Below are 140323 nucleotides of genomic sequence, written 5' to 3'. Positions count from 1 at the left end.
GATTCATATTCTCTCTCTCTCTCTCTCTCTCTCTCTCTCTCTCTCTCTCTGCCTCCCTTCCTCCCTCCCTCCTTCCTTCCTTCCCTTCCGCTTGCTTTCTGGCTTGCTTTTAAAAGATGAGTTTTCCGGCCTTCTCCTGGGGACCCCAAGCCAAGGCCAAATTGGAGCTGGAAGCTGAGACGACCGGCCCACCCTCCCCAGCCCCCAAGAGGAAAGAGCAGAAACACACCGTGACTGACCTAACCTACTAGCTCTGTCCCCACCTGGGATGTGGATTCTTTACCCCATTCCCAACGTTAAGCACAGTATTTTCACACAGTAGACCCTCAACAAAAAAATGTGCTAGATGAAAGAATGGACTTTGCAATGCAGCAGGAAGGGAAGCTGGAAAAAAAAATAAAAATAAATTGGTAGGACACCATCCTCTCCTCCTCCAGCTACACTTAGGCCTAGAAATCTAACAAGACTTGCTCATCAGTGGGCGTCTTCCACCTGCTTCACCCCCAAGGAGCTAAGGCGCTAAGACAGAGCCCACCTGCTCACCAAGCCAGACGCAGGCAGACTCCATGCCTAGCCTCCAGCACCTGACTCCCAGTCCTAGTCTGGCACAACTACCCATCTTTCCTGTCTGGGAGAGCCTGGTTCTGAGACAGCAAAGAACTTGCTGAAGGTAACAGGGACTAATGATAGTGGCTAATGTTTACCCAGTACCATGTGCCAGACACATGGGCCATTATAGCCTTGTATGCATATTATTTTATTTAATACAGTCACTCACCACAGAGGAGGTAAGTGCTATGTAGTATCCATAGTTAGAGAAGAAAATGAAAACTTAACGACAGAATGACATTTGTAGAGCACTTAATTATTTAGGCAATACGTTTAATTCGTCAACAATTTGGGGAATGAGGTACTCCCTCCCAACCCCTGCCAAAATCAGCTAAAATGAAAAGTAAATGATTTGTCACACAGCTCCAAATCTTGGGTCTTTCCATTCCCCCCCCCCCCACTGTCACCTCCTCCTCTCTCTGCCCCAAGCAACAAAAGTGACTCACTCTTTTAACTCACTTCTCATCCAGATTCCAGAGCCACGAGTAACGAGTACATAACCTGCTGGTAGCTTTTGCATCAAGAACAAACCAAACAAATCCCCTGCTAGGCAACCAACTCCAGGAAGCAGGGATTTCTTCTTCTGTTTTGTTCACTGCTGTCTCTCCAGTGACTAGAAGACTGAGTCTCTACATATTTTGGGGCTCAATACATTGGTGTTGAATGAATAAAACCTCTCCACCAGAAGAGGCATGACCACCCCTAACAGACCTTAAAAAAGATTGGAAGTTAAGGACATGAAGGATTTGGAGGATTCGATTCTGCTCCTAACCCTCTCCAGGAAGGAAAGATCTAGGGCTGCTTTTACTGCCAGTTGTCAAGCCTCAGACCTTGTCAGGGTCAGAAAATTCTTTCCTTAAATCTAGGCTTGCTCTTATTTTCATATTTCACATATACTTTATGGGCAGGAAATGAGGTTGGCATCCCGGCTCCTCATGGTTGCTTCCAGAAGTGATCCCCCCCACCACCACGCATTAGTCCCTTATAAACACCCTGGAAGAACCCAGCACCCACATTTAGCACTTTGTCCTTCCTGCCATCATCTTCTGGCCTTCTGGCCACTCCCCCTCCTTCCCTGAAGACTCAGCCTCCGGCTCAGATCTTGCTCTGCACCCATTCCTCTCATTGTTCCAGGCAGCCTCAGCCTCCCTATGGGTGACACACCCATCTCCTAGGCTCTCTGTTCCTGGTCCTCTCCTTCCCTGAGGATCACTTCCTCTAACTCAGCTTCCCAGTCCCAGGTCATGCCCTGGGTCTTATCACTTACCTGAAACTGCCCCACCTCCCCACGCACCCTTTCTATCACCTTACTCTTTGGCCACCTGCTCCAGGACTGCCTTTGAATTAGTTCTTTGGTGACACAGAGATTCCAGCCCATCAACCCTCCTCTGCCTCAGATGTGTTGGCCATATATTTATCTCTCTGTTTATTTCTTCAGAGCACTTTTCTCAATCTGTGATTGCATGCTTGTTTACTATCTGTGTCTCATATATGTGAACACCACAGCCACCACCTCCAGATGTTAAGCTCCAAGAAGGTGGAAAACAAAGTTGTTTGTTCTCCTCACATGGCTGCATATGAGCTCAGCATCTTGTACATCTTTGCTGATGAATGAATGAGTCTCTCACCTTTTTTCCAAGTAATAACAGAGCAGCGAGAGTCAGCCATTCCTGGAACTAGCAGTCTCTTAGTTGCTATGTGGCCTGGGGCACAGTGCTTGAACATCAGGTTCAAATGGAATGCCTTGCAAGATACTTTTGGGAATTATTATGTTAAATAACATATGAAGTGCTTGCCCCTGGTAGATGTCAACAACTTAGTACCTAACATCATTATGTTCTATACCTTCAAGGGGATACAGTACATTCTACATTTCAGGGGAATACTACTGCTTTGAGGGGGTAAGGAGGTCACTAATCACTTTGAAATTTTGATTAAAAATATAAAATTATTCTCTAGATAGAAAAAGGCAGCTAACCACAGGCACACATAGTTTATATATAAATTCTAGATGTTCACTGACTATCAGAAGCCTGACCATAGTTACCAAGTTAAGAACCTTGAATATAGGGGAGAAAAACAAAATTAATACAATGGAAGAACCAAGGGCTGAATAGTATTCAAGAATGCCTGGAGGAAGAGAATTTGAATCAGCCTTACAGCCATCCTCAGTTCCACAGTGCCCTCTGGTGGTAGGCTGTAAATATCGCAGAGGACTCCCAGACCAGAGGAGGATATAGGGTTCTGTGGGAAAGAGCTCCAGAATCCCTCCATTCTCTGAGTCTCCCCCTCAGCACTTCAGATGGCATTCTGTCCACCTACCTGTCCTTCAACCATCTTCCCTACAACCCATCTCTTAGGTATTTAAAATCTCTTGGAGCAGTGAGATGTTTCCAAAGACAGTTTTATCAATATGTCCTCAGGTAGACTTGTAGTTTCTGGGGAAAAAGTGATCAATGATGTTGTTTCTTACCTTTCACAAATTTGAAATATGGCGTTGATTATGGTAGTCACAAACATTTTATTCTGTTAATTATTGCATTCCTAATAATTATTACAATCTTAAAGTTTTCAGAATTGCTGTAATTAATCGGGGCATTTACCTTGGCTAATCTTATTTTCCATTCATATGCATATTTTTGTCTACGTTTTAAAATGTGTTTTTATGTGTCTCCAAATGACAAAAAGTCATTAATGGCTGAAAAAAATGCTTTACTGACTCAAGTAGCAAGGAAGATAGTGATACAGATCTGACTACTCAGAACAACATCCTCCATCAACAGTGAACAGAATTTCAGTGGGAACAGAACATGTCTGAATGTGCTGGGACGAAGGAAAGTGTAAGACTGATTATCCCTGCAGACAGGAATTGCCACGAAGACTATCTCGAACCTGGGTTTTATTGACTATTTGCCTCTTGTCCTGAATGTATATCAGCTGTGAAATGTCAAAATATAGCTCAGTCATCAAAGCTTCTGATTGGTTACGGTCAAAGCCTACTGATTTTTTTCCAGAATAAGCACCAAATAACATTTCCCAGAATAAAAGTTTTATTTTGTATTAAAGATGGAGAAAGGCACCAAGAATATAAGCACAGCATTCAAAGTTGGACTCACTTCTCAGAACAAATACAGGTACAAGACTCACAACAACAGAGAAGCTGGACAAACCAGCTGTGAGGTCCATAACATAAGGACCATATGTAAACTTAAGGAAAAAGCAGTTTTATATCAAATGCCACTGCTGGAGGTCACACAAAAACGGCAATCAGTGTGCAATGCAAGAGGCAGAGGCGGATTTAACAGTGGGCACACCGGTTTCGTGCCCTGGGCCCCGACTTCTGAAGAGCCCCGCAAAACCCCAACTTGACAATTTCTTCTAATGACAAGGGGCTCAATATTTTCTTCTGCGCCCAGGACCTCAACCGACTTTAATCCACCTCTGGCAAGAGGGATCACCACCATGTATGCCTGCTGGCATTCAACTCTTGTTAAGGTTGGCTAAAATCCTGGTCCACAGACTGTGAAATAGCTTTAAGAAGGGAAACACATATGTAATGGCAAGAAGGTCATTGAATTTTTGTATTTGTATTGCTAGAGATTATTTTGTGGATGAAAAGACCCACGGGAAGAAGTACAGGTGGCGAACCGGCTTTGGGAACAAGAAGGCACAGAGTTGATATTTTAATAAAAGATATTGTGCCTCTCTTTGCTTCAGTTTTCCTTCTGAAAGTTGGGAGTAATGAAGGTAATAATAGTGGAGACAATGCCTATTTCATACAGTTGTGGTAAAGATTAATGAAGGAACATGTGTAAAGTACTTAAGACAATGTCTGGTGTAGAGAAATACTCAAGAAAGTTATCTGGTATTATCATCACCACGTCAATGCCAGTTAGAACACTGTTTAATTCGCAGAGAACCACTGACAGTGCTCAATATGTCTCCTGAACCCAATTTCGTGTTGAAGGAAATAGAAAATATTTTCATCATGATTCAAATTCATACACTAACAATACATTCTTTTCAACATGTTCATGCAGAAATAGGCAGCAAGAAACTGATTCCTCCGCCCCAACCCTAGGAAGTCTGCTGACTCGAGAGGGCAAAGTGCTCACATAAATTTTGTTTGGTGTCAACATTTTTATTAAGATATAACTCACACACATAAAAGTCACCATTTTAAAGTATACCTTTCGGTGGTTTTTAGTTTATTCACTATGTTGTATCACCATCATCATTTTTTAATTCCAGAAAATTCAGTGGAGTCATACAATATGTGTGGCCTTTTGTGGCTGGCTTCTTTCACTTAGTACAATATTTTCAAGGCTGATCCATGTTGTCGCATGTATCAGTTCTTCATTCCTCTTTATGGCTGAAAAATATTCCATTATATGGACATACAATGTTTTGTTCCTCTATTCATTACTTAATACATACTCGGGTTGTTTCTACTTTTTGGCTAGTGTGAATTAGGCTGATATGGACATTCATGTCCAAGTTTTCTGTGATGCGTGTTCTCAATATTTTTTTCTTAGGCGAGAGGAGCGGGGGTAATGAGGCAGACTCCTGCATGCACCCTGACTGGGATCCACCTGGCAACTCCCATCTGGGAAGTTGCTCCAATACTGAGCTATTTTTAGCACCTGAGGCTGACGTGCTCGAACCAATCAAGTCACTGGCTGTGGTAGGGGAAGAGGCAGAGAAGGGGGGGAGGGGAAGAGAAAAAGATGGTTGCTTCTCCTGTGTGCTCCGACTGGGAATTGAACCTGGGACATCCATACACAAGGCCATCCCTCTATCCACTGAGCCACCAGCCAGCGCTGCAGGTTTTGAATTTTCTCAAATATTTTCTCTTCACCTTTTGGGGAACTGTCAATCTATTCTCCACAGCAACTAAACCATTTTACATTCCCACTAGCAATGCATTAGAAATTCAATTTCTCTACATTCTCACCAACACCTATTTTCCCTTTTTTATTATTATTGTTATTTAGTGGGTGTGTGAAGTAATATTTCACTGTGGTTTTTATTTAAATTTCCCTGATATCCAATGGTGCTGGGCATCTTTTCATGTGTTTATTGGCCATTTGTATATCTTCTTTGAAGAACTGTCTGTTCAAATCTTTTGCCCACTTTTTAATTGTTGTCTTTTTATTGTTATTGACAATTCTTTATATATTCTAGATACCAGACGCTTATCAGACATATGATTTGCAAATATTTCCTCCCATTCTATGGGTTGTCTTTTCACTTTCTGGTTAGTGTACTTCAACCCAGAAAAGATTTTTATTTTGATGAAGTCTGGCATAGAGACACATTTATTTTTTCTTTGATTGTTTGTGCTTTTGGCATCATATCTGAGAAACCATTGCCAAATACAAGATCATGCAGATTTTCACCTATGTTTCTTCTTGAAAGTTTTACATATAGGTCTTTGATCTATTTTTTAAAATATTTTATTTATTGATTTTTTTTTTTTTTAGAGAGAGAGGAGTGAGAGAGAGAGAGACAGACAGAGAGGGGGGGGAGGAGCAGGAAGCATCAACTCCCATATGTGCCTTGACCAGGCAAGCCCAAGGTTTCGAACCGGCGACCTCAGTGTTCCAGGTCGACACTTTATCCCACTGAGCCACCACAGGTCAGGCCTCTTTGATCTATTTTGAGTTAAGTGTGGTATAGGGGATAGGAGATTCGTTCTTTTGCATGTGGATACCCAGTTGTCCCAGCATCATTTGTTGAAAAAGCTTTTCCTTCCCTACTGAAGGGTCTTTGTATCCTTGTCAAAAGCTGACTGATTTTATATATGGGTTTATTTCTGAACTCTCAATTCTATTTCATTGATCTGTCTTTCTTTCTTTCTTTTTTTTAGCAAAAGAGAGACAGACAGGAAGGGAGAGAGATGAGAAGCATCAATTCGTACTTGCAGCACTTGAGTTGTTCATTGATTGCTTTCTCATATATTTCTTAACTGGGGTGGGGGGTCAGTAACAACTGAGACAGTAACCCCTTGCTCAAGCCAGTGACCTTGGGCTTCAAGCCAGTGATCTTTGGGCTCAAGCCAGCAATCATGGAGTCATGTCTATGATCCCATGCTCAAGCCGGTGACCCTACCCTCAAGCCAGATGAACCCAAGCTGAAGCAGGACCTTGGGGTTTCAAACCTGGGCCCTCAGCATCCCAGGTCGATGCTTTCTCCACTGCAATACCACCTGGTCAGGAAAGATCTGTCTCTCTTTATGCCAATAACACACTGTCTCTTTTCAAAAATTTTATATTTATTGATTTGAAGAGAAAGCGAGAGAGGAGAGGACAAAGAGGGAGAGAGAGAAAAACATGGGTTTGTTGCTCCACTCATTTATGCATTCACTGGTTGACTCTTGTACATGCTCTGTCTGGAGATCAAACCCACAACCTAACTGAGCTACCCAGCAAGGACCACACTGTCTTGATTACTATAGTTTGTAGAGTTTTGAAATTGGGAGGTATAAGTCCTCCAACTTTGTTTTTTATTTTCAAGATTGTTTTGGTTTTTCCTGATTCCATGCAATATTAAACAAATATTAGGATCAGTTTATCCATTTCTAAAATTAAAAAGCAGTTTTGATTCAATATGCATTGAATCTGTAGATCAATTATTACCATCTTAACAGTATTAAATTTTCCAGACAATAAACACAGATGTTCTTCGATTTATTTAAGCCTTCTTTAATTTTGTTTAACTATGTTTCACAGTGTACAAGTCTTGGACTTCTTTGGTTAAATTTATCCCTAAATATTTTATTCTTCTTGATGTTCTTATAAATGGAATTGTTTCCCTATTTCATTTTCAAATTGTTGAGTGCTAGTATATAGAAATGCAACTGGTTTATTTATTTTTTATTTATTTTATTTATTCATTTTAGAGAGGGGGAGAGAGAGAGGGAGGGAGGGAGAAAGAGAGAGAGAGAGAGAGAGAGAGAGAGAGAGAGAGAGAGAGAGAGGTTGGAGCAGGAAGCATCAAATCCCACATGTGCCTTGACCAGGTAAGCCCAGGGTCTCAAACCAGCAACCTCAGCATTCCAAGTTGACACTTTATCCACTGCACCACCACAGCTCAGGCCACAATTAATTTTTGTTTGTTTGTTTGTTTGTATTTTTCTGAAGCTGGAAACGGGGAGAGACAGTCAGACAGACTCCGCATGTGCCCGACCGGGATCCACCTGGCACGCCCACAGGGGCAATGCTCTGCCCACCAGGGGGCGTTGCTCTGCCCCTCCGGGGCGTCGCTCTGCTGCGACCAGAGCCACTCTAGCGCCTGGGGTAGAGGCCAAGGAGCCATCCCCAGCGCCCGGGCCATCCCTGCTCCAATGGAGCCTTGGCTGCGGGAGGGAAAGAGAGAGACAGAGAGGAAGGAGGGGGGGTGGAGAAGCAAATGGGCGTCTCTCCTATGTGCCCTGGCCGGGAATCAAACCCGGGTCCCCCGCACGCCAGGCCGATGCTCCACCGCTGAGCCAACCGGCCAGGGCCCACAACTGATTTTTTAATATTAATTGTATCCTACAACCTTGCTCTAATCAATGTTTTTGTAAATTCTTTAGAGTTTTCTCTATATAACATCATGTTATCTGCACATAAAGGTAGTTTTACATCTTTCCATTACACTAGGTTTTGAAATGCAGGGTAACACTCTGTGACCTTGAGAATGTTATTAAAGCCTGACCAGGCTGTGGCGCAGTGGATAGAGCATCAGACTGGGATGCAGAGGACCCAGGTTCGAGACCCCAAGGTCGCCAGCTTGAGCATGGGCTCATCTGGTTTGAGCAAAGCTCACCAGCTTGGACCCAAGGTCTCTGGCTCGAGCAAGGGGTTACTGGGTTTGCTGTAGCCCCACGGTCAAGACACATATGAGAAAGCAATCAATGAACAACTAAGGTGTTGCAATGTACAACGAAAAACTAATGATTGATGCTTCTCATCTCTCCATTCCTGTCTGTCTATCCCTCTCTCTGACTCTCTCTCTGTCTCAGAAAAAAAAAAAAAGAAGAATGTTATTAAAGAGCATTTCTCCAATTAAAACTGGAGTATACTTACATCTCAGTTTCAATGTTGGGGATACAATATCAGGATTTCTTCTTTTTTTTTTTTTTTTTTTTTCTGAAGCTGGAAATGGGAAGGCAGTCAGACTCCCACAAGCGCCCAACCGGGATCCACCTGGCACACCCACCAGGGGGCAATGCTCTGCCCATCCGGGGTGTTGCTCTGTCGCTACCAGAGCCACTCTAGCGCCTGGGGCAGAGGCCAAGGAGCCATCCCCAGCACCCGGGCCATCTTTTGCTCCAATGGAGCCTCAGCTGCAGGAGGGGAAGAGAGAGACAGAGAGGAAGGAGAGGGGGAGGGGTGGAGAAGCAGATGGGCACCTCTCCTGTGTGCCCTGGCCGGGAATCAAACCCGGGACTTCCGTATGCCAGGCCGACGCTCTACCACTGAGCCAACCGGCCAGGGCCATATCAGGATTTCTTAAAGCTAGAACTCTGGTACTGTTGCATCATTAAAGTTTCACTATTTCCCAACATTTGTGTGTGTGTGTGGGGGGGGGGGTTGAGAAAGAAATAAAAGATATAGTACTGAATATATTTTAAAACCACTCTGATAAAAATGGTAAACTTTGCTGTGCATACTTTACCACAATTAAAAAGAAACCTTGAAATTCTACATCAGAACAAAAAGTACTTTCCAAAGCTGAACAAAGCCAGGGATTACATAAGAATCCATTTGCCACCACCTCCCAAGTTAAAACAGTCAATCTCCCAACTTTTGGATATAATATGCTTGCAGACAGGTTCTGGTAGTTCTGCAAACCATCTTTCTGAGAATGTCCTCCACAGTTCTGAGTTCAGGTTACATCTGCTCACCCAGGACAGTCCAGTGAGGTCTTTAACGCCCTTCCTTAAGTTTTCCTAATTTATTAGATGTCATTAGGGGGCAAAACACCGACTGAATATGGGACCTGAGATATGGCTCAAATATCAGACAGCAATCTGAACATTAATACTTTAGTGAAGATTATAAATAGTATCTTTCTTATTGATTTAAAACAAAGCCATTGTTACTGCTTTTTTAATGTGTTGTTACATTCTTTTAAAATTTGGGACAATGTCTAAAATTTATCAAAAATCTTGGCAATTTGTATGTACTGAAACCCATTAAAAAGGTCTGTAGGATGCCAAAGTTTAGTAGAAAGTAGGAGATTTAGAAAGTGCACTGGATTGTGAGCCAAGAGATCTAGATTCTAGTGTTTTTTCCTTGGCTGTGTTCATCAACTTCTGTAAGTCTTGATCTCATCTGAGAATAGATTGGCACTTCCTCTCCTGGCTTCCTCACAGGGCTTCTGTGAAAGCAAATGAGAAAATGAATGCACAAGTGCTTTGTTATCTTTGTAAGTCTTTGTGCAAATATACTGCTCATAAAAATTAGGGGATATTTTATCACTTCATATGAGCAGTATATATAAGATGAGAAAAACTTTTAAAAAGACATCTGCCCTGGCCCTGGCTGGTTGGCTCAGTGGATTGAGCATCAGCTTGGCATATGGATGTCCCAGGTTCGATTCCCAGTCAGGGCACACAAGAGAAGTGACCATCTGCTTCTCTCCCCTACCCTCTCCCCCTTCTCTCCCTCTTCTTTTCCCACAGCCAGTGGCTTGATTTGTTTGAGCATCAGCCCTGGGCGCTGAAGACAGCTTAGTTGATTTGAGCATTGGCCCCAGATGGGGGTTGCTGGGTGAACCCGGTTGGGGGCATGCGGGGATACAACCAATAAACCAAGGCTTTGTTCAACTTTGGAAAGTACTTTTTGTTCTGATGTAGAATTTCAAGGTTTTCTTAAAAAATTGTGGTAAAATACGCACACATGGGAAGTGTCTCTACTTCCTATCCTTTCACTTAAAAAAAAAAGAAAAAGACATCTGTCCCTTTGGCTTCCCTTTCTTTTCATTCCTTTGTATATGTCCCTACCAGCTGTCAGCCTGTTCTCCACCCCACCCCCCGCCGCCCACTGGCTTTGCCTGCTGCCCTCACCACTATCTTGGGGAACAAGCCCTGCTTGCCCCTGGTAAAGACAGTGGCCAGGTATCTCTAGCTTGCTCTACTGTTGCTGTGCCCCAAGGTTCTCTGTCTATCTCTATCCATCTCCTGGGCTCCTTTCATAATTATTCTGATGAAGTGAGAATTCTGATCAGCTTGGAGCTACACAGCTCTCTTTCACACAATGTGCATACCCCCAGGCCTGGCTGCAGAAATCTGTCCCTTATCTCCATCAGCTCCTTACCCCAGCCTCTATCTCATTCCCTCCCAAGGAAACCCACACCTCACATTCCACAGACAGACTCCGTCCCCCCACTACTTCCGCTATAGGCTGGGCAGCTCTGCAGGGTTCTGATCCAGAAAAGGGAGAGGACAGCCCCACCCTGCTGACCCCACCCTCCAGGAATGAATTTATGTTTCATTGTTGGTGGTAACCATAGAAATGACAGGTGACTGTGAGTCAGATGGTAATTAACAAGATCCCTTACTAACAGAAGTTGCCTAGGACAACCCTGGAGGGGGCAGAGCCTTGGATTTCTTGGTTTGGCCTCTGAGAACCTCCAAGAACAGTAGAGTCGACTGTCATATTAAGTAATGCCAATGGTTACCCAAAACAATTTATAAATTCAATGCAATACCGATTAAAATACCAATGACTTACTTCAAAGATATAGAACACATATTCCAAAAATTTATATAGAACCAAAAGAGAACACGAATAGCCTCAGCAATCTTGAAAAGGAAGAATAAAGTGGGAGGTATCACACTTCCAGATATCAAGTTATACTACGAGGCCATTGTACTCAAAACAGCCTAGTACTGGCATAAGAACAGACATATAGATCACTGGAACAGAACAGAGAACCCAGAAATAAACCCACACTTTTATGGACAACTGATATTTGATAAAAGAGGTAAGAGCATACACTGGAGTAAAGACAGCCTCTTCAACAAATAGTGTTGGGAAAATTGGACAGCTACCTGCAAAAAAATGAAACTAGACCACCAACTTACACCACTCACAAAAATAAACTCAAAATGGATAAAAGACTTAAATGTAAGCCGTAAAACCATAAGCATCTTAAAAGAAAACATAGGCAGTAAGCTCTCCGACATCTCTCGCAGCAATATATTTGCCGATTTATCTCCATGGGCAAGTGAAATAAAAGACAGGATAAACAAATGGGACTATATCAAACTAAAAGGCTTCTGCACAGCTAAAGACAATAAGAACAGAATAAAAAGACAAACTACACAATGGGAGAATATATTTGATAATACATCTGATAAGGGGTTAAATAACCAAAATTTATAAAGAACATGTAAAACTCAATACCAGGAAGACAAACAATCCAATCAAAAAATGGGCGAAAGAAATGAATAGACACTTCTCCAAAGAGGACATACAGATGGCCAATAGGCATATGAAAAAATGCTCAACATCACTAATCATTAGAGAAATGCAAATTAAAACCACAATGAGATATCACCTCACACCAATCAGAATGGCGCTCATCAACAAAACAACACAGAACAAGTGCTGGCAAAGATGTGGAGAAAAGGGAACCCTCCTGCACTGCTGGTGGGAATGCAGACTGGTGCAGCCACTGTGGAAAACAGTATGGAGATTTCTCAAGAAATTAAAAATTGCCCTGGCTGGTGGCTCAGTGGTAGAGTGTCGGCCTGGCGTGTAGGAGTCCCAGGTTCGATTCCTGGCCAGGGCACACAGGAGAAGCGCCCATCTGCTTCTCCACCCCTCTCCCTTTCCTTCCTCTCTGTCTCTCTCTTCCCCTCCCGCAGCCAGGGCTCCATTGGAGCACAGCTGAGGATGGCTCTGTGGCCTCTGCCTCAGGTGCTAGAATGGCTCTGATTGCAGCAGAGCAACACCCCAAGATGGGCAGAGCATCGCCCCCTGGTGGGCATGCCGGGTGGATCCCGGTTGGGCGCATGCGGGAGTCTGTCTGACTGCCTCCCTGTTTCCAACTTCGGAAAAAAAAAAAAAAAAAAAAAAAAAAAAAAAAAAAATATATATATATATATATATATATATATATATATATATTAAAAATCGGACTGCCTTTTGACCCAGCTATCCCACTGTTAGGAATATACCCCAAGTACACCATAGCACTGTTTGAAAAGAAGAAATGCACCCCCATGTTTATGGCAGCATTGTTTAGCGAAGATCTGGAAACAGCCCAAGTGTCCGTCAGTGGATGAGTGGATTAAAAAGCTTTGGTACAGGCCTGACCTGTGGTGGCGCAGTGGATAAAGCGTCGACCTGGAAATGCTGAGGTCGCTGGTTCGAAACCCTGGGCTTGCCTGGTCAAGGCACATACAGGAGTTGATGCTTCCAGCTCCTCCCCCTGTCTCTCTCTTCTCTCTCTCTCTCTCTCCTTCTCCCTATTCTCTCTCTCCCTCTCTCTCTCTCCTCTCTAAAATGAATAAATAAAATTAAAAAAAAAAGCTTTGGTACATATATACTATGGAATACTGCTCAGCCATAAGAAATGATGACATTGGATCATTTACAACAACATGGGTAGACCTTGATAACATTATACTGAGCAAAATAAGTAAATCAGAAAAAACTAAGAACTATATGATTCCATACATAGGTGGGACATAAAAATGAGACTCAGAGACATGGACAAGAGTGTGGGGGTTATGGGGAGGGGGGGAGGAGAGGCAGAGGGTTGGGGGAGGGGAGGGGCACAAAGAAAACCAGTTAGAAGGTGATGGAAGACAATTGAACTTTGGGTGCTGGGAATGCAGCATAATCAAATGTCAAAATAACCTAGAGATATTTTCTCTGAACATATGTACCCTGATTTATCAATGTCACCCCATTAAAAATTAAACCTGTTAAAAAAAAAAGTAATGTCAACGAACACAGGGAAATTATTTGCCATTCTCAGGACCCCAACCCCCACTTGAACTGAGTTCCCTGTCTGAGCTTCTTTGCAGTCCACAAACTCACCATTCTGTCTCTTGACTCTTGACTTTTCTACTTGAACTTCCAGTTTCTTGAAATTTTCTTAATTCTTTTTACTTTCGAAACACCTATTTGACCTTTAAATCTCAGGCTCTTTCAATGTCAAGTCCTTCTCTGATACCTGGGACTGTCAGGAACCCAGTAAAAGCTGGAATCTTATTTCTCTCTCACTTAAATAAGGTTTGGAGATGCAGGGTGCTCTCCCTGGAGTCTTTGATATCCAGGCTCCTTCCGTCTCTGCTGGCCCTACAGGGACTCTGTCAGCCTCCTGGTCCAGTGCCGGGATCCAGCCCCGGGGGGGATCCAGGGGTCCCACAGGAAGAGACGGCGTTGGCGCGAATCAAGTGAGAGAGCTGAATTCTTTTTTAGCATTCACTGCCAGGCATCTCTGCCAATGGCTGGTATAGCTTTATTTTTATACACACACACTAAGTTACAATCACATGGTTTTCAGAATACATTGATTAATAATTGTTTTTGTTTCACTATGGTTACATATTTCTAGGCAACAGTTAATTCATTTCTATATAAGCTATAAATCAGGTGGTAAGTCATTCTAAGTATAGTTATACAATAACTTGAGCAGCAATAACAATATTGGCGCAAACTTCTAAAAGGTCAGTACTGATTAATAACTCTACCTTACCTAATGTCCTATTGTCTAGTCAAATTTTATTTATCTACTATATTCATACACTAATTAAGTTCTAACTTTATTTTTCTCAGAGTATTCCACCACCTGCAGGTCAAGTATGCAAGAAGAAAGGAAAGTTTCTCTACACTACCACATGAAAAGGCTAGGGAGGTAAAATAATGAATTAAGTGAAGGCTGAAATGTGCTTCTGTGTATAGTTACTGTTTCCTACCTATTCATAATTCACAATCTATTTTTTCTAACATGATTAATAAGAAGGAATTCTCCTACAAACTTAACCCTTTTCAAGGGATATCATAGCCAGCCTCTTATTTCTATGAGCCCAGGCAAAGGGGCTTACAGGCTTTTCTGTGGAACTCACACCCTCTGTCTCATTTCCAAAGAAATTACTATGAATCTACAGGGAAAGCATGGTGCTATTATTCCTGTGCCATAAATGATAGCACACACACCCAGAAAAAAGGGGAATAAAAGGCCAAATTAATTCAAAAGGGGAAGTATCATTGTGCCTTTTCTCTGCTGTGACTTTGACAACCAGCAGCTGTTGATCTTCTCTGCTGTGACTTTGTCAACCAGCAGTCGTTGATCGGCTTCTGACAATCGAGGATGGCAGGACCTGTATCCGGACAGCAGGATGGAGAGAGGAACCAGTAGAAGAGGAGCCGATGACTATGCTGTAAAACAAGGCATTATATGCACGATACTCAGCACAGTTAGAAGGCAATTGATTTTCACCATCATCTCCTTCCTGAAATATTCCTGCCTACAGTCAAGGCATCTTCCTGGTCTCTTGACATGAGCCACTGTTCCGACACATTATAAAAGAAAGGTAGAACTCTTATCAACCATGTGCAAGAGCAGAGTCGTGGAGACAGTCTCCTTTCACCTGTCACCGAGGGCCAGCAATATGGTACATTGTCTATACAGAATTTTAAAGCAATAATCAACCAGAAACCGGCTGCTCCTTATTATCACCTTGACAGCAATTTTAAACAGCAGTGATAACACATTCCTCCCATAAGAAAATATCTTGTTGATCTAAGTTTTAAATTGAAACAAATGCTGGGATATTATTGGCTTTTGAGGGACACCAAAATTTTGTCACCCCGAAATATGCCTTTTGAGATATTGATCTTAAGCTAGTTATTAGGAAACAAAAGACTCAAAAAAGAACTTTTGACCCTCCCCCCTTCAGAGAAACAAAACTGGCTAAATAATTATAATATAAACTGAAATTGGCAAATAGGGAGAAATCTAGCAAAGCCTGCTTGTTGGCCTCCCCTCTGTGTCCCATTGTTTCTGGACAGCCCAGAAAGAATTTGTTTACCACATATTTGCTTGTTCTTGTCTACCTGTGAATTGCCTATTTTTCCTTTGAAATCCCAGACTCCTGTCCCTTCTCCTTTGTCCAAAACGGCAAATAAACCTCAACTGCCTGATGCTTCTTGGGTCTTATATCTTACAGCGCCCCCACAAGTACATCCTTAATAGATTCTAGACCTTTTCTCCTCTTAATGTCTCCTGTTAATTTAATTATTATCCCAGTTAGAAGAACTTAGAAGGAAGGTGGGCGAAAAGTTATTTTTTTTCTTCTTCATACTTTTGATAATAGATAAATTTCTAATTAACATTTTTTATAACTTATCCGTTAAAAAACATTACATTTTACATAAAATTTCATTCAAGAGACTCTAGATATCAGTGGGTCCCTGGAGCCCCCAACTCAGCCACATGGGCTGCTTTGCAGAAGGAGGTTATGAGGGTCCCTCCTTTGGAATCACCCAAACCCCCTTCATTGTAGGTGGGCACCGCATCCCTGCAGAACTGCATATCTCTGCATTTAAACAGTGGATTCAAAGGAAACAAAGACCATTGTTGTAAACCAGTAGTAGTCAACCTGGTCCCTACTGCCCACTAGTGGGCATTCCAGCTTTCATGGTGGGCGGTAGCGGAGCAACCAAAGTACAAATAAAAAGATAGATTTAACTACAGTAAGTTGTTTTATAAAGATTTATTCTGCCAAACTTAGCAAAAATCTGACATAAAGTACTTGGTAAGTAATTATTTTTATATGCTTTAACTTGCTGTAACTCTGCTTTATAAATTTTATAAAGTAAAGTTACTTCCCTACTTTATAAATCACCATTACTGTGGAACCAGTGGGAGGTTAGAAAATTTTACTACTAACAGAGATACAAAAGTGGGCGGTAGGTATAAAAAGGTTGACTACCCCTGTTGTAAACACAAAGAAATAAATCAAGTTATTTTACCTCTACTTACTTATACTTTTAATTTGTGTTTAAAATTGAAAACAGTAAAAAGGAGGGTGAATTGCAAGTTGGACTATTTTTATTTGGTAAGAACAGACATGAAATGTTATTTTACTGTATTATTGTGGTGTTAAAAATACTCTGTGTTATTGTCACACATCTTAGGTACACCTTTGCCTGTCATCCTCACAAATTTTATTAAGCTTGGAATGTGAAAGCTTCATAGTCCCAAACAAAAAGACACCAAAATATCAGTTTTGGTGAATTCTCTTTAAATGTAATCACCACAGACCCGTGGTAGGTCCTCATATCTTTTCTGTCATGTATATATTTTTGTTATGGGCACAATGTGAAATTAAAAAGATCTTTCGGGCCCTGGATGGGAGGCAGAGTGGATAGAGTATTGTTGTGGTGTGGAGGTCACCAGTTTGATCCTGGTCAGTGCACATATGAGAAGCAACCAATAAGTACAGAGTAAATGGAACAGCTAAGTAGAACAAGTTGATGCTTCTCTCCTTCTCTTTTCCCCATCCTCTCTCTCAAACAAATGGGGGGAAAAAAGGAGATATTTTGACCCATGTTGGAATATTGTGGATTCAGATATAGATTGAGGCAGCAGGAGTGATGATGGTATTCATTTCCATGGGCCCCAAATTGTCCAAGAATGACTGCTTCCTGGTAGATAAATCCCTTGAGCAAAAAGCAATGACATACCAAAAGTAATGGCACCTTGTATTATGCAAGTGACAAACCCATGGCAGAGCTCCAGGCCTTATCTATTTATCTTAAAAACATTTATCTTTCTTAAAAAGCATCTGGGCAATGACTATGGGCTACTGAGCGTGCTCGGTGCCTTTGCTTGGTTCTCAGTGGTTAGAAAGAGCTTGGCCAGCACTCTCAGCCACCCTGTCTGGGTCTGTTCCCCTTCGCATATTTGCATGACTTCAAGGAAGAGGAAGTGAAAGTTTCACATTTACTTTCAACAGATGAACATGACATTTTTAAATAAAAGGAACATATATCAGAGGCACTTCAGTGTTTCATATTTTTGTAAACATTCACTGACTTGTAGAAAAAATTTGTTCAGTGCCTTTTACCCCCAAATTATTGGATAAGAGAAGGTCACATTCTTTTTTTCTTTTTTATTTGGGTACATGTCTCTTGCTTGCTGTCATTCAACCATCACTTACTGACTCCTTCGTTTATTCCTACCATTCCAAAACCATTCTTACCATATTCTTATTAGATTAACTTAACAACACTATGATGTGATCCTCCTAAAAAAAAAATGCAGTTAACAATCATTATTACATCTTTTGTAAGCCTTTAACTTATTAATATATAATCTGTTCATGTTGTTCATTTGCTCTGAGCTCTAATTCTTTTAACAATAAATAGTCATTTATTCATTGATACATTCTACTTATAGTTATCATAAACATGTATTGTGCTTATAAAATATCAGGTGATATTCCAAGCACTTTATAGTACTAGCTTATTTGGTCCTCACCATGACCATAGGAGATAGGTACTATTACTAGAAAGAGTTCGAGGCACAGAGAAATTAAATAACTTGTCAAAGGCCACACAGCCAATCAGTGGAAGAACCAGGATTTAAATCAAGACTGCCTGACCCCAGACATGAGCACTACACTGCCCTTCTGAAAAATTTAGGGAAGTCACGGGATGTTCTGCCATTCTCATGGGGAAGTACAATCCTAATAAAATGTTTCCATTTAAATTCAATGTGAATTTAAAATATAATTCTGTTTTGATCAATTCTAAGACTATGCAGAGAGAGTGTGAGCGAGAGCAAGTGGGGCAAAATGTTAATAAAGGATGAACCTATGCCTGACCAGGCGGTGGCGCAGTGGATAGAGCATCGGACTGGGATGCAGAGGACCCAGGCTCGAGACCCCGAGGTCGCCAGCTTGAGCACGAGCTCATCTGGTTTGAGCAAAAGCCCACCAGCTTGAACCCAAGGTCGCTGGCTCCAGCAAGGGGTTACTGGGTCTGCTGAAGGCCCGCGGTCAAGGCACATATGAGAAAGCAATCAATGAACAACTAAGGTGTTGCAACGCGCAATGAAAAACTAATGATTGATGCTTCTCATCTCTCTTTGTTCCTGTCTGTCTGTCCCTATCTATCCCTCTCTCTGACTCACTCTCTGTCTCTGTAAAAAATAAATAAATAAATAAATAAATAAATAAATAAATAAATAAATAAATAAAAGGATGAACCTAAGAAGGGGTATAAAAGAAGTAACTATTTTTTGGCAAAAAAAAAAATTTTTTTTTGTAAGCGAGAGAGAGAGACAGATGGACAGACTGACAGGGAGAGAGATGAGAAGTAGGGAGATGATACAGTTACAACAAAGACCTTAGCAGATCCCACAGGCAGCTCTGGGGCTAGGATGGCCCGGCAGAATTGTTCCAAGCTGGAACAAGAGGGCTCCAACTTTATACTTCCACATTAGCTGGTCATTGAACACAGGCTGCCTCAGATAGGACCTAGGGCAGGGGTCTCAAACTCAACTCAGCATGTGGGCCGCAGAGCAAGATCACAGCCGTTCGGCGGGCTGCACTAGGTCTACAAAAGGCAACTGTTACACAACACTTTTCTCACTGCAGTTGAAAACAAAAAAAAATCAGTACAACAAGCACAATCGTACATGCAGTTTACTCAGTGTCACAAAACGACCAGAAACTGTAGTTCGCATCACAACTGCTGTTAACTAAGCTAATATCTAGCTAGGATGCTAGAGAAATGAAAAATACAAGTAGGCCCCTAGGCTTACTTAATTTTATCCAAAATATTTTGAACTTCGTGGATTAGTCTGCGGGCTGCACAAAATTGTTCCGCAGGCCACGAGTTTGAGACCCCTGACTTAGGGTAAGGCAGCTTTTCAGCTAAGTAGTCACTGAAAGGGGAGACTCAGCTTTGAGTTGTCAATGTTCACTATGTTCCCACTTTACAGAAAAGAAAGTTGAGGTACATAGAGATTAAACAGTTTGCCCAAGGTCACATAGCTTTAAATGGTGGCATCAGTTATCTATTGCCACATAAGTGCTGCATAACAAACACCCACAAAACCTTTAATTGCTAATGATAATTATTTACTTTTGTATGTGAATCTATAGGTGGGCCAGGAGTTCTGCTGATTTGGGCAGGCAGGGCCGACCTCAGCTGGGCTCACTCATACATTTGGGGTCGTGGGTCAGTTTTACTCTACCTGGCCTAGAATGGCCTCAGCTGGGATAACTGGACTCTCCTCCACATGGTCTCTCATCCTCCAGATTATCCTGGGCTTGTCTTCATAATGGTGGGAAGATTCTGAGAGAATGAAAGCACCTTAGGCCTTTAGGACCTAAGATTGGAACTAGTATATCATCACTCTTCCACTCTGTTGGCCAAATCAACTCCAGACCACACCCAGGGGCAGTCTCCCACAGAGATGGAGCCAGGATGCGGGCTCTTAAGGGCCAGATTCTTAACCATTATTCTACAGCCACCTGTCAAATCTTTTATTAGTATCTATTTCAAGTTCCATCAATTTATGTGCCCAGCACCTTGATGGACACCATGAAGGGACAAGGTCCTCCTTTTAAGGAGCTTACAGCATAGCTGAAGAGACAAGACGCCCACCAAGGAAAGTTTGGTAACAATAAAGTCAAGACAAGTGGTAGCAGCAGGAATCAAGGGTAGGAAAGGGTACTGTGGGTTGGAGAATCGGGAGGACTGGGGGCGGGAATTGATCTGGGTCTTGCAAAATGTACAGAATTGAGTCAGATGGTAAAGAGGGACAAATAACTTTACTTCTTCCTCCCTTCCACAGGTACTGACAGAGAGGGAAAAAAGGGAGATGGAATGGGGGACCCAGGAGGAAAGTAGTTTTCTAAACCTCCTCTCAGTTGTCTATCAGCCCCTTAGGAGTTCCTTCTACCTGCCTTGGACATGCACTGAGTGCTCACAGACAATCATATTCAGTTCTTATGTGGGTTTACTACCCACCTTTTGAGCATGGTGAGCTTCCAGAAAAATCTTTGGTTTTACTAACAGAAGGATGGATAGCACTCCCAAAGGGAAGACAAGAGTAGATGGCTCTAGAAAGGAACGGGAATGCAGCTATGGGAGGAAAAGCAAGCAGGAAGAAGGAATGGAAGGAGACAGAGAGTGGGAGAGGTCTGAACAGATGCTATGAAGAGTAATGTTTTGGGGTCAGGGACTGACGTGTAGAGATGCTCTTTTTGGGAAATATTGCTGTGCGGTGAGCCACAGAACCTTGTGCTTCAGGTCAACAGCCTTTAGCAAAGACTAGTGCCACTTCTCAAGCCTTTGAGAGTTATATTTCTGTTACTTTGAATGCTGGGATGACCTTTAGGGTTGAAACGAGGCAGTCAGTTTTCTGTGGTTTTCTTGCCCTATGGCAGGCTTACCCGTCGCAAGCACATTTTTTTCCCTATACAATAGTGGTTGTGGAGCGAGACAATTTGAGTTCAAACACTGCCTTTTCTTCCAACTAATTCCATCATCTTGAATATGGAATGGAACCTCTCTGAGCCTGTTTCTTCATTTTTTATAAGAGGATAATGTCTAACTCATAGGGTTTTGTGAATATGAAATGAAATGTGTCACCTGACCAGGCAGTGGCATAGTGAATAGGCTGTTGACCTGGTATGCTGAGGACCCAGATTTGAAACCCTGAGGTCACCAACTTGAGCGTGGGATCATAGGTGACTCCATGGTCGCTGGTTTGAGCCCAAAGGTCACTGGCTTGAAACTTGAGGGTGCTGGCTTGAGCAAGGCATCACGGACTCAGCTCAAGTCCCCTGGTCAAGCCACATATGAGAAAGCAACCAATGAACAACTAAGGTGCCGCAGCTACAAGCTGATGCTTCTCATCTCTCCCTTCTTGTCTGTCCTTATCTGTCCCTCTCTTTCTCTCTCTCTCTTGCTCTCTCAAAAAAAAGGGGGGGGGAGAAAAGAAATGTGTCAAGCGCTTAATTATGCTGGCACATAGAAATTGCTTTACTAAAAAGATAGCTGGTATTATTATCATCATCCTAAAATTTAGTCTTATTATCCTTGTTTTACATATAAGGATAAACACTTAGAGAAGTCAGGTCTACCTGCCCCTATAACATTTGTGAATGTCTTGCTTTTGAGCGAAGACACTGACACGAGAAACAAGAAACAAAAAACAGTAGGAAGGCATAAGACCATGAGTGAAGGATGAGAAGGACTGATGCAAAATTAGGGTGGAGACCAACATAAAGTGGGCACGAGGTCAGAGGAGGACACAGGCCTAAATGCTCCCAGAGACCTTCTGTCTGGAGGCCAGCGGTCGGACTAAATGCCCGCTCTGAAGCCTTGTTAGATGCGGGGGTTGGATCCCAGCTGTCACGTATGCAGGTTTTGTGGCCTTAGCCACGTTACCTTGTAATGTTACCTGGGAGACTCAGTCTTGCATCTAATAATGGGATAATACCAGGAGTGCCTATCTCTCTGAGTTGCAGTAAGGGGAAGGTCGATTAGTCTATGCTGAGCATCCAGCACAGGCCTGGCACTCTGGATGGGTCCTGAGACCTAGGTGCCTGCCCATGTGAACCCGAACCGAGAACTTTGGTCTCTGAAGGATGGGGTTTTGGGTCCTGCTAAAATGACCCAAATTGTGGTTCAAGGATCCAAAGAGGGGTTCACAATACAGAGAAAGATATTTTCCAGAGCATGAGGAAATTACTTGAAGCTTAAGCTGGAGGTATTTGGGTCAGACATACAAAAGGACTTCCTGAAAATCAGGGTTGTTAAATTAAATTAGAAATAAGGATTTAGGACTGCTGTGCTAGCATCTACTCTCAGAGTGAAATATCTGCCCGTCTCCCTGGGCTGGGCATGGTGTGTCATAATGAGATGGGCTGAGACACTCAGCCATAAAACACATGTGCCCTGAGCAGGCCGTGACCCTGGGCTAAGTGATATGGGTCACAGAGTTAGTAGTAGTTGACCATGGTACAGAGTGGGGCTGTTTATAACTTTGAAAACCGACCCAGAACCTTAAACTTCTTAATTACTTGTACTTTCGCTCACCCTCAGGGTAAGGAGGTAGAGACCCCATGTCAGTACAGACCTGAGACTGGAAATCAAACGACTGCTTAGAGCTGAGGGGACTTGAAGGAAGTGACCACACTTTCACGGAATAGAACCACTTGAAGGCACAGCCTGAGAGTAGCATTGCTGGAGGTTACCAAGCAGAGGCAAGGGTCATCTGCCAGCGCTGTCAACCAGCACTCCTGCATGGGGAGGAATGTTGGATTGCAAGGCCATACCGGTCCTGTTCAACTGGGAAAGACCAGGACTTGGGGGGCTATCCACTCCTCGCTCCAGAAACCATCAAATTTCATTGCATTTCCAGGGGCTGCCACTAGGGGAGACCATGGCTCCCAGATGCAATGGGGCAAAGATAGACAGCTATGAAGTAAAACACCCCTAGAGGTCACTCACGTTTGTTACGTTTTTGTCATTCTTGAAGGCCTGCGCTGCAAGACAGGAGAGAAGAGTCGGGAACATTCTCCCAGGTGGGGAACTCAGTGTCATCGCCTTCGCTTCATCTGCTAAGGAACCTGCCAGGGATTCCTGAGCCACAAAGGCCCTATTGGCCTGGCTAAAATTCCACAGGCCCCCTGGGGGCTTGGTCAGAGCACACACCTGGATATTCAGACATCTGACTCCAAGCTCTGCCTCCAAGGAATTCCAAGAAGGCAAACCTACCTTTGGAGCCCTCTCCTCTTCTTCTATCTACATCCCCCCTCAGCTTCCACCGGAGGCAAAGGTCCCGTGACCTCACAGTGCCCCAATCTTGGTTTAAGGTAAGAAAAGTATCTGAGAAACTAACCTCTTCACACTAAGACAGAGAAAGCCCCTCTAACACCCCTCCCCCCCCCAGGCAGGCATTGCTAAGCCATCTTAGTGCTCTTTCTTCTGATTTCTCCACTTCAATAATCCATAGAACAGCGGTCCCCAAACTTTTTACACAAGGGGCCAGTTCACTGTCCCTCAGACCATTGGAGGGCTGGACTATAAAAAAACCTATGAACAAATCCCTATGCACACTGCACATATCTTATTTTAAAGTAAAAAAACAAAACGGGAACAAATACAATATTTAAAATAAAGAACAAGTAAATTTAAATCAACAAACTGACCAGTATTTCAATGGGAACTATAAGCCTGCTTTTGGCTAATGAGATGGTCAATGTCCAGTTCCATATTTGTCACTGCTAGCCGTAACAAGTGATATGACGCGCTTCCTGAGCCACGACGCGTGCATCTGGCGTCACTGGAAGTAGTACTACTGTACATGAGCGACGCCGCGCTTTGCTCCTCTCACCGACCACCAATGAAAGAGGTGCGCCTTCCAGAAGTGCAGCGGGAGGCCGGAAAAATGGCCTCAGGGGGCTGCAGTTTGGGGACCCCTGCCATAGAATCTATCTTAATAGACTAGGGAAACCACTACTAATCCATCAGAATTGACACGTGAGCAAGGTAAAATTTATATGACTTGTTGGTCTGAAAGGGTTAGAGCCTTTAGAAGGGGCACCGAAGAAATGCTTAAGCAACAGTAATGAACTAGGAATGCCAAATGGAAGTTACAGGAAAATTCCAGTTATTTACAAAGCAAAGGCAGGAATAGAGAGATGACAGAGCAGGCAAGTCTACCTAAATGTCGATTCTATCTGATTTCAGCAAGTCAACGCAGCTCAAGTCCATAAACACCAACCCAGAACCTTACACTTCTTCTTTTCCTTTTTTTATTTTTCTTGTGATAGAGACAGAGGGAGGGACAGATAGAGACAGACAGGCAGGAAAGGAGAGAGATGAGAAGCATCAATTCTTTGTTGCAACACCTTAGTTGTTCATTGATTGCTTTTTCATATGTGCCTTGCAGGGAGGGAGGCTTCAGCAGAGTGTGTGACTCCTTGCTCAAGCCAACGACCTTGGGATCAAGCCAATGACCATGGGATCATGTCTATAATTCCACGCCCAAGCTGGTGACCCTGCACTCAAGCTGGATGAGCCTGCGCTCAAGCCGGCAACCTCCTGGTTTTAAACCTGAGTCCTTTGCAACCCAGTCCAATGCTCTATCCACTGCGCCACCACCTGGTCAGGCTTAAACTTCTTAATTACATATACTTTTGGTCACCATGAGGCTGAGGTGCCCAGGCCCCACTAGGAGCTAGTCCCTGCCCTCAAGGAGCTCAGAGTATAGTGAGGGACACAGACATATATATGCAGCAGTCCTGGGCAGAGTAAGAGCGATGCCTTTTGGAGAAACACAGAGGCTGAGGCCGTTGAAAACAGGGAAGAGAGTGATCACTCTGGCTGGGGGAGCATCAGGAAAAGTTTCCTCCAGGAAGCAGTTCCTGAAGGGCCTTGAAGGACGAGGAAGTGGAGATGTAAGAACAGTATGCCAGCTGAGGGAAAGTGCTTGGGCAAAGGCATGGAACTAGGGAAGCCAGGCAGATGCAGAGAGGAGGGACATGTCCAGGGGTAGAGCAGGAAGTATATCAAGGTCACATTGTGGATGTCCTTGAATGCCAGGAAGAGGGTTTGTCCTCCTAAGTCACCACCCAAAGATCAGCTGCTTGGAAGATGGAATGTCCCCAGAAGTCCATTTATGCAGACTTTCAGGAGGCCATTGAGAAAGCCTGCCCTCTCCTCCTTTCTTTTTAACCATGCTTCTCTACATCTCTGTCTTGGCTCATGCTGTTCCCTCCTCCCGAAAAGCCCTTTCTTCCTACTCTGCCCAGCAAACTCATCCTTAAAGTCCCAGCACAAAGCTCACCTCTTCTATGAAGCTTTCCTGATTCTCATATGTAGTTATTAGTCCCTCCAAAGTGTTCCCACAGATCTTGGTTCATTCTTTATATGTATAACATATATCAACATTCTGTTCACCATTAGTCTGTCTGTCTCCTCATATTAGTCTGTAATCTCCTGGAGGTCAGGGACTGTCTCTTTTTCCAGGAACAGAACAATCCCTCATACTAGGAATATATATTCTGTATACTCTTAGTGCTTTGAGCAGAGGAGTACTACCAATAAGCATGAAAGGAAGGGAGGGAGGGAAGGAGGAAGTAAAAAAGAAAAGAAGAGGGCATCAGTTCTGGACTAAGACACTGGCAGCTGTGACCAGTGGCCTCGCCTCTCGGTCATGCCTCACAGGACCTGGCGCCCTCCACACTGAGCCCTCAGCTTCCCCACTCCCCCACTCTAGGCCAAAGAGGACACCCTTCCTCTCAGCTGCCTCCATTTGTGCCTGCTAGCACCTCATTAACCCAGATAGCTGGCTTGGCCCTGCCCTCCGAGGTGAGGACTGGGCAGAGCCCAGAGCCCAAGTGAGTCCTCCTTGACCTTCCCACCTGTGAGGGAGGGGAGAAGAGACTTGGGTCCCCTAGGCCAGCCCCAGAAATTTTCCTCGTGCTGTGTGAGATAGAAGCTTTTGACCCTCAGAGCTCTGAGCTTGGACAGACACCTTCTCATCAGCTGTGGGGTCCAGCTGGGGCCTGACAGGGGTATCTGCACTAGGAGAGAAAGAGGCATGGAGCAGGGTAAAGGTGTGAGGAAAGTCCGGGTTGGCCAGCAAGAAAAACAGGTATCCAGGTTTCCTCTCTGGGCCAAGGGCCAGGTGCTCCCCAACACCACTTGATGGGGGCCAACCCTCCAGCCTCCTAATTCTTCAGGCTTCATTCAGCAACCTGAGCTGTGTCCCCTCAGCCTGTCACACGTGTCTTCTCTCCATAACACAGAAGGGGCTAGGAAAAAACAGAGGTTGTGCATGCAAAAATCTGGCAACAGGACCAAAACAGAACATAGGAATCCCGCCTCCCAGCCTACACACTTACCAGCCACACCTCCAGCTTTAGGACTCCGGCTTTCCTGGGAACCTCTCCTCCCAGAGAGGCTGAAGACAGGCCCTGGGGCAGTAGGTGGAGACTGGATCCCAGCCTTGAGGGAAGTGACAGGGACTTGAAAGAAGTGCCCAGGCCAGGCTAGCCAGCTCACCCCAGAGTGCTCTAAGTCCAGATTTTTCTCCGGTGTTCTTTCCATTTCCCCCTTACTCTTCCTTCCACCTCCTTCTGGGAGACTTGGGAGGAGAATCCTTGGCACCAGCTCTCTGTGCAGTGTCATTCATTACTGCCCGTAATCACCATCTCCTGGTTTATTATTGGCTCTCTTTCCCTCATGGCTACTCTTGTTATCCCTGGATCAACTGATCTCTTTCTCTCTCTCTCTCTCTCTCTCTCCAACAACAAAAACAAGGTCTATTCACACACACACACACACACACACACACAATCAATCGGAGGAGAAAAGGGCCTCTCTCCGCTGCAGTTCTTGCCCTAAAACCCTGAAATCCATTGGGAGGCAGGAAGCAGGAGGTAGGATGCAGGGGCTACAGGTACAAAGAACTCTTCTAACCAACAGAGCAATCACAGAGGAGCAAGCTCAGGTATCAAAAGGCAAAGAAGAGGAAGATGGACAAAATTAGAAACCAACAAATGATAAAGATTCCTCTCCTAAACAAAATAGCCATCAGGGTCAGAGTGAGGATTAGAACATTTCAGATCATTTATGCCTTTAACATGCCAGGCAGGAGAGTGGAGAGTTTTCCCCTAGTGATATGAAATTATACTTTTGAAAGTGGTTTTGTAAATTTCAGAGTACTCTACAAATGTAAGTTATACCTAAAACCTCTATAATTTTATTAATCAATGTCATCCCAATAAATTCAATTAAAAAAAGATGTATCAGTTCCTGCATAGCCAGTTTGCGGGAGGAAGACCACAGGATAGGGTGAAGATGGGGCACTCAGACCTGCTCCCGCTGGCATTGCAGGGTCTTTGGCTTCATGATGATGAGTATATATGATCACACATCCATGGACATTCTGAGTCCCAGTATCCACTGCTTCTGTCAGACAATGTGTCATGATTTGGGGATGTGAAAATGTGGTCCTTTCATGTCATGGCCAGCAAGTGCCCTTCCGTGGGCAGGTCTGTTCCCTCAGCTGCTGCAGGAGCTGAGACAGCCCTGTGAAGCCTGGAGTGTGCCTGTTTGCCATGAAGTGTGAGGGGCCCCCATCTGATGCTCCTGTCCTCCCACCCCAGTCTCAGATCAAGGGAGAAGTGTTGGGTCAGGGGCCTGGCACCAGAGGCGGTCCCCGGAACAAAGGCGAAGTCCAGCCTTCCACAGATGGCTTGGGCAGTGAGATAAGGGTCATACTTTGGACTCCATGCCAGAGAGCCCCACGATGTCCCCAGTGTCCCTGGGCCCTATGTTTCTTCAGTTGACTGTCCTGCTCCCCTCCCTGGTTAAAGGAGGAAGACGAGGCAGAGGAAAGAGGGGGTAGCCGAGCACTCAGGGCACCCAGAAAGCGAGATGGCACCTACCGCAGATCACTCGGTGGTTCCCCGTGCCGCCTCCCCCAGCGCGCCCAGCCTCGCGTTTATGCCTCATTACTCCGGCGCCTCCCCGGGTCCCGCCGAGAAGTGGGCGCCTGAAGACGGCGCGCGGCTTCCGCCCTGCAGCTCGGGCTCGGGCCAGGTGGGTGGTGAGCTCAGGTGCAAAGGAAAGAGGAGAACGAAGGTCCTCCGAAGCGAGCTCTCCTTCCCGAGAGGGTGGTGCTGTGTCCCGGGCAGGGGCTCCTCAGTCCCCAAGGCGCCACGGGCGTCCTCGGTGCGTGGCTGGTCCAGCGCCCACGGAGAGGGGGCGGTGCCTGCGCGCGTTCCCGCCCCCCTCCCGCCACCTTCCCTCCCGCCCGGCCCTGCGCTGCGCTGCGCTGCCCGGGTCCTGCGGGCCGCTCGGTCCCAGACCCAGGCCGGGCAGCGGGGCTGGCATCGCAGGAGGAGCCGTCGGCTAGCGGAAGCCCCGAGGGCGGGGGCTGGAAGCGCGGCCGGCCAGCGCCGGGACACCTGCAGACACAGGTGAGCGACCGGGGGCGGGGCAGGAGGGGGCCGCGGGGGCGACAGACGCAGGGAAGCCCGGTCAGAGCTCAGAAAGAACCGCGGGTAGGAAGAGAGCGAGGGGGAGACAGAGCTCTTGGAGGGAGACAGTGGCCACTTTTCTTCCCTGCTCATAAATCGGAGAAAAGGGGGAGAGAGGACCAGGGGTCTCAGGCCCACCTGGAGGGGGACTTCTTCTATTCAGGCCCTGCCCACCCAGAAGGTGGGTCCTCTACCCAGATGGAAGGGGAAAGGATAGAGCCCCACACCTGGCCCCCAGCTCCATAGAGGTGTTCCCAGAGGCTGGGGAAGATCAAATGTAGCCCAAGACCAGAGACCTCGCTTTCGTTGGCTCACTTCTAAGACCGACTGGCTTGATAGCTGTCCCTCCCTCACATCTTTGTCTGTAGCCAACAGGGTCCAGGTAAGGGCTGGACACACTTTTCAGTAAAGGGCCAGAGAGTTAATATTTTAGATTTTGAAGTCTATATGATCTCAGTTGAAACTAGCTGGAAAGCAGTCAGGGACCATCAGTACATGAGTAATGTGGCTATGTTCCAATAAAACTTTCTTTACGAACAACTAAAATGTAATTTTATTATCATTATTTTTAGAGAGAGAGAGGAAGGGAGAGAGAAAGAAACTTCAATTTGTTGTTTCGCCTGTTTATGCATTCATTGGTTGATCTGACCAAAGATCGAACCCTCAACCTTGGCGTAGCGGGATGACACTAAGCAGTTGAGCTACCCGGCCAGGGCCTGAAATGTAAATTGTGTATAATATGGTTGTGTGATGAAATAGTATTCTTCTATTCTTCTTCCAACTATTTAAACATAAGAAGCATTCTTAGCACGTAGGTTGTACAAAAACAGGTGACAGGTCCAGGCAGTCTCCTGCCCTCTCTCTCCATGACCTCCCTACAGCTTCACCCAGGCTACGTCTGGGGAAAGGAAGGCTGTAACTGGATGCAAGGGGAGCCCCCCAACCTGAAGGCATCCAAAAAGCTGGGGACTCATCTAGCACCCATGCTCCCAGTTACTCTTAGGACGAAAGCATCATTTGAGGCCAGTGTGAGCTTATACACCAAATGTGCACAATTGTGAGGTAGGAGAAATTGCTCCAAGGGGCTTTCTACCCAGCATGTGGGGGCATTCCCCACCCACCCAGACTTAGATGAGGCAGCCATGCTCTTCCAGCAAGTGACCAAGCCCTTGTCCCTCCCGCCTCCTTTCCTCCTTATCCCCCCCCCACCACCACCTTGGGCTCAGGCCTGGTGCCATCCACTAATCAAAGCTGGCCCTTCCATTCCTTCATTTTCTTTTTGCAGCCTCAGGGGACCCATTTCTCCTGGAACTTGGAAATATGAAGCTTTGGAGGTGACCTAGGAGAGAGGGGATGCAGGCCTTTGGTTCTCCAGATGAGGGTCCCCTCCAAGGACTCGTGGACTCCCTCATTGAGAGTTATGAGGGCCGGCATCAAGCCTCTGCCCAGAGCACTGCTGGCGGTCTTTATCCCCGAGGAGGCCTCGCGCGGGTGAGTCCAGGCTGTGCCCCAAAGGTGACCTGGGTGGGGCAGGAGGGAGGACACCGGGCTTTCAAGTCTCTGCCTTTTACAGGTTCATGGGTTGCTCTATTCTTATCCTGCACCCTACCTTCTTTCCTGGGTTGGGAGAGTGAGGAAGGCAGTGTTGGGCCAGGCTCCCAGGACTCCACACCCATCCCAGACAGATGGGGCACTAGAGGCAGAGAGCCAGGAGAAGCCAGGCCTTCAGAAGAGCTGCTGTTAGACAGGTCTGAGGCAGGTAGCTAGGGAACTTCGCCAAGCCCTGAGGATGGCATCTCTCAGGCTCCCACCTCTATCTGGGAGGAGCCTGTAGGCTCTGAGTCAGGGCTGGAAGAAGAGCAAAGGTTCAGAGTGTCCCTACTATGAAAGCGGGGAGGGGTGTGAGGGCTCCCTGGGCTCCACCCTCCTGGCCTGCTTCCAATGCTGACCAAGGAAAGGGGTGTGGAGGCCAGCGGTCCTTCCCTCAGCCTCTAGGCTTCCCTCCACCTTGAAAACAGTTCTGCTTCTGGATGGGGGTATCCTCAGCCTTACTGGAGGGAGATCTGGCCCTAGAATACAGGGAGGACAGCCGGGGACTCTCCAAGCTAAAGGTGGAAAGGGAGACTAAGAAGTCTGTAGAGTAAATCAGGCCACAGGCAGAACAAAGAATGTGACCAGGCCTGTCCAGGAGGAAACTTGTGGCCATGGCCTCAATCTCTCACACGGAAGGGCAGCTACTCCCCACTGGATGGGACACAGGCTGCGTGCCCCTGGATGAGGAGCTGCACATATATATGCTCTCATTGCACATATAAAGGAGGGTGTTTGCAAACCAGGGAAGCTGTAAGAGACCCAGATGTAGTATGCACCATGCACTGTGCATGTGAGCCTGTATGCAGGGAGCACACACATGAGTGGGTAGACATGGGGGGAGGGGAACACACCAGTGCCCAGGCGTGTGCATACCTGTGCACTGCTCTGCAGGAGGCCCCTGCTTCTGCCCGTGGGCCCACTCAAGAAGCCAGCTTGGCATGTCCCTGCCCAACCCACTTGGCCTCCCTGGCAGCAGCCACTGTGACTCAGGGCAGGAGCGGCTCACGCCGAACTGGTTTGAGGGGAGAAGTGAGTCAGCTCAACATGCACGGGTGAGGGATGCCATCTTGAGCAAAGCCTGCACCTCTTTACCTCCATAGGACTTCTCGGGGAAGGGAAGCACCCTCCCCTCAGAATTTTCCCTGCTCTTCTCCCAGGATCTCAATCGCCTACGCTTCCAGGACAAAATCCCCTTTGTCAAGGGTTCTGGCCAATCCCGAGGCCTGTCTCCTCTGAGGTTCCGAGAACCAGAGCTTGAGAAGAGGCATGGAGGCCATTTTGGGGCTGGCCCACCTCACTCCCCCAAGTCCAAGGTAAAGGGTCCCCTTCCTCCCTTCCCCATGCACACATTCTGAATTGTGATGTCCTCCACAGACATCAGAGCTGAGAGTTTAGGCAGCCCCTCCAATAAGCTGCCTGGATCTGTCTACAGACCATCTCAGGGGTATATCCCCTGAGCCACACCACCTCATAAAATGTCCACATTATGGGCAGATGTCACAATGCTGCCTGAGGCCACTGATTTCCTAAGTCCTAGCTGGTCTCCACCTGAAGGTCCCTCTGAAGGGTTCTGTCTCAAAAGACCCCTGGAAGGCACCCTTCTGGTCAGGGAGCCCAGGGCAGACCCCTCTATCCAGGAACCTTTCTGCAGACCAAAGTGCCTCTCCTTTCATGTCCCAGTAACACCCTTGCACCTGGAATCCCAGCTGGGGTCGATCCCTGTGCCCCAGGCTCCCACGTCCTCATGCGCACTCAGTGCTCTCTCTCACACGCACATGTGCATGTGCAGCCCTCCATGGGCCCATTGGGCTGGGTGCCCAGGCTGTGGCCACGACTGATTCTCTTCTCCCCAGGACGTCACCAAGGTCCGTGAGCTGGAGGACAGGCTGTCTAAGTTCAGCGTCTATGGGATGCCCCGCCTGCCCCCTGAGGACAGGCAGCACTGGGAGATAGGAAAGGACAGTGACAGCAGCCCGACCATCGAGATGTCCTGGAAGGAGCTGGTGTCCGGGCACGAGGTGGGTCTGCAACACAGACTGTCCCTGTGGGGTTACAGACACACATCTCACCTCTGCCTCTTTTCAAGGGAAAGGCCTCAGGTCACGTGGGGAAGTCTTGCTCTAGGTTCAAATCCCAACTCCATCACTTATTAGTGAGACCTTGATCACAACAGCAAACTTCACTGCGCCTCAGCTGCCTCATCTGTAAGATGGGAATGACGCCTACACACTGGAGGACTGGTTAGAGGATTAAAATGTCATCTGTGAATTAGATCCAGTAGCATTTAACAAATGGTAGCTGCTGTTCTTGCCATTGTTCCCCAACTGAACCAGCCCCATCTCCGCCCTTAGGAGATGAGCCAGGAGCTTTGCCACCAACAGGAAGCACTCTGGGAGCTACTGACCACTGAGCTCATCTACATACGGAAGCTCAAGATCATGACTGACGTGAGTCTCCCTCAGTCCCAGCCCTGGCTCCATCCTCAGCCATACACCCATCTACCCTGCCTTTTCCCCAGGTCTCCCAGGCCATAGGGGCAGGGTTGCTGGGAGCTGGAGGGACACTATACCAAGAGATCCTTCTGAATTGAGAACTTCCCAGGATCTTGAGAGAGAGGCTGGCAGGACTGAAGTGGGGCGGTGGGGATGCATCGAAAGGCTGGTCCCGAGAGGAAGAGTTCAGGCGCTGAGACCCTTATCTCTCTCTGCATCTAGCTTCTAGCCGCCAGTCTGCTGAACTTGCAGCGAGTCGGACTTCTGACAGAAGTGAGTGGAAGCTCAGGAGTGGAGCCTGGTGCACCCCAAGCTCTGAGCCTGAGGAGTTGGGCGTGAGGTGGGGGGAGGGTCACAGAGAGCCCTCCAGGCTTCCCAGCCTGAATATCCCCTGCTCCGTTTTCTAGGATACCACCCACCCTCCCGAATCCCCTTCTGTTCTAGACCCCAAGCAGGCCAAGGTCCCAGCCTACCCCCACCACCCAAGCTTACTTAGCCGTTCTTGTTTCTCCGTGGCCAATGCTACTTGATGGTGACCTGTCAAGGCACGTTGCTAAGTTCCGCTCCCTCCTCCAGGTGTCAGCTGAGACTCTGTTCGGAAATGTCCCCAGCCTGATTCGAGCCCACCGAAGCTTTTGGGAAGAGGTGCTGGGACCTACCCTGGAGAAGACTCGAACTTCAGGCCAGACTCTGGACCCTGTCAGCCTACAAGATGGCTTCCTGGCGGTGAGGCACGGCCAAGGGCTGGGGGAGGCGGAACTGGGAGAGGGGGTTCTTGTCTGCAGGGTATGTCTATGCAACGGGAACCCTCCCATGGTTCCCTTGAGGGGTTCAAGGGCATAGCTCCTACCCCAAATATCATCTCACCTGCTGCCCTTCACTTGACAGTCTGACCTCTGCCCCAGAGGTTCTCTGGGCTTCTCAAGATCCTTAGGACATAAAAATGCAGTCATCTCAGGGAACAGTTACACCTAAGCTCTATCAACTATAAAATCCTACTTCTCAGACAGAGATCCATTGACAGATAGCTGGGAGCAAAAAGGGGGCCTAGGTGAGGTGTCCCCTTGGGGACTGAGGGAAGGAGGGGGTGTAAAAGACCATAGGGATACCCGGAGCGTAGAGAAGTATGACAAGAGAAAGCAAGAGGCTCAGGATCAGGTTTTCTTCCCTGGTTTTCTCTAGCCAGGATGATGTGGACCTTGCAAAGTTGGGATGGGGTAGAGAGGTGGCTGGTCAGTCTCCTGGGAGCCTTAGGTGGCCCCCTTCCACAGGACAGGGCTTCTGGGCAAGCCTCAGGTCACCACCCCTCCGCCGGGTGAAATGGGATCTGCAGTGTCCTGAGAACGTTCCGCTGAATTATTGATGGCAGGAGTCAATTCAGAGCAGCAGGGCACAGCTGGGGCTGTGGACAGGAGCTTAGAGAGCAGCCATGGGTCCACCAGTCAGGTCCTCAACTCTTCCTTGGAATCCAGAGAGAAGGGCTGGCAGTCATGGGAGGTAGGGATTGGCAAAGCTGGACCAAGGGTCTATGAGAGGCTGTCCCCACCCCCACCCCTACCCACTGCTCCCATGTTCTGCTGCCAAAGCCTGTATCTCATGCCCTTCTTCCCCTGCCCCCTACATCTGTCCCTCTAGTTCAGCCAGCGGTTCCAGCCCTATGTCCAGTACTGCATGAGAGTGAAGCAGACTATGGCTTATGCCCGGGAGAAGCAAGACAGTAACCCTCCCTTCCGTGCCTTCGTGCAGGTGCGAGAGGGGGTGCCGGGAAGGGGGATGGGCAGACCTTAGACAACCAGGTTTCCCCCACCCACCGCACCTCCAATCTCCAGCTGGGCCCAAGGCCGGCAGGTGGGAGCTTGCAGACTGCTGACCCCCTGTCCACCTTCCCCGGCAGTGGTGTGAAAAGCATAAGCACTCGGGGAGGCAGACGCTGGGTGACCTACTCATCAAGCCCCACCAGCGCATCACCAAGTACCCACTACTACTGCGAGCTGTGCTCAAGAGGACCCCTGAGGCACGAGCCCGCGAGGCCCTGAAAGCCATGGTAGGTGGCCTGGCAGAGCCAGGACCCTCGGGAGTCAGAGACTGGTGTGTGGAAACTGTTCTCTGGGAACTTTTGCGGGTCTCTTTTTCCCGTGTGTATGGGACAGTGTGGCACCAACTGGCCAGCCTGTGTTAGCATGCTGTGGTTGTCATCGACTGGGGGTGTGTGCGGGGTGCAGAGCTGAGCTGCTCCTCCTTCCACACCATGCCCACCCCTAGATTGCAGCTGTGGAGTCATTTCTGCAATACATCAACAAGCAGGTCTTCCAGGGAGAAAAGCAGCAAAGCTTGGTGGCTGCAGCCCAGCGCATTGGGCCCTATGAGGTGCTGGAGCCATCCAGCGAGGAGATGGAGAAGGTGAGAGAGGGAAGGGGCTCAGAAAAAGCAAGATCCCAGGAAAGTGGTTGAGGCAGAGGCCTGGAGGGGAAGGGACAGAGGTGCCACAAAAGGACGTGCCCAGGATTCCTTCCCAGTGGTAAGGGTCTGAGGAGCAGAGTTCAGAAAAGTAAAAAGGAGGCACCGAAACGTTTCATGTCCTTCCAAGTGGAAGATGGATGGGAAGAGGCGGTGCTGGTGACGGAACAAAGAACCACCTTGGCTGGAGGTAGACACAAGCCCTACCCAGTCTCCTGACCCTCTCCTCTCTGTGTCCCTCAGGAGCTGCATCCATTCTCCAACCTGGACCTGATGTCCCCCATGTTGGGGGTTGCTTCTGAGCACACCAGGCTGCTGCTGCTGGAGGGACCCGTGAGAGTGAAGGAAGGGCGAGAAGGGAAGGTGAGAGGCCAGTGAGCGGGAGCGGTGATGAGGAGAGATGGATTGAAGGGAAGGGAGAGATGATGGGTGGTAAGATCAGAGTCACATAAGTAGGAAGCAGGAGGGGTGTGTGTGTGTGTGTGTGTGTGTGTGTATTTGTGTATGTGCCTGGTTATGTGTGTGTCACATCTGTGTGTGTATTGGGAAGAGGACATGGTTCTGGCTAAAGCTCTGGTTGTCTAAGAGAAGGGACCAAGCTGACACCCTCCAGCTCTAGCAGTGCATAGTGTGCACTGGTCCCTGTGTATGTGGGCACCCACGTGTGCACACTCATGCATGAGCACCATCCCTGTCTGGCTCCGCCCCCTGCTCCAGCTGACCCTTCCTCTCTTTCCTGTGCATGCTCCCAGCTGGACCTGTACCTGTTCCTCTTCTCTGACGTGCTCCTGGTGACCAAGCCCCAACGCAAGGCAGGCAGAGCCAAGGTTATCCGCCCCCCCTTCATGCTGGAGAAGCTTGTGTGCCGATCACTCCGAGACCCTAGTATGTCTCTCCTGAGGAGACCTTGTCCTTCTCCTTTCCTCTTGGCAAGGGGAAGAGGAGTCGGGATGGGGTTCCAAAGCAGTCCAGACCTTGAAGCAGACCTTCTCCTCCACCCAGACAGCTTCCTGGTGATTCACCTCTCTGACTTCCAGTGCGTCTCCAGTGCCCTCACTGTGCACTGTCCCAATACTGCAGACTGTGCCCAGTGGCTGGAGAAGATCCAGCAGGCCCAGGTATGTGACAGCCAGGTGTTTAAAGGGATGTCTTGGGCCCCCAGAGCTCAGTAACTAGAGCACAGAATGAAGAAGCAGGAGAGAGAGGCTGGAGTGCATGCAGACTGAGGCTGTCCTCAGGAGAGGGATGCAGCCTTGCCCGCCTGTAAGAGCAGGGAACCGCACCTTGAGCTGGCTGCTCTGCCCATCCCTGGGAGAGCCCAAGACAGCAACCCCGAAAGGTTTCTACACCCTGAAACAACTCACTTCTGAACTTCATCCTCCATTCAATACACATTGATGGGCCCTTGCTGGCTGCAGGCACTGGCCAGGTGCTAGGGAGTCAGAAAGCAGTGAAACACCATTCCTGCTCTCAAGGAATGTGCACTGCAGCCTAGCCAGACAAGTTAGTGTACGAACATAGAAACATGCATGCGTAACGGAACTTGGGCCAGAAAGGAAGAATTCGTCCTGCCAGGTGGGTTGGTTAGGAAAGGAATAGTCCAGAGGGAGGGTACACTGGGAAACCTTCACAGAGGGGCTCTGATCTGGTCATGTTTGTGAACATATCTAGGAGTATTTCAGGGAAATGGTGGGAAGGAAAGGTATTTGAAATGGAAAAGCAGAATGTGCAAAGGTCAGAGGTATAAAACAGTTGTGTGTGTTGCAAGAGGCACAGACCTAGTAGTTCGTATCACTGGGACGAAATGCACTGGGCAGGCACGGCGGCAGAGAGGCTGGGAGGCAGGCACCAAAATGCCCTTCACTGGACGCCACGTAAGGAACTTGAACTTTGTCCTTCAGATGACAGGGAACCAGCGAAGGTGTTAGCAGGGGAGAGATGTGGGCAGATTTATGTGATTAAAGCTACAGGAGTTCATACAAGAGAGTGAAATGGAACTGTATTAGCACCACAACTGGGTACATTTAAAGTAACAGAAACTCATTCTTTCCCAGTCTGGATGGACACCAGAAGTTGGAAATTAAGATGTCAGCAGGGCCACTCTTTCCAGTGCTCTAGGGGAAGATCCTTCCTTGCCTCTTCCAGCTTCCAAAGGTCCCTTGGTTTCTCCACTCTCTGCCTCTGTCTTCTCACAGCCTTCCTCTCTGCCTCTCTGTCCAAATTCCCCTCTCTTGACTCTTATAAACACACCAGTTATTAGATTTAGAGCCCATCCTAAACTTAGGATGATCTCATCTTGAGATTCTTGATTTAGGATCTTTGAACCCTCTTTCAGAATAAGGTCACATTCACAGGTCCTGGGACTTGGGACCTAGACATTTTTTTTTCTGGAGCCACTGTTCAACCCATTGCAGGAGCAGAATAACCAAAGAAGTATGGGGAGTTGAATGTTTAAGGACAGGGAAGACTGTGAGCCGAAGAATCAGGGGAGTGCTTGGGCTGGATTCGCTTTGGAACAGTTACCTTGTCTGCCCGAGTCTGGAGCAAAGGGTTTATGTGAGCTGGTGGTTGAGGGGCCAGGCTTTGCAGGACTCCAAGAGCTACAGAAGAGTGTAGACTGGGCGGGACTAAACAGGGCTGGGTTGACAAGAGAGAGCCACCATAGATTCTTGAGCAAGGAAATGCCGTGATGAAATCAATGTGTTTTGTCCTGAATTGTGAAGTGGCAGTGATAGGTGGGCTGGGGGAGGAAGAGGTTGGTGGCAGATTTACTCTACTAGTTTGGGTGTGAAACATTGAGGTTTAGTGCCATGGCCTTAGAGACACGTTCCAAAAGGCAAAAGGGAAGGAAAGAAGGAAGGAAAGGAAGGAAGGAAGGAAAGAAGGAAGGAAGGAAGGAAGGAAGGAAGGAAGGAAGGAAGGAAGGAAGGAAGGAAGGAAGGAATAGGGAAGGGGAAGGGAAGGGAGGGGAGGGGAGGGGAGGGGAAGGGAGGGGAGGGAAAGGGAGGGGAGGAGAGGAAGAAAGGTGCTAAAGAAGAAAAGACAGGTGAGCCGTAGGGAAACTGGTTAAAAGCCTATACTGAATGCATGAGAATCTAGACTTATTACCAGTTCACCTGCTGGGTGACCTTGGCTGGTTATGTGCCTTCCCTGAGCTTCTATTCCTTCACCTGCAAATGGATATAAATAATAACAGTCTTGCTTTACAGGGAAGAGTCAAAGATCATTCTGATTAAGCACACAGTATGGTGTCAGCTCTAGGTAAAAGCTCTGGGACGCTTCCACAAAGACAAAGGATGATTTGCTTCCTGAGGTTCCTGCTTTGGCAATGGTGCCGCTGACAGAAATGAAATCAATAGAAAGGGAAATCTGTTTAGTTGTTGTTTCCTGGGAGCTGTTGTTTCCTAGGGTAGCAATATTCAGTCTTAAACAGAAGCACGTTTAAATGCATCAGTGGGAGACAGCCAAGCAGAGATAGCTTGGGGGCTGGCGGAAGTAGAAACACAGATCTGGAGGTCAGGTGAGAAAGGAGGCTGAACTATGAGAGTTGCTAAGAGTAGATCTTAAAAGTTCTTATCACAAGAAAATTTTTTGTAACACTGTATGGTGATGGATGTTAACTAGACCTATTATGGTGATCATTTCATAATATATACATATATTGAATCATTACCTTGTATACCTGAAATTAATATAATGTTATATGTCAATTATACCTCAATTTTAAAAACAGAAGAGGCATTTTGAACAAGGCAAGATATCTTATTGTAGACTATTTCTGAAGAATGCAACTTCATTATTTTTAAAGCGTTTCAATCAAATTAGTGTTCATCGGACTTGCTTTATTGACTAGATAATAAAGATTTGTCATTAGCACATTAGGTAGGTAGGGCTTCTGAAACTTTTGAGAATGTATGAAGAGTCTGTTCTTTAAATAATTGTAAGCATTCTTTCCACAATCCTATCTACGATATTGTATCATAATGTAGAGAGCTTATTTGAGAAAAGGAAAGCTAGAGCTTTGTCTCTTTCTAAATAGGGTATTAAAAATGCTAAATTAGGAGAGTAAAAAAAATAAATATGATGTTTTTGGCATTAAAAAAAAGAAGAATGAGGCCCTGGCCGGTAGGCTCAGTGGTGGAGCGTCGGCCTGGCGTGCAGGAGTCCCGGGTTCGATTCCCGGCCAGGGCACACAGGAGAAGCGCCCATCTGCTTCTCCACCCCTCCCCCTCTCCTTCCTCTCTGTCTTTCTCTTCCCCTCCCGCAGCCAAGGTTCCATTGGAGCAAGGATGGCCCGAGCACTGAGGATGGCTCTGTGGCCTCTGCCTCAGGCGCTAGGATGGCTCTAGATGCAGCAGAGCGACGCCCCAGAGGGGCAGAGCATCATCTCCTGGTGGGCATGCTGGGTGGATCCCGGTGGGGCGCATGCGGGAGTCTGTCTGACTGCCTCCCCGTTTTCAGCTTTGGAAAAATGCAAAAAAAAAAAAAAAAGAAGAATGAATTAAGATGAAAGGTTGAACCTCAAGATGTTGTGTCCTCCAGCTCTGCATGGCTCCTCTTCCTTAAATACCTAAACAAGATGGTGACAGTCCCCAGGAAGGCAGAAGTAAGGTAGGGGGTGGGGTTGGGAATGGTTTGTGTGGTGAGAGTAGTCTCCATCTGCCCTGCTTCAGCCCCCCTCATAGTCCCCTCTCTCTATGTGACAGGGACTTCTGTCTCCACCACTTTCCCCAGCACCCACAGTGTCTACATGGCTGGACTGGTTGATCACTGACACCCCCAGTGGTTAGCTGAGTTGCCCTGGAGGCTGGGTAGGAGTGGCACAGAGGGCAAAACAGGCCCCCCTCCCACCTCTCCAGGCCTGCAGGTGGGGGCCCTGAGTGGCAGACAGCCTCTTTCCTTGACCACTCCCACCATCAGAAGGTTCTCCTTTTCCTTCGGTTCTCATTCCCATGACAATATCTCCCCTTCTCTTTTTTTTTTCTTTTGTATTTTTACAAAGTGAGAGGGTTGGGGGAGGCTGCCTGCAACCATAGCCATTCTAGCACCTGAGGTGGAGACCATAGAGCCATCCTCAGCACCTGAGCCAACTTTGCTCCAACGGAGCCTTGGCTGCGGCTGGGGTGGGGTGGGGGGGAGGGTGGAGAAGCAGATGGGCACCGCTTCTCCTGTGTGCCCTGGCCGGAAATCGAACCTGGGACTTCCCGCATGCCGGACCGACGCTCTACCACTGAGCCAACCGGCCAGGGCCTCCCCTTCTCCTTTAAAAGGTTTTTTTTTAATGTTTATTTTCTTGATTTTAGAGATAGGAAGAAAGCAAGAGAGAAACAGGAACATCATTCTGTTCCTGTATGTACCCTGACCAAAAATCAAACCGGCAGCCTAGGAGCTTCTGGAGGATGCTCTCAACTGAGCTATCTAGCCAGGGCCCCCCTTTCTCCTTTGAGAGCTCCCAGGAGACCTCTAGAAATTGCTGGTATTTTATGATGCAAAATAATTTAGCTCGCAGTAGTCTCCTTCCTGGCTAATAGAGGAAAGGACTCCCGTTCTGATACCTAAAGCTTCGGGCTTCCCTTTGCAAAACAAAGAACTGAAGCTCTGAAATTAGTTTGTCCTGCTATTATCTAAAATCAGCTTCTTAGAGAGTCCCACTCTCTATCATCATTGTAAACTGCAGAGGACAGAAGAATATCTACTTGGCCCCTGAGACAGTAACCCCCAGGGGTCAGATGAATTTTTCTCCCCCTTACCAAAATGGACATGGAGGTTATTCCTGGTGGATCTACCCACGCTGCCTTAAGCTTGTAGAGAAAAGAAGCTTCCTCAAGGGAAGAGAGACTGAATCTTGGGAAATGCCCATATTTAGGGGATGACAAGAGGGAAAGACCTTTTCACGAGTGACAGGAACAGAAAAAGTTGTCAGAGAAGTTGAAGGAAGGGAGGAACCAGGCTTCAAGGGCACAGAGCCCAGCTCTGGTTATCTCTGTGTTCTGGTAGGAGTTACTTCATTGCTCTGAGCCCAGTCCCCGTCTGGGAATTGCAGTGATAATGGGAACTGCCACGCAGGATAGATGAGAAAAAGATGTTTGTAAATGGCCCAAGGCCCAGCACTAATGAGCACTCCATAAATGCTTGTTGTTGCCATCGTGAGACCGGGGGCTCAGTGCTGACTGGGGAAATGCCTCAGCATCTGGGGAACTCCGGAAGGAGCGCTGGTGAATCTGGGAGCCGCCTCAGAGGCAGTGGGAGAGGAGGCGTTTCCTCTTAAGGCTTCGGGTCCCCACCCAGGCAAAGGAAAAAGAGGCGCCCTGAAGGAGACCTCCTTTCCTTTCCCAGCTTTGTGGGGGTGTCACGTTCTGGCTCAGGCACCAGTTTTCTCTTCCTTTCCCATCTGTCCCCCAGCATGTCTCACCTCTTATTCAAACCTCCCTGGGTTGCTGAAGAGGCTTTGGAGTGCTGAGGGCCCTTCAAACAGCCCCAGGCCCTGGTGCCTGAAGTCCCTGCCTCCCTGCTTTTTCCGGGGGCAGGGCCAGGGACAAGTTTAGTGAAGATGCTGGTATTGGCTATTTCTTTCAAACACCCCACCCTCCTTTCCAGTTCTTTTCTTCCACACACCATCCCTATCCTGAACATCCCAAACACAAAACTGAACTTGGGTTTGTGGGGCAAAGGGGCCCAGCATCTCAGCAGGACAAGCAGCCTGCCCCAGCCTCTTCCAGGCCCCAAGAATGGTCTTTCTCACACGCCACACAGCCGGGAGATGCGGTCTGGAGACAGGGAGAGGGCTCAGGCTCTGGCCTGGTGTGCTGGTCTCCTGCCCCCAGGCACCGTCATCCCTTGCTCTGGGCAACAGACGAAGTCTTGTGAGACAGCTAAGCATCCTTGCAGTACTCCCTCACTCAGGAGACTGAGTGACTGCAGAGCCAGGCAAGGAGAACTGGAAATAGAAGCCCATGTCACTGATGGCATTTCCTACCCTGTCCTCCATTTCTCCAGCATGCCTCTTCTGCTGACCTAGCTACCCACTGTGTTTCTGGAGAAGCTATAGAGAGGTCCAGGTGCATCAGAATTGTTGGTTTATATACCTGAAGTGGGGAGATATTAAAAACACTTAACCACCAGTGTGGTGTGGGCATCAAGCATCAGAGTGGAGCATGGGAAAAGGGTCTTAGAGGTCCCGCCTATCCAGCCACTGGATCTTGGGGGCAGGATAGTCCTGGGGAAGGGAGGTGGGAGGCTCAGACAGCAGCCCTTGGCTTACCAGCACGGAAGTACTTCATTCAGTATTTCAGCAATGAAGATGCCATCCAGTGTGCACTGACATCAGCGCCGCCTGTGGCAGTCACCACTCCGTGGCTAATCCTCGCCCGTGGCCTCTCCTCACCTCTGCTGCCTTCCCTCTCCTCCCCCAGCAAGTGTTGACCTCTAATAACTTTACCCTTTAAGGCTGCCCTTGAAAACAGTACAGTTAACTGCTCTGGGACTCCAGGGAAAGGCCCAGTCCCAGTTCTGTTTGTCTACCTGTGTGACTTTGGGCAAGTCCCTTTAGCTCTCAGTCCTGTTTTCTCACCTGTAAAATGGGCTAATATCCTGCAGGGGATGGTGTGTTTCAAATGACTGTGTATATGTAGAGCTGCTCTGTAAATCACTTCTCCAATGTCACTATTGTATCCTGATGACACCTGAATGAGAATGTTGAAGGAGGAAGACAGAAAATACAATGTATCCTCTCTCCAAAACTCGGAGACAGGCTTGCTTTCCTCTCTGAAGGACAGCATAGTCCTCAGCGCAAAACTAAGCCTGCCCCTACTCACCCTGGTGGCAGGAGGAAGAATAACATGAGGACCCAGGACTTATAATCACTACCAATCAAGGAGGGCTTCCTCAAGGAGGGAGCAGAGCAGATAGAGGGCTTGTCAAGGGGGCATAAGAAGCAGGAAGAAAAAGGGCCTCCTCAGCATACCAAACCCCAGGACCAGCTCGAGTTCAAATCCTGGTTCTGTCTCACTTTCTTACAGCATGACCTTGATAGTTACTAACCTGTCTCCATTTCTCAGTAGCAAAGCAGGAGTAAAAAATGATATCTGCCTCATCAAGTTGTGAAGATTAACGGAGATAATGTATGTAAAGCACTTAGCCCAGTGCACGGCATACAGCAAATGCTCAATAATCCAGGATCTTAATGAAAGTATCCCCACCCTAGGTCACCCTGCGAAAGCTGAAGGAAGAGGAATATGTCCGACAGAAGAGGGAGCTCCTGGCCCTCTACAGGGACGGGGACCAGGAGTCTCTGGGCACCGGGCCCTCCACGCCTTCACCAGAGGGCTCTCAGAGCAGCGTGGAGGGGAGGTAAGAGCCTCAGGGACTATAGGCTCTTTCACAGTAAGGGGACTGCAGACAGGGAAGGAGAGAAGAGGAACCCCCAAAATGGTATGCCACCCCCTAGAAAACGGTATGACTGCACTTGGGGGGATTAGGACTAGATTAAGGAACCCAGGCTACAGGTTAGAGAACAGGTTGACACCAGCTGTGCAAAAGGCCTCCTGGAAGAGCCTAGAAGGCTAGACAGGCTGGGATTGGCACAGACTGAAAAAAAGACACAAGAGACTTAAACTCCCTGAGAGAAGCAGGCTCCCCAAGCTAGGGATGGAGAGTGAAGGCCAGCAGGGATTTGCAGAATGTGGAAGCTGCAGACATCAGCTTAGCCCAAATCCTGAGCTGAGAGGTTCATCCTGAATTAACACAGCTGTTCAGTAGCATGGTTAAGGGGGAAAATCCATCACTGGGGGTAATCTCAGGGGATCTCAGGAACCTCGCAGAAAATACCCGAGTGCTTACTTGATGCAAGGACCTAGACTAAGTGCTGTGGCTAAAACGTCTTAGAGGAGCTTACAGCCTAACCAGAGAGATGATAAAAACAGTCAGTGCAGTGTAAAGAATATACCAAATTAAGTTTGGAGGGGCCACTCTGAATGGAGTGATCAAGGATACTACCTGGACTTGAACCTGACCCCCTTAGCATCTGACTCTGAACTTTCATTAATTTATAGGACTCCTGAGGTCTCCACTGTCATCCCCCAGCTGGTGGTGACAGAAGACACAGATGAAGACACTCCCTCAGTACCAGATGACATCTCAGACTCGGGCTACAGCACTCTGATCCCTGACTCCCCCAAGGGGTCCCATTCCTCACTGAGTCGTCTACGCCCGTGGGCCTTTCGGCGGCACCTCGGCCTCACTGCCTCTGCCCTGGACCTCCGGGATGTTACTTTGCGCCCCAAGCCTACTGACCCCCAAGCTCCCCAACGCCGAAGCACCCCTGAACTGCCAGGAGAAACTATCCGAAGAGGAGGCAGTCTTCCCAGGGGAGAACCACCACCCTGGTCTGAGGAAGAAGACAGAACCTCGGTGGGAGGGAAGATGGTCGTAGAAACCTTGCATAGGGCCCGACTACGAGGGCAGCTCTCACACTCCCTGACCCACGCTGACTCTGCTGGGGAAAGCTCCTGGGCGTCCTCAGAGGATGAGGAAGAAGAGGGACCCCACGTCCAAGGACCCCACCCTACCCCCTCACCCCGCCCCCTCAAGCCTGAGGACATGCTCAGAGAGATCCGGGAGGACCTGGCCAGCCAAAGGATCGAGGGCATCCCCAAGTCTGGGAACAGCAGGCCTCAGAAGCTGACTCGGGCCCAGTTGCACAAGATGCGTGGGCACCACATCATACTAGACACCCCCACGTCCGCATCGTAAGTGCTGAAGGGAAGGTGGCCTGGGAGGGAGCAGAGGGGAAGGCCAGTCCGGAGCGGGAGGGGGTATCAGAGTGGGAGGTTGGTGGGGAAAGGGTCAGTAGAGGGCCGTACTGGAGCAAGGGCCATGGCACGGAAGGGCCCCTAGCCTCACTCTTTGCCCCACGTCTGCCTTCACCTAACACCTCCTTTCTTTTCAGAGAGGTATGAGGAACCCTCAGGAACTTTGGCATCACTCCCTGAGGACGTCTGTCCCCAAGAGTGCTGGTCACCACCCCCACCCCTGGCCTCCACATCAAGGTCCACACTCCCCATGAAGAAGCCTGGCCCAGGATTCCCTGTGCTTCCTGCTCTAAGAACTCTGGGGATCAAGAGCGGCACATTTGTGTACCACAGACACCTGAGCCCCCACATAAAGTTGTGCATAAACACAGCTGCCCCATCAGCGCCGGATGAAGGTGGGAAGAACCCGAGAGGGGAGAGTAGCCGAGACCACCGGCGGCTTCTCCGGCCGCTGGCATAATGGTGGTGGGTTCCTGGCCTGAGCTCAGGACTTCTCAGCATCCCACCCCTCAGGATCCAGGCCTCTGACCCAGGCTACCACCCCACCCCACTCAGAAAGACCACTCCGCCCAGCATCAGAGCTTTGATTCTCAGTTTTAGTGTATTTACACAAGTCGACAGCTCCAGCTGGAGGCCCCATGATTCTGTGCTTGTCCCTACCTTGGGACAGTCAGCTTACTCTGCTTGAATGGGCAGGGAACACAGGGGCGCCCAGTTTCTAGTAGTATAACATGATTGATACAAAGATTGCTTATCTACTGTTAAAAAGGCTCAGGAAACAACCAGGGGCCCCTAAAGGGCCTTGCTGGGTCCTCCAGGCCAGAAACAGGCAATGAGGCATGGCACCCCTTAACCCCACAACCACCCACTGGGCTCCTGGCATACTCCGCCTCTCTCACAACCACACACACACATCTATCTCTATATACACTCTCTCTCTCTCTCTCTCTGACACACACACACACACACACACACACACACACAGCGCTGACCCTCCCGCAGTGCTCAGACAGCTGAGAAAAGCTATGTACACTGAGGGAGTAGCACCAAGTAACTGGCTGCCAGCTTATGCCTGTCCGTCCAAGACCCTTCCTCTCCAGAAAAAAGGGGGTCCAGGGGCCTCTTGCAAAGTCCTTGGTGGGGGGGCCTGGGCAGGAAGCAGCTGTCCTCAGGGCAGGCCCCTCCAAGCGGGTGTGGCCTCATCTGGGAACCTGGGGTGGCAGTGATAGGGAGGAAGGGCCACTCAGAGCGTTCTCGATGTCCTCCAGGCAGCCAACCAAGTCCATGTCGCGGAGCACCTGGCCCAGCAGCTCCAGCGTGGCCTCTCGCCGGGGTGTGCGCTGCCGCCAGGCTGCCAGCATGCTGTAGTGAGCCTCACGCAGGCAGCGTCCGTTCTGCAGCTCCAGCCGCTCGATCTCGTGCTCGCTCAGCCCCAGCCTCCGCACAAACTCCTTCCAGCGCGATGGGGGCACGCTGTTCACCACAGCATAGAGCATGGCGGGGTCTGCCCAGGGAAGCGAGAGGTGAGCCTGGCGCTGTGGCTCCCAGGCCCACCCTGGCCGGCTCCCTGCTCACACATGCGTCCTCTAGGAGCCCCCACCAACACACCAACACCCCAGCCTGCACCCCTAGCCAGGACTCCTGGCCGGGCGCTCACCATCTGGGCCTGGGCGCTGTGTATAAGCACTGCCTTCCCACTTCGAAAGAACGGTGGGGATGGGGGTGGACTCCGGAGCTGCTGTGAGGAGTGGGCCAGCCCCCTGGTGGGAGGGGCTCATCTCTCTGTGGGGTGGTGCAGTTCTGAAGTTGGACCAGTCAGTAGGGCTGAAGGTGGGACTTGAGGTGGAGTTGGAGATGGGACTGAAGCCTGTATTGGGGCTGAAGGCTGGGGCTGAAGCCCTGTGCTCAGGGTCCCCCTGAAAGAGAGGAGGTACAGCATTAGTAGCAGAGGGAGAAAAACAGCCTAGCCCTCTTTATTCTGGATGGGGTGGGACTGGAGGGAGGAAGGGCACCCCAAGGGTTAAGGGTGACAATACCCTGATTTGGTTGTTACAAGATTAAAATGGACAGTCAAGGAAGAGTGGGGGTAGGTCTCTGGTTTCATCTTACCTCTTTTTCAGGTGTCGATTTCCCAAAAACTGAGAAAAAAGAAACAAAATGTCACAAATTTCACTTCCTCCCTCAACCCTGGAGCCCATACTAGGGCTGGCCCTGGGGAACTTGTGGTGACATGCTTCAGGGCCTCTGTGGTCCCAGGGACGAGAGAACTACTGATGCAGTGTGACCGCCATCCAGGGCCGTCTCCTGCCAAGGGAGCCTTCGGCAGCAAGCGAAGGGGATGCTCATTTCCCTCCACGATGGTGCATCTCCACCCAGTTCCCTCCCATATCCTCACGGGCACCCTTTCCCCTCTCAGAGGCCTTACTCACGAATGGATAAGAGCTTGGGCTTCCACCGTTTGAAGCGGCATAGTAAAACTATGAAGAGGATGGATACAAGACAGAGGCCAAAAATGATCACCAGGGGCAACAGCACTGTGGTACCTGGTGACAAAGCAGATTGTGATCAAAGGAGAGGGCTGCAGGAGGTATCAGGGCCAGATGGCTCAGTGCAAGGTCAATATTAGGAGAGGGCAGGTGAGCATGGGCACCATGTTATTTCTGCTCACCTGAGTCCTGAGGGCTTGTAACATTGTCAATTTGGGGTAGGCACAACTTCATGCATTCCATGTTTTTCCTACAGCTAAAAAAAGAGGTAGCACAGGTGAGTAAGGGCCCTACCAAAAGAGAAACACAGGTTAAAGAAAAAGGAGGGGTCCTGGCTGGTTTGCTCAGTGGACTAGAGCATTGGTCCAGCGTATGGACTTCCTAGGTTCAATTCCCAGTCAGGGCACACAGGAGAAGCAACCATCTGCTTCTCTCCCCCTCCCTGTCCCCCTTCTCTCCCACTTCTCCTCCCATAGCCAGTGGCTCAATTGGCTCAACTGGCTTGATTGGCTCATTGGTTCAACTGGTTTGAGCATTTGCCAGGGCACTGAGGAAAGCTCCCATGGTCTGAGCCCCTCAGCCTCAGGTGCTAAAAATAGCTTGATTGATTCGAGCATGGGCCCCAGATGGGGATTGCCAGATGGATCCTGGTCCTGTTCCTGGCACACGCAGGAGTCTATCTCACTATCTCCCCAAGTCTCACTTAAAAAAAAAAAAAGAGAGAGAGAGAAACACACTGTTGGAAGTTCTTTGCTTTACAAATATTTTAGCTATCTCTTGGTATAAAATGGAAATTAAAACTATTTTGGAAATTGATGCAAAGGAATGAAACATAAATTAATCAAAGAATCATTTAATTTATAACTGGAATTGATCTTGAAGAGGCTGTGTAGGAAAAGTTAAAAGTAGTCAGGGTCGCCCTGGCCGGTTGGCTCAGCGGTAGAGCGTCGGCCTAGCGTGTGGAGGACCCGGGTTCGATTCCCGGCCAGGGCACATAGGAGAAGCGCCCATTTGCTTCTCCACCCCTCCGCCGCGCTTTCCTCTCTGTCTCTCTCTTCCCCTCCCGCAGCCGAGGCTCCATTGGAGCAAAAGATGGCCCGGGCGCTGGGGATGGCTCTGTGGCCTCTGCCTCAGGCACTAGAGTGGCTCTGGTCGCAATATGGCGACGCCCAGGATGGGCAGAGCATCGCCCCTGGTGGGCGTGCCGGGTGGATCCCGGTCGGGCGCATGTGGGAGTCTGTCTGACTGTCTCTCCCTGTTTCAGCTTCAGAAAAATGAAAAAAAAAAAAAAAGTAGTCAGGGTCAAAAAAGAAAGTCAAATTCAGGGTTTAAATTCCAGCCAAATCATTGGCTAGCTGTGTGATTCCAAGCAAGTCATTTAACCTGTATGCCCTGTATGAATGTATGCCTCAGTTTCCTCATCAGGAAAACAGGGGTCCAACCCACCTGTTGGAATTGAGAATTGAATGAGAGAATTCTGCCTGACAAACAGTAAGTGCTTAACAAATGGTAGCAGTCATTGTGTTATTTTATCACTGCTCTGCTGATGAGAATCCTGTGGCAAAGAGAGATTAAAGAGCTTTTTCTCAAGGTGGCGCTGCTATCGACAATACCTGACTTTGAGAGAGGGGTCAAACATGCATGTGAAAAAATTTAAATACATATTACTGAGGGGTACCAGAAAGCGCTCTAGAACAGTGTTTTTCAACCTCCAGTCTGGTGCCAGTATGTGAAAGAGTTAACCACCCTTATATTGTATGATTATAGACCTAATGATCTATATGCATAAGTTGAATTCACTTATGCTCAGGGTGATTTCTGCCTTAGCAGTCCCCAAAATAACCTATTTTCACTGGTTCGCAAGTGTAAAAAGGTTGAAAACGACTGTTCAAGAATAAGCACATCTTCCCATGTTGGGAGCTGTCAGCAGGCAGCGTGAAGTGACAAGAACCACATGGGATGGGTGTAATAGCTCTTTCAAGGAGAAGAGACAAAAAACATAGTGGAAAAAAGAAAACAGTTTCTTGTCAGACACTTTGTAGTTATTTTTTGTGGTTCTTACAACTTCACCAAGTAGATGCCATTATCCTTACTTTACAGGTAAGAAAACTAAGGCTCAGAGACATTAAGTCATTTGCCCAAAGTTACACAGCCAATAAGTGGCTAGGCTGAGATTTAAATCCAGGTCAGTTCAACTTTAGAGTGTCCTCAGAATTTCTTCTTTGCAAGCAAGTATTCAAGAACAGCCTCTGTGGAGCCAGGAGTGAGGAGGTCTTGTCAAAGACCTGGGGAGGAAACACCATATTGCATCAACCCTAAGATGCCATCAATAATAAGAGGCCCCATTATTTGCATAACACATGTATTCACAAAGAGCTGGCAATTAAACCATGATACATCTTCGATTGTTGTAAGAGTCAGTCTGATTTCAGAGAGGTGAAAGTGTGTGTCCTAGAGTCAATAGTAGACCCTGTCACCTAAGAACCTCAAAGTCAAAAAGAAGGAAGAATCTGAATGTCTAAATTAGAAGAATTACTAGTCCCTGGTATATGAGCCTCTACCCCCAAAGACTTCTTAAGATTTGACGAACAAGTTGGGGGAAAGGAGGGCTATCTGGTGTCCTGACATCCAGTGTCTCCCACTTCAACAGCCAGCAGGAGCCACAGCTCCCTGAGGTACCTCCCTTGTTTTGCTGGTGGCTCTCACCACAGCCACCCTATCCCACCCCATGCCCCCTGACCTGAACTGGCCCAGTGCCCAGCAGCTGGCAGATACTCACTTAGCACAAGGCACACACTTGTCATCTTTTAGAAAGAAATTTGCATGGCAGGTGCACACGGTGTTCTGTATCTCACTGCCTGTGGGGAGAGGGGCAGCACAGCTACAGGAGGACCACCCGGAGGGAGAGCCAGGAGGGGCTACAATAGATGGGCAGAGTGGAGGTGTTCCCCCAGACTTTGGGAGTGGAGAGGAGGGAAAGCGCTGCTTCTCAGGGCAGGGGTGCAGAAAGATGGAGACCCTCCCCCTGGAACAGTGAGGACGGGACTTGGGTCAGGAGGGCCGTGCTCACAGGGGATCTGCACCTCGCCATTGGGGCAGAGGCTGCAGTTTATGCACTGGAAAAGATTGCTGCTCCCATGGTTCTTCCGGTACTGGTTCTTCTTGCAGCCACACACAGTGTCCCGGTCCACTGCGCAAGAAGAAATCTCCACCTGGCCCAATTCTGGTGAGGGGAAGAGATGGGGTATGAGCCTCTCTCTCTGTAGCACATGCTCACAGCCACGCTCTCTATCGCATGTGCACACGCGGTCCTGCCCACACCCAGCAGCACAGATGTGCACACCCTCCCAGGTGCACAGGCACGCACACCCCTCTCAGCACTCATGGAGCCCATCCTATTTAGAGCCTTTGCCCTCTTCTGAGGCTCACCTTCTCGGCATTTGGAGCAGATGTGGCAGTCTCTGGAGTGGTTCTCAAAGGCATTATAGGTGCCGTTTTCACACTCTTTGCAGTTTGTGTCCAGCCCTGGGCCAGAACAGTGCTCGACTAGGTAGGTCCCTGTGACGGGGGTGTCTGGGTTAGGCTGCAGCCAAGAGCTACAGGAAGGAGCCCCCGGCTAGAGAGACCAGCCGGGGCCACCTCACCAAAGTCTTTAGGAGAGGAAAGGAGGAAGAAAAGCCCAGCCCAAGAGAAGCAACTAAGTCAGGAGACTTGGGGACAGAGACCCCAAGTTCTAGGACATCAGGGGGAAAAAACAAAGAAAATAACAGGGCCCCAGAACTGAGGAGATTCACTACCACATTCTCCTACCTTTATGGCACTTTGTACAGCAAGTAGAATTATTATCAGGGTGGATGTATTTTCCATGGGGACATAGGCTGTCTCTCTTGTCTTTGTCCTGGAAGTGAAGGGCCAGCCCAGTAACCCTTGATGGATAGATTTCCATCAACAGAGCCAGGAGCACCTGGGGAAGAATCAGTAGAGGAGACCCCATCAGGATTTAAGCTTGGACAGTTAACACCATGCAATCTAGTACTTAATTGTTCTCTAGTTGTCCTGTGTACTAATGTCTTGTGTCTCTTCAATTCAAGTTTGGGAGACCCCAGGCCCAGCTGAATTTTATCCTTATTTCCCCATAGCAGCTAGTGGTGTTGGGTAGAGAAGATACTCAATGCATGTTTTTTGTTTGTTTGTTTTTATTGGTCAGTCACCTCAATTCTGCCCATTTCTTCCCAACAAGCAGTCCCAAAGATTGAGGTGGTGTTTCTCCATCTGAGCACTACATTCCCACAAAGTGAACGTTCACAGAGGTAAACAGCTGGGATCTGCTCACTTCCCTATGTTATGTTATACCAGTAAAGTTTCTTTATAAAATCAGATTGGCCTGACTAGGTGGTGTTACAGTGGATAGAGCGTTGGACTGGGATGCAGAGAACCCAGGTTTGAAACCCTGAGATCGCCGGCTTGAGCCCAAAGGTCCCTGGCTTGAATCTAAGGTTGCTGGCTTGAGCAAGGGGTTACTCACTCTGCTGTAGCCTCCCCCCGCCACCCCTGTCAAGGCACAAATGAGAAACAATCAATGAGCAATTAGGTGCCGCAATGAAGAATTGATGCTCTCATCTCTCTCCCTTCCTGTCTGTCTGTCCCTATCTATCTCTCTCTCTGTGTCAGTCACACACACACACACACACACACACAATCAGATTGGAGTGATGTCCCTGTGGGCACTGTTCCTGGGCAGTGCGCAGAAGCAAAAAGAAGAGTTTATCATTTGTATCAAAATCTCACTTAGGACCCCACCCTCAGCTCCCATGCTGTATCCCCATTCACCACTAAATCTGTGCAAATACTCCAGGTCAGCCAGGACAAATGGGAAGAGGAGTAAAAGAAAAAGTTGGTGGTCGGGGATGGGGTAGGTGGGTGGTAAAGTTTTGGTGGGGACAGGAGTAGGCAAAAGCATGTAGGTGACATGCAACTAGAGCTGGCCAGAGGCTGGTGATCCAGTTCAAGTGACCATCAAGTCAAGAGCTAAGGGTATGCCTGGGAGTCCTGAGGCTCTTGGCCCACAGAGGCATTCTGGAAAGCGTGTTTTACAGACTCAGGCCAAGCCCACAGAAGCTGAATCACTTGCCCATTTCTGGCTTAGTGCCTGAATGGTAAAGCCAGGGGTGAGCACTGAGCTCCAACCCAGACTTTGCTCTTTGTTCAGTCTCTTGTGGGCTTTCCCTAGGCCTCAATTTTTTTTCCTCTGCTGTAAGAGCCACTTTATGTAAAGATAAGAGGATATTTTCAAAGTACGTTAAAGAATGGGGAGCACCAGACCAATCAGACCACAGACATCTCAGCCCAGAATAGGAGGGCCCAGCAGCCTGCATTCTGCATCATAACAAGCAGGTAGGCCGCTCACAGACTGAGTCACCCATTGGGAGAAGCTGCAGAAACCCCGGCCGCAGGCACACTCAGAAACACAGCAGCAAACTCCAGCGGCCCCCAACTCAGAGGGCAGCAGTCTTTCCTGGCCCACTCCGGCACCGTGCCATCTCCCCTAAGAACAGGACAGGGGCTTCCAGGGCAACAGGAAGAGTGTACGGTGGTTAATGGGAAGAACTTCCCGATCTTGAAAGAAGAGCTTTCCCCGAAGAAGGGCTCACAGCACCTAAGGTCATGGGCATTTGGCATTCCATCCAGGGACGCTGGGAGCAAAGCCAACGGGCAGAGACAGAGTCAGGAAGCACTGGGGGGCTCTAGTTCCAGGACAGCGTTGAAGGGGAGCTTTTCACGGATCTCTAGCCAGTGAGGAATGAACTTCCCAGGAGGGCGGGCAGGAGGGAGGTTTTCTCAGGCAAAGTGTCCCCTCCCTCTACAGCACTTTGGGGGTTAAGGCAGATCCGGGAAAGGGAAATCTTTTCCCAGAAGCTCCGCCCAGTGACTCAGGCCAGAGGGAGGGAGAGGATCTGGGGGAGGGAAGAGGGAACCAGCAGCTTCCCCAGCTCCTCAGGGGTCATGATTCAGCATAAAGACTAAGGAACCAGCCAGCAGTTCTTCCCATCTGATCCCTTTGTCCCGTCCCCGTGGGCTAGTCTCTCCCTCCAATCCCTACATAGAGCCCCCTTCCCTCCCCTCCTTCCCAAAAGAGCCAGGCAATGGACCCCTGTCCCACTGGGCCCCCATAATTCGGGAAATGGCTCCCTCTCCAATTCCATTCCAAAGGGAAGTCTCCCGGGCAACCCCTGGCTTCCTCCCATCAAGTCACTACCCGCCCCTCTCTGAGGGCCACTCAATTCCTTCCTGCCCCTCAGCGTCCTTCCTTTAAACTAGGCCCCATTAGGGCTTCTCCTCCCTGTTCCACCAGCCCCCTCCCTACAGATAAACCCCATCCCCAGGTTCTCCCCCAGCCCGACACTCCGCAGCTCTAGAGGGAAGCCAGCCAAGACTGCCCTTCACCCACTAGGGTTCACTGCATTCCCACAGCCTGGCTGGTTCTGGCCAGTTAGGTTGAGTCTGGGACTCTCTCTGGGATCCCAGACCATCTTTAGGAAATAAGGCTATTTCTGTCACCTCAGTCCCTCCCCCAAACCCACTGGAAGCAAAGGAAAAGCTCCAGAGCCCTGAACACCCACTTCCAGGAGTGAGGGAGCAAACAAGAAGGGATGTGAGACAATCAGCACTATGGCCCAGGTCCCCCACGGCTCCCAGCAGCGGTGCCATTTGTTAGCTCTGGTTGGCTCCAGTGAGCACCATCCTTAGCAGCTACATCTTACAGCAAAACAGCAGAAACAGTAAGCTCAGAGCACCCAGACCCCAGCCTGAGTGCCTGTTACCTGGAGCAAGGGAAGGGCAGGAAGCTAGGGGTGCCTGTGGAGAGACAGTGGAGGGGGTGGCCCTGCACCCCTCCAACTCCCCCACAACTTCCGCCTGTGTAGGCTTTAAAGTGTGACTTCCTGTGCTGGGGCTGCAAGTGTGGGATGGAAAGCGACCCTGTGGTCTACTCCAACCCAGTCACCTCACTAGACTTAGCTGCTCCCTTGCCCTGTATGGCACAAATTCTTTCCCCATAAGAATTTGTTCGTTAGGCCCTGCCCGGTTGGCTCAGTGGATGTAGCATCGGCCCAGCATACGGACATCCAGGTTTGATTCCCTGCCGGGGCACACAAGAGAAGTGACCATCTGCTTCTTTCCCCCTCTCTCTTTCTTCCCCTCTCTCAGATTGGTCAGAGCGTTGGTCCTGGGTGCTGAGGATAGCTTGGTTGATTGAGCATCAGCCCCAGACAGGGGTTGCTGGGTTGATCCTGGTCAGGGCACATGCAGGAATCTCTTTGTCTCCCCTCCTCACTTAAAAAAAAATGTCTGGCCTGACCAGGCAGTGGTGCAGTGGATAGAGCGTCGGACTGGAATGTGGAGGACCCAGGTTCAAGACCCCCGAGGTTGCCAGCTTGAGCACGGGCTCACCTGGTTTGAGCAAAGTTCACCAGCTTGGACCCAAAGTTGCTGGCTCGAGCAAGGGGTTACTCGGTCTGCTGAAGGCCCACGGTCAAGGCACATATAAGAAAGCAATCAGTGAACAACTAAGGTGTCGCAACGAAGAATTGATGATTGATGCTTCTCATCTCTCTTCATTCCTGTCTGTCCCTAACTGTCTTTCTCTGTGACTCTCTCTGTCACCAAAAAAAAAAAAAATGTCTGTTAAATTAAAATGTGTTTGTTCATTTAATGTCAAAATCTTTGAGGAGCTCATGATAGCTTCTCCAAAGGCCCAGTTCCAATCCCACCTCCCTGCCCTGAGGCCCTCCATTAATAAAGCTTCTTCTACCCAAGCTCATTAGATGCCCAGCCATCCCCCTGTGAACTTTAATAATGTCAATTAACTATATGTATTCTTGGCTCTTATCATAATATAATTATCTTGGATGAGTAGAATTGATCTCCCCAACAGACCACAAACTCTTTCTAAGAGATCAGAAAGACTATCTTGGGAAGAGATAATAGCCTATCTTCCTCAATCCAGAACTGGGGAAGCAAAATAACCGGTTGATCTAATGACTGATCTGTCTTTCACTGCAGATAAAGCCAGTGATTTCTGAAGAGGCAAGCAGAGAGTCCATGCTCATCCCACCACACCCCACACCCCGCAGGAACATATTTATCTCCAGGGGAGAGTTCTCAAAGTACCCCGCTCCACCCCCCACACATGCACACCCTCACTGGAGATTGTGATGTGTTCCTTTCCTCTCCCTTTGATAGTCACTGGTGAGTAAAAGCAGCACCTATGAAGGGTACAAAGGCCGATAAGAGTTTGAGAACCTCTACTCTGGCCTGTTAAGACATGTATTTCACTTGGCTATTCTCCGGACCCTTAACATGACCCAAATTAAATTCATCAATGTCCGGGCCTGGAGAAATCTCATATCACCAACTTCTCAGCACCAATGCTGAGACCTCTGCCACCTGTCTCTGCTCAGGGCCCTCCTTAACCCCTGCTGCCATCCAGTCTGTCATACTTCTTGCCAGTACTTCCTCTGTGATCTCCCAGGCCTCTCCACATCCATGGCTACCTCACACCTGGATTATTGCAACCATCTTCCAGCCAACTGCCCGGCCCCTTTCCTGTTCCAACCCATCCCACAGACTTCCTCATCTACATTCATGCTTCAACTTGTGCTCAATGTGTAAGGAATCTTCCTCTCCAGGAAGATTTCCACAGATCACTGTTATCTTGAATGAGTCCTTGCAGTGGTATCTCACTGCTAGCCTGAATACAGGACTGAGTGCAATGGGCCCCCAGAGAACCCTTTCTGAATGAATGAACAAATGAATGAACGAACGAATGAATGAATGAATGAATGAATTCTTGTACCTGGACCAGAGTTTAAGATTCTCTCTTCATCTCCTCCTATACTCCCTCCAATTTCCTCATTCCTATTTCTTGTTTCCTAGTATGGTCCTTCCCCTCCAGCCAAGGTTTTCAGCTTCCTGCTGTCACCACCCCTAACCCAAAAACCCCTCTCTCCCTTCCTCTAATTTTCCTCAGCCAGTCTCCCTTCTTTTTAGCCACATTGCCAGTGAGTGATATCAAATCTGATAGCATAGTTGGTTAGAAGGTCTTCCTGATACACCAAGGTTGCAGGTTCAATTCCCAGTCAGGGCAGATACAAGAAAAATCAATACAATTTTTTAAAAAAGAAAAGATCTCAGCTCCAAATCTGTTTTTCTATGCAGCTTTCCTTCCTTCATCTCATCTGACCAATATCTTGTTCCTTTATTCATTCAACTAATAGTTAAGAAGCAATCAATCTATGCATAAGGTCCCTGCTGGTTGCCAGGAAGCCAGAGATGAAATATACCACTCACGCCTGAGCAGTGGTGGCACAGTGGATAGAACAGTGACCTGGGGTGCTGAGGTCTCAAGCTCAAAACCTCAGGTTGCTGGCTTAAGCATGGGTTCATCCAGCCCGAGCACAGGCTCACCAGCTTGAGTGTGGGGTTGTGGGCTTTGGGATCATCGACATGAGCCCAAGGTCCCTGGCTTGGCTTGAGCTCCCCAGTCAAAGCATGTATGAGAAGCAATCAATGAACAGCTAAAGTGAAGCAACTCGAAGTTGGTGCTTCTCATCTCCCTTACTCTCTGGGAGGAAGGAAGGAGGAAGGAAGGAAGGAAGGAAGGAAGGAAGGAAGGAAGGAAGGAAGGAAGGAAGGAAGGAAGGAAGGAAGGAAGGAAGGAAGGAAGGAAGGAAAATAAAAGAAAAAAAAAGAGAAAAGAAAAAAAAAAAGCACCCCTCATGCTCTCATGAGTTCTGCATGGATCCCAGACAGTCCACTGTAGACTGCAATCTGTGCAGGGTGTGCTCCAGGAGCATGGACACCCGAATTGAGATCTGCTAAGCAAGAAAAGGCAGCTGAACGAAGCTTCTTCCCCTCCCCAGCTCTGCTTCTCATCATTGTTCTAGGATACCACATCACAGTGCTTTGTGAAGATTTTCCTCCAGACTGTTCTGAAGTCAGTTTTTGCTGCAAGCTGTCTTGGCTCCTAGACTGTAAGCTCTTTGAGAGTAGCAAAGTTCTGTTTGCTTAGTCTCCTGTATTCTTTCCCACTACCTACCACACATGCGCGCGCGCGCACACACACACACACACACACACACACACACACACACACACACACTGTGTGCTCTGAATTGCCCACTGAATGGTGAGCACCTGGAAAGCTCCTGGACAGCCTTGCCCAGACCTTGCACACTTTCTGTTTCTCCTCTAGCTCCAATCTGAGCTTGTGTTCCTTAACTGTCAGACTCACACCTGAGCTGGATCAGCCCCTGCCCCTAGGTATCTTCCTTCATATGTTTGGGCTACTGTGCCCTATTTTTCAAACACAGTAGCCTCCAAGTAATTATTACTAATACTACTAACACTAACAATATAAAAGCTAACATTTAGCTCTGACCAGATAGCTCGGTTGATTAAAGCGTTGTCCTGATATGCAAAGGTCGTCAGTTTGATCCCAGTCAGGGCACATACAGGAACAGATCAATATTTCTCCCTCTCTCTCTCTAAAAATCATTAAATAAAAAAAAATTTTAATTTAAAAAAACAAATGCTAACATTTATTGAGTGCTTTCTATTTGCTATATTCTGTTCCTCTACCCGAACGTAGACTCTGAGGGCAGTGATTTTGTACACTGCTGTAATCCCAGCACCTAAAAGTGTCTGGCACAAAGCAGGCACTCAATAACTGAAATACTTAATGTATATCAATCTACTTAATCTTCAAAACAACTTTACGAGGTAGTGACTACTATGCTCGTTTTAGAGATAAAGAAAGGAGGGGTTGCATAACCTGCTCAAGTTCAGGCAACCAGTATGTAAGGGAGCCAGAACTGAATCCAGGTATGTACTTCCAACGAGAGAAGTTAGAGGGCAAGGCAGCTGGAGGGGGGGCCGGGGGAGGCCTGGGAGGACAGCCTTGACAGAAGGGAAGAGACAGGCTGTGGAGACAGGAGGTGGGAGAGCCAGAAGGTTAGTGAGACCAGGATAGAGAGAGGTGGTATGGGGAACTAAGGTCTAGGAATATGGAGAAGAGAGGGAAAGGAAGGAAAAGTAGAGAAAGGGTTTCAAAAAGGGAACTCTGAGAAGTCCGAGGAGACTTCTGGGAGACTGACAGCAAAGAAGGAATGAAAATATAACACCCTGAGGAAGAGGAGGGTGGGCCAGGACTCAGAAGAAGAAAATGGCCAACACAGGCCGGGGAATCCACCCAGTTGGGGGCAAGGGGGCTCAGAGCAACTGCACAAGGTGACTCCAGGACACAGAGAGTGATCATGGATACCTCAACATAAGGCTGAGGAAAACAGAAAGGGACATTTTCCAGTGACGAAAACAAGTTTCTTCTAACTTCCCCAAACTGACTATAGAAGAAGAAACCAAGGAATTGTTGTCTACGGCTGTGGGGAAGGGCTGGAGGCAGGCAGAGGGCCTGTGTCTAGGTGGAGGTGGTGTTAGCCACCTAGAAGGTCGGTCCAACAGAGGCCACCTGCCTAGAAACTGAGGCACAGAGGCAGAAGTGGAAAAATACCCCCATTAACAATAGACTTACAAATACAAATATGGCATCTCAAAAAAAAAAAAAAAGAATGCCCCAAGTGTACGGCCCGGGCCTAAGGAAAGCACTGATGATCTCCCCACTGGGCTGCCCTGCCCCATCCCTTTTCACATTCCACTCCCAAATAGTTACCACCATATGGCCCTGAACTTACCCCACAACCCACCATCTCTCCCAGACTCAGTTTCCCCATTTCACTATCCAGCTCCTGCCCTACAACAGTTTGCTCAGCCACGGCCCACTGGCGGCCTCCCCTCTCCACAACCCAATGAGCGAGCTCCTGAGCCAGCTGGCTGACCAGAGGGACAAAATTCTGAATCATCTGGAATCTGAGAGGACTGACCTTCCTCCCAATCCTTTCCTTTCCTACCAAATTGCCAACACCTGCCCTACATTTTCTGACACCCCCAAGACCCAGCAAACCTCCTTGGCTGTCAGGGGCCAGAGCTCCCTTTTACCTCCCACCTTTCAAACTTCCCCCTTGCCCTTGATTGCAGGCAAGCAAATGAATAGGAAAAGCTGGGCTTCTGGCAGAGTTTGAGGCCAGGCCCGGCCCTCTTCTGGCCAGGGCCCATTCCAGGCCGCGGCGGCACCCCACGCCCATCAGCCCACTCTGCCCTTCGTCCTTGGTCTCACCAGTGGCAGCAGCAGGCCAGGCACGGTGGGGAGGCCCATGTCCGGCCAGCTGTGGCCTCTCACTCCCCCATCAGGGCTCAGACAGTGGCGGCAGTGGTGGAGGCAGCAGCGGAGTGGCAGCAACACGGGGGTGAGCCAGTGGGGAGGTCCCAAGTAGAGCCCAGACCTTGGGTCAGGGAGTTAAAGGGTTGAGACTGGAATGAAGATCATGCCCTGGTTCCAGGGGTCTCAAACCCCCGAAGGCCAGAACCGAAGCCTAAGTCCGGAGAACTCGGAGAAAAGAAAAGCACATAGGCAGCGGGTGAGGAGGGGAGAGAGGCTGAAGGGTGTTGCAACAGCGAGACAGGAAGAGCTTGGGGGAGGAGGCAGGAGGAGGCGGGAAGAGGCGGGAGGAGGGGGCAAAAGTTTCTTAACTCTTTCTCAGCTCAGTGAGAGGCGGCTGAGCCCCGGATCCCCCAGATGGACCACCCCCAACCAAACACCAACGTGCAACAAGTCCCCTCCCTCCTCACCCCCATCACCTGGCTTTTCCCAAAATGAACAGCAGTAGAAAGACTCAGGGCTTTTGGCATTAAATTCACTGGGTTCCAGTTCAGAGTCCTCTACTACTTTTTAGCTGGTTGGTCTTGAACAAACAACCTAAACTCTCTTAGCCTGTTTTCCATCTTGCAAAATGGTGAGAACCTATCTCATGTGATTACCATAAGGATTTATTGAAATAGGACAGATAAGTGTCTGGTGCATGACAAGTACTTAGTGTACTAACTCTGCCCTTTTCCCCAGAGTTCTCCACTGACACCCTGATCTCCCACTTTCTTGGGAATTTACCCCTCCAACACAAACCTTAGAGTAAATCCTAACCCTAGTATTCTGCCTTAGTGTGGGGCCGTTATACCCTCCCCCTAATCTGGTCTTACACAGTCCGGGCTTGGCTAGGTTTTGGAGCTCTGGTACCAAACAATGGTAGGACCTCAGACAGGACCTCCACTGGATCTCAGCTCCTCATTATTGAGTGAGAGGAACAGTGGCTAACACACCAACATGGGAAAGCGACCTCATGAGGATTAATGTAAGGTGACCAACTTTTTTACAATGAAAAGGAGGACAAAAATAAATTGAAGAAAACAATATCATAAATAAAAGGAACATTTTATTCATTGCAACAATAATACATTATAATATGATAAATGCATAAGAATATTTTAAATATTTTATATTATATTTATGCTTACATGCCTACTGATTTTTAATAGTAATTGTAAGAAGAAAGTACTCATTTAGATACAAATATGTCACATCATACGTAATGGATCGACTCTGCATCAATCAAATACGGACATTACAGATTAGTCTTCCAATATCAAAAAGGAGGACATGTAGGAGGACACTTTTTGAGGGAGGATGAAACTTACAAAAAAAAGACTATCCTCCCTAAAGAAGGATGATTGGTCACCTTAATTATTGAGATCATATCTGTGAAAATGTTTTGGGAATTACAGATTTCTCAATCAGATATTACTAGAACATTTCCAGCACCCTTTTCCCAAATGGTCTCTATTTCAATCCATACTGAATTAGAAGATAATCTACTGCACCCCTCTTGTTTTATAGATGAAAAGTCTGAGGGCCAGAGACACACAGAGTGTTTTCCCTGCACAGTCAGCAGAAACTTGAGTCCCGACTTCAATCCAGGGGCCCATTTTGCTATGATAGGCACGCTGCCACTTTTCTATCTGTTCCTTTGATTCAGACCCCACTCCCTAGTCAGACCCCACACCCACTCTAGGTGTTTTTTTTGTTGTTTTTTTTTTTTGAAATGGGGAGAGACAGTCAGACAGACTCCCGCATGCGCCCGACCAGGATCCACCCGGCACGCCCACCAGGGGCGATGCTCTGCCCACCAGGGGGGGGATGCTCTGCCCCTCCGGGGCGTCGCTCTGCCGAGACCAGAGCCACTCTAGCGCCTGGGGCAGAGGCCAAGGAGCCATCCCCAGCGCCCGGGCCATCTTTGCCCCAATGGAGCCTTGGCTGCGGGAGGGGAAGAGAGAGACAGAGAGGAAGGAGGGGGGGGGGGTGGAGAAGCAAATGGGCGCTTCTCCTGTGTGCCCTGGCCGGGAATTGAACCTGGGTCCCCCGCATGCCAGGCTGACGCTCTACCGCTGAGCCAACCGGCCAGGGCCCCACTCTAGGTGTTTTATGCAGCCTTATTCATGCAGGACATCTCACAGGTGAATCATCCAACAAGAGTACAATGTTCACTCGTGTCCTCTGGACATAATGACCCTCCCTATACCCAGCTCAGGCCTAAGGTCCTCCAGCTGTTAAGATTGCTGGAAACGCAGGAAGACCAGAGAGGAGTAAGATCCAAGGGTTTTGTGACTTGGAATCACCGTCCCTGCTTCCTTCTCCCTTGATCCAGCAACTGACCCCCTTTCCTCAAGAGTCCACCCTGCCTGGCTCTTCCTGGCCTCCCTGCTCTGACCCTAAGGGCGGGGCATCTGTAGATGAGCACGGAGCTTGGCTGTCCCCATCTTAGGCTGACTTCACTCCAGCCCAGCCTCCAGCTTCTGAAGAACTGGAAAGTTGAAGCTTGACTCACAGAGGAGCTCGCCTGTACCAGGGAGCCTCACACAGGGAGCCTCCCAGTACTGTACAGCAGAGCCAGAACAGAGCTCCTGAAGAAGCAGAGTCATTGGAATGAAGTGCAAGAGTCAGAATGCCCAGTGTCCAACGTGAAGAAGCAAGGAGGGCCTGACCAGGTGGTGGCGCAGTGGATAGACGTCGGACTGGGATGCGGAAGGACCCAGGTTCAAGACCCCGAGGTCGCCAGCTTGAGCGCGGGCTCATCTGGCTTGAGCAAAGAGCTCACCAGCTTAGACCCAAGGTCGCTGGCTCCAGCAAGGGGTTACTCAGTCTGCTGAAGGCCCACGGGGCACATGTGAGAAAGCAATCAATGAACAACTAAGAAGTCGCAACACGCAACGAGAAACTGATGATTGATGCTTCTCATCTCTCTCCGTTCCTGTCTGTCTGTCCCTGTCTATCTCTGCCTCTGTAAAAAAAAAAAAAAAAAAAAAAGAAGAAGAAGAAGCAAGGAGGGCCATAGGCTCCTCATCTACAAAATGGGAAAACATTTCAGTACCTCTCACATCATACATATTGATGACTAAATGCATGTAAAGTGTTTAGCAAGTGTTCGCCATATATTAAGTGTTCAAGAAGTGGTAACAATATTAATAGTTTGTATTAATAATTAAAAACAACTGCAATATCCCATTTTTAATGTTATAAGAAATTTTTAATATTTCTGTGCCAACCGTTTAAGCCACTACACATAGCTTGATACAAAAAGAGAATCTTTTTCATTGTTCAGGATAAATGCCTACTTACTCAATAAGTTTAAAGTTTTGAGAAATGTGATACTAAATTGTTCAATGAAATTTTTTTTCATTGGTTTTAGAGAAAAAGGAAGAGAGGGAGACAGAAACATCAATCTGCCTTTGTATGTGCCTTGACCAGGGATCCAGCTGGCAACCTTTGTGTATCGGGACTGTGTTCTAAGCAACCAAGCTATCCGCCCAGGGAAAAATTGTTTTTAAAAAGATGGAGAGAGGTAGGTAGGTCTAGGAATATGAAAAGCTAAGTAGTTTCATGGAGAAATTTTTCCCAGGGGAAGAAGAAATAATGACGATGGAGAGGATGGACAGATGGAGAAACAGGAGAGGGGCAAACTAGGGGATGACAAACTATGAAGAAAAAGAGCAAAGAGTTTCAGATAGCAGAGTCCCCTCCCTTCACCCCCCTCTCTCTCTCTGTCTTTCTCTTTCTGTCTCTCTCTCTGTCTGTCTCTCTCTCTCTGTCTCTCTCTTACATACACACACACAGACACACACACACGCACACGCACACACACACTCCCCATAGCTGTACAGCATGGACCCCAAGTGAGGGTGACGTGGATTGCAGCCCCAGCCCTCCTGTTCTGACTCCATGGGTCAGAGAAGGAGACTCAGGTTCCAGGCTGGCTCTGTAAGAATCATGACTTTGGCAAGTAACCTGCTAACCTCAATAAGGAAAAGAAGGCAACTTAGCCATTTCTTCTCGAACACTGATTCTAGCCCCTAACCCTAAGGCCCAGGGGTAGCATGTAGATAGAGAGACGGAAACACCACAGGGTGGAAATTCAGCAGGCCCAGAGCTCTCGGGGTGGGGGTGGGGACCTGATTGCTGTCATCTATAACAGATCCAGCTTTGTCCAGCAGGTCCTGCCCACTCCAGCCAGAGCACAGGGAGCTGGGAACAGGTGGGGCTGGGGCAAGGCTGCGGCTGGCCGTGGCTGCGACAGAGTACACAAGGGCAGATCGAACCTGAGTGTTGTGACGGAAGCAACTGTTGTAACACCACCATTTCCCCCTCATCAGCTTGTGTCTGGAAAAGGGAAGTCAGAAAGCACCACATCTCAACCTTTTCCACCTCTCCACACCCTTCATCATCTCTTCCTCTTTTTCCAAGTTCACTAGGCTTCTTAGAACAGGGAGAGGGTAATTAAGGGGTCTAAGACCAGGGCAGCAAGGGAAATGTCCCCAAAGAGATGAGGAAGAGTGACTTCTGGGTTCCAGTTCTGATGCTGAAGTGGGGGAAGGAACCAGGGGTCTGAAAACCAGGGTTCCACTCTGACATCCCTCAATGTCTCCTATGAAAAGTGGGGAGGATTCCCACTGCTGCTCTTTCTATGATGATGCAAGAATGAGAATATACAAAGCTTTGAGGGTTCAGAAGAATGTGTCCTCAGTCTTCTCCTCCTCTCCTACTACCAGGCAGTTGATGGACAGGTGGGCAGATAAGGATGTTATGTTGCAGCTGGGTGGTGAGTCGTGGGTGCTCAACGAAAAGAGTAGAGAATCATTGATGATGGTAATTAAAGCTGGGAAGGGAAAGTTACTTCAGGCTGTGGATGGGGAGCGAGTTATCCTAAGTGTTGCCTAGTAGGTCTCCTGAGGGGACTGCCCATGTCTGCACCCTCCCACCTTAACCTGGTGATGGACACATTGCAGGTGCACAGCAATGTCCATGGAGGAACTAGTAGGACAGATTGTTTCTCCTAATGCCCCTCAAAATCGGTAATTTCCATAGTGAGCCAAGGGGTATAGGAGTCTATCTCTCCCACCCCAATCCCAGGACTTCCTGGGAACTTGAGCCAAGACCCAGGGACTCATATCTCCTCCCTACCCACCTTTAGGGCTCCCCATCCAGCTTTCCAGACATTCTTTTTTTTTTTTAATTTAAATGTTGTTTATTTTACTGATTTTAGAGAGAGAAAGGGAGAAACAGGAACAATGATCTGCTCCTGTATGTGCCCTGACCACGGATCAAATCAGCAACCTCTGCGCTTTGGGACGATGCTCTACCCAACTCAGCTATCCGGCCAGGGCTCTCTCCAGACATTCTTTTGCAGCAAATACCTATTGAGTACCTGCTTAGTTGCTCCAAGTGGGACACTGAGCTAGACCCTGAGGTTATATAAACAAACAACAGTCTCGGACCACAAGGAGCTCACAGTCTAGTTCAGGGGTCTCAAACATGTGGCCCGCGGGCCGCATGCAGCCCGCCGAACAATTTTGTGCGGCCCGCAGACTAATCCACGAAGTTCAAAATATTTTGGATAAAATTAAGTAAGCCTAGGGGCCTACTTGTATTTTTCATTTCTCTAGCATCCTAGCTAGATATTAGCTTAGTTAACAGCAGTTGTGATGCGAACTACAGTTTCTGGTCGTTTTGTGACACTGAGTAAGCTGCATGTACGATTGTGCTTGTTGTACTGATTTTTTTTTGTTTTCAACTGCAGTGAGAAAAGTGTTGCGTAACACTTGCCTTTTGTAGACCTAGTGCGGCCCGCCGAACGGCTGTGATCTTGCTCTGCGGCCCACATGCTGAGTTGAGTTTGAGACCCCTGCTCTAGTTGGAGAGGTGGATACAAATGAACAAGAAATTAAAATGCAAAATCAGCATTCCAACAGGTGTTACAGTGTGTTGTGGGAGTCCAGGGGAGAGAGGAGTGATTGATTCTGAGGAAGCTCAGATGGGGCAGAAGCCTTCATAGAAGTAGTGGTGTCTGAGTAGGGTGCTAAGGGATGCATAGTTCTCCAGCTGATGACGGGGAAAGCTTCCAGACTTAGGAAAAAGTTTGAGCCAATGTGCAAGGGTTCGAAGGACACAGGGCAGAGGTGCTAGGACGTGGCTCCGTGAGGGGGTAGATGAGACCGGAAGAGTCTGAGGCCGACTGGGAGTGGCCAAGCCTTTACTGCATGGGTCTGCTCCAGCCCCTGCTCTGGGGAGTCAGGGATGGGGAATGGCCCAAAAACTAACTAAGGGGGCTTTTGAGTGGGGTTCCCCACCCAAGTTCAAGAAGAGGAGCAAACGTCTGTGTCAGTGGAGAGCAGTGTAGCCAGGCCAGTCGGCCAGTCTGGAGCTGGCTTCAGTCATCTTCGGGGAGGAAACGGGGACATGCCTTGCTGTGCCCCTGTGTTTTGTTCTGGTCATCAGTTGTTTCTTAGGAAAGTTCCTTGGCAGGGCTCCAGGTTTGATTTAGCTGATCCAAAGGAAAAGGAGATTTATTTGCACTTGGGTGGGGAAACCAGAGTGTTCTAAAGGCAGGACCAGGGGGTACCAGGCAGGAGCCAGGGCAGTTCTGGGCAGCCTTCTTGGCCCTTGTTCTCTGGGCAATTTCTGTACCTCCTGTTTCCTTCCCCCACACCACACGCAGTTGGGGCAGCTCTGAGAGCAAGCCCCAAACCTTCCCTAAAGGTCCCCACCCACCAGGGAAGCTGCTTTTGGGGTTGACACTCGCCTTCCCTCGAAGGTTCCCTCTTAGGGCTCCTCCTGAGCGAAGGCAGCAGAGCTGGTCCCTGCCAAGCCGGGTGAAGCTGGGTAGGGGCCCAGGGTGGCATAGGCCGGGGGAGGGGCAGCCAGGGTTGGGGAAGTATCAGGGCTCGGCAGGGAGGAGGTGGGGGAGGGGGGCTGGGCGCAAAACCGGGAAGGGAGGGAGGAAGCCGGAGTGGAGGCCACCTCCTGGGCACCCCTGCCGCCTCGGCCCGGAGACCAGTATCGGCTTCTGAACCTCCGGAGCAGCATGAGGAACGTAATGACCATGAGGTCAAAGATGAGCTCAGCCATCTCCACCACAGACAGCACCGAGGAGCCAAACCACAGGCTCCACTGGCTGCCCAGGTTGGACAGGAGGGTGACCATCTGTGAGGTAGAAAGGCACACTGATCACTGGGGCAGGGGGCCCTGGGTGGGGTCCAGCAGAGGGGTCCCCTCCCCCCTTACCTGAGGTCCTCAGCCACCCCCTGGGCCCCTTGTGCCCAAATCATACCCACCTGGCACATCCTTCCTTCCCGCTACTGCAAGACTTCATCCCCCCGCCAAGCTCCCCTTCCTCTAATCCCCTCAGCCTCACCTGCACCCTTGCCCCTTTTCTCAGTCCCCTCCCTTTGAGGCCCAGACACACTGTCCAACAGAGACAGCCAGCCCCTTGTTTTCCCTGACAGCCTGCCACTTAGCCCCCAGAAAACCACAGGCTCAGTGAGGTAGGACACACCGTGACAGAGGGAGACTCGGAATTGGTTTTGTAGTTCAGTTCCTTGAAGAAGATGTTGAGTTTGGCAACTCCATTTCTGTGGGGTGGGGGAGAAGATGGGAAGAATGGCAGAGGATTAACTTCAGGGACCCTCAACAGAAGGTGGATTAAAGTTGGTTGAGGCCCCGGGCACAGAAGAAAATATTGGGTCCCTTACATTAGAAAAAAAGTGTAAAGTTGGGGTTTTGTGGGGCCCTTCAGAAGTCAGGGCCCAGGGCGTGAGCCCAGTGTGCCCACCGTTAAATCAGCCTCACACACACCCTCCTCTAGGCAGCTGCATCAATTCTTCTTTCCAGATCTGTTTTCCCTCCCAAGGATTCCTTTCCTGGGGCTGGGACCAGGGTAGGACTGACCTTTTGTTTTTGATGGTGTAATTATTCTGTAGAGATAGCATCTGGAAGACCCAGTCCTGGGAAAGAATCGGGGTGTCAAGGGGCCCACCCCTTCCTCTTCTGGCTTATAAGATTGGGGGTGGGGTCAAACACACATACCCCCACGTTCCCTATCCTCCCCCGCCCCCACTTTACCTGGGAGGTCACTGAGGGCCACCGTGAATAGCCTGCAGAGAGCTTGTAGCTGGTGACACTGGAGATGGAGAAGGGCATTCAGCGATGGGGCTGGGCTCTCTCCTGCAAAGCCTTACCTGGGTACCTGTATTCTACCCAGCCAAGCAGCCAGCAACCCCACCTGCGACCCAGGGGAAGAGGACACTCACCTGCACGGCTTCCGGCACTTGGTGAAGCAGCCCAGGCGATCTGAGGAGAAGGCATCCTGGAGCTTATAGTAGCAGTAGCCTGTGGTGCGGAGAGGTGCTGTTTTCCTAGGGCACCTGAACCTCCTCCAGCCCACACCCAAGAGGCCTCTCAAGATCCCTGGGCACCCCCTTCACAAGAGTATTAAGGAGGGGGATATATTACAATGATGTCTCCTGAGTGACCACACCAAAAAATGTTTAAGAAATTAAGTTAACTCAGTAGGGGTGGGGATGGGGGAGAAGGCTACATCTATGTGAAGATATATAGGATTTAGACAAAAATTAAAAATTAAAGAAAAAAGAAAACAATTGCGTGAAATAAGGAGATTAAACCATAATGCAATACCACTTCATACCCACTAGGATGGCTAAAATTGAAAAAGAGATCAATGTCACCCCAATATGTTCAATTAAAAAAAGAAAAGAAAAAAAAGACAATAGCAAGTGTTGCAGAGAATGATGTAGCCACTTTGAAAAACAGTTTGGCAGTTCCTCAAAATTTTAAACATAGAGTTATGATCTGACCCAGAAATTTCACTCCTAAGTATATACCCAAGAGACTTCAAGACGTGTTCACACAAAAACTTGTACAGAGATTTTTCACAGCCTTAATAGTCAAAAAGTGAAAAAACCCCACAAATGTCCATCAACTTATGAATGAATGAATAAACAAATGTGGTCCATCCATACAGTGGAATGTGATTCAGCCATAAAGAGGAACGGAGTTCTTACACGTTACAAGGTGGGTGAACCTTGAAGGTATGCCAATGACAAAGGACCATAATGTTAGATGATTCCATTTATATGAAACGTATGGAATAGGCAATTCTAGAGAGAGAAAGTAGAGTAGTGCTCGCCAAAGGGTGGGGTGGGGGTGGGGGGATGGCACAGGACAGGGTGGGGGATGGGAGACGGAAACGGGGCCTGTGGGCGCAGAGGATAGAGAGCTAGAGGAGAGCTAATGGGTACAAAGTTTCTTTTTGGAATAATAAAGTGTTGAAATCTAATGTCCTAAAATTGTCTGTGGCCTTTGTTGCACAACTCTATGACTATACTAAAACTAAATCTAGACTAAAATTGAATTGTACACTTTAAGTGCGTTGAATTATCTCAATAAAGCTGTTACAAAATAAAGGAAAAGAGATTCACTTTCTCCCCCATGTGCCAAGGTCTAAGTAAGTTTATTTTGTCATATTTGCTACTCTTAGTCACTCAGTCTGGAAGTCCTCCTTCATTTCTGACCCAAATTCTTCAGTCAACCAGGCCTGGGGATCTTTCATTAGGAAGACCGGGAAACAGCTGGACCCTTTTCTCTGGGGAGCCAGTGGTCCTTAGGAAATGCAAGTAACTGAGTTTTTAGCCTAGTTCCTCTCTCTCACCCTCACAACTTCTTAGCAATCAGTGTTGTTATGTTACTCTCACAGTTCTTCAAACTCACAACCACTTAGAAGTCATTGTTTGGGGGCAGAGGGGAGCAGTGGGCAGGCTGTCACATCTGGACTTCCTGGGATGTCCGTGGATGTGACATCTCCCCTCTGTATGTCAGCTTGCTTATCTGAGAAAGAAGGTGAGGCCAGACTGCTCTGCGTTTCCCTCCAGCTCTGAGGTATGTGATCTTCTAAGGTCACAGAAACAGGAAGGGAGGCCACAGTTGCAAAGCACAGGCAGGGGAGGGAGCTGTGTGGAGCAGACCCAGGGAAGGAAGGAGGCAAAGATCACACAGACAGAGCTGAGACAGAGGCGAATGCTAAACTCTGGGGTCTGCAGTGCCCCCTGCCTGGTCCCCTGAGAGGTGTGAAGGCTTATGTCCTCCAGCAATGTCCAGCCACCCACCTGCTGGGGGAGAGCTGATGACCCCAGAGGAAGCAGGGGAGAAGGAGACTTAGTCAGCTGGGACAGCTAAGGGCACCAGGAAAGCCAATCCTCTCTTTTCTAGTGTCTTGTTTGGACTTCCTCTCTTAGATTCCTAGTTCACAGCTTCCCTGCTGGATAATCAGCTGTAGTGGAAAGAAAAAGGGATTTGTCTGCTCCTAGACCAGGATAAGAAGGTGGTGCTGGGGCTCTCCAAACTGTTTTGATTGTGCCCTGCTCTAGGTAAAAACTTCTTAAATAAGCCTGTCCTGTGGTGGCGCAGTGGATAAAGCATCGACCTGGAAATGCTGAGGTCGCCGGTTCGAAACCCTGGGCTTGCCTGGTCAAGGCACATATGGGAGTTGATGCTTCCAGCTCCTCCCCCCTGTCTCTCTCTCCTCTCTCTCTCTCTCTCTCTCTCTCTCTCTCTCTGTCTCCTCTCTAAAATGAATAAATAAAATAAAATCAATTAAAAAAAAACTTCTTAAATAAGCAACTCCAATATGTCTTTGGTTTATAAAGTATTGTACATGCCTATTACTTATAAATCGATACATGATATACACTATAAAACACTCATAAAATGGAAGATGTAAGGAAATGATAGGGATACATTTAACTTCTAGTATTTTCGCCCTGCATGCAGGGAGTTATCCCGGACCTCGCGCAGGGCCTTGGGGACTGAGACTAAGAAGCTATGGGCAGTGTGGGCGGAGACCACAGCAGGCCCAGTACCGACCGGGGAGATTTTCCTCACGTGCTCTTCCTTCCTTATGCTGCAAGTTATTTTTAAATAGGGCAATTCCTTTATAAACACTCAGAAGCCAAAACAGAAAGAGAGAAACTGTGAGGTAGGAACAGAGATAGTGAGTGGAAAACAGAGAGGCCAGTCTAAGGACTGAAAAACAAGAGACAGGAAGAATCTGTCAGAGCCAGCAGGAGCCGGAACGGAAGCAGCTCCACAGACAGAGGATGCCCATGCGGGAGGAGAGGGCTCTCAGTAAAGTCCTGGGTCCACGGGGCAGGCCAGGGGCTCCCTCCTGGACTCTCACCCCAGGAAACATGCTTCCTGTAGTCACAGTACTCCACGTGCTCAGGCCGCGGATAGAAGATGTAGGCACAGCCACACTCCCTGACCATGCTCTCCTGGAAGCAGGAGTGAATACACACCTGGAGGAGAGGAGAGTGAAGGGGAAGGAGGTTCAGGCCTGCTCTCTCTGACAGACAGCCCAGAAGAGGCAGGGAAGAGAAGGACAGCAATTCTCTTCACTGCACCTCCATCCCTCTTTCCACTGGTTCCCCTCACTGACACATGCACACTCCAATTTTGAGTGACCAGCAGTGCAGAGGTGATTGCCATAGAAACAGGCTGGCCTCACCTGCTGCGTGTACTTTGAATGGTAAAGATTCTTGACAAAGACGTCGCTGCCGTTATTGGTGCAGTCGCCATAGTCACCCCCAAGTCTGTCCAGCGCTTCCTGTGATACACACACCAAGAAGTCAGAGGTCAGAAGTCAGAGCAAGTGGCCCAGGCCTCTTCCTGAATGCTCTGTCTTCCCCAGTGTCAGGTTGCATCTCCTACCCTGCCAGCCTCTCCTGTCTGCCTCCCCATTTCAAAACATGCTCCCAGTGGCCCCCAACCTCCATCGCAGTGCTACTTTCAAGGCCACTGGGCACAGAGCATCCCATGGAATCCTAAGCATGTCCTGAACCCCTTCTTAGCACTTTCATTCAAGGTCCAGTCCCCTGATTCCTTCTTCCTGATGTCCGCTCTGGAAGCCCCTTTGCCCCTAATTTCTGCTCCTGTAGCCCTCCACGTGCTCGAAGCCCGGCCGCATGACCCCCCTCCTCAGCCTGGTGACTGTCAAATCCACCTCCCATGACCTCTCCCTTGCCCCTTGCCAATCCAGGGTTCTCCTCCCAGGCTTCCCAGGTGGCATCCTTGCCTTCCTCATGCTGATGGAGGTCTCCATACCAGGCCGCAAGTTAAAGCCACCATCATCCATAAAGGCAGGCTCATCCTGCCCATGCACCGTTACCCTGGCCCCGGTCACCGTGGACAGCAGTGGGATGAAGTCATTCTGCTCTGTGCGCAGAGTCAGGGACAGGCCTGTGGTGTGTAGAGGGAACAGCGTTGGGGGAAGTTCCTAGCAAAGCACCGGGAGATGGAAATCCACCCTCCCATCCTGCCCAGCTCCTAGTGCTCCAAGGACAGCAAAGCAGGAAGACCTACAAATGGATGTGGCAACTCCTGAGCTGGATTCTGGGGGCAGGCTGGAAAAACTGGGACAGGATTCCTATCACACCTGGAATGGACAATGTGGTGTCCATTGTGCAGAAAGAACAGTGAAGATTCTTCCAGGATTGAGAGAGGTATGTTATGGTGAGGCCCAGAGGTGCCAGCATCTCTAGGATGTGAGCTCAAGGTGGGTAAATGTGGGCGGGTTGAGGCAGAGGTAGGGATTGAGAATACAGGGAGTTGCTCACCATTGTTGACCCCAGGCATAGAAGACATCCAGAGATTGGAGTTGTTCTCGCCATTGAAAGTGTAGCAGTTTCCATATATTGGGTGGTGGAAGTGAGAGTAATTCCTATTCAGGAATGAGAGAGAATATGATCAGGAGAAAAGAAAATGTAAGGGGTCAGGGAGAGAGGGACTTCCAGTACCCTTTGTTTCCTGATCATCTACTATGTGCCAACCAACAGCCTGCAAGGGCTTCATCCCCACATCACAAAAAAGGAAGTTAGGGCACAATGATGACAAATCCAGGACTCAAACCCAGGTCATCTACCTTCCACCCTAGGTTCCTCCCAGCAGCCACCTGACCCGGACTGGCCTTGTGACCTCTCTTGTATCACTGTGTTGCATTATAAAGACTCTTGCAGTGTCCCTAGCTTCTCACATGTCTGTATCTTAGTTCCCCATTTGGATTGTGCTGGATTGTGATCTCCTTGGGGCCTGAAGCCACATCCCATTCATCTCTCTACCATCTCTGTGTTGATTGCATAGTTCTTGGTTTATAGGCAATAGTTAGTAGATAGCTGTTAATAAACGAATGAATGAAATGGAAGGGAAGAGGGTTAGAGGAGAGACTGAGACCAGTGGTGAGCACAGAGCCGAGAGGAGGAAGATCAGGTCCCAGGGCGGACATGAGTAGGATTCTGGTTGCATGGTTCTGAGCAAGTCATTTTTTCTAAGCTTATTCTCCTCATCTATAAAATAATGAGATTGGAACTAGATGATCTGGAATATTCCATTAGCCTTGAAGGACAAAGGCACAACCAGTGTGAAATACTGTTGCCCACTCTGGGAAGTGCTAGAATGGTAACATTTCCAGAGCAAAGGCTGGAGTCAGGGAGGGAAGGACAAGGAGACTGTGAGAGGGAGCAGAAGCCAGTCCTGCAGGGCCTGCGAGCCCTGCTCAGTGGGAGAGGGGACAGGTACCACACGATGGATGCACTCCAGGGGCTCCATGCAGCAGGTAACAGAGCAGGTGGACCAACATGGAGGGATCTTAAAAAGACAGCTTAGTAAAAAAGTGGTAAGAAGAAGAGGTGAAATGTATATAACACACCATCTGTATTACATATACATTTTGCAAAAACAAAGAGATACACACTAAGCACATTATGAGAATATATGAGAAGCAGTACATAACATGATGGTGACAAACACAGATTCCGAAACTAAGCTCTAACAAGTATTAGCTGTGGGACCAACAAAGTCACTTTATCTTTCTGCACTGCAATTTCCTTATCTGTAAAATGGGGAGACTAATACTACTTCCTTCACAGGGGTGTTGTAAGGACTAAATTACACTTAGAACAGTGCTTAGCACTAAGAGCTATATAACTTTATTCTTAAGATTACTGGGACTCATTAAGATGGTTAAAGTGAAAACAACAGACAATAACAAGGGAGGATACGAAGAATTAAGAATCCTCATACACTGCTCGTGGGGATGGAAAACAACACAGCCCCTTGGAAAACAGTCTGCCCATTCTTCAAAATGTTAAACATAGAGCTGTCCTATGAGCCAGCAATTCCACTCCTAGGTATATATGTAAGAGAAATGAAAACATATCATACAAACACTTGTACAGAAATGTTCAAGGCAGCATTATGTATAATAGCCAAAAAGTGGAAGGAAACCAAAAGTCCATCAACTAAGAAATAAATAAAGTGTGGTATATCCATACAATGGGATATTCAGCCATAGAAAGAAACGAAGTACTGATACTTGCTGCAACACGGATGAACCTTGAAGACATTATGCTAAGCGAAAGATGTAAAAGAATACGTATTACATGATACATTTATATGAAATGTCCACAATAGGAAAATCTACAGAGATAGAAAGTGGACTAGTGGTTTCCAGGACTTGGAGGAGTAGAGGAAACAGGGAGTGACTGCTAATGGGTACAGGGTTTCTTTTTGGGGTGAGAAAAATGTTTTAAAATTCACAGTATCAATTGTACAATTCTGTGAATATACAAAAAAACCACCCAATGGTATACATTTAAAGGATGAGTTTTATTGTATGTGAATTGTATCTAAATAAATGTATTATTAAAGGAAAGATTACAGAGAGAAGGGGAAAGGGTGCTAGACATCGGGGAGAAGAGTTGGGTGAGAAGACATGATAAAGAGCTTCAACTTGATTCTGAAGGCCATGAGAGACGTTGAAGGATACTAAACAGGACGAACTGGAACAGATAAGTACAGTACAGTGAACTGAAGTAAGAACAGTGAAATATAAAGCTTCCTCTGGTTCCAGAATGAAAAGAGGACTTAGAAGCAGAAAGACAAATTGGGGGGAGGGTTAATAATAACCTAGGTGAGAAATAATGAGGCTCTGAGCTAAGGAAGTGATCTAAGCATCAAGACTGAGATGAACTATGAACTTTTCACTGACAGGGAGGTAGGAGGGCAGGCAGAATGAGAGGATCAGTGGGAAGGTGACAGATTTGGCAGTGGGTATGAGTTGACCCAGGCTTGGGTGCTGCTACTGTCTCACCTCCCAACTGGTAGCTCCTGTCCTCAAACAAACACAAAGACTAGAGAAAGGAACAAAATCATTTCCTGGGCAGAGTGTGAGTGCCAGGTGAGGGGTGGAGGCAAAAGCAGATGACATCTGGCCCCACTGCCATTCAGCAATAACATGGGAGGGGAGGGCTCTCTGTAGGGTAGAGAGGCTGCCTCCACACCCTTCCTCAGCCAGGCAGAGGCAAGAAGATGGCACCTGAAAATCAAGGAGCAGAATTGGTAAGGGGATGGTGGGGTAGGAGGGGCCAGAGGCCACAGAAACCTCCCTTACTCCTAGCCTCTCTCAGCCCTCAGAGAGCTGGCAGCTGCCATGACCTTTTTGCAAGGACATTGTAACAGAAAAAGAATGTCCAGTGGGAAGAATTCTTAAGCTAGGGCTGGCCTGGTGGCATGGGCAAGTCACTGCACCTGCTTGAGTACACAGTAATAAGACCTGCCATTCACTGCAGTTTACAAAGTGCCCTTGAATTTGTCATATCATGCACTTGGAGATGAATATTATCACCATCTTCATCATTGGAATAAAGGTTCCAGAAAGACAAAGATTATAAATATTTTCTCTTTTGATGTATCCCAAATGCCTAGACCAGTGACTGGCACATGGCCTAGACAGTGCAAAATATTTGTTGAAGGAACACTAACTAGATTGCATTTTCGTCCCATTTTACAAAGGCTCTGAAGAGTGATTTGAAATGCCCAGGGCCACCTGGTTAGGAAGTAACGGAGCCAGAGCTGATACTCAGGTTTAATTCTTCACTCAATCCATGCTATTTCCACCATGTTACTACCTGCCAGATGACCTTCCAGGCACTTTTGAGTTTGATGCTAGTGAGAAAGAGGCCATGCTTCTCGGTTTCTCAAAGCCAGACCTCAAACCCAACCTTCCCAGGGCAGCCAGATAAGGCTACCACACTCCGACCCAGAAGTCCTGCAGAATGATCTGTGGGGCAGAGGTTTGGACCTAAGGTCAATATGTCCCTTCCTCTGTGCAGGCATTTATTTAGTCAACAAGCATTTTCTGGGTGCCACTCATGCTGGGCCTCAGGCTGGCTCTGGAAAGGAGACACTGTGGGGAGCACAGAACCAAGCAGGGCAGACTCACGCCTGGCTGCAGGAGGCCTGGTTGAAGCGGCAGCTGAAGATGAAGTTGCCCAGCTTGTCCTCCTCCAGGGATGTAAAGGTGTCAGGCAGCCGTGACAGAATGTTGATGTAGTGGAAGCGGTACCACTCCCTCACCGCATCCACCCCTGATGAGTATGTCTGGTAGAAACAGTCCGATTTGTTCTGGTTGCACTGGAAACAGAGACCAGAGCATTAAAGGGCCAACAGCAGGGGTCAGGCAGCAGGGTGGGCCCAAGATCAAGGAATGGGTGGTCTGGGGTCCTGAGGACTGATAGACAAGGGTGGGGAGTCCAGAGTTGACAAGAACAGAAGGCAGAGAGAAGTAGAAGCCCCAAGGAGAGTGGACAAGGAGAGCATGGGATTAAGGGAGTGAGAGGCCAAAGAGACCAGGAGTGGCATTTATACAGTCTCCACGAGAGGGTGGAGCAAGAATTATTCTCCCCATTTCATTAATGGGAAGGCTGAGGGATCAAGAGGTATGTCCCATCAACAAAGCTAGGACTAGAACTCTGGTCTCCTGGTACTATGGCCCACTTTCACTAAAGATGCTTCTCTTTCTTCTTCTCCACTTCCTCTTACTTTTTCTTTTAATTAAAACAATTTCTAGGTCTCCCTTTTCACAGTCTCCTTACTCTCTGTCTTAGGCCTGCGAAATTCCGGTTCCCTATCACACTGGAGGTTCCCAAATGATTCCCACTAGTGGAGACTGCAATTTAGAAAGGTGCATTTTCCACAGATTCGACTTCCGGCTGTTTAAACGCTCCCACAGACGCCCCCAGAGAGGAGAGAGTACCCTACAAGCTGGCGCACAAAGAAATGTTATTTCATTTTATTTTTCAAAATTACTTAATCTTCGCTAGGCAACGGAGGCGGAGTACGGAAAGGGAGCAGGGTCCAGGGCGTGGGCGGAACCGGAAGGGCGGGGCTGCGCCCGGGGGCGGGGCCTCACCAGCTTGAAGCCGATCTTCCAGTCCTTCCAGTTCACTTGGGGGTTGTTGTCCCGCAAGCTGGAGGCAGCGCTGCGCACTCTACGGGCCGGCGTGGGCGAGCCCGGGTCCCGCAAGCGCTGCAGGGGGTGCGGCAGGCTCTCCCGGAGCTCGCGACGGCCGCGGGGACGAGTCACGAGGGTGTTGAAGGAGTTGTATTTGTACAGATCGAAGAGCGTCTGTTCTGTGATGCGGTCCAGCTCCTCCAGCTCCCCTTTAATTTGCGTGTACCTGGACGGGGCGATGGGGAAAGGGCCGGACTAGGGGGCGGCCTCGCGCGAGTGCCTGGCCCCTGTAGGCCCCAGTTTCCGTCTGAAACTGGTGAGGCAGGAGGGGGCTGAGGTTAGACAGGTGTGTCCGCGGGGGTTAGTGGAGGCGTCAGAGCCCCGGCGGTGACGGCATTTATTGCGGCCTGTTTGGTGAAAGGGAGAGGCAGCAGCGCCTGTCAGTGAGGCCTCTCCTCCCACTCGCCTCGCCTAGACGGGAACCCGGAACTTCTGTGCCCTTTCCCAAGACAGGAGAGGAGGTGGCCTTGACCTGGGCCCATTCACTCCCACGGACCCACGGCGCGCAAGGTTATCCGCCCTGTAGCCTTTGAGCCTGTCTGCCAGGCACCCGCCAAATCAGGGATTCTCAACTGCATCTCTACCTTGGAACTTCAAAAAATACCAATGCTGCACACTACCCACTTCCCCCACCAGGATTCCATTTTAATGAGTTGGGTGGGGCCCAAACTCCATTAAGTTAAACACTGTCCAGTATAAATCATCACATTCTTTCTTCTCAATACTGGTTCTTTTACCAACTCCATCATGAAAGTCCAGAGTAGCAGGGCCTTAGGGATAGAACCTACCAAAACAAAACACAGGCACATGCACGGACACGCAGAACAAATAAGCAAGGTTGCAGGATACGACACCAGTATACGAAAAGTAATTATAATTCTACATACTAGCAACAAAAAATTGGGAAACGAAATCAAAACACCATAATAAATATAAATAACAGCATATTCTAGAAATAGATCTAATGAGAGATGTTCAAGGCGTCTACATTGAAAATCCTGCTGAGTGAAATAAAAAACCAAAGTAGTTATATTTATTTATGAATCAGAAACTCAATGGAGTTAAGGTGTCTCCCAAACTGATCTTTAGATTCAACACAATCCTTATCAAAACTTCAGCAGATTTTTTTTTAAGTAACTGACAGGCTAACTCTTAAGATTTATATGAAAATGGAAAAAATTTAGAATAGCCAAAACAATTTTAGAAAAGAAGAGCAAAGTTAGAGTACTTACTCTATCTGACTTTAAGACTTACTATAAAACCACAGTAATCAAAAAGTGTGGTATTTATTTAAGAATGGACAATGGAACAGAATAAAGTCCAGAAGTAAACTAACTCTCTCTCTCTCTCTCTCTCTCTCTCACACACACACACACACACACACACACACGCACATGATTTTTTCCAATGCACCAATTCAATTCAATGGGAAAATAGTTATTTTTAACAGGTGGTGGTGGAACAATTTGTATACTGTACTGGGGGAAAAAAGTGAAACTCAACCTCTACCACAGTTCATACACAAAAATTAAGTCAAGATGGATCATAGATTTAAACATAAAATTCAGAACCATAAGGACTAGCCCTGGCCAGATGGCTTGGTTGGTTAGTGCCAAAGTACAGAGGTTGTGGGTTGATCTCTAGTCAGGGCACATATAGGAACTGTCTCTCTCTCTCCTTTCCTCTCTCTCTAAAATCAATAAAACAAACATTAAGAAAAAAAGACTAGAGGAAAACTTAGACAGTATCTTCATGATCTTGGGGTAGGTAAAATTATTTTGGAATAAATATTTAAGTAAGAACTTTTCCTGATGTATAAAGACCTTTTACAAATGAAAAGATAAATTGTGTTTAAAATAAACCCAAAAAATATATAAACAGTCACTAACCACATGAAAAGGTTACTCAACATAATTAGTCCTCAGGGAAATACAAATTAAAACCATAACAAGGAACCATTTAACATTCATTAGAAAGGATAAAACTAAAAGATTGACAACATCAAATGTTGGTGAGAATGTGGAGCAACTGGAATTACTGCTTGTGGGATTCTAAAATAGTAAAGCTGAGTTGGAGGACCGTTTGCTAGTGACTTACAAAGTTAGATGTCTATCTACCTTAGGACCCAGCAATTTCACTTTTGGATAGTATACCAAATTCCACTCCTAGCTATTTGCCCCCAAACAATGAAAACATAAAGACTTGTACATTAATGTTCATAGCAGTTTTATTCATAATAGCCAAAATGCTTTAAACAGCCCTAATGTCCATCAATATCAGTCAGCAAAAAATAAAGAAACAAACAAACAAATAAATAAATAAATAACAGGAGCAGTAATGATATGGGCTAAAAACATGAAAGAATTTCAGACACATTAAGTTGAGCAAAAGAAGCCTGACAGACAAGAAAGTTCATATTGTTATTCCATTTATATAAAGTCTAAAAACAGATCAAACTATTGAGGGAGATAAAAGTCAGAAAATGAACTTGGAAAGGGAGAAGAATTGACTGCAAAGGGACAGTAGATAATGGAAATGTTTACTGTCTTGACTGTCAAACCACAATGAGCGCTTAAGATTTGTGCATCTTATTGTATGTAAATTATACCTCAAGGAAAAAGTCAAATACCAACGCAAGGTTCCACTTGCCAGAGATTCAGGTTTAGTGGGAAGGGGTGGGACCCAAACAGGGTTGTTTTTACAAGAGTCCCAGTGGGTCCTAATGTGCCAGTACACTAACCACCTCACAGTCCTCCTCCCCTTGGCTCCATTTCTTGCTCCCCAATAAAAGTTTAGCTGGCTGGGTCTCAGGCATTAGCTCCAGTTGCCGCTCATCCTCTCATAGGAAAAGATGTAGCTCAGGTCAAAGATGTGTGTTTCATATTCTGAGAAATTTGTTTGTTATTGGTAATTAAAAGAGCTGGCTATTATATCTAGTATTTATTGAGCACTTACTGTAGCCAGGCACAATAAAATATACGTTATTTAATTTAATCTTCAGTATAATTCAGTACACTATTAACTACTGTTAGCTAATATTATTGTCCTTCCCATTGATTAATTTTCCCATTGATTTGAGAGAAAGAGAGAGAGGAAGAGGGGGAGAGATATAAGGCAAAGGGAGAGAAAAAGAAGCATCAACTCATTGTTCCACTTAGTTATACCATTTAGTGCATCCATTGGTTGGTTGCACATAGGTGTCCTGACCAGGGATCAAACTTGCAACCTCAGCGCACCAGGACAATGCTCTATCCATTGAACCACCTGGCCCAGGCCTCATTCTCTTTTATAGGTGAAAAACCCGAGGCATGTGACTTGTTCAAAGCCAGGAAGTGGGTCGGAAAGCACTCTAACCATCACACTGCCCTCCACTGTGTCCCTGCTAGCTATGGCTATTTTAGGAAGTTGGTAAGGCACCCCAGAAAGAACAGCAGAGTTAATTGCCGAGATGTGGGTCCTGATGTTCCAGTCACACACTTTCTAGCTCTTTGATGTTGGTAAGTAACCTTTCTGAATCCAACCTATTTCCTCGTCTGTAAAATGGGCCTAACACTAGATCTGCCCACTCATGAAGCTTTCTGAGGGTTAAGTGAGAAAATAGTGACACAAAGTGAAGAGGCCATCAAATATCAGGAAGACACACACAGGACCCTGAAGCCCAAGTGTCTTTCTTATAGTCACACTGTAAGAATCCAGGTGCCTCAATTTGACTGGAGTTATTTCTACAACATGAGCCACCACATCTCTGGCTGGGCCTCCCTTTCCACAGACTCCATCCCAAGCCATCTCAAGTCCCTGTGCCCCTCTGCTTCCTCCTACACCCCCTTGTTCCTGTCACTAACTCCAAGCTGTCTATCACTTCTCTAGCCACAGCTCTCTTCTTCATTGTGACCCCATGCTGTCCCTATGCTGGGCTCTCCCTTCAGGGGCCTTCCTCATATTCAGCTCCCTCCTGCCTTTTCCAGAGAGCCTTTGGTGATCATCCCCTCAACTCCCACCTGTGACAAGACCCCCAGAAGAAGCCAGGCTCCATATGGAATGCTATGGCTCCCAAACATCTACTTATCTCCCCTTTTTTAGCTTGAGGCAGAAAGAAGTGTTTCCATATCACCCTTTCAATAAAGAAACTTCTAGCCTGACCTGTGGTGGCGCAGTGGATAAAGCGTTGACCTGGAAATGCTGAGGTCACCGGTTCAAAACCCTGGGCTTGCCTGGTCAAGGCACATATGGGAGTTGATGCTTCCAGCTCCTCCCCCCTTCTCTCACTCCTCTCTCTCCCTCTCTGTCTCTCTCTCTCTCCCTCTCTCTGTCCTCTCTAAAAATGAATAAATAAAAAAAATTTAAAAAGAAAAAATAAAATAAAAAAATAAAAATAAAGAAACTTCTCACTCCCTTTCAGTTGACAGCTAGAGCTAAAAAACTGCCCACTGAGTAAAAACTCCTAAGTACATCAGGTTGTGTCTTGCAAGTAGAAGGACCCAGCAAGATGAGCCCAAGGGTAAGAGGGGTAAAATACCAACAAGGGAGCTTCAGCAAGAGTGTCCAGCCCTTCTAACCTTGACCTCTTACCCAGGTCATGGTCACTACCCTCACTCTCATTTGCTCTGGGAGGCAACCCTACATTGGAGTGGGAGGGGGGTGGTAAGCCTTTGCACAATTCATTTAAGCAGGCATTACTGTCTCCATTTTACAGTTGAGGAAACTGAGGCCCATCAACTAGGCCACTCAGCTAGGAAGGACAAGAAACAAGTACAGGCTCTTTTGACTCTATGGCCCCAGCTTTTTCCACTACTTTGCCCCCTAGGCTTGGAAACACTGGAGACTACATAGCAAAATCTTTCCCCACAGCTGGCCATCTCCCCTCCAGCCCCTCTTCTCTACTCTGGACAGACTGGCAAGGTAGGGAACTGGGAGACTTAGGGGCTGATACCCTGTTCCCTTCCTATCTATGTCTCCTCCTCCTCTTCCTCCTCCCTCTTTCCCCTAGATGGCCTCCTCTTACAGAAAAGCTCATGCTCCCCAGGCAGTCTTGGGATGAGCCCAAACCCTCATCCCACGCACCCACCCACCAGGAGGACCCTAGTTAAGCATTTTCAGCAAGCACTCTGGAAGCACTCCACAGAGCTGGGCCAGGAAATTCACCAGCTTCCTCCCCTGCCAGTGAGCATCTGCGAACCTAGCCCACTCCCCCTTCCTCCAGGGATCACCTAGAAGTCTTGACTTCCCTTCCTTGGTCCTTTCCCCAGCTCCGTATTCCTCCACATCTTAAGTTGGGAGATATGCTCCCTCCACAACGGTCCCTGTATGAACTCAGCCTGCGCCACACTGGATTCCCAGGCAGCTGCCCTGCCAGCATCCCCTCATCTGTGACACCCCCATTTTAAGAGCAATAGATGTTTACAAACAAATGATTATTCAGAGGATGGTCAGCCAGGGTGCTAGTACTCTAGAAACCATTTAATCCAGGAAAAAGACACAGAAACTAAGTTCTGATAAGCATTTCAGGCTCATAGCCTTGCCACTTGTTAGACGGTCAGCCATGGAGAAGTGACTTATTATTCTCTGTGCCTCTGTTTCACCATCTATAAAATGGGGGTATTCATAGTACCCACTACATCGGGCTGCCGTGAGGATAAAATGAGTTAGTATATAAAACACACCTGGCGAAAAACACCTGGCAGAGTAGGTTCCATACAGCTGCTGCTGTTGTTTTTATTATCGTTACTGTTATTATTACTATGATTGGAGAAGAAAAAGCTAAGGAGACATAGGAACACAGCCTGTGGCTCATCTACCATATGACTCTGCTCTTAACAAAAGTGGACCCTAAAACCAGATTCCAATTCTGAACCCTCCCCTTAACAGCTGGATAATCTTTGCAAAGCTTTTAAGATGCTGGGAGCCTCCATTTTCTCATCTGACTCTGGGGTGATGTTTTCTTCCTTATTCAACAAGCTTGTCATGAGGATAAGGATACAACAGTGGAGGTTGCAAGCTGCAACAGTTACTGCTCTCCCAGGTGCACCTAAATCTGAACGATGACCACTGGGTAAAGAAGGAGGAGACATCTTTAGGGTTGCTGAAAAGAGACAGAACCAGGACCAGAGGGTAGACATTATCGTTAGGTCAACTGCACCTTTAGCTATGAAAAAACTTTCTAACAGTAGCTTGCCCAGAGGTAGTGAGGTTCCTGACACACAAAGGAGTCCATCAATGTGGGGACAGTGGGAAGAGTCAGCTCGAAGGGTCTGGGTTTTCTGTCCCTGCTGGGCTTGCCAGTGCATATCATGGTTCCCTGCAAGTGCAGCGTCACCAGCCAGGGTTAGGGATAGGAAGGCCTAGCTCAGATCCTCCCTCGCTCCCTGCAGCTTCTCCCTTTGGGGAATTGTCCCTCTCCTCACCCTTCCTGCTGCCATGCCTCTGCCATCTCTGGGAAGGAAGATTCCATGATCTCCTTCATTGTTAAGAACCTCAAGTCCTTCTATGCGTTAAGCCTAAATCCATCCCAGAATTCAATGAAAAATTATGCTCTTGGGTTCTGTTTTCCGCTGATGTGAATATGACTAGCCCTCTCGCTTGAGTGAACAAAGCCCTCTCTTGGCCAGAAGAAAAGGGACCACAGTGGCTGACCCTTCACATTGGATTCTTAGAACTTCTTGCTTAATGTGGAAGGTCTTGACCCCTATCCCCTTTCCTGGAAGTTACAAAGCAAGCAAGAACCCCGCACCTCCTCCTTCCTCTCCCTCTGCTGGCCCTGCCCAGATGCCAGGAAGTGGCCATCCCTAGTCTGACTTTGCCTCATTCCAATGATCTTGACAACTGAGTTCCATCTCATCCCTGCTTCCCTTGTAAGAGTCATTCATCTCCCTTCTGCCTCCTGCACCCACCACTAGCACTTGGGTCACACCCACCAGGCTGCATTAACTGATCCCTCAACCCCTGCCTCTCTCCTTGAACAGGAGCCGACAGCCCTCGACCCCTCTGTCCTGTAGTCCTGAAAACTACCCCTCCTTTTACTGCTGCTCTTTCCCCAGGACTCTCCTCAGCCCCCCAGCACTGGGTCCCTGCCTGGCCCCTCCTTAAAGTGCAATGGGAGAGAGAGCTTTGAAACAAAACACACTTGGTTTGTTATTCAGCTGCTAACCTGGGAGGCACTGGCTTCTGGGGATAGGGAGGTTGTTTTTGAATCTCAGATTCATCACCTGCTGCTACCTGTGTGAACTTGAGCAAGTGACCTAACCTCTCTGGACCTCAGTTTCCTTATCTATAGAATGAGAGTAACACTGGTACTTACTTTAGAGATCTGTGGTGAGGATTAAACAATTTAATTAATGTAGAATTTAATTTGGCACGTATTAAGTACTATGCAAGTTTTAGCTACCCTTGTTGTTCCTGTTGTTGTTTTACTTGTTGGGTGACCTTGCTTAATTATTTCACCTCCATTTCTTCATCTGCAAAGCAAAAATAATAATAATGCCCGCCTCCATAGACTTGTCAGGATTAAATGAAATAGTGCTTATGAAGCACCCAGTGCTGGGTCAAACACATAGTAGGTGTTCCATAACCACCCCCTGCCCTAACGAGCTTTCCCTGACTCCTTCCCGGGTGCTCTCTCCACTCGGTCCCTCTGCAGCCTCTCAGGCATGGGGGAGGTTTTCTGTGTGGAAGCCTGCTTCCAGCCTTCAGGCACCTGGAGGCAGGGGCTCTGGTTTCCTCTGTCTGGGGATTCTCCTGGACTGTCCAGAGTGCACCCACCAGAATCTGAGAAAATATGCAGGTTTAGCAGATTTGCCCCTGCCCTCTCCATTTCTCACCCACATCTTTCAATTATAATATAAATATTTTTTGAGCAACTGCTATTCTGCCTGTAGTCCCTCCTGCCTGCCAGCCCTTCCCTCCCTGCTGGCTCAGGGCAGCCCAGAGTCCCTCTTCTCCACCAAGGCCAGAACGGGTGAAGGGTGGGGAAAACGAGGGAAAGATTAGGGCATAAGAGTTACGGGGTAGGATGGGGTCAGGAAGAAGAGGAGCAAAGACAGTGGCCACCCAGGGGGAAAAAAGGTCGCTGAAAGGAACAATTAAGATCAGGGAAATGAGATGTAAACATCAAATAGGAAGCTTCATTTATTCTATGTCCCACATCCTGGGTATTAAGAAGAGGCAGGAGATTGTGATCAGGAAAAGAGAGGGTATGTCACAGCTCAGTCACTATTTCTTTGACTTTGTGACTTGTCTCTTTTTTGCCTGTTTCCCCCATTGTAAAATGGGATATTATTAAGCCCTGGAGAATTAAAGGAGAGGCCTGTAGAGTAGTTAGCAGTGTCTGGCACCTAAAGCAGCTTCTCAGTAAATGCCCTTCCCCAGGACACTACGGATGAAATGCCCAGCAGTGTTTTCTCTGCAGGACAGGATGTCCCAGCCCTTATTAGCCCAAGACACACCTTTGGACACTTCAGAGTATATTTTAGGGACCTTCACTCCCAATATGTGACCAATCTTCCGCAGATACCCAGTGTGTTTGCTCACCCACACACACACTTAAACACATGTGCTCATAAATCTTATAACCCTGGAAGTCAGAGACCATACCTCACACAATAATTTTTATTATAATTAGTACAGCGCACTGCAGGCATTTGTCTATCTGCCTAGCTCTTCCATTTTATTTTTTCTTTCCCAGAACCAGGCAAATTTCCTGATCTCCAGAGAAAATTGTATGAATTATTAATTGCCAGGGGCCTAGCACTATGTCTGGCTTGCAGCAGGGATTCCCACGGTGTTGCATGACTGAGTGACCACAAATATAAGGTACATACAAACACCCAGCCCTACCCTCCTTTCTTCCCCTCTGGCTTCCAGACCAAAAATTGGCAAAGATCACTGATGAAACCCAAAACTTCAGGACACTCTCAAGCACTTAAAAGTCAGGCTCCTGACCTGTCCTGGCCGGTTTTCTCAGTGGATAGAGCATCGGCCTGGCATGCAGACATTCTAGGTTTGATCCCCGGTCAGGGCACACATGAGAATAGACCATCTGCTTCCTCTCCCTCTCTCCCTTCTCTCCCTCTTCCTTTCCCTCAGCCAGTGGCTCAATTGGTTTAAGCGTCGGCCTAGGCCCTGAGGATAGCTTGGTTGATTCGAGCATTGGCCCAGAAGGGTGTTGCCGGGTAGATCCCTGTTGGGGCGCATGCAGGAGTCTGTCTCTCTATCTCCCCTCCTCTCACTTAAAAAAAAGTCAGGCTCCTGAGCAGGTGGACTGTGCAGCTCAGCAGGAATCATCTCCCCATTTTCACCTGGGTCTTTGGGGAACCAGCCGAATGAGAGAACAGGGGAACAGCTATCCTGCCCCATTCTCTTTCTGGCTCTGTAACTTTCCACCCCCAGCCTCAAGGCTCACCATTGCTTTGCTACCCCCCATCTTGTTTTCTCCAAAGCAAACTTCCCTTCTAGCCCAACACTGGCACAGCAGGGCCTAGCCCCCGCAAGCTCCGACCGCCTCAGCACCCGAGACAGGCTCTCCTCTCACTTGAGCAAAAGGCTGGGAATGACCTCCATCCTGCCCTTTTGGAAGTTATCATTACCTTGACCTCATCAGCATCGCCTCCCACCTGCGGGAGGAGGACCTGAGAAGGAGGGCGCTTTTGGTCCAAGCAGCACACTCCGGATAAGCCGTGGGCACTAGGAAGACTGTCCTGGACCAAACCACCAGTCCACCAAGTGGAGAACTCCCAATCTTGCCCAAAAGTAGGTCTTCCTGGGGACAGTATTGCCTTCTACCACTGGGTCTGAGGGTCTGCCTGCCCGGTGGGCACCTCTGTACCCTCTGCGCCACCCTTCCAGGAACAAGGAAGTAGCAGAGGGCCCGACTGACCTGTAGGGATTGAGGGTGCAGACGGTAACAGCGGGGAAGACAAGCTTGTCAGAGTTGAGGTTGATGTTGAGACTGACGGGATAACTAAAGTACTCTTCGAACAGCAGGGCGAACTGCCAGTACATCATGCCGAAGGTGCAGAGCCAGAGCACGGCCCAGAAGGCCGTCTTCATGCGGTTGTGCTGGGAGCACACCAGGCGGATGGCGCCATGGATGGTGGTGTTGTTGCAGAAGAACTGGAAGAGCTCTCGATAGGAGCGGTGAAACTCGATCAGGGCCTCCTCCTCCTCCGTGGGCTGCTGGGGGGCCACGGGTTTGGGGTCTGGCCCCGGCTCCTCACACTTGTCTCCCTTCATGAGCCCTTGGGTGGGTTATGGAGGGGGGGGTCAGGGTCAGGGCAGAGTTCTGGGTTCCAAGTACCCTCCTCATCATCAGCTTGACCCCAGAGAGAGGCTGCTCCAGGCCACGTCCACATCCCACCCTGAGCCCGCTGTCTCCCACTCCTCCGTCCCTCCTCCTCCTGCCCAGGAGCCAGCTGACCTGCTGGAGTCAGGGCCAGAGCTGGAGCTGGGCTTCCCTGGAGTGGCCTCTCCTCTGCTTCCCTGATAAGGTCACCTTTTGGTTTCAGTCCCAGCACCTCCCTTTTCGTCTCCACAGCCATCAGCCTATGCTTAGTAGTTAGTCTCGTTCTTGGTATCTCTGTCTTAGTTTCTCTCTCTCTCTCTCTCTCTCTCTCTCTCTCTCTCTCCCCCCTGCCTCTTGGGTCTCTTCCTTGACTCTTCTTCCTTGCCTGGCTCCTCTGTGTGCCAAGCTCCCTGATCCTGCCTCTCTTCTTCTTCCTCCCCACCTTCCCCTCTCAGTTTGGACTCTCTCCTCCAGTCTCAGGCCCTGGTCCTGAGCTGTGTCCTGACTCCCTCTGTCCCAGGAGTTCTGGCTGCTGCCTGCTCCCCACTCCCAAGTTGTGGCTGGACTAGGACTGGTTCCTTTCCAGTTGAATCTGGCAGCCGAACCTCTCCTCCCCCTCACCTGACAGGTGCAGAGGCTGGCCAGGGAACCCGCCTGCCGGCCAGGGGTGGAAGCAACAGAAGCCTCATTAGCATCTCAATTAAAGGTGAGCAGGGCAAGGGGTGGGGCAGAGGAGGAGTCGGAGCTGAGGGTTCTCCAAAGGGAGGAGGGATCCTGAAGACAGGCGACCTGGGAGTGCTGGAACTGGAGAAGACACAGGCAGCCCAAAGAAGGGTCAGGGCCTGGGGGGTGATGGGAAGCTGACACACAAAGAGACAGAAACAGAATGGCAAGTGAGGCTCAGAGACCTTGACCAGGGAGATGACCCTGAACACAGAGCTGGGAGAGCAAAACAAGGAAGAAGGACAAGCCAGGACGAGTGAGACTAAGGTAGGGAGACCAGGAGAACAGGAAAGGCAGAAAAAGGGAGACAGATGGAGGAGGACTGAACGGAGGATTGGGAGATGGGATGAAGGAGAAGCAGAGAGAGGAAGGTAAAGAGGAGGAAGCCAGCCCTAAAGGGACTCTCCCTGCCCCTGCAGAAGAGCAAGAAAAGGGAGCCCCAAGTGGGCTTTTAGGAGCCAGGTCCCCTCCCTGAGGAGTCCCTCCAAGGCACCCACAGGTCAGTCTAACCCCCCCAGGTTGCAGAGAGGATTTTGGTGGGAGTACCTCCTGGCTCTCAGCACGAAGCCCTCTGTCTCTCCCTTCCAATTCATCCTCTTCCCTCCTGACTCCTCACCATCACCCCCTACCTTGTCCAGGCCAGGGAGGGGCCCAGGTGAAGCTAGGGGCTAGGCGGGGCCCTGGGACATTCTGTTCCTTTTTACACCATTGGCTGCCAAGCCAGGAATGTGTAATGTCCCCTGTTGTGGTCACGGGGTTGCAGGAATGTGGGCACTGAGAGGCAGGCAGGGGACAGGCAGGGGCACTTAGGCACAGACCTGGAGCCCAGAGACAGCAGGCACTGAGGGGGCAGGGAGGGGTGTGGGAAGCACATCTGGGAGGAAAAGGGTAGGAATGGCCAAGTCTCCCCAGCCCTGGAAGGAAGGAAAAGCTATCGGTAGGGGCTTTTCCTCCAAAGTCTGTTCCCCAAACTTAATTCAGCAAGAGCATAAAGGGTCAAGAACCATGCAGTGAGCAAGCAGAGAAAGAAGGGCCAGAGAATCAGCCCGAGAAAAGTGTCCAGATAGGCACCGGACATCAATTCACACAGCCTAGGCCCCTTGTGACAGCAAGAGGTCAGCCACTTGTGGACTCTCAGCAAGCAGCCCAGCCTGTGCTCACTGGCTTCTCCCTCCTCCTCGCCTCCTCAGCAGAGCAGGCATGGTATCCCTACAATGTGCCCAACACAGGCACTGGTATAGACGGGTGGAAGAAGACAGGCCTGCAATATAGTAAGATAAGGGTTTTAATGGCAGAGATAAGGCCAGTGCTTAAGGAACCTGGGGAGGGAGAAGAGACACTAACCCAGAGGGACTCAGGAGGACTTCCTGGAGAAAGTGGCATCTCAGCTGCATCTTGTGAGAAACAACAAGGACTTTAGCAAAGAAGAGGGAAGCAGGGAACTCCAGGCTCAGGAAATAACCTGGTTGCTTTCTGCCTTGGCAGTCTCTTGTGGCCTCTGAACGTGAGAGCTATTGTCAACCAGGATTCCATACCCAGTTCTCCTGCTACTCTGGATGCCTGTGGGGGACATCCCACAGGAGGGGAAAGGTTGGCTTTTTCTTCATCTTCTGGATGAATAAAGTGACCCTCCACAGAGATAAACCGGTTTTATTAGAACACAAAACAAAATAGCAGCTGAGTGAAAACAGAATCAGAATTCTTCTCCTTTGAGATTGTCTATTTAGGGCTTTTGCCATTTACTTCCCGAGACAGAGCAGCCAGAGACTCCGGGGGAATTGGGGCTCCACTGTACATAGTTCTGAAAGCTAGGAAGGTTCACACACTCCTCACACAGAGAGTCCACGGATTCATCAGCAATCTCATCCTGGATAATCTCCCTGGCTCCGTAAAAAGCTCTCTGCACTGTGTTCACCTTCCCATAGAACCTAGACTCCTGGAAGCTCCATTCACTCTTGCTCCAGTCCTTAAACTAGGACAGTCCTCCCTACAAATGAGACAGCAGTGCCCCATCTGACAAAGGTTCTGAGAGACACCTCCCTGCTTTTTCCATTTGCTACCTGGTGTCTGAAACCCCAGTGCTGGATTAAAGCAGCACAAGCAAATAGTTTTCATCTCAAGGGCTCTGGGAGAAGAATTGCAAGGGCCTGGCCCGGGCTGAGCAAGGAGTACGGTGTCCCTGCAGCTGCCTGCCAGGGTGCAGGGTGGCAGTGTGTGCTTGGAGACAGCAGCAGTCTTGATCTGGAGCTGGTCAGAGCAAGCTTGTTGTGAGAAAAACAGAAATCTGAAACCTGCGCTTTTGTCATAGCTCCATTTTAAATATTATCAGAAATAATACCCAAATACATATTTTGTGGCAACACAACTCTCCAACAATAAAGAAGTATACAGAAAAATAAAAGCTTTTCTTTGTCCCATTCCTTTCCCTCCCCTCAGCCCAAGGGGAGCCATTGTAATTTGTGTATCCACCTATATCTTTTTGTGTGTTTGCATCGACTTATGTGTATTTTTTTAAAAAAACAAACCACAATATATCTTTTTTTAAATAAATAAGATGTTACCTTTTATTCTACGAGTTCCATTTTTTACTTTAAACGTTGTATGTGACTTTGAAGATGGCACTTTCCCTCTCTGAAAAACAAAATGGCAGGAGGGGTAGATACGATAGTTGCAAAGGCCCTACTCTGCCTCTACTTGACACATGAGAGAAATAAAAATCCCAGAGAAGCAAAGCTACTTGCCCACAATCACCCAGGAGTGACAAGTGGGGCCAGACTGAGAGCTGAGTCCCCCCTTTTCAATCTCAACGCCATTCCTCTAACTTCAAGAGCAGCAGAGTTTTGTTCTGGGTGGTGGGGTGGGGGTGTGTGTGTGTGGAATCTGGGACCTTGCAGACTTTGTCTTGGGAGCCCCCTCATCCTCTCTCAGAGCTCCAGCCCTTCCTTCCCTTGCAGGCTGCCCTCACCCCTCCTACCACCAGCTATCCTCTAACCCTGTGCTGTGGCCATAAAATACCCACAGGCTACAGGAAAAGCAGTGAACCGAGTGGGTCTGTAGTGGGATGGGGGTTACGCATTCAAAAGGTCTTATTGCCTCTTTCTCTCTGGGGAAGAGGAGACTATAGACATAATCACTTTCTCCACCACACTGCCAGATAGAGCCCTGTCTGGAACACTGCTGCAGCACTTACTTCTGGATACTATGATGACCCTGGTGTATGCATGTGTGCATGTGTTTATTTGTGTATCTCCATATGCACAGGTCACATTATGAGTTCTCTGAAGACAGGCACCAGGCTTATTCATCCTGGTGGCCCCACTGTGTAGCTGTCACTACTTGCTGACCCACTATGCAAAAAACAGCAATATTAGCATCTGGTATAAAACTCAAGGTTCATCTTTGACAGAGAGTGATGTGAATGAGAAAGTACCCCCAATATATCAAACATCCTATTTTCCTCTGGTAACCCATTAATTTGTGGTCTATTATCTAAATTTTATTCACTTTTTCCATTTCAGCCTCCTTTTATCTTCTTCCTAAGGTAAAAATGAGTCACCCATTTGAATGCAATTCTTTATTTTTACTACCTAGAGATAATTAGCCTCTCCACAGTGGTCAGCCCAGTATGGAAAATGGTGATCCTTTTATCTGCACTTATGAGTATGAATTTCTCCTAAATCTCAAATGATGCCCCTCTCCTAGTCCAGCCACCTGGCAGGATGCTTAGAAGTTAATTCCTTTGGGTGAAGGCAGGAATTTTTAACCTTGGCACTATTGACATTTGGACAATTCATTGCTGTGGGGGTTGTCCTGTGCACTATAGAATGTTTAGCAGCATCCCTAGTCTCTACCTACTAATGCTAGTAGTAGCTTCCTGAATTGTTAAAATCAAAAACCTCTCCAGATGTTGCCAAATGTCTTCTGGGGGAAGGAGGACAAAGTCACCCCAATTGAGACAACTAGTCTAAGGGACTGTCCCCAGATAATGGAAACACCGTGGAGAAGGATAACGCTCATCAGTTACACATTTCTCAGTGTTTACCAGACCCCTTCCAAGCGCACCAGTTGCCTAAGAGCAGTGTGGAGAATAGGAGAGGGGAAAAAGAGTATTTAGAAGAATTCATTCTCACCAGTCCCCTTTTGGTTTCTTCGTGGGCTTGTAGGAAGAAGTTTCACTCAGCAATCCCCTCTAAAGAAGGATGGGGAGAAGAGCCACCCCCCACCCCCCCACACACACGTTCTGAGGATCCAAGGGGCACTTAGTCTGGGTCTGGAGTTACCCAGTGGAGGCAGTAACATTTTAAGGAAGCTGGCGAAGAGCATGAAAGGAAAGAAGCGGAGACAATGCCCTGTTCACAGGGAATTCATGAATTCCTCGCTCCTGTGAGTCTCCTTTCATCCTTTTAGAGAAGGTTGGGTAGACATCACAAACATTTATCGGTAAGATTTGTCAATCATGGTCCAGCTGGAAAATAGACAACACTCTAAGTCTTTCAAACAGAAGAAATTTAACACAGAGAATCGATGTGTGGCTGATAGAGGAGCCAACAAGAGATAGTGAGGCAACCCAGAAACCAGCAAAGCAGAAAGCAGCTACAGTCTTAAGGGCAGGAAAGACAGCAGGGTAATGTCAAACTATAGACCCAGAAGCCTCCAGAGCTAGTTGCCAGGAACTAAATAGTGGGGGCTGCCTGGTAGGATATGGAATTATGGCAGGAGAGAAGGAAGAAAACCAACTGCAGGCGATGTTTTGAAGCCAAAGGTGGGGTGCAGAGTAGTGGAGAAACAGCCTGGCTTCTTGCCTCTTCCTATAACCAGTCCTCCACCCATCTGTCTTCCTATTGGCTGAACCTACCCAGCAGCCAGAGGGAAAAGGAGTCTGGGAAATGTAGTTCCAAGTAGTGATTCAGCTCAGAACTGGGGAAGGGTAGGGAACAGATCTGCAAGGCATTGACTGGAACAAATAAAAGAGCCCCAGAGAGGTTAAGTAATAGGGCTAGGATTAAAGTTCATTTCTTATGGCCCTTTCCTTAGGACCCACAGGGTCATTGCAGGCTGAAGAGAGAGCATGAGACTGGCCCCAAGAGGAACAATATATATAGTTCAGCCAGCTGGGCTTGAAAAGGATCTGAGATGGTACTTATGTGAAGCAGGCAGCTTTGCCTGGAAAGGACAAGCAGAAACATTTGCGGGTGCAGGAAATGTTCTGGGGAGACACTCGGGATGTAAACAAGTGGAAATCATTGATCTGTATATGCAAGATTAGTGTAATTTATGCACTCCATGGATTATATGATATACCTCAAAAGAAAAAGACTTGCTGTCTTTTAGAATAAAATCCTGAAATATTTTTTAAATTTTTTATTAATTTTAATTTATTGTGTTTACATGCATTCAAGTGTCCCACCGAATATAACTCCCTCACCCCCACCCCCACCCGAGTCCCCCTTTAAACAACCTTTGTCCCCCTCCCCTCAACAGCCTCCCCCCTTCCCTCTAGGATTTGCTGTCCTGCTATCTATATCTCTGTGTCATGTATATATAATTTCACGAATACCTTTACCTTCTCTGATCTCATCTCCTCATCCCCTTTCCCTCTAAACGCTGTTTCTCTGGTCCCTGTGATCCTGCCTCTGCCTCTATTCCATTCCTCAGTTCACTTTATTCATTAGATTCCACATATACGTGAGCTCATATGATATTTGTCTTTCTCTGCCTGGCTTATTTCACTTAGCATAATAGTCTCCAGGTCCATCCATGCTGTTGCAAAAGGTAAGATTTCCTTCTTTTTCACAACCACGTAATATTCGATTGTGTATATGTACCACTATTTTTTAATCCACTCATCCACTGATGGACAGTTGGGCTGTTTCCAGACCTTGACTATTGTAAACAATGCTGTAATAAACATGGGGATGCATATCTTCTTTTGAATCAGTGATTTGGTGTTCTCAGTATATATTCCTAAAAGTGGTATAGCTAGGTCAAAAGATGGTTCCATTTTTAATTTTTTGAGGAAACCCCATACATTTCTCCACAGTGACTGCACAAGTCTGCATTCCCACCAGCAGTGCAGGAGGGTTCCCTTTTCTCCACACCCTCGTCAGCACTTATTGTGTGTTGTTTTGTTAATGAGCACCATTATGACAGGTGTGAGGTGGTATCTCTTGGTTTTAATTTGCATTTCTTTAATGATTAGTGATGTTGAACATTTTTTCATATGCCTATTGGCCATCTGTATGTCCTCTTTGGAGAAGTGTCTGTTCAGTTCTTTTTCCCATTTTTAATTGGATTGTTTACCTTCCTGGTGTTAAGTTTTAGAAGTTCTTTATAAATTTTTATTATTAACCCCTTATTAGACATACTGGCAAATATGTTCTCCCACTGTCTGGTTTGTCTTTTTATTTTGTTCATATTGTCTTTTGCTGTGCAAAAGCATTTTAGTTTGATATAGTCTCATTTATTCATCCTGTCCTTTTCTTTCCCTTGCCTGTGGAGGTAAATCAAAGACATTGTTGTGAGAGATGTAGGAAGTTTACTTCCTATGTTTTCTTCCAAGATATTTATGGTTTCACCATTTACATTTAAATCTTTTATTCATTTTGAGTTTATTTTTGTGTATGGTTAAGTTGGTGTTCTAGTTTCATTATTTTGCATGTACCTGTCCAATTTTCCCAACACCATTTGTTAAAGAGACTGTCTTTACTCTATTGTATACTCTTACCTCCTTTGTCAAATATCAATTGGCCAAAAAGGCGTGGGTTTATTTCTGGGTGTTCTGTTCTGTTCCATTGATCTGTGTGCCTGTTCTTAAGTCAGTACCAAGCTGTTTTGAGTACAATGGCTTTGTGTATAACTTGGTATCAGGCAGTGTGATGCCTCCCACTTTATTTTTCTTTTTCAAAATTGCTGAGGTTATTCATGTTCTTTTTTGGTTCCATATAAATTTTTGGAATATTTGTTCTATATCTTTGAAGTATGTCATTGGTATTTTAATAGGAATTGCATTGAATTTATAGATTGCTTTGGGTAATATAGACATTTTAATGATGTTTATTCTTCCTATCCATGAACATGGTATGTGCTTCCACTTGTTTGTATCTTCCTTGATTTCTTTTATCAATGTTTTATAATTCTCTGAGTACAAGTCTTTTACCTCCTTGGTTAAATTAACTCCTAGGTACTTTATTTTTTTGTTGTTGCAATAGTAAAGGGGATTGTTTCCTTAATTTCTTTTTCAGATAGTTTATTGTCGGTGTATAACAATACCACTGATATCTGAATATTAATTTTATATCCTGCCACCTTGCCGAATTCGTTTATTAGGTCTAGTAGTTTTTTGACTGAGACTTTAGGGTTTTCTATGTACAGTATTATGTCATCAGCAAATAATGATAGTTTTACTTCTTTTCCAATTTGGATGCCTTTTATTTCTTCTTCTTGTCTGATTCTTGTGGCTAGAACTTCCAGAACTATTTTGAATAAGAGTGCCTTGTTTCTGATCTTAAGGGAATTGTTTTTAATTTTTACCCATTGAGTATAATGTTGGCTGTGGGTTTATCATAGAAGGTATCATATCATACCTTTATCATGTTGAGGTATATTCCCTGTATTCCCACTTTGCTGAGAGTTTTGATCATAAACGGGTGCTGGATTTTATCAAATGCTTTTTCTGCATCTGTTGATATTGTTATGTGGTTTTTCTCCTTCCTTTTGTTTATGTGATAAATCACATTGATGGATTTGTGATTATTATACCAGCCTTGCCTCCCCAGAATAAAACCCACTCGATCATGATGTATGATTTTTTTCATGTATTGCTGGATTCAGTTTGCTAATATTTTGTTGAAAATTTTAGCATCTAGGTTCATCAGGAATATTGGCTTACAGTTTTCCTTCTTTGTATTGTCTTTACCTGGTTTTAGAATGAGGATTATGTTTGCCTTGTAAAAAGAGTTTGAAAGTCTTTCCTCTTGAATTTTTTGAAACAGCTTGAGAAGGATAGATGTTAGTTCTTCTTTGAATAGTTGGTAAAATTCGCTTGTGAAGCCATCTGGTCCAAGACTTTTGTTTGTTGGGAGTTCTGAAATATTTTCAAATGAAATGACATATGTCTGGGATTTGCTTCAATTTTTTTAAATTCATTTTAAGAGAGGAGAGAGGGAGAGAAGGGGGAGGAGCAGGAAGCATCAACTCCAATATGTGCCTTGATTAGGCAAAGCCAAGGTTTCAAACCAGCAACCTCAGTATTCCAGCTCAATGCTTTATCCATCGCAATACCACAGGCCAGGCTGTGATTTGCTTCAAAATAATTAAGGGGAGATTATATGAGTGGTAGAGGATTGTATGGAAAAACAAGACTGGCCCTGAGTTGAAGCTGGGAGTTCACAATGCTATTTTCTCTCCTTTTGTGTGTGTATATTTGTGTGAATTTTCACAATAGAAAGTAAAATTTTAAAAAGAGAAAAAAAAAGATCTAAGGCCACCACACAGACATACATACCTTTTTGCACTTAAGAGCTTAATGATAAGTCCAGTCTTGGTGCCCAATTCCCTTGACCTGGAAAGAGCTGCAACCCTGAGCAGTGCATGCTGTTCTGATATTTCTTCCCTTTCCAGGAAGCTTTGGACTATTGTAGAAATTCAGCAGAGTGCAGGTCTTAGGCCAACACCAGGAGAGGAGAGTGAAATATCTAAAGTTCAGGCAGGGCCCTTCACCCTGTATGCACCATCGTCCCCAGGCACACTTCTGCACCAGGACTTCTCAGATCCATCTCCTGGAACCTGTCCAGCCAATCGGATCAACAAGGATAAGGGTGAGCACTGAACTGCGCTCTTCAGCATGGGGAGTGGGACAGTGCCCAGGTGACCTATCTCACGAGGCAATGTGTTTGGCCCTGACTGGTTGGCTCTGTGGTATTGGCCCCGTCGTGTGGAAATCCCAGGTTCAATTCCTTGTCAGGGCATACAGAAGTGCCCATCTCCTTCTCCACCCCTCCCCCTCTTGCTTCTCTCTCTCTCTTTCTCTCTCTTCCTGCCATGGCTCTATTAAAACAAATTGGCCCCGGGTGCTGAGGATGGCCCATTACCTCCACCCCAGGGGCTAGAATGGCTCCAATTGCAAAGGAACAAGGGCCCCAGATGGGAAGAGCACCCTAGTGGACTTGCCAGGTGGATCCCAGTCAAGGCTCATCGGTAGTCTGTTTCTGCCTCCCTCCTCTCACTGAAAAAAAAAAAAAAAAAAAAGGAGGCAATGTATTTGCTGGGTTGAGCTGGGACCCAGAAATCAGTAGCCCTGGACTCTAAGCTAGGTCTGCCATGAACTGGCTATATGTCATGGACAAGGCATCATTCTTTTATTCCATAAATATGTACTGGACACGTGATATATGTCAGGCTCTGTTCTAAACATTGGGAACCCAGACTTAGAGATTCAGTCTAGCCTGAGGTGGCACAATGGATAAAGCCTTGACTTGGAATGCTGAGGTCTCTGGTTTGAAACCGTGGGCTTGCCCAGTTAAGGCACATAGGAAAAGCAACTACTATGACTTGATGCTTTTCACACCATCCCCCCTTCTCTCTCTCTCTCTCTTTCCCTCCTCACTCTAAAATCAATAAATAAGATCTTTTTAAAAAAAATAAAAATAAATAAAAGCTTCAGTCCAGGCCATTGCAGAGCTCACCGTAAGACCATAAGCGAGTTAGCAGCAGGTCACAGAGAGCAGTCTATGTGGGGGTTGTGCAGCTCCGGGTGGGCATGCTTTCCAGAGCCCCAGTGAACCTCCAGGACAGGTGGGACTTAACCAGGAGCACAGGATCGTGGAGACCAGAGAGCCTGACATAAGGGGGGAAGGGATAGGCAACTGTAAGTCAGGCCAAGGGCCCTGTTAAATGGGTTGTTGGGAAAAGGAAAGGGTCAGGCACTGGACTAAGTCCCCCTGGAATTCTAGTCTCTTTTACTGGAGACTCAGTCTTTTCATCTATTAGGTGAGGGGGCCAGGCTGGGTGTGCCTTCAGCTCCTTCGGTTCAAAGGACTTCAAAGGCTCTTGGGTGAGGAAGCTGGGACCAAGGGGCTGTGGCTGCCTGACTCCAGCACAGCTGCAGCGGCCCCTACTCATGGGGAACTCAGCCCACTGGTCCTCCCTTCCCTAAGGACAGGGGAGTAGGGGCTGCACCCTCTGGTGTGTCTTGTACGTGACCTGTGGCCATCCATGAGTGGATTGGTTGGATCGGGGGAGGGGAAGGACTGGCTGGCTTGTTATTCCTTTGTAATTTATCTTTAAAAAATCACACAACAGGGCAGAAAAAAAAAAATCACACAACAGGGCAGAAACCCAGGAATCTTGATAGTCTGTCACCCAGAACTTCTGGTTCCCAGATGCTGCATCTGGCTGGCTGTCCCTCGGACTCTGCACTCTCCGTGTTTGGCTTTTTCTCAAACACCATCTCTTCTGTCAGCTCTGCCCCAGTTGGCCTCTTGAGACCCGTCTGAGGATTGTCCACTGGCTCTGCTGCCCCTTTCCCACCAGCTGGGCCTGTCTTTGCGTCCTTCTCTCCCAGACAGTCTTCTGAAGAAGGGAGGAGGCCCGGTTCCGGCTGTTGCCCTCACGTGCTTTCCCGGCTGCCCCCTCCCACCCTGCATCAGGGCAGCCAAGCCTGTTCCTCTTCCCGATTGCGACAGCCAGCCTCAGCTCCCAGCGCTCCCTGTCCCCGCCCCGGCCGGCTAGCTCCACTCCCACTTCCTGAGCCTGGCGCTAGAGCCCTGGAGGCCAGGCCAGCCCGGCCGCTCCGGCCCCCCGGGGGGCACATCGGCCTGAGTCCTGCCCCAGCCCCTGGGCTCCAGAGTCCGCTGCCACCGCTGCTCAGGAAGTCCAGGCCTCCCACGTTCCTCCCAGGCCTCCACCCCTCTGGTCGACTGGCCGCCATGCGTCTGCCGTGGGCCGCCTACCCCTGCGGCCTGGCCTGGGGGCCACTCATACTTGGCCTCTGTGGTCTCCTGGCAGCATCCCAGCCCCAAATGGTGAGGGAGGGGCACTGCAGGTGGGTGGGGGCGGGCTTGGATAGGGAAGAGCTGTCTAGGCAGCGCCCTCTCTGCCCTCCCCGGTTGAGCCCAGAATAATTCTTCCCCTATGTTCATTTCCCTTTGAAGGTGCCCCCATACCACCCGGAGAACCAAACCTGCCGGGACCAGAATAAGGAGTACTACGAACCCAAGCATCAGGTCTGCTGCTCCCGCTGCCCCCCAGGTGAGAGGCAATGGCCAGAGGAAGCCTGGGACAGGGAGGCGGGTTACAGGGGACTCCAGTCACCTCGCTGCCTCGGAAAGGAAGACAAACACCATCTTCCAGGAAAACCAGCCGGCAGAGACAGAGTGGGAGATACTGGACATTGCTCATATGCAGGCACTGAGAGTGACAGGCCTAGGGCCACATAGCAAGCAGCAGAAGTAAGGGTGGAACCCTGGTCCCCTGACACTCCAACTGCCCAACTCACACTCTAGGCACTCACATCTCAGCTGAATGTAACCACAGCCAGAACACATTTTGCGCCACGTGCCCTGAAAATTCCTACAACGAGCACTGGAACCATCTCCCTCACTGCCAGCTGTGCCGCCCCTGTGACCAGAGTAAGTTGGGTGTGTCTGGGGAGGGCTAGGATCCCCTGGAGTGCAGCCCCTCCACTGAGCTCTCTTGTCTTCCCACAAGTCTTGGGCTTTGAGGAGACTGCGCCTTGCACTAGTAAACAGAAAACCCAGTGTCGCTGTCAGCCAGGAATGTTCTGTGTCCTCGGGGACCCTGAGTGTATGCACTGCGAGCCACTCGCTGCTGACTGCCCACCAGGCACGGAAGCTGAGCTCAAAGGTCAGAGGTCACTAAGGGCAGAAGATAGGGAGGAGGCTGGGTGCCAGTGAAGTTGGGAGGGGGAGCAGGGAGCAGGGTACTGTGTGCATGATGAGCCTCCACGTAGTTCTCTCTGGCATAAAATGCCTCTTCTCCCACCTAGTGAAAGGCTCACAGAAGGGATCTATCTGCAGAGAAATAGAGCTGGAACAGGGGCAGGGCAGTACAAGGGGGAGAGGGGTGTCCCCTCAGCGCTGGGGAAACTCAGCAAGGGAGAGATCACAAAAGGTGCAGTGGGCAGGGAGGGGCCATCTAGTGGGCATAAAGGAAGCTCACAGCTGGGCAAGAGACTTTTTTTGCCCACTCATCAGACTGGCCTTGCCCCTCTCTCTCACCAGATGAAGTTGGGGAGGCTTATAGCAGCAGCTGTGTGGCCTGTAAGGCAGGACACTTCCAGAACACCTCTTCCCCCAGTGCCCGCTGCCAGCCTCACACCAGGTGAGTATGGCCATGTACCTCCCACCCTCAGAAGCTCCAGCTGCTGACAACCTCAACCTCACCCTCAAATCTATAGGGCCCTCCTTGCTGCTTGCTGCTTGCCACTTCCAGCCAGGTGCCCTCTTGAGTTAGGCCTTTCTTTTCTCCACAGGTGTGAGGACCAGGGCCTGGTAGAGGCAGCACCAGGCACTGCCCAGTCTGATACCAGCTGCAGAAATCCATCAGAGACCCCCGAGGTGCCAGGTAGGGGCCAAGGCTGAGTGAGGGGCACAGGGTGTGGGTATCTGGGGAAATGGCTGAATTACTCCCATCTGAAAAAACAGGGAAAAAATAAATTCTTCCCTCTCAGCATGGGGGCAAGAAGAAAAGTTCCTTAAAGAGGAATTGCAGTGTCCCAAAGCCAGCATACTTACACACATGCTCACACACATACACACTTTTAAAGTTGCATGTTCTACATATAATATTATGCCAAGGAACACTCTCACCCTGAGATACATCTACCCATAACTGACATCACTGTCATTATTTCAGACATGCTGCCATCATATAATCCATTTATTAGACTGAACAGCTCTTGATTAGATTACACACTTTTAAAAAAATTGGTTTTAAAGAGAAAGGGAAAGCAGCAATGACTTTTTGTTCCACTTATTTATGCATTCATTGGTGGACTCCTGCATGTGTCCTGACCAGGAATCGAACCCACAACCTTGGCACATTGGGACAACACTTCAGCCAACTAAACTTCCCAGCCAGGGCTTAGATTACACACTTTCATTGTTAGAGGGATAATTTCACATTTGACTTTTTTTACCCCCTGTGGGCTTACTGGTTTCCTAGCCTAATAAACAATTACAGGATGTTTCTAATGATTGTAATCATTATTAACTGGGGGAGAGTTTATTTTATTAACTTTTTAAAATTAGCAAATATTTATAATCTCACCTTCCATTTACTCAGAGCAAGTGTGTCAGGCATTCTACGAACACTTGGCATTCACTGATTCATTTGATCCTCTTATTGATCCTATGAAGTAGTTCTATCCTCATTCTCTCTAAAAGGAAGATGAGGCTCAGAGGTTATGTGACTTGCCCAAGATAACCCATGTGGTAACTGATGTTTTGAAGACCTGTACTCAGGTCTTCTTACTTTTTAATGTATGCACACTATAGAAAATGACAAAATTCAGCCAGGCCTGTGGTGGCGCAATGGATATAGTAGCGACTGGGAATTCTGAGGTTGCCGATTTGAAACCTTAGGCTTGTCAGGTCAAGGCACGTATGACAAACAATCAGTGAACAACTAAAGTGAAGCAACTATCAGTTGATACTTCTCACTCCACCCCCCCCCCATAAAATCAAGAAATAAAACCTTTTAAAAAAAGTGAGAAAATTCAGATACATAAAATTAAACATCACTCAGAAAACCATCACCTAGAATATCTACCCTAACATTCTCAATATATCCTCCAAAACATTTTTCTATGTATGTCCCTGCATATAATTTTTTCTAAAAGTGGAGTCATTTGAACATATTGTAACCTGATTTTTTCATTCAAATATATCATAAGTATTTTCCCTTTTCCTTTTATTAATTTGTGTATGTCTGTGTGTGATATAGAGAGAGGGACAGACAGACAGGAAGGGAGAGAGACAAGAAGCATCAATTCTTCGTTGCGGCACCTTAGGTGTTCAGTGATTACTTCCTCATATGTGCCTTGACTGGGGGGCTACAGCAGATAGAGTGACCCCTTGCTCAAGCCAGCAACCTTGGGCTCAAGCTGGTGAGCCTTGCTCAAACCAGATGAGCCTACACTCATTTGACGACCTTGGGGTTTTGAACCTGTGTTTCAAACCTGGGTGCTCCACGTCCCAGTCCAATGCTCTATCCACTGCACCACCGCCTGGTCAGCTTTTTATTAATTTTTAACTAAGCATCCAATACAATTGGCATTTTAAGAGTCTAAATTCCTCATTTTATATATGAAAAAATTGATGCTCGAAGGGGGTGAAATGACTTAAAAAGTCACACAGTTGAGCAGAAATCCAGGTGTCCAGGACCCAGGTCCCATTTCATCCCACTCCTCCTATTCTATACTCCCCTCAGCCACAGACCTAGGGGGACTGAAGAGGGCCCACTCCCAGAATGCAAATGCCCGTCTTCCTGACCTTCCTCAGATGTGACTGATGGGCACCACAGACCCTGTGCCAGGAATGGCAGCCTGAGGCCCATAGAAAGACAAACCATCCCCTGCCCCACATCAGGTCCTGAGGAGCTGACCTCCCAGCCTCCTGTTCCCATTCCCTCCTGTAACCTGCAGGGGGGTAAAGACCTTGCAACCCCTAGCATCCCAGACAACCACAGGCAGATTTCAGAAGCGAGGCTTCCTCATACTCTCTTCTCTGTGACACCACACAGGTACCGAGGGGCATTCTCAGTTCCTACAGTGGCCTCTCTGTAAGATGGTCAAGTCCACAGAAATGTGGCTCTACCCTGTGGCCTGAGTCTCTGCTTACAGCCCCAAGCCCCACCCTCCCTGAACTGCCTCTCCACCCCACTTCCAGTCCTTGAAAACCAACTGCCCAGGCTCTTGTTCTCACGCAGCTTGGACCTGCACCACTGCCCCAACATCTACATTCACTACAGTTCCTCCTGGCTATCAGCAGGTCCCCCAAGTCCAACTGAGTTCCCTTTCTCTGCAACCCAGGCAAGTGTCTCTAATTCTGCTTTTAGTAGCTTCAATAGGACTAAAATGGAAAAGCTGCACACTCCCCCTCCCCTTTTTTTTGGTTCTGGGATGCCCAGAGAATTGGAAAGCTAGCTACTCATTAACTTCCTTCCCTCTGTCCTTCTTGCCTCGTGCCGCCTCCTGTCTGCTGTCCCGGCAGGAACTACGCTGGTGCTGGCCGTCCTGTTGCCGCTGGCCTTTTTACTGCTCCTCACCATCACCCTCGCCTGCACCTGGAAGAGCCACCCCTCTCTCTGCAGAAAGCTGGGTAGGAAGGGGCTGGATGAAGCAGGGGTGCAGGCCAGTGGTCAGTCCCCACCTGGATGGGGGAGGGGGTTGGAGGGTATCTTCAGCTTCCCCAGCACAATCTATCTGCCCTTTCACACCCTCAAGACTCCCAGTGCCTGCCCCCAACATAGAAATCATCTTCATTCAGCCCCCCATTCTGAGGTTGGAGACAGGGTAGAGATAGCCTATTCCTTCTGGGACCTCAGGGTGAGCAGCAGCGTGTAGAGGTGGGGTGTGGAAGGTGAGAGCCTAGGGGTTTGAGGTCTGCCAGAGGCCCTACATCCATTTTATTTTTATTGCAGGATCCCTGCTCAAGAGTCATCCAGAGGTAATGAGGAAGGCTGAGAAGACAGTAAGGAGGGCAAGGGGGGAGTGAACAATGTGGGTGTAGGCAGAAAAAAATGTGCCACCTTCAACATTCATTCATTCACCGAATGATTTTCAAGCATACCATATGCCGGGCACTGTTCTAGGCATGTAGATTTAACAGTGAGTAAAACAAAGTAGCATTTAACCCCCTGGAGTTAAATGCCGCTGGAGCAAGAATAAAGTTAAATAAGTATGCAGTATGCATCAAGTGGTGATAACTGGTACATAAAGCAGGATGGGGGGCAGTGAGTGACAGTGGTAGAGGACAGGGGTACATTGTCTCAGACAGTGGGCGGAGCGGGCCTCTCTGATGAGCCAGTATTTGAGCAGAGAGCTGAAGACATGAAAACATCAGGATATCTGAGGAAAGTGCTCCAGGAAGCGAGAACATCAAGTGCAAAGGCCGGTGGCAGGGAGCATGGGGAGGACCAGAGGTGGCACGAGCTGCCTAAGCTGGGCTGGGGTGTGGGAAGTAAAGAAAGATGGGGTCAGAGCCCCACGTCATTGGTGTGTTCTCTGCTCTCTCCTGCAGAGAGAGGAATGCAATACTGCTAATGGAAACTGTCAGCCTCCAAGCATCAGCCCACATTTTCCGGACCTGGTAAAGCCACTTCTGCCCATCCCTGGAGAATTGCCCGTGGCCTCGCCATGGTCTCCAACAAACCCAGATTTGGACGGAGAGACCCTACAACAGCAGAGTCCTCTGAACGCGGCCAGGGAGCCGGTGGCCGAGCTCCCAGAGCAAGGCCCGATGGCTCATGGTGAGTGAGCAGGCCGCAGCAAGAAGAGGGCTGGGGGAGGTGGGGCTGGAAGGATGGTGGCTAGGGAGAGAAAGCGTGAGGCAGACAGAAATGAGAAGACGAAAACGGAGACAAAACAGAGACTCTGACAGCGAGCCAGAATGTCCCAATTAGAGAGAAGGAGACTGAAAAACCCAGAAATAGAAATGAATACAGAGATCAAGAAACCAGTAACAAATGGGAGTGGGAACAGAGAGGAAAGGGAGCAGGCAGAAGCACAGGGTCTACAGGAAGTAGGGGCACCGATGCAGGGGCACACTGGCCTCCCACCCTCAACACTGCGCCTCAGCCCCTCTCACTGCCTCTCTGCCTACAGGTACCAATGGCATTCACGTCACCGGTGGGTCTATGACTGTGACTGGCAACATCTACATCTACAATGGGCTAGTACTCGGGGGAGCACGGGGCCCTGGAGACCCCCCTGCAGCCCCAGAACCCCCATACCCCATCCCTGAAGAGGGGGCTCCTGGCCCTCCTGGGTTCTCTACACCCCACCAGGAAGATGGCAAAGCTTGGCACCTGGCCGAGACAGAGACACTGGGGTGCCATGCCCTCTAACAGGGCCAAGGACCCAATTTGTCACCCATGCCTTATGGTGTCTGTAAGAAGTCAGGAGAAGGGAGGCACAAGAGCACCTTCTCCCCAAGGCTGCCCTACCCACACAGGATTGACAGAGGGCCTGGGTAGGGCTCCTGAGAGGCAAACCCTAAGGGGCTGGGCCTCAGACACATCTCTGAGAGCTCGTCCAGGCACTGGCTGGGTACAGTGCCTGCCCCAGAACTCTCACCACTGCCCGAGCAGACCTGAGACTTCATTGCAGACCCCCTTGCCCACTGGGGCTGCACCAGCTCAGCTTCAGGCACAGACAGAGCATATGATGCCTGCTTGTGCCTACCATGGCACTCTGCACTCAAAGCGTGGCACCGAAGGGAGCCAGCCACATGGTCACTTGCAAGGACATCACTGGACCTCTAACAGATTCGTGGCGCTGATCCCAGGCTTCAGAGGCCCTTTGAGGACCCACACTTCACGTGAATTGAGGTAGACCTATATGAAGATGGAGTTACATGGAGGACCACCCCTGCCTTACTAGAGGAGAAAAGGAGTCATTAAAAACTGAGGGTTTGCGTAGGCTTACTAGGGAAAGGGAGTGTTTTGGAGGGGTGGAAAATGGTGCATGTATTTATAAATTGTAACCACATGTAAATAAAGTGGAAATTGACCTAGCTAATTTATTTTCTGGGGATTCATATAAAAATACTATTCTGCTGGGTAAGATCAAAGGCAAAGGTCAAAATGTTAAAATATAACCCCCACAAAGATATTTCTATGAGGGACTTGTGTATGTAATTCAGTTAGTAACAATATTAACCAGTGATCACTGACAACACGCTAGACAGTGTTTAAGTGATTTACAATAATAATTTATGTAATCCTCACAACATCCCCATGAGCTCGATACTATTACTATTCCCATTTAACGACTGAGGAAACTGAGGCACAAAGAGGGTGTCATTTGCCCAATTTAACTGCAAATGGGAAAGCTGAGATTTGTGCCCACTTAGTCTGGTTCTAGAGGCCTTGGGTGAAACCTTTAACTACCACACCATTTCCAGAATTTCTTTGGATAGGTAAAATGGACTGGTTTTCTCAAAGACTCAGAACCCCTGTGTGTTCCTCAGGCAGTAAGTCCCACAGCCACATGCAGTGTGAAAAAGTGTCCTGCAAGGTTGACTGAAGGGGAAACTAGGACTTGAGACATAAAAATGTGAGAGGCCAAGTTCACATTTCTGTTTTGTCAAGATCTAGGCTGGCCTCCTTTCTGTCAGAAGGAGCACTTAGATTTTTACTTTATTTCTTTTTATCCTCCAAAATCCTTAAAACTTCTCAAGCTCTCTTATTAGTAAATGTTGGGCCCCAGAATTTATGTACCATGCTGCTCGGTAGAGAGGATCTTAGCTTGAAGGATTGTGAGGAGAGCGGCTGCCAGCTGACTGCTCCTTCCATAAAAGGTCACCACCGGCATCCAATGTTCAGAACTCTGTTGCTGGAGCTCATCAAGACGGTGTGGCTATAAAACACATCCAGGATCATCTGATCCAAGTGAGGGGATGGGTTATTTAAGGTTGACTGTGAAAGTATTCGATCCAACCTCTTTAGTTGAAAAGTAAATAATGGTGAGCTATATTTTTAGATAGATAAATCCTCCTGATTTGTAGTATGCTAGAACCAGACAACATAAATCCTTAATAAGTGTCACAATGTATTTAGATTAAAAAAAACCATTTTAAACATTTTCAACAAAATAAAAGGAAAAACATTTTAAAGAAGTGGTGCTAAGTCGCAGTTCTATGTTCCACCATTCAAATTTAGGATTACCGGTATATCTGCCTATATTAATTTGCTAGAGTTGCGACGTACCGCAGATCGGGGAGCTTAAAGAACAAAAATTTTTTTCTCTCCCAGTTTTGGAAGCTAGAAGCCCAAGGTCAAGGTGTCAGCAGAGTTGGTGTCTTCTGAGGCCTCTCTTCTTGGCTTGCTGATGGCCGTCTTCTCCCTGTGTCTTCACCAGGTTTTCCTTATATGTGTGTCTATGTCTTAGTCTTCTCTTCTTATCAGGAAACCAGCCATAATAAATTAGAATACACACTAAGGACCACACTTTAATTATCTCTTTAAATACCCTATCTCCAAATACAGTCACGTTCTGAGGCATATGAATTGTGGGAGACACAATTGAGCCCATAACACTGCCCATGTTTATTTTGCCAGTGTCCAGTTAAGACAGGCTCCAGGAGTATGTTTTACGTTGAGAGGAGCTCTTGTCTAGAATGAAAGGTGATGGAAGATCAATGAAGACAGTCTCTCGACAGTTGTATTCGAAGGATGGAACCAGATACAATAGTAGTAGTTAATAATGGGATAATGAAGACTGAATCTAGGTAGTGTCTCATACATTATTTTTGAGAACTCCACTTCTATACCACCTGGAGGAAAAAGCCAATACGTAATCCAACTGATGTCAACATGGGTAGGGGGAGGCCAGTGAGGAAGGTAAGGCAGCAGTCCAGGAGAGAGATGGACGGAACTGTCTATAGAGTGGCAGCAGTGGGACATGTCGGGGTATGTAGGCCTGTGGTAACTAAGAATTGCTTTTTTCAAAAGATGGAGCAGTTTACGTTGACAACTGTGATGGATTCTTTCTGTGACCTACCCAACAGACTTTCACACCTTTCTTAGGAATAGAACCTCATTTCTGTACTAAGGCAGACATTCCATGATATCAGGAGGGGTGGCCCTTCCTCCAGTCCCAGGAGCCAGTAAAACGCATTTGCTTTTGCCGGGAAATGGCCTGAGATCCCTTTCTGGTCAACATGTACAGGGAAGTCTTGTTTCTAGGACAAAAATCATCATTAGGAAAAATTGTTTGGTTTTCCTTTTCCTTTATTTCTTGTTTGGGGGATGTTTGCTTGAGGACACAATGCCTGAGCTATGGCAGCCATCTTACTATCATGAGGAAACAGCCATGGAGGTAAAAAGCCAATTCTCTGAGGATGGAGGTCCCGGAAGAAAAGAAAGAACCTGGTTCATGAGGCATCATTAAACAGCTGAACCAACAATCTGTTTGAGCTTTTTTTTTTTTCTTTATTCAGTGAGAGGCAGGAGGCACAGACAGACTCTTGCATGTGCCCTGACCAGGATTCATCAGCAAGCCCCCTGTTGGGGGGATACTCTGCCCATCTGGAGCTGCTGCTCTGTTGCTTGGCAACTGAGCTATTAATATTTTAGCACCTGAGGCAAGGTGCTAAATCCTCAGTTCCTGGGGCTTACTTGCTTAAACTGTTTGAGCCATGGCTGTTGGGGGAGGGGGGACAAAGGGGGGAGGGAGAAAGAGAGAGAAGGGGAAAGGGTACAGGCCCTGGCTGGTTGGCTCAGTGGTATAGCATCAGCCCAGCATGTGGAGGTCCCAAGTTCAATACCCAGTCAGGACACACATGAGAGGTACCCATCTGCTTCTCTGCCTCTCCCCCTCTTTTTCCCTGCAAATGGTAGCATGTTCTTCCTTTTGCCTTTTTCATTTATCAAAATAGCTTGTCCATAATTCCATATAAGTATCACAAAACTTCCTTCTTAATTTTTATATCTGCATAGTATCTCATTATATGGCTGTTCCCTTTAACTAGATTCCTTTGAGGATTTTTTATTCATTTTCAATTTACTACAAACATTCTACAATAACCTATGTAGTTTTGTACATGTGAGGGTAATTGTTATCAAAAATTAATTTTGATTGAAAAAGATACCATTAACAAAATAAAAAAACAACCCACTGAATGGGAGAACATATTCTCTGATACGTCTGATAAGAAGTTAATAACCAAAATTTATAAAGAACTACTAAAACTCAACACCAGGAAGGTAAACAATCTAATTTAAAAAAATGGGTGAAGAGCCTGGTCTTGGTGGTGCAGTGGATAAAGCATTGACCTGGAACACTGAAGTCGCAGTTCAAAACCCTGGGCTTCCCTGGCCAAAGCACATGTGGGAATTAATGCTTCCTGCTCCTCCCCGCTTCTCTCCCCCTCTGTAAGCCCCTGGCAACCACTTATCTTTTTACTGTCTCTATAATTTTGCTTTTTTTCCAGAATGTTTGAATCATACAATATATAACCTTTTCAACCTAGCTTTCTTCACTTAATCTGCATTTAAACTTTCTTCCATGTTTTTTGTGGCTTCATAGCTCACTTGTTTTTATTGCAGAATAACGTTTCACTATATGGATATACCACAGTTTATCCTTTCGTCTATAGAGGGATATCTTGGTTATTTCCAAATTTTGTCAATTATGAATAGAGCTGCTAAACCTTAAATATGTAGGTTGTTGTACAGACACAAGTTTTCAATTCATTTGAAAGGTAGGTAATTACTGGATCCTATGGTGAGACTATGCTTAGCCTTATAAAAAATTGCCAAACCACCTTCCAAAGTGGCTATACCATTTTGCATTTCCACCGGCAATGAATGAGAGTTCCTGCTGCAACTAATATATGATGACAATAATTAGAGCAATGGTTGTATTGGATGGTGTGGGGGAGATAGATTGCAGAGGGGCACAAGGAAACTTCATGGGGTAATGAAAATATTCCATAACTTGATTGCCATGGTGGCTTTATGGGTGTATAAAATTGTCAAAAATTAATCCAACTATACACTTAAGACCTATGTGTTTTACTGTTATATAAAGAATACTTCAAAACAAATGTCAGCTTCAAAAAAAAAAAAAAGCTCTTTTCGGGTGCTTCTGCATCCTGCCACAATGCAAATAGTCCTAGAAAATGTTATCAGAAACAAAGAATGCACAATCATTCACCTTTGGAGTATTAAGATTTAGGGATCCTACTGTTACTATATCTGTTATCAGCCCAAAGCGGTTGGATTTAGTTGGCTTGGGCTAAGATTCTGTGAAGCCGTTCAATATCTCGAATAAGAGATAATTTTGGAAGCGCAAGATAACAGAGGCCAGAGAACATCACTACTGATTACAGACTTGGGAAATGATGATGAGACTGAATAAGGTCTGGCTTTGGAAGGAGCACCCTTAGCTTGGTAAAACCTTGGAAGGAAGTGGTACAAAAGATCAGAGTGATCTTTTTTGGTGGGCAAGAGTTTCACTGGGATAAGCTCAAGAGAAGAGCAGAACTCCCAGTTGGTATGTGCTCAGATTTGAAAAATGGACAAAGGCAAGAGTGACTGAGCGTTCCTGGGAACAGCAGGCTTAGTAGGCTCTCCGAGCAGTCCCCAGCCTCTGAGCTCTCTTCCCACTCACAGGCCTTCCGACCAAGGTTGTCCTGACCAGAAGCAGAGTTATTTTCAGAACTCCAACCCAGCACCAAGGCCAGGACCTAGACTGAGGACCAAGTCTTTACAGGAGGTTCAACAGTTATTACACAGTTCCATTCTGACAACAATGACGTAACCCGAATTTTGGTGTCAGTCGAAACACACCCTAGCCTAAGGCCTAAGTCACTTACTTACCTAACACAGTTGTAAAATCATAATCTAGAACATAAAAACACAACTAAGTCACAGAAAAAGGAAAAAGATATAAATATACTGTACTATATACTGTGCAGTAACAGAAAAAATGACAAAAAATGAGTGTTAACAAAAATTTCCTTACCTTTATTCCTGTGGTTGGCTTGCACACTGGAAGGGGCATTGCAAAGTGGGAGAAAGTGACCTATTGGGAGGAGGAAGCTGGAGAGGCAGGAGAACCTGCAGAAGGTGCTGGAGGTACTGGGTCAGGTGAATCAGGATTGTCTAAGGAACATGCAGGAGATGCTGGAGATGATTCTACCTGTACTACAGGTGTTTCTTCTTGAGAAGCAGCTGACATAGAGGGTACAGGATCTATTGTAGGCTTCTCTACCTTCTTAAAAAATTGTTCCAGGCTAGTCTGGAACACTGATGATGTCTTCTCTTCCAAACACTCACATCTCAATTTTTTTTAGTTTTTATGGGAGTGAGCATTATAAACTAGAAACATCATATGTTGAGACTATCGTAACCCGAGGACGCCCTGTACATCATTTTCTAATCTCTAACACTGCTTCCCATTCAAATGCTGCTGCTGGAGGAAAAGCTCTTCTATTGGAAACCAAAACCATAGCCCCAGCCTGTCCGTTCCGTGCTTTTAAACTTTGGCCCTGAACCACAGCAAGTTATAGGAGTTGTAGTGACAGTCACGCTGTTGTTGCAATAGTCATTAGAGTAGTGGTCATTAATGCTATAGTTATTATAGTAGCATCAGTAGCTAATATTTAATGACACTTAACTATTTTCAGGCCCTGTGCTGAATGTTTAAATGCTTTATATTATTTAATTCTAAGAAGTATCCCCATCTTACATAGGAGGAGATAGAAACTCTTTGGAAATACTTTATTATAATTTTTTGCTGTTGTTGCTTCATGAGTAAGATCTATTCATTATAGAAAAAAATTAGAAGATTCAGGTTAGCAAAAAGTATAAAATAAAAGTCACCCATTACCATATCTCTTTAATCACTACTATGCCCTACCAGGTATAAATTCTTCAACACATTTATAAAAACAGTACTTTGCATTATGTAATATATATAATTTTTCCCCAATATTAATAAATATACTTTTAAAACACAATTTTAATAACTATTTGATATTGTATTATAATACAGTGTACCTACTCATTCTCTTTTATTAGACATTTAGATTGTTTCCTTTTTTTTAATTGCTGTTATAAAAAATTTTTCACAGACCCTCTTTATAGTTAAATCTCTGCATATATCTTCATTTATTTCTCTAGGATAGATTTTTATTCTTAGAAGTGGAATTGTTTAATTAAGAGTGTTGGCATTTTGTTTGTTGTTTGTTTGTGAGTATGGATATTTTTAAGTCTTTGAAATCAGACAGCCCTGACCCTGGATGCTGGATTAGGGCATGTGGCCTGAGGTAAATCATGTCTAAAATTGCCAAAATTGTCTTCTAAAATGGCTAGACAATTTTGGGTGTTGAGTTCCTGCCCTTTGCTCCTTCTTCTCCCTCTACTTGCTACTTATCACATTTCACTATTATTACTCTTTGTCCATAGGTGGCGCACTCTCCCCTGACTGTAAACCCTGGGCAAGGCTTGGGTGTATTCCTCACTGCATCCTCACCAGCACCCTGCACAGAGTTCAGTATCTAGTTAGATACAGTTTGGTGCTGCAGAAAGAGTGCTGATCTGGAAGGAAGGCACCAAGGTTCTATTCCCAACATTACCACTACTAGCATTATGGTCAGAAACAAAGAAAGCCCTTCCTGACCTGGCCTCACCTGTCCTTACTCATCACCTCACTCTGTGCTTTTACACTAGCAATTCTGAGCTAATGGTTATCAGAACTGAGAGTTTTCAGAACACACCTTGCTCTTGCACATGCTTTTGCCCACATTCAGGACTGTGCCTTCATGCAAATTAGGAGGATGTCTCTTCCTCTCGGTGGAGTGCTGCCCAATTTCTCGCCCCACTCATCCCTTGGCCTAACACCATATTGCATTGACCAGCCTGCATACCATTTCCAAAACATGGAACAAACCATCATGCTGCAGTTCAAATGCTACCTCTTCTGTTAAGTCATCTTCCTCTAGCAGATATATTTGGCTTTCTTGCTAAGCTTCTCTTATTTTTTGAATAGCCTCCATTAAAGCAATTTTCTTTATTGAATTATGGTTGTTTAACTACATACCACTCTACCCCATTAGATTAGTTTCATTGTTTTTCTTATTTTATCCCTCATACAAAGCCCAGTTCTTGACAGATATAAAGTGATTTATAAGCTTAAATAAATGAATGAATGGCCTGACTGGTGGTGGTGCAGTGGATAGAGCATCAATCTGGGATGCTGAGGTCCCAGGTTTGAAACCCCAAGGTCACCTTCTTGAGTGCAGAATCATCCAACTTAAGCACAGGCTCACTAGCTTGAGCGCAGGGTCTCACTGGCTTGAGCGTGGGATCATTGACATAATCCCATGGTCACTGGCTTGAGCCCAAGATTGCTGGCTTGAGCCCAAGTTTGCTCGCTTGAGCAAGGGTCACTGGCTCGGCTGGAGTCCCCAAGTCAAGGTACATATGAAAAGCAATCAATGAACAACTAAAATGCTGCAACTACCAGTTGATGCTTCTCATCTCTGTCCCTTCCTCTCTGTTTGTTGGTCTCTCAAAATAAAAATAAAAATAAAAATAAATGAATGAACGAGTGAGTGACATTTTAACTATCTGGTCCTCATGTTACTTGTCTGAGAATAAAGGAATCAGATTAAGAGATGCCTGAAGTTCTTGCCAACTCTAAAATTCTCTTTTCCAATATATATTAATTATTTGGTGAACAAACAAATTGCCCACCACCAAAAGAAAATCCTTTTAAAGATGTGTCTTAAAGGGTCATGAGTTGATTTAAGTTTTCTTCTAGAAGCAGGCCATTATGAATTTTTGAATCTCTTATATTTGCCTTGCCTCTGGAAAACTTTCAGAGACATTTCAGACTATCTGAAATAAGAGTTTAAGAATTGCTTTAGGCCTGACTTGCGGCGGTACAGTGGATAAAAGCATCAATCTGGAACCCTGAAGTTGCCGGTTCTAAACCCTGGGCTCACCTGGTCAAGGCCTATATAGGAGTTGATGCTTCCTGCTCCTTTCCTCTTCTCTCTCTCTCTCTAAAATGAATAAACAAAACAAAACAAAGAATAAAAAATAAACAGTTAAAAAGAAGAAGAATTGCTTTAGGAAAATCTTCCAGAGATTGGCTTACCTTTCACCTCATTATGTAGATTTCTGTAACCTATTTCTGTTATTTGTCTTTCTCAGATATTTTCCCCAAAAGGAAAGACTGTTTTTATTTTTTTTATTTTTTATTTTTTTTAATTTTTATTCATTTTAGAGAGGATAGGGAGAGACAAACAGACAGACAGAGAGAGAGGGGGAGAGAGGGAGACAGAGAGAAAGAAGAGAGACAGAGAGAGAGAAGGAGGGAGGAGCTGGAAGCATCAACTCGATATTTGCCTTGACCAGGCAAGCCCAGGGTTTCGAACTGGCGACCTCAGCATTTCCAGGTTGATGCTTTATCCACTGTGCCACCACAGGTCAGGCAGGAAAGACTGTTTTTAACACAGGAAGCTTTTTAAGCCTCAAAAAGGCTAAGTTACTCTCCTGTAAAAAGAATTTTACTCTGTGTTCTACTTCTCTCTCCCAAGATCTTGTCCTTAAGTGGACATTTTCAGTCTTGGTAGAAGGCAGCAAATCTATTGAAGGGCAACAAGTGTCTGAGCTACTAATAGATGTAGAGATCTAGAGTGGGGGCTTTTACAAACTATATGGGTCCTTGGATCCCCAAGGCGGCTGCTATTTCCCTGAAATTCTATTCACAATACTGTATGTATGTGCATTTTCTAAAGGAAGATCAACAACATTCTTCAGATTCTTAGAGGAGCCACTAGACCCCCAAAAATCTAAGTAGAAACCTAGAGTCTGGGCTAATATAGCTATGGAAGTACAGGGGCTTCTAAGATCAGATAATGCTCTGGTACATTCTTTAGGGTTACACCAAAGACAGATTCTTCAACAGCCGCAGACTGAAGTCCGTAGCACTGGGTCCCTCTGCCCACATCAGTGGCCCTCATTTAGGGGCTTCCCCAAATCCCTTGGACTTGCTGAAATCCAGCCTTCTCTGCAGATGGAGGAAAGCTTTGGGGGAAATGTCAGACATCTGGTGTCTCTACCCTTACGTTTCAACAGTAGTATTGCCCTTGGAGACAGAAGATTGGGTTCCTGAGCTGGCATGACACCCTCTGAAAACCAGAATAACTATTCTGCCACAAGGGGGCATCCAAAGCCCAGACAAATGGGACACCAAGCCTCCTGCCACCTTCAAATCAAGCAAGTGACTAGAAAGCAGAGTTCCTCTCCCCTGAGCCCAAGTTTGAATCTCCTGGTATTACAATGGGCCCCAAAGCCCTTCTACCCACACCCAGTGCCCCCTAATGGGCCCCAATGTTCCTTTTAATGCAGTTTGTGTGTGGTTCTTGCTGGCTTCAGTCCTCTCCCTAGAGGTGACTGAACCACACATTCCTCCAAAGAGTCTGCCCTGGATGTGTAATTTGAATTGCAAAGATCCTGGACAAATGTAGCATACACACTTCTGATCTCCACTCCTGGAGTTACTCCTGGGGTCTTGCAGTGTCCTCACCCAGAGTTCAGAGTCATTAACATGATTTCAGGGTTGTGAGCAGAGCCCTATTGTGATATACAGAGGATATCATAAAAATATCTCTAGAGTTGTGATCCACTCAGACAAGAAGAATAGGGAAAGGATTCACTATTCACTTAGACTGAGTTACTAAGCATAGCTGCATCATGGCTGGGTATCCCAGACTGCCTTGTACTCTAGTGAGGGTACAAGTTAGATCCAGAAGTCAGGATACAATCCTAAACCTATCAGAAGGGTATGGATTAGACAAAATAAAAAACATCAAATTTATATATAGAGTTCAAAACATTTGTGTTATTCAAGTTAAGTTGGTATAAATTCAAACTAGAATATTATAACTTTAGGATATTAAATGCAATCTCCATGGTAACCACAAAAAAGCTATAAAATATACACAAAAAGAAAATTAGAAAGGAATACAAATATGTCACCACAAAAAATGAAACACAAAAGAAGACAGAAATGCAGAGGATGAGGGACAAAAAAGCATAAGGCATACAGAAAGCGAAATCATAATGACAGAAGTCCCTCCTTATCAGTAATTACTTTATATGTAAATAAATTAAAGTCCCCAATCAAATGACAGAGATTAGCAAAATGGATAAACACACATGATCCAACTATATGCTGTCTATAAAAGAATCACTAGAGATCCAAAGACTCAAACAGGTTGAAAGTGAAATAAAGGAAAAAGATATTCCATGCAAAAAGTAACAGAAAGAGAGGAGGGCTTGCTATCCTAATATCAAGCAAAATAGAATTTAAATCAAAAAAGGTTATGAGAGCCAAAGGACATTATATATTAATAAAAAGTTCAATATAGCAAGAAGATATATGAACATTTACACACCTACTGACAGACCATCAAAATATATGAAGCAAAAACAGATGAAATTGAAGGGAGAGTTAGGCATTTCTACAATAATAGTTGGAGACTTCAATATTCCGTTCAAAATAATGTGTAGACCAACCAAGCAGAAGATAAGGAAATAGAGGACTTGACATAATAAACCAGCTAAGAGACACATACAGACATTCTACTCAACAAACCTAGAATATACATTCTTCTCAAGTACACACGAAACATTTTCCAGAATAGACCATATGTTAGCCACAAATGAAGTCTCCATAGATTTTAAAAAATATGTATCATATACAACTATATTCTCTGACCAAAACAGGATAAAGTTAAAAATAAATAACAAAAGGAAAACTGGAATTGTGAAAATTAAACAACAAACTTTTAAACAACCAACTGATCAGTAAGAAATCTTTGATCACTATTAAAAACCCCCACAAAACAAGTTATTTGGGAGACATGGAAAAATTACTGTTGGTAAAAATGTAAAATGGGGCCCTGGCCGGTTGGCTCAGTGGTAGAGCGTCGGCCTGGCGTGCAGGAGTCCCAGGTTCGATTTCCGGCCAGGGCACATAGGAGAAGCGCCCATCTGCTTCTCCACCCCTCCCCTTCTCCTTCCTCTCTGTCTCTCTCTTCCCCTCCCGCAGCGAGGCTCCATTGGAGCAAAGTTGGCCTGGGCGTTGAGGATGGCTTTGTGGCCTCTGCCTCAGGCGCTAGGATGGCTCTGGATGCAACAGAGCGATGCCCCAGAGGGGCAGAGCATTGCCCCCTGTTGGGTGTGCCGGGTGGATCCCAGTCGGGCGCATGAGGGAGTCTGTCTGACTGCCTCCCCATTTCCAGCTTTGGAAAAATGCCAAAAAATAATAATAATAAAATAAAAATAAAATTTAAAAAATGTAAAATGGTACAATCAATATGAAAAACAGTATGGCGTTTCCTCAGAAAATTAAAAATAGAATTATCATATGATCCAGCAATTCCACTTCTGGATATTTAACCAAAAGAATTGAAAGCAGGGTCTCAAAGAGATATTTTTACACCAGTGTCCATAGCAACATTATTCACAATAGCTCAGGGGTCGGGAACCTATGGCTCGCAAGCCAGATGTGGCTCTTTTGATGGCTGCATCTGGCTCGCAGACAAAGCTTTAATAAAAATAATAATAATAATGTTAAAAATATAAAACATTCTCATGTATTACAATCCATTCATTTCCTACTGCTCATGTTCATGGTTGCGGGTAGCTGGAGCCAATCACAGCTGTCCTCCAGGACAACACCAAATTTTTATTGGATAATGTGTAAGGTACATGGGTCGTTGTATGGCTCTCACAGAATTACATTTTAAAATATGTGGCGTTCATGGCTCTCTCAGCCAAAAAGGTTCCCGATCCCTGCAATAGCTAAAACATGGAAACAACCCAAGTGTCCACTGATAGGTGAATGGATATGCAAAATGTAGTATATACATATATACTTAATAAAATATCATTCACCCTTAAAAAGGAAGGACATTCCATAATATGCTACAACATGAATGAACCTTGACAACATTATGCAGAGTGAAGTAGTCCAGTCACAAGCCAAATACTGTGTGAATCTACTTCCATGAAGTACTCAGAATAGTCAAAATCATAAAGACAAAAAATAGAATGGTGGTTGAGAGGGGCTGGGGAGAGTAGAAAATGGAGAGCTTTTGTTGAGTGAGTATAGAGTTTTAGCTTTACAAGGTGGAAAGAGATATGGATATGGATGGTAGTGATGGTTGCCCAACAATATGAATATTTATTACCGCTGAACTGAACACTTAATGGTTAAAATGGTAAAGTTTATGTGTACTTTACTACAATAATAAATTCTCCCTAAAAAGTGAAGATTTTCTTTTTCTTTATTTTACTGAATTATAAGTAGTCAAACAAAATCTCAAGACTGAAATTAAAGAAAAATAATGTTATATATATATATATATTAGTGAGCGAGCGAGCGAGAGACAAGAAGGGAGAAAGATGAGAAGCATCAACTGGTAGTTGTGGCACTTTAGTTGTTCATTGGTTGCTTATCATAGGTGCCATGACCTTGTTCAAGCCAGCAACCTTGGGCTCAAGCCAGTGACCTTGGGCTTCAAGCCAGAGACCCTTGGATTCATGCCAGCCACAGTAATTAAAATAGTGTGGTAATGACATAATGATATTGGACTCCTACCTAAAATTATATATAAAAATTAACTCAAAATAGATCAAAGAAATAAATCTAAGAGCTAAAACTATTAGAAAGAAACAGGTGTGTAAATCTGTGTGACCTTGGGTTAGGCAACAATTTCTTAAATATAACACAAAAATCATAAGCAGTGAAAAAATTAGATTTTATCAAAATTTAAAACTTTTGTATATCAAAGGACAATATCAAGAAAATGAAAAAACAACCCATAGAATGGGGGGATGTTGCAAATCATGTATCTGATAAGGGTCTAGTATCGAGAATACATAAAGAAGTTTTACAATTCAACAAGAAAGACAAATAATCCAATTTAAATATGGGCAAAAGAGTGAACAGACATTTCTCAAAGAAGATATATAAATGGCCACTATGCACATTAAAAGATAGATGCGTAGCATTATTAGTCTTAGGGAAATGCAAATCCGAACCACAATGAAATATCACTTATACCAACTTGAGAGGCTATAATTTTTTAATGGAAATTAACATGTGTTGGTAAGCACATAAAGAAACTGGAACCTTTATGTACCACTAATGGTAAGATGATTCAGTTGTGGAAAATAGTTTGTCAGTGCCTCAAAAAGTTAAACATATAGTTATCATATGACCCAACAATTTCACTTGTTGCTATATACCTAAGAGAATTTAAAACATAAGTTCACACAAAGTTTGTACATGAATGTTAATAACATTATTCATAATTGCCCAAAAGTAGAAACAACCCAAACATCCATCAGTGGATAAATAGATAATGAAATGTGGTATAGACACACAATGGATTATTCAACCATAAAAATGATTGAAATACTGATAATACACACTACAACATGGATAAACCTTGGAGATATTATGCTAAGTGAAAGAAATCAGACATAAATGGCCACATATTATATGACTCCATTTATATGAACTGTCAGAAATAAATCCATAGATACAGAAAATAATGGGAATGAGGAGGGGAGAAGTGATTGCTAACTTTTTTTTTTTTTAGTGAGAGAGAGAAAGATAGGAAGGACAGAGATGAGTAGCCTCAACTATTAGTTGCACCTTAGTTGTTCATTGATTGCTTTCTCATAAGTGCGTTGATGAGGGGGGCAGTCGAGCCAGTGACCCCACGCTCAAGCCAGCAACCCTACACTCAAGCTTGATGACCTAGGGCAGCGGTTCTCAACCTGTGGGTCGCGATCCCCGCGGGGTCGCCTAAAGCCATTGGAAAATACATAATGCATATCAGGTATTTACATTCTGAATCATAACTGTAGCAAAATTACAGTTATGAAGTAGCCACCAAAATTATTTCTTGGTTTGGGGTCACCACAACATGAGAAACTGTATTGCGGGGTCACGGCATTAGAAAGGTTGAGAACCACTGACCTAGGAGCTTCAAACCTGGGTCCTCAGCATCCCAGGCAAACACTCTATCCACTGCACCACAGCCTGATTAGGCAATTGATTGCTATGAAGTTTCTTTTTGGGGAAGAGCATAATGTTCTGGAATTAGATGATGTTTGATATTTGCACAACTTGGTGAAAATAGTAAAAACCACTGAACTGTACATTATAAAATGGCTAAAATGTTGAATTTTACTTCAATTTAAAAAGTCAGCCTGGACCTGTGGTGGCACAGTGGATAAAGCATCCACTTGGAATGCTGAGGTCACTGGTTTGCCCCAGTCAAGGCACATATTAGAAGTAATTACTGCAAGTTGATGCTTCCCACTCCTCTGCCCTCCCTCCCTCCCTATCTATACTTTCTTTAAAATCAATGAATTAAGAAAAAAAAGTCAACATGCACCAAGGAGCCCTTCAGTCTGGTCTGGAGCAATAGTGCGATTCAACAGGTTCACACCGGTTCAGCAGAACTAATACAGTACTTAAATTTGGAAAATACATAATGAAAAATACAGTTCTAATACTTAAATTTTTTTGCTGTGTTCGGCGAACCAGTTGTTAAAATTGCACTTGTAATCAGGGTTCTCTCTAAGGTGGGTGCCTGGGCAACGCCCAATGTGAAAATCACAAATTTACATTCCCTATTCTTTTTTAACATTCATCTGTGCAACAGCATATTCTAAGCATCCATAGTAATGTTCATTCCATCCATAGGTGAAAAAAATTTTTGATGGAACTATGCTTGTAATATTTATTTATTCATTTCATAAAACTCACTATACCTTTGATGAAATGCCTATTAATTCCTTCACATTTGTTACTTCAGTAAACAAACATATAACATAAAGAGAAAAAGTGCCAAGCAATCAGGAAGGGACAAGCTGTCATTGGAAATACCTTAAATAACAGTTTTACTGTTTTGTTTTTTTTCAGGCATCATTTAATATTTTTTCATTGTTTTAAAACTCTTATGACATAATCTAGTTTTGTGTACCTCTTTTATTGTTCTTATTTAAATGTTAAATGCATGAAATAATAAACTCTGGTCACCTGGGCAGAGGGGTGGGTGGGCCTGGACTCTGCCTGGATGTCAGCAGTCATTCCTAAGGCAGGTCTGGTAGGAGCCAAGCCTGGATGGGTAGAAGGGATGGTGGTAGAGTTGGCTGCAAGGTGGCTGCGGAGGCGGGCTGGGCGTTAGAACAACTCTGTTTTCCAATAAAGAGACATTCTGATACTCCTGTCTCTCACTTTTTTTTTTTTTTGAGATACCCAGTCTGTCACGGGCTTCCCTGATTGTGGCGGGCCTCAGTTCTGATAACTTGGTAAAGCTGTGCCTGTTACTTTCAAGAGGGGTCGTGACGTGGGCAGGAGTGTGCGTGGGTGCTGGGGAAGGCAGGCTCTGGGTCACCCCCAGTCCTTCCCCATCATTTCCCCCCAACCTCCCCCACCACACCCCCATGGGCCCCCCACCCGCTCTCCTACGTGCGCCTCCGCCCGCGGCTCCTGACTCATCGGGGGCTCCGGGTCACATGCACCCGCCCGGCCCTATCGGCGCCTCCCCCCGCCCGCCCCCCGCCCGCTGCCCGGGAGCCGCAGTCGTCGCCTCCGCCGCCACTCCCGCTCTCTCTGCGCCGCCGCCACAGGCTGAGTCTGCAGCCCCGAGGTGAAGCCCTGGCCCGGCCCCTGCGCCCCTCCAGCCGGTGCCCCGGCCCCCGCGCCCCCTCCCAGCTGCCCCGGCCCGCGCGCATCTCTTCCCCGGGCGCTGCGCACCTGCTCCGTCACCCGAGCCTCCCCGGCGCCCTCCTTCCCCGCCTTCCCGACCGCTCCTCTCGGTTTCTGGCTGTCGCCCGCATCTCATTTGAACACCAGCCCTTCCTCACCCTGGCCTGCCCCTCTCCTCACGCCCTGCTTCGCCTCCGGTGCTGTCGACATCAAGTTCGGGGTCTCCCGCGGCTGTGCGTTTTCACCCTGGCCCGTTCTCTGGGCTTCGCTTCTGGGGAGATGGCTTCTCTCACCGCCCGCAGCATCCCCGACCTCCTCTAGACTCCCTCTCCCCACTGCTCCCCCACTTCGCCCCTCTCGGCTGCATCGGGGCTTTGAGGGAGATTTGTCTGGGGCAGCTGGAGGACGGGCCCAGCCCTGCCTCCCCCACCGTCCCCCGTCTCTCCTCCCCGGCCCTTCCCTCTGCAAACCCCAGGGACAGAAGGCCTTTCCCAGGACCTCTCCCCAGACTTCTTGACGGTACATCCGTGGGGAAGAGCAGGGACTTACGTCTAGGAGAGAGACTGGGGCCTTGTCCTGGGGACTGGGTGTTAAGTTGGATGGGATGGGGCTCTGGAGGAAAGGCTTCAGCTCGCCAGACTACCCATCCTCTTAGCTCCAAGGAGAATGGCAAGCCTGGCAGCCATTCGGTTCGGGGGAGGTCTGGGGGAACCCCGCCAGCCCCTGCGGGGCCCCTCCACCCCTCACTGCGGAGTCCTTTCACCTCTATGTTGGGTCTTACCCCACCCCCTACTGCAGTGACCTCCCCTTCCTCACTGCATTGACCTTCTCCTCTCCCCTTGGGAGGGGTGGGAATCCTTTCTAGGGCCAACAGAGGCAGCTCCTCCCCACCCCCCACCCACTGCAGTAACCTCTTTCCCATCCTTCCCAGCCTCTGGCCCCTCCCACTGATCTCAGGCTCCACCCCTCTGAGCTTTCTTACCTTTCTCATTACTTCCCTTCCACCCAGAGAGATCCCAGCCATCATGTCGATAGAGAAGATCTGGGCCCGGGAGATCTTGGATTCCCGTGGGAACCCCACGGTGGAAGTGGATCTCTACACTGCCCGAGGTACTGAGCAGGCCTAGACGGAAACACAACCCCCACCCCCCAGTGCTGGGGATGCCCTGGTCTGGGATGGGAAGTTTCCTTGATTCCCAGCAAGGACAGGGTGCTAGGCTAGGCTCATAGCCTTGACTGTAGGGGATGGATCCTGTTGTCCTGGGCAGCTGGGATAGGCAGGCCTCCCTGTTCTAGTTTAGTTTATGACACATGTCTGTTGTGGACCGTAAATGACAAAAAGCCTTTGTAGATTTGAGGCTTAGCAAAAGGCTAAGTTCTCCCCCCTCCATCTCCATGTCAGCTATGATGCTGAGTATTTGCACCCACTTCACTTGCTTGCTTAAGTTGCTGGAAGCAATTTACATGCCCTTCCTCTCACTCTTTGTTTGTTCAGATGTTGGTTGATTTTGCTTATGCATGGTGGGGGGATTCCTGTTTATGCCTTGGGAGAGTTCCTGTTTTAGCCTCAGATGTGTAACTTTGTATCAAGGACTTCTTTGATTTGCATATGGCTATATAATAAAGCAAACTGGGGTTATGGGGCACTCGGATATTGTCATCAGCATTGAAGAGGCCTCCCGATCCCAACCTTTTTTCTTATGAGTCTCTTTTCTTAATTCCGCACCATTCTCACTCAAGACCCAGAATTACGAGTTGCGCTGGTCCGCGGCACATGTCCTGTCTCTTTGTGTTTGTGTAGTCACCTGTCTGTGCATATGATGCATGACTTCATTCCTCTGGGTTCCTACTGGTGCATGTGGGACCTCAGTTGGCAGATGAGTAGGCCATTGCTTGTGCATCTGCCATCATGTATTCATGTGTCTGTATTAAGGAGCAGTGTGTGTGTATTAGGGAGCAGTGTGTGTGTATTAGGGAGCAGTGTGTGTTTATTAGGGAGTGGTTGTGTATTAGAGAACTGTGTGTGTGTATTAGGGAGCAGTGTATGTGTGTCTCTGTGGGTGTCTATGAATTAGGGAGCAGTGTATGAGTATCTCTGTGGGTGTCTATGAATTAGGGAGCAGTGTATGAGTATCTCTGTGGGTGTCTATGAATTAGGGAGCAGTGTGAGGAGATGGCTGGATGTGGCAGGCAGGAGTTTAGAGCTGGAGAGCTAAAGGGATCCCTGGTCCCTGTAGAGCAGGGGTTGGAAACCTTTTTGGCTGAGAGAGCCATGAATGCCACATATTTTAAAATGTAATTCCGTGAGAGCCATACAACGACCCATGTACGTTATGCATTATCCAATAAAAATTTGGTCTTGTGGCCCTGGCCGGATGGCTCAGTGGTAGAGCGTCGGCCTGGCGTGCAGGAGTCCTGGGTTCGATTCCCAGCCAGGGCACACAGGAGAAGCGTCCATCTGCTTCTCCACCCCTCCCCCTCTCCTTCCTCCCTCTCTGTCTCTCTCTTCCCCTCCCGCAGCCAAGGTTCCATGGGAGCAAAGTTGGCTCGGGCACTGAGCAGGGCTCCATGGCCTCCGCCTCAGGCACTAGAATGGTTCCTGCCACAGTGGAGCTATGCCCCAGAGGGGCCGAGCATCACCTCTTGGTGGACATGCCAGGTGGATCCCAGTTGCGTGCATGCTGGAGTCTGTCTGACTGCCTTCCCACTTCTAACTTCGGAAAAAAAAATAATAATAATTGGTGTTGTCCTGGAGGACAGCTGTGATTGGCTCCAGCCACCTGCAACCATGAACATGAGCTGTAGGAAATGAAAGGATTGTAATACATGAGAATGTTTTATATTTTTAACATTTTTTTATTAAAGATTTGTCTGCGAGCCATAGGTTCCCAACCCCTGCTATAGAGTCTGTCTCCCCATGTTCTTCTCCCAGGTTTTCTTAGAGCTGCGGTGCCCAGTGGAGCTCTAAGATGTATGAGGCCCCGGAACTAAGGGATGGGGACAAACAGCGTTACTTAGGCAAAGCTCTTCCACCCATCAGCTTTATACTCCTAGCTCACACCAGTCCCCAAGACCCCTCTTGCATCCCTTCCTCCCCTTTTTCCATTCTGGATCCTCTTGGTCTGACCCAGCCTGGCCCTTTGCCCCTTCCCAGGTGTCCTGAAGGCAGTGGACCACATCAACACCACCATTGCGCCAGCCCTCATCAGCTCAGTGAGGCTCACTCTTTGCTGGGAGTGGCAGGACCAGGGTCCTGGAAGGGGAGGAGAAAGAGGGAGAAAGGCCCACCCCTTGGGAATCATGGTTACCAAGGGAAGGGTGGGAATATGTCCCCTATCGCCCTCTGCTCCTCTGCTCCCGTGAGGGCTCAGGTCCCTTGATCCAGATGGGATGTCACAGGAACCTGGTTGGACCCTGGCTGGATGTGAACCTGTGTGAAGGGGAAAGCCCTGTCTTAGGGCCCAGCCTCCATTCTGGCCCAGGGTGATGGTGGGTCTGCCTGTAGGGGGTATTTAGAAATACGTGCAGCTTTCTGTCCATTCCTGTGACCTCCTCCCCAACACCCCAGGAGAGAATGGATGAGGTGTTGCAGGAGAGGAGGGAAGAGGGCGGAGGGGATCTCCTTTACTGGCTCCTTTGGGGAATATAGGTGGAGGCAAGGTCTAGAAGGGGACGGGGCATGTTGCTCAGTGCCTTCCTCTATAATCTCCCAGCTAAGTTTGGGGCCAGTGCCATCCTGGGTGTGTCCCTGGCCGTTTGTTAGCCCTGGTGTTCTGACTCGGATCCCAGGGTTTCTGGGGTTCCCTGAAACCAGACTGCCTCTCCAATGGTGCCCATAATTTTGTTTTTTCCTTGAGGGAAAGGTAGAGAGTCTTAACTTAGTCTGGCTTCTTGTTGTAGGCCCAGGAAGTACATGAGAAGCTCCGGGGATGGCTTAAGTCCAATGTCTCTGATGCAGTGGCTCAGAGCACCCGCATCATTTATGGAGGTGAGTGGGTTTGGCTCCAGCCTGAGGTGGAGTAGGCTGAGAACTAGACTGAGCCCTCCTTAGAGGTAGAGGTGGGAATTTAGTATGTATGCCTATCCCATCCCTGATCTTTCGCTTTTTCCTTTCCCTTGCCAGGTTCTGTGACTGGGGCAACCTGCAAGGAGCTGGCAAGCCAACCTGATGTGGATGGCTTCCTTGTGGGTGGTGCTTCCCTCAAGCCTGAATTTGTGGACATCATCAATGCCAAACAATAAGCCCCATCCATCTCCCCTGCCCTTCCTGCTATGCTAAGCAGTATAAAGCTCAGAAGCCCAATAACTGCTCTTCCCTGCGCCCCCCGCCCCCCTGCACATGCTCCTGATGGTATCACCTGCTCCTCCTGTGGCCTAATCCATACTGTACCTCTCCTTACCATTTACACATTACCCTGTAATGGTTGGGACCAGGCCAATCCCTTCTTCACTTACTATAATCATTGGAATGAAACATCTCACCAAGGTGGGTTTTTCTTGGCTGAGAGGTGGAAGGGGTGGAGTTTGCTCACGGGTCCCCTCAGTCCCCAGTGCAGGCAGGAAAGAGAAGCTATCCTCCCCTCTCCCATCTCGCACCATGGAGCCAAGGGCTGGGAGAGAGCCCTGTCCTCCCGTCAGAGGCCAGGGGCATTTCTCTCATCTCTGGTGCCAATGCCTGTGTAAGGTGTGTATGTGAGCAGTCCTACTAGGTGGAGTGGGGGAGGGGATAAACACGTGGCACTAAGCCTTGTGGTTCATCCTTCTTCACTATACGTATTTCCACATCACTTACCTTTCCTCATTGAGGCAGCCACAGAGCCCTTGTGCAAAAACAATAACAAAAAACCCCCATAGCCCTGGCCAGATAACTCAAGAGCATTGTCACGAAGCATAAAGGTCAGTTTGACCCACAGACAGGCACATACAGGAACAGATGGATGTTCCTGTCTCTCTCTCTTCCTCTCTCACTAAAATCAATAAATAAAAATTAAACACACACACAAACAAGTTTTTACAACAGCATCTCTCATTTTTATTTGAAAAAAAGTCTTACGTACCAGGGTGCCAAAGCTTCAAATAACAGCTCTCTCTCTTCACCCCCGGGTTGGCTCTGGGGCTGTTGAGCTCCCCAGAGCTTGGGTTGGGAGAAGGGGTTCAGCCCCACTGGCTTTAAGTAGCTGGTCTAAGCCAGCAGTGCCTCCTCCCAGCCCTGAAGAGGGTAGCATCACAGGGTCACTGGTAGAGCACGTAGCGCTTCATGGCAGGCGGCAAGGGCAGGGCAGATACCTGGCCCAGCCGGGTAGCCCCCAGTACTTGGCGCAGGCATAGTCGGCTCAAGTGCCGAAGGGAGTGTGGCTCCGCTGGGAGAGAGAAGGAAGGGAAGGTAAGTAGGGGTGCAGCAACCAGCCAGACGTCTTCAAACTCTAGGGTTCCCTTCTACTTTCCTGTTCTGAGTCTGCTCCTACCTTGGTTGAGAGAGAGATCTAAGGCACCCTGAAGTTCTGCATCTGCTCTTAGGTGGGAGGCATCACATACTCCCACTCAGAGCTGGGGGTGAAACTCTAGCCAAGGTCCTCAAAGCAACAGGCTAAGATGCTCTGATGGTAATGGGCTCGGGCTTTGACTCCAGAGAGGCCTTGGGAATGGGGCTGATGAGATGAGGAAATGGCCCCCCACAACAGTTCACCATGGGTGATGGGAGGAGAGGTATCCAGCCTCTGCTAAGACTACAACTGCAGAGAACAGTTAAATTCAATCTGCTCCAAGCCCTGGCCCCATTGTTTCCCCCCAAGGAGGCCCCTCCCCTGCAGCCCCATCCCAAACCCTGCCTTCACTGCTCTCCTTCCAAGTGCCAGCAGGGTGGGGGAGGGGGAAGCCTCAGGGGCTTCTTCCTGGGGTTTGACAGAGGAAGTTGGTAAGTATGTGTCAGGTCAGAGCCCAGGGAATGGTACACACCCTGGGTGCCTGGTACTACCTGTCCTCTTCCTTTTGAACTTGTACACCTAGGCCAGTATCCATTTAACATTTTGCAACTCTGCTCCGGGAGCTGATAGCTCCTGTAAAGTCCTAACCCCTGGGGTGACTCCCTCCATTCGAGGGGCTCACCACTTACTAATAAGTTGCATTCCCAAGCCTAACCTTTGCCTCTATTGCTGTTGGGAGGATTAAATTAGGCAACAGCTGTGAACACCGTTAGCCATTCCACACACTAAGTAAGTGGCAAGGAGGCAGGTCAGATGAAGGCTCTTTCCCTCGACTCTTGTAAAGGCGTTGAGTTTCCAACCCAAACCACAGCCACCAGTGACAACCCCCCCCCCACACACACACACACCTACCCCAGGCCTCACCTCTCCTTTCGCCCAGGTAGCTGATGCGGACCTGGCACTGGCCCCAAACAGCGCTTACTGCCGGATAAAGGGTCCTGCCCTTCAGTCCATGGAAGGCTGGCCCCAAGTAGGTGCCCCCAATAGCGTAGCCCAGAGTTCCCTCCTCCATGTCCAGAACCACCAGCAGCCTCTCCGGCACCTCCAGCTGCTCACCCTGAGGCCTGACTGGATATTGGGGGGCCCCGGGCCCCATGCTCTGATGGTACAGTCTTCCCCGTCCAATGTCCCAGCCCCACGACTCGCTGTTGCTGCCCAGCAGAGCGGCGTAGTGGTCAGCCCGCAGCGGGGCGAGGGCCGTGGCCACACCCACCACGGCGTGGGTGCCCCTTTGCTCCCGGGGCCAGCTGATTTCCCAGGCGTGCAGGCCCCGCGAGTAGCCCCTCTTACCCCGGGCCCCATCAGTGCTCTGTGCTATGGGCCGGCGCTCAAAGCACAATCCCCCTTCCTTGACCTCTATGTTCTCTGAGCAGTCCTTGGGGTTCCATCCGTGACGCCGCTGGGCCCCCAGGTCAGTAGGGGGAGCAGAAAGCAGTTCCTCCAGGCCTTCGGGACAGCAGTGGTCAGGGTACGGGGCCTGTGGGGTAGGGGTGCTGCTGATGCCCCCTGCCAGAGCCGTCTGGCCCATGGAGGTGAGAAGCTGGAGGAGTCCCCGAAAGAGTCTTGCTGGGGCGTCTCTTTTATTCTGCAAGTTGCGCTCCGGTTCGGGACTGACCTGGGAGGAGCTGGGAGAGAAGAGGGTGTAAAATGCGGGATCCTGGCAGGGGCTCCTCACCCACGCGCCCCATCCTTTCACCCCTTTGCCCACTGCGCCGCTGCTCCCTCTTCACGTTCCCAAGCTCGTCGCCCCATCACCTTGCTCTCTTTCCCAGCTGTCCCGGGCTCCCGAGATTCTCGAGAGTTCGCCCCCTTCGGGCCTCTCCAGGGGTTGTCCCCGTCAGCCGCCCCGTGCCCACGTCACCGGTGGCTCCCGAACCTCGCTTAGCTCCCCAAGCCGGAAGGATGCTGGGTCTAACCAGAGACCCAGCGGAGAGTCTCCGAAGCGCAGGCCGCCGGCCGCTTCCGCCCCAGCTCCTCCCCAGGCTTTGTCCCGCCCAAGTCCCCGCCCCTCGGGGCCTTCCCGGATGTTGAACCATCTGGTCCTCGCGCCAGGTCGCGCCCGCATCAAGGCCACGCCCCCGCGAGGGAATCCCTCTCTAGCAGCACTTTGGGATCCTGGAGGGCTGTTCTCCATGGTCAAAACCTTTGAGCCAAAAGAAAGAAAAAAGAACAACAAAAAAAAAAACACCTTTGAGCCACCTGGACAACTAACTCCTGAGCTTCTAGATATGAGGCGCATGGGGTCAAGGGGGTTCTTCCATAGTGCTGACCTCTATTTCCGTGGTCCTGTGATTCTGGGTCACTGTTTCTGGGCAAGCCTTTTCCTGATCTTTGTGAGTCAGCCCGTTCTATGCCTGAGGTTCTTGAACCCTGTGTTTCCAGCTCTGAAAAGTGGGTGTCATGGGTCTCTATGCTGTTGTAGTCTTCATCCTGAATGACCATTCATTCCTAAACTAGGTTTCATTTGAGAGAGTGTAGTGGTTAAGATCTTGGTTGTGAGTAAAACTGTGCTACTAATTAGCTGCGTGACCTTGGGGAGTTGATAAACTTCTCTGAACCTGTTTTCTCTTATGTAAAATGGGATAATGATGGTACTTACCTCACAGAGTTGTTGTGTAGTTGAAATAATTCAGTTAAAGCACTTAGTGTGGAGCCAACTACTTAGTACGCACTCACTAAGCATAGCTATTAGTTAACATTTACTAAGCGCCCACTCTAGAGAGAGGCAATATAATAAATATAGTGGTGAAGGATGCATGCTGTAGCAGGCTGACTGGGTATGAATACCTGAAGGCCAGTACGCACAAGACCTTCGGTAAATTTCTTAACCTCCATAGTGCTGTTTCTTCCTCCGTAAAATGGAAATGCTGTTGATATCTGCTGCATAGAGTGTTAGGAGAATTCAATGAGGTTTTGAATATGTGAAACATTTGGAACAGTTTCTGATTCAAATGTAATCATTTGTGCTAAGCACTGAAGATTAAGCAGTGAATCCTCAAACAGTTTACAAAGACATTTTTCATAAAGATTTTATTTATTGATTTTAGAGAAAGGAGAGAGAGAGAAATGGGTGGAGGAACAGGAAGCATCAACCTGTAGTAGTTGCTTCTCTCATGTGCCTTGACCAGGCAAGCCCAGGGTTTCAAACCAGTGACCTCAGCATTCCAGGTGAAAGTTTTATCCACTGTGCCACCACAGGTAAGGCCAAGGACATTTATAAAAGAAGTTTATCAAGAACCGAAGCAACTACAAATTGATGCTTTCATCTCTCTCCTTCTTGCCCCCCTATTCCCTTCCTGTCTCCCCCTCCAAAAAAAGAAGAAGAAGAAGCAGTTTATCAGGTAGTAGATAAAATAAGTATGGTGCTATAAAGAAAGTCTATGGGAATAAAAAGGATGGAACTTGTAAGCAGGGATCAAGCAGTTAGGAAAGTGTCCTGGAGGATATGACAATTGGCTGAATCTTAAAGAATGACTAGGAATTGGCCCAAGAAGTGTTTCTGCAGGATGGGAGTGGGTTTAGGGTTGCTGCATGTAGAAGGCACTTCAGACAGAAGTGGCATGAAAAAAGCCAGAAGCAGTAGTTGGGTTTGGGGAAGGTCAAAGACTTCAGGGTTGCTGTAGCCAGAAAGGAAGTCTGGAGACAAGCCTAAAGGAGCTGGTGCCATCACCGAGGCCTTGTAGGCCAAGTTAAAGAATATACATTTTAGTCTGTGGCCAAGCCAGTAATGGGTGGCCAAATAGGAGAGAAGCAAGAGAGGAACAAGATCAGATACTCATTTTAGAAAAACCACCCTGGCAGCAATGTTGAGGAGGCTTTGAGGGAAATAGGACATGAAGCATGAGACTGGTTCCAGCAGCCCAAGTGACAGTGTCAAGAGACTGAACTAGGGCAGTAAAAATAAGGATGAAAAGAATTCAAGAAGCTCTGGCCAGGTAGTTCAGTTGGTTAGAGCATCATCCTGATATACCACGGTTGCGGGTTTGATCCCCAGTTAGGGCACATACAAGAATCAACCAATGAATGCATACATGAGTGGAAGAGCAAATCGATGTCTCTCTCTTGCGCTCTCTTTCTAAAATCAATATAAATTAAAAAAAATTATTTTAAGGAAAGAATTCAAGAAACACTGATAGAATTGCAAGATTCGGTGACTGATTAGATGCTTAGACCAGGGAAAGGAAAGAGAGAAAGGGAGGTTTCTAGCCTGGAAGAGTTTGTTGAATGGTGGTGCCACTAATGATGATGGAGATTGAGGCAGGCTAGTAAGTAGCTAGGAAAATTCCTTGGCAAGTAGAATGGGGAAACTGAGATAAATAGCTGAACAAACGAGCTGAGAAATTTAGAGCTAGATGCAGTATGTCTCCTCCCTAGAGATAACACAGCTATATTTTAGCTCCGGCCTAGAAAAGCAGCAAAATCAGGTGGGTGATGACAGACCAGCTGCAATGACTAATGAACCCCTGACCAGGGGCTGACCACTTAATAGAGACCATTATCCTGAAATGGCACACCTGGAAAAGCTGATGAACATTCTACTGAAATCCTGTTCTAAACTCCCAGTCTTTAAAAACCTTCAAAACAAAGGAGCCAGCATGCTCTCCTCTCCCTCCCAGGAGTATGCCAGCATCTCCCCCTTCCCCTCTAATTCTCCCACAGCCTTGTGTCTCCTAAACTCTAAGGGTCCCCAGGAGACTTGCTGCCAGGGGAGCAATGGGCAGCAGCAGCTCATCTCAGGCTAGCGTCCTGAACCTGTCCCCAAGGCCCCCTTTTCTCTGACTTCCCAGTGTTGGCTCATTTCTTTCCCATAAAACTTCTAGAGGGTCAAAGCAGCCCCATCTAGGCTCTCTCCTGTTGCTTCTTCTATTCTAGGCCCTTCCCTGTGTCACTGTCCCTAGTTTTAAGAAAATTACTCTAAAAAATCACCTGGACTCATGTTGTGAAATTTTTCCTGCATGAAGTCAAGAACTCACACACTACCAGCTGCCCCCAGGCAGACCTGAAGGGCCCGGTCCCATTTCTGGTAACAGAGATGACAGGAAGAGGAGCAATTGGGGGCAGGGGCATGAGGGTGGGAGGGAGAGAGAGAAGGCGAGTTCAGTTTAGGACACATTTTTGAGGTGCCTGAGCAACAACCAGAAGGAACCGTTCAAAGCATACTCAAAAATGGCAAGTATGGAGGGGGAGTGAGAGGTCTGGGTTAGAGAGAGAAATTTGTGAGGTGTGTCAGCCTTTATTCAGGAATTGACCTATGAGAATCAATGAGGTGACTCGGCAAGAGTGTGTATAGAGTGAGAACAGGTTGATTCTTGTATGTGCCCTGCCTGGGGATCGAACTCAAACCCTTAGTGTATCGGGTGATGTTCTATCAGGTGATATTCTAACCAGCTGAGCTACTCAGTCAGGGTCAAGGTCACTACTGTTTGACCTTTATCAGTATAAATTAGCTTTGCCTCTTCTTCAATTTTATATAAATGAAACCACATATAGGGGATCTTTTGGTTACAACAGTCTCAATATACGGTCTCAAGTTTAGGAGGCTCACTCCAATAAAAACAAAAAAATTGAGATGTGAGTATTCCAGCTTATGCCATTAGCGTCTTACTTATGGACTACATGGGCGAACTAGTTTGGTTGCACACAACAGAAGAATATGCAGTAACATAGACAGTACAGTATATTTGTCCTTTTCTATGGCTTAGTTGTGTTTTTATGTTTTTACAACTGTGTTAGGGTAGGTAAGTGACATAGGCTAGGGTGTTTTTTGACTTACACCAAAATTCGAGTTACATCACTGTGGTAGGAACGGAACTGTGTTGTAACTGAGAACCCCATGTAGTATGTATCTTTTGTATCTGACTTATTTTTCTCAACATTATGCCTGTGAGTCAACCATATTGTATGAAATAGTAGGTAATTATTTTTATTGTTTTCCAGTGTTACATTATATGTATATACTACAATGTATCTTTTCTACTGTTGATAGACATTTGAATTGTTTCCAGTTTTTAGCTATTATAAAGAAAACTACTAAGTACAGTATTGTACAAGTTTTTTGGTGGGGCCTAAGTACTTTTTTTTTTTTTTTTTTTTTAGAGAGAGAGAGAGATGGAGGGACAGACAGACAGGAAGGGAGAGAGATGAGAAGCATCATTGATTGCTTTCTCATATGTGCCTTGACCGGAGGACTGCAACCGAGCCAGTGACCCCTTGCTCAAGCTAGTGACCTTTGGGCTCAAGTCAGCTACTATCGGGTCATGTCTATGATACCACGCTCAAGCTGGCGAGCCTGTGCACAAGCTGGCAGTCTCTGGGTTTCAAACCTGGAATCTCACCTTCCCAGGTCAACATACTACCCACTGCCAGGTTTGGGTTTTTTTTTTTTTTTTAACTATTATTTATGCTATTCCCATATTGCTTCTTTCTATTTTTTTAAAATTTATTCATTTTAGAAAGGAGAGGGGGGGAGAGAGAGAGAGAGAGAGAGGAGAGAGAGACAGAGAGAGAAGGTGGGGAGGAGCTGGAAGCATCAACTCCCATATGTGCCTTGACCAGGCAAGCCCAGGGTTTCAAACCGGCAACCTCAGCATTTCCAGGTCGACACTTTATCCACTGAGCCACCACAGGTCAGGTCGCCAGGTTTGGGTTTTTTATGTTAACAGGAACAAAATGCACTTTTCTCTCATGAGCACAATTCCTAATTTTTTTTTTTTTTTTACAGAGACAGAGAGAGAGTCAGAGAGAGGAATAGATAGAAATGGAAAGAGACGAGAAGCGTCAATCATCAGTTTTTCCTTGCGACACCTTAACTGTTCATTGATTGCTTTCTCATATGTGCCTTGACCGTGGGGCTACAGCAGACCGAATAACCCCTTGCTCAAGCCAGCGACCTTGGGTCCAAGCTGGTGAGATTTGCTCAAACCAGATGATCCTGCACTCAAGCTGGAGACTTCGAGGTCTCGAACCTGGGTTTTTGCATCCCAGTTCCACGCTCTATCCACTGCGCCACCACCTGGTCAGGCTAAAAATTTTCTTAACATCTCCCCCGCCCTTTGGCATAATCAACATGTATCTTATGCTAAAATTATTTACAGCCTAGTAATAATTTTCTTATAGTACTTTTTAAATTTATTTTTAAAATGTTCATTTATTGAGTTTAGTAAGAGAGGAATAGAGAGAGAGACACACACAGGAAAAGCTATCTGTTTCTGTATGCGCCCTGATTGAACTCACAACCATTCCATGTCCGAACGTTAACCAACAGAACTACCCAGTGAGGGCATTGGTTGATTCTTGTATGTGCCCTAACCAGGGATGGAACTCACAACCTTGGCATGTTGGGATGACACTATGGTACTTTCACTATTGCAAATATAGCTGCCTCCTGTTTCTCCCTTACTTCTAAACTGCCGTGATGTTACTGAAGAGCCAGTAAGACATATTCTCTTGTAAATTATCTGGCCTAGAAGATCCTAGAAAATAATAAAAAAGATGGTATCACTTCTTATAAACAGAAGGTATCTGTTGTTGGCTCTTGGCCAATAGTCCTTACAGCATCCTGCAGTGGAGACAGTTATAATACTAATAGAAGTTCTTACACTGTTCCCTCAGTTTCAGAGCAGTTTTTACACCATGTTAAAGCATCCCTGAAGTCTAGCTATAAGGAAAAGATCTGGACTTGGAAAAATGTGTACATTTGTGCTGGGAAGCTAGTGATTCCATAATTTATAGTTAAATGCTATCTCTCAACTCTCAAATAGGAAGTTCTTCCTACTCTTGAATCTCAGGTTGTAGGTTAGAGACTTTATTTTCCATTCACTGCATGTAGAGGAATTAATTCTTTTATTTATTTATTTATTTATTTATAGAGAGACAGACAGGCTCCCACATGTGCTGGACTAGGATCTCCCTGGCAGGCCCCCAGAGGGTGATGCTTTGCTCATCTGGGTAGTTGCTCAGCAACTGAGCTATTTTTAGTGCCTGAGGCCAGAGGCCACCCAGCCATCCTCAGTGCCTGAGGCCAACTTGCTGAACCATTAAGCCATGGCTACAGGCGAGGAAGAGAGAGAGAAGGGGAGATGGAGAAGCAAATGGTCACTTCTGTGTGACTGGGAATTGAACCTGGGACATCCACACACAGGACTGACACTCTACCACTGAGGCAACCTGCCAGGGCCAAGAACATCTTTTCATCTAATCCCATCTATTATTTCAATCTTTCTAGGAAGGCAGGTTGATGGGAAATCTACTTTCAATTTTAAAGAGGGTTAAGAAGAAAATGGTAGCATTTTCACAGGTAGGTAGCTTCCCAGGTGGGGCTGAGAAGCATATCTACTTACCAATTTATGGCTGGATTAACGCAGGTAGTGAGTGTAAAACATTTAATATTTTTCCAGGATCATAAATTTGGCATAGGAAAGGTCTGACATGTTTCAAATTTGTCCAGCATACTTTATAAAAGTCTTCTGATTTGGTTCAGATCACCTATTATGCACGGAACACTGCCAGGCATCAGACACAATGATGAATAAAACACACTCTTCACTCAAGGTTTTTTGTATGTGATTAATGTCCTTCCTCTGACAAATCTTACAGTTCTCTTCACCTCCACCCACCCTCTCCAATTATTTTATGAATGGTTTCTTTAGGAACCCACCTGCTTCAATACTGTGAGCTAGGGTCATCCTTAGCCTTCTATATGAAAGCCTTAGTTTCCCTATTCTTCCCTAAAGGCAAGGTTAAACCTTGTGCTTTTCCTTTCCTCTGTCATTCATTCTTCCAGGTAATGTAAATAAATGGGAAGTCTGGGACCAAAGACTCATAAGAATTTAATTATCATGTATATTCCATAAAGCCAGGGTACACTCAGACTTCGTTCAGTAAACAGGAAACTATCGATCCCGTGCAGGAAATGACCTTGTTTGAGAGCAATGAAGGTGCCGCGGATTTTCCTCTTCTTTCCTTCAGTTTCCTTCGGAACTCATTTCCGGATTTCAATCAATTTGGTCCTTCACTACAGTGACAGAGTCCAGCTGGCTCTTCCCAGTCCCACCCTAGACAACGTTCCTGTGAGAATGGCCAATAGGCCTTTCTCTTTAGTGGACATTTTTACACCTTGTTTCACATCACTGCAAATCTCAGCCAATCAGTAGTTGGGGTAGGAGGTACCAAAATAATCTTCACTTCCTCCCCAAATAGCCACTCCCACGTTTCGTTGTCCTGATAGATTACCTAGGTAGCCAATCAACAATCAAACCTGGGCCCAGCCTACTTTAAGCCCAATCAATAAAAATGAAGAAGGAGGATTGGGGCGGAGAATGGAGAACTTGCCCCTCTTTTGGAAATGGTTTGAAGAGGTGCGTCCGAACCTCGTAAACTTAAATTTTCTTACTAAGGATCACTGCATACTGTGTATCTCAAACGCCTCAGTCTGTACCCCTGCAACTCCACCCCAAGAGGAGCCCCACTCCTCACATCTCCTTTCCTCCCCAATTCAGTAGAACATATTCCCATCCTGAATCCTCCGGGAAAACCAAGCACTAGTGCCCGGTGTTTTACACCTTCCTTCGCGTGCATGTTGAGTCGGGGTAAGGAGAGACCCTGCAGTCCCTGGCGCCAATCTTTCCATTCAGTGCGTCTCTCTCTTGCCCACGTTCCCGGGTCGCTGCTGACACGGGAGTGGGAGGAGCTGAGTCCCTGCTCCGCTACGGGAGCGACTAAAGCTTCTTAAGGTGGAACAGAACTGTTAGGTGGCTGGGTCTCAAAACAACTAGGGTGTGACATCCTCTTGCTTCTCAATTTAGCTTCCTAGTTTCTCATCTCTGTCCACTAGCCTTAAGTTCAAGTCTCTCTCTCTCTCTCTCTCTCTCTCTCTCTGGCTTTGCTCTAGTCTTATTTTTAGCAAGAACAAACAGGTTAGGTAGAGGATATAAAGTTAAATTAATAAAAGTTAAAATAATAAAGAGTTGTGTAAAGGAAATATGAACCATAGAGAGAACATTTCCCTTAAGATTGCTGTTGTATTTTGAGATTGCCTTTTAAAGTAGCAGCTAAGACTTTTCTGATGTGCAAATGTGAGCTCAAATTTTGTCTGATAACTTCTTTTTTCAATTTTATTTTTTTAATGGGGCGACATCAATAAATCAGGATACATATATTCAAAGATAACAAGACCAGGTTATCTAACAGTACTTTCTTTATCTTCCTTTACCTTCTTTATTTTCCCAAGTGCTTTTCATTTTTCATTTTTTTTTTTTTTTTCATTTTTCTGAAGCTGGAAACAGGGAGAGACAGTCAGACAGACTCCCGCATGCGCCCAACCGGGATCCACCCGGCACGCCCACCATGGGCGACGCTCTGCCCACCAGGGGGCGATGCTCTGCCCATCCTGGGCGTCGCCATGTTGCGATCAGAGCCACTCTAGCGCCTGAGGCAGAGGCCACAGAGCCATGCCCAGCGCCCCGGCCATCTTTGCTCCAATGGAGCCTTGGCTGCGGGAGGGGAAGAGAGAGACAGAGAGGAAAGTGCGGTGGAGGGGTGGAGAAGCAAATGGGCGCTTCTCCTGTGTGCCCTGGCCGGGAATCGAACCCGGGTCCTCCGCCCGCTAGGCCGATGCTCTACCGCTGAGCCATCAGGCCAGGGCTCATTTTTCTTGTCTCATTTCAGATTACACTTAATTACTTTTCTGAGTCAAGACAAGAATGACTGACTTGATACCTGTCTTGATACACTGTGAGAACTGATTCCTTCAAATTTACCCATTCCCTACCACAGTCCAGAACTCATTTCTCCTTTCTTCAAATGTTCTCTGCCCGGTGTAGTATTTTATTACTGCTTTCAAAAACAAAAATGTTCATGAATATTTGAAAATCACCAGACAAATATCCCAATTAAGTCTAAACAACCATTTAACAGATTTTTTTATAAATAAAATATAAGAAGGAGCCCAATAGAAAATGCACTCACTCATTACTGAATCACCACTAATGAACCAACCATCCCTGTGTGCACAGGATTGAGGCTGGGTGGACTGGTCGGAAGACAGCCTCTGCAGGCAATCTGCTAGGATTTCAGTGATAAGAAATAGTGATGTCCTTTTATTATGTAAAGGTAGAAATACCCTGAAAAATTAAAGGTCTAGGGAAATCTATTAAACTGTGATAACTTTTTCTAAATGAATCATTTTGTATGTTCTGTTTATTCTCTCCCTACTAAATCTGACTACAGCCATTAAAAGAGGCAAGGCCTTTGTGCCAGTGGCTTGGGGTACCTCCTACCCTTTCACCACAGGTCCCCTGTAACTGGCAGAGTGGAGGTGGTATATTTCCTTGTCTTGCAGTCTTGTCTCTGGTTCAGTCTTGTCATGTGTAAAATGGGCATAATAATACCTACCTCTTAGGTTTAGTGTGAGTACAGAAGACATAGTATAAATAAAAACATGTTGTAATCTGAAAGATGTAAACAAACATTAGATATAACATTATAAGTACAAAGCATATAATAATAAACATTTATATCACCCTTATTATGTTGCAGCACTTTTAATTTTTTTTATATTCACTTTTACAGAGAGAGAGAGGAAGGGGGGTGGGGGGAAAGAGAGAAATAGATTTGTTGTTCCACCTATTTATGCATTCATTGGTTGATTCTTGTTGTGCCCTGACCTGGGATAGAACCTCTAACCTTGGTGTACCAGGAAGATGCTCTAACCAACTGAGCTACCGGGCCAGGGCCATTGGTTGATTCTTGTATGTACCTGAACCAGAAACCTTGGAGTATAGGGACAACGCTTTAACCAACTGAGCTACCCAGCCATGGCCATATACATCTTCAAAAGATAAAGGTTCTTAAATAATAACACAATTTCATTAGCACATCTAAAATATAACAATAATTTCTTGCTATCACCACAATCAGGATTGATATTTCACCAATTGCTTTGTTTAAATCAGTATTTCCCAAAAATGACCACATATTATATTTGATGCATATGTCTTTTTAAAATTTATTGATTGATTGTATGGAGAGAGGAAGGGAGATAGTGTCAGCCAGCCAAAAACATCAATCTGTTTCTATATGTGCTCTGACTGGGGATGAAACCCGCAAGTTGGATGATCTAACCAACTGAGCTATCTGGCCAGGGCAGGATATGTCTTGATCCATATACACTGCATTTGGTTAATATGTTTTAAGCTTCTTTCAATCTCTAGGTTCCCCTTTCCTCATGAATGTATTATGTGCATGAAGTCACACAGTTTTTTCCACAAAACTAATAAGTAGGAACTGTTATTATCCCCATTTTACTGATGAGATACTGAGTAACAGAGCAGTTTAATGACTTAAGTTCTCCCTGACCAGGCAGTGGTGCAGTAGATAGAACAGTGGTAGTCAACCTGGTCCCTACTGCCCACTAGTGGGCATTCCAGCTTTTATGATGTGCCGTAGCCAAACAACCAAAGTACAAATATAAAGATTTAACTATAGTAAGTTGTTTTATAAAGATTTATTCTGCCAAACTTAGCAAAAACCCGACATAAAGTACTTGGTAAGTAATTATTATTATATGCTTTAACTTGCTGTAACTCTGCTTTATAAATTTTATAAAGTAAAGTTACTTCCCTACTTTATAAATCACCATTACTGTGGAACCGGTGGGCGGTTAGAAAATTTTACTACTAACACAAAAAAGCTCAGTTACTGAGTGCTAAAGCTGGGATTTGAATACATGAATCTTATCCACTACATTAGATTTCATATAGCATACACAGGTCTCTAAATAATGCTTCCAAAATGTGTATTATGCCATATTAGTCACCAATATTATGAAGAAGCACTTTGCTCAAGTACAACTAACAGTAATGAAAAGTTATAGAATATGTTTTATTATAGAGAATGGTGGATCTTTCTCTTTTGATTCCTATTTTCTTGTCTTGTTTCATGTCGCCCTCCTTAATAGAAAGTAAAGGGAAAATGAATGCAAGTGCATTCTCCTGTCTTAGAGCAAAAACCAAACCAAACCATGTTTATCAATTTTTTAAATTTAAAAATTATATAAGCAAATATTATAAACAATAATTATAAACATAGTAGAAATAAGGTAAATAAAATAATATTTAAACTCACATCTTTGATGTATATCTACCTACATGTGTGTATGTGTATACAAAAATATACACACATGTATATATT

The 140323-nt window shown here is 47.2% G+C and overlaps 5 protein-coding genes and 2 long non-coding RNA genes across 17 annotated transcripts; 3 read left to right on the top strand and 4 right to left on the bottom strand.

Annotated features, from left to right (window-relative positions):
* Positions 1 to 24795: 24795 nt before the first annotated feature.
* On the bottom strand, positions 24796 to 28335 carry LOC136326130 (uncharacterized). Its single transcript, XR_010729394.1, has 3 exons — positions 28040 to 28335; positions 26492 to 26594; positions 24796 to 26401 (listed from the first exon to the last, which is right to left on the bottom strand). It is a non-coding gene; the product is annotated as an uncharacterized lncRNA (long non-coding RNA).
* An 82-nt stretch (positions 28336 to 28417) lies between these two features.
* PLEKHG6 (pleckstrin homology and RhoGEF domain containing G6) lies at positions 28418 to 45968 on the top strand. 2 transcript variants are annotated; one of them, XM_066261524.1, is made up of 16 exons: positions 28418 to 28573; positions 29919 to 30124; positions 31327 to 31539; positions 32080 to 32244; positions 32578 to 32673; positions 32941 to 32991; positions 33295 to 33444; positions 34354 to 34464; positions 34613 to 34762; positions 34981 to 35118; positions 35419 to 35538; positions 35928 to 36060; positions 36178 to 36293; positions 43379 to 43524; positions 44226 to 44921; positions 45122 to 45968. In XM_066261524.1, exons 2-16 carry the CDS (start codon positions 29987 to 29989, stop codon positions 45129 to 45131), a joined length of 2433 nt encoding a protein of 810 aa, XP_066117621.1. In that variant the 5' UTR covers positions 28418 to 28573; positions 29919 to 29986; the 3' UTR covers positions 45132 to 45968. The 2 variants fall into 2 exon arrangements, with proteins under 2 accessions (XP_066117621.1, XP_066117631.1); XM_066261534.1 differs by having other exon boundaries at positions 28419 to 28573; positions 31384 to 31539.
* Positions 45567 to 60049, bottom strand: TNFRSF1A (TNF receptor superfamily member 1A). Of its 2 annotated transcripts, none has more exons than XM_066261575.1 (10): positions 59700 to 60049; positions 51281 to 51434; positions 50900 to 51028; positions 50541 to 50693; positions 50250 to 50328; positions 47653 to 47726; positions 47414 to 47527; positions 47094 to 47122; positions 46642 to 46900; positions 45567 to 46488 (listed from the first exon to the last, which is right to left on the bottom strand). In XM_066261575.1, the coding sequence occupies exons 1-10, from the start codon at positions 59736 to 59738 to the stop codon at positions 46184 to 46186; spliced, it is 1335 nt and encodes a 444-aa protein (XP_066117672.1). In that variant the 5' UTR covers positions 59739 to 60049; the 3' UTR covers positions 45567 to 46183. The 2 variants fall into 2 exon arrangements, with proteins under 2 accessions (XP_066117672.1, XP_066117663.1); XM_066261566.1 differs by lacking the exon at positions 59700 to 60049 and adding an exon at positions 54920 to 55027.
* Positions 60050 to 60829: 780 nt separating this feature from the next.
* SCNN1A (sodium channel epithelial 1 subunit alpha) lies at positions 60830 to 88815 on the bottom strand. Of its 6 annotated transcripts, none has more exons than XM_066261489.1 (14): positions 88706 to 88771; positions 88058 to 88090; positions 87032 to 87392; positions 77062 to 77329; positions 76093 to 76283; positions 72431 to 72534; positions 71890 to 72053; positions 71323 to 71421; positions 70996 to 71113; positions 68054 to 68132; positions 67866 to 67923; positions 67692 to 67747; positions 67300 to 67375; positions 60830 to 66947 (listed from the first exon to the last, which is right to left on the bottom strand). In XM_066261489.1, the coding sequence occupies exons 3-14, from the start codon at positions 87385 to 87387 to the stop codon at positions 66567 to 66569; spliced, it is 1950 nt and encodes a 649-aa protein (XP_066117586.1). In that variant the 5' UTR covers positions 87388 to 87392; positions 88058 to 88090; positions 88706 to 88771; the 3' UTR covers positions 60830 to 66566. The 6 variants fall into 6 exon arrangements, with proteins under 6 accessions (XP_066117586.1, XP_066117595.1, XP_066117561.1 ...); XM_066261498.1 differs by lacking the exon at positions 88706 to 88771 and adding an exon at positions 87572 to 87633 and having other exon boundaries at positions 88058 to 88131; XM_066261464.1 differs by lacking the exons at positions 88058 to 88090; positions 88706 to 88771 and adding an exon at positions 87572 to 87984 and having other exon boundaries at positions 60830 to 66288; positions 66547 to 66947.
* Positions 88816 to 98871: 10056 nt separating this feature from the next.
* Positions 98872 to 105912, top strand: LTBR (lymphotoxin beta receptor). Of its 2 annotated transcripts, none has more exons than XM_066261431.1 (10): positions 98872 to 99180; positions 99310 to 99406; positions 99661 to 99786; positions 99866 to 100021; positions 100399 to 100498; positions 100650 to 100741; positions 103390 to 103497; positions 103820 to 103869; positions 104419 to 104647; positions 105003 to 105912. In XM_066261431.1, the coding sequence occupies exons 1-10, from the start codon at positions 99085 to 99087 to the stop codon at positions 105242 to 105244; spliced, it is 1296 nt and encodes a 431-aa protein (XP_066117528.1). In that variant the 5' UTR covers positions 98872 to 99084; the 3' UTR covers positions 105245 to 105912. The 2 variants fall into 2 exon arrangements, with proteins under 2 accessions (XP_066117528.1, XP_066117536.1); XM_066261439.1 differs by having other exon boundaries at positions 98874 to 99180; positions 103820 to 103845.
* Positions 105913 to 121559: 15647 nt separating this feature from the next.
* Positions 121560 to 126657, top strand: LOC136326060 (uncharacterized). Of its 2 annotated transcripts, XR_010729379.1 has the most exons (4): positions 121560 to 121593; positions 122664 to 122762; positions 125553 to 125640; positions 125776 to 126657. It is a non-coding gene; the product is annotated as an uncharacterized lncRNA (long non-coding RNA). The 2 variants fall into 2 exon arrangements; XR_010729380.1 differs by lacking the exon at positions 122664 to 122762 and having other exon boundaries at positions 125776 to 126656.
* A 3-nt stretch (positions 126658 to 126660) lies between these two features.
* LOC136326052 (SPRY domain-containing SOCS box protein 2) lies at positions 126661 to 129123 on the bottom strand. Of its 2 annotated transcripts, none has more exons than XM_066261409.1 (3): positions 129012 to 129123; positions 128000 to 128760; positions 126661 to 127012 (listed from the first exon to the last, which is right to left on the bottom strand). In XM_066261409.1, exons 2-3 carry the CDS (start codon positions 128661 to 128663, stop codon positions 126885 to 126887), a joined length of 792 nt encoding a protein of 263 aa, XP_066117506.1. In that variant the 5' UTR covers positions 128664 to 128760; positions 129012 to 129123; the 3' UTR covers positions 126661 to 126884. The 2 variants fall into 2 exon arrangements, with proteins under 2 accessions (XP_066117506.1, XP_066117496.1); XM_066261399.1 differs by having other exon boundaries at positions 128891 to 129108.
* Positions 129124 to 140323: the final 11200 nt, after the last annotated feature.

Source organism: Saccopteryx bilineata, chromosome 1 (assembly GCF_036850765.1).
Source record: "Saccopteryx bilineata isolate mSacBil1 chromosome 1, mSacBil1_pri_phased_curated, whole genome shotgun sequence".
In the NCBI taxonomy this organism is placed as follows: Eukaryota; Metazoa; Chordata; class Mammalia; order Chiroptera; family Emballonuridae; genus Saccopteryx; species Saccopteryx bilineata.
The sequence above is the reverse complement of the archived record's forward strand: the minus strand, read 5'-3'. Positions and strand labels throughout refer to the sequence as shown.

Coding starts and splice junctions, on each gene's coding strand:
- LOC136326052 (XM_066261409.1), bottom strand. CDS start 128,663: ATGGGCCAGACGGCTCTGGCAGGGGGCATCAGCAGCACCCCTACCCCA. Junction 127,013..127,999: donor CTACCTGGGCGAAAGGAGAG/GTGAGGCCTGGG, acceptor TCTCTCTCCCAG/CGGAGCCACACTCCCTTCGG.
- LTBR (XM_066261431.1), top strand. CDS start 99,085: ATGCGTCTGCCGTGGGCCGCCTACCCCTGCGGCCTGGCCTGGGGGCCA. Junction 103,870..104,418: donor TGAGGAAGGCTGAGAAGACA/GTAAGGAGGGCA, acceptor TCTCTCCTGCAG/AGAGAGGAATGCAATACTGC. Junction 104,648..105,002: donor GCAAGGCCCGATGGCTCATG/GTGAGTGAGCAG, acceptor CTCTGCCTACAG/GTACCAATGGCATTCACGTC.
- SCNN1A (XM_066261498.1), bottom strand. CDS start 88,131: ATGCTAATGAGGCTTCTGTTGCTTCCACCCCTGGCCGGCAGGCGGGTT. Junction 67,924..68,053: donor AAGTGCCGGAAGCCGTGCAG/GTGAGTGTCCTC, acceptor CTCCATCTCCAG/TGTCACCAGCTACAAGCTCT. Junction 67,376..67,691: donor TACACCATCAAAAACAAAAG/GTCAGTCCTACC, acceptor CCCACCCCACAG/AAATGGAGTTGCCAAACTCA.
- PLEKHG6 (XM_066261524.1), top strand. CDS start 29,987: ATGCAGGCCTTTGGTTCTCCAGATGAGGGTCCCCTCCAAGGACTCGTG. Junction 32,245..32,577: donor AGCTGGTGTCCGGGCACGAG/GTGGGTCTGCAA, acceptor CTCCGCCCTTAG/GAGATGAGCCAGGAGCTTTG. Junction 36,061..36,177: donor CCGATCACTCCGAGACCCTA/GTATGTCTCTCC, acceptor TCCTCCACCCAG/ACAGCTTCCTGGTGATTCAC.
- TNFRSF1A (XM_066261566.1), bottom strand. CDS start 55,012: ATGTGCCTTGACCGTGGGCCTTCAGCAGACCGAGTAACCCCTTGCTCG. Junction 51,029..51,280: donor CTGTACAAAGTGCCATAAAG/GTAGGAGAATGT, acceptor CCCCCGTCACAG/GGACCTACCTAGTCGAGCAC. Junction 46,901..47,093: donor AATCGACACCTGAAAAAGAG/GTAAGATGAAAC, acceptor CCTCTCTTTCAG/GGGGACCCTGAGCACAGGGC.